At 37.0% G+C, this 144179-nt stretch overlaps 1 protein-coding gene across 1 annotated transcript; it reads right to left on the reverse strand.

The window, feature by feature from the left end:
* Positions 1-6010: 6010 nt before the first annotated feature.
* LOC131163992 (MACPF domain-containing protein At4g24290) lies at positions 6011-60000 on the reverse strand. Its single transcript, XM_058120858.1, has 7 exons — positions 59033-60000; positions 37386-37624; positions 28337-28538; positions 21995-22063; positions 21684-21870; positions 14117-14283; positions 6011-7032 (listed from the first exon to the last, which is right to left on the reverse strand). The coding sequence occupies exons 1-7, from the start codon at positions 59294-59296 to the stop codon at positions 6349-6351; spliced, it is 1812 nt and encodes a 603-aa protein (XP_057976841.1). The 5' UTR covers positions 59297-60000; the 3' UTR covers positions 6011-6348.
* Positions 60001-144179: the final 84179 nt, after the last annotated feature.

Consider the following 144179-nt stretch of genomic DNA (forward strand, 5'->3'; position numbering starts at 1 on the left):
TTTAACCAAAATCCTCAGCGCAGAACCCTCCTCTCTCTCTCTCTCTCTCTCTCTCTCTCTCTCTCTCTCTCTCTCTCTCTCTCTCTCTCTCTTTCCTACGACTCCTCCCCTTCTCTCTTTGATCTTGGCCCCATTTCTAACCGAATTGAAGATCTAAGGTCACCATGATGCTCCTGTCGAAGTTCTCTGCAAGTCTGCCGGAACAGATAATTGGGAAAGTTGATTTGAAATTCACCCCAAATCCAGGGTAAGGTATTTTATTCAGATTATACCTTCCTTATAGTTATAAGAAATGTTGTAGGTAAGAAAATACTGATATTTTTTTATGGGGAATGTTGTTTTAAGGATGTTGAGGTAAGAACCCTGCAGGTATAGGGCCAGAATATAGTAGGGGCTTTTCAGAATTAAGGTAAGGGAAATATGCTATGCTAGCAATTTTAATATGTATATAGAAGATTATGAAAGTATATTTACAAGCATGTATATCAGATTATTTTTCAAAGAATTATGAATATTATTTTTATAGCAGAATTACAGAATTTGAGCATGAGACTACGTTTATTCAAATGTGTGGCAAGAGTTTATTACAGCACCATATATATAGATTTTACAGTATTACAGATATACAAATATTCAGATATTTCATAATATTATAAATGAATGAGACTTATAGTATTTTCAAAGAAAAACATGATTTCTAGACCATAACACTCAGACAGTTTAGTCAGGCAGATTATACAGTGATAGCATCAAGATGCTACAGCAGATATACAGAATACACAGATATTATATACAGAGTATACAGATATTATATACAGATATTTTATACAGATATTACAGATAGTACAGATAGAAATAACAAATGTTACAGATAAATAATATATATATTTTAGTCAGATATCTCAGATATTATAGCTCAAAAATATAGTGTTATGGTTGTTTTTAAAATCATGTTAAAAGCAGAAAGATAAGTATATATTTATATATGTATACAATATTAAATAGTTACAGACCCCTGTGGATATTATAGATAGGGATATACAGTAGAGCACTGTAACGTTGCTAGTTTCAGACACGTGCAACCACATGACTCAAATAGCATGTGGATTCCGTCTAACCGTGCTAGAAGAGATTGCAATCTCCCCAGCATGCTAGGTTGAGTTAGCCGGTTAGACGATGACAGAGGTTTGATACAACCCGGAGAGATTGCAGTGGACTTGGATCTACATGGATCATTATAGATTGGCGGATGATAGATATTGACTTACCTGGAGGGCCAACCAGAGTAAGTCCAGCCTACGGGCCGCACAACCATATCATAAGGGGATATATCATGATATACAGATCCCAGGGTATAGTAGAAGTTCCTATGTACAGATATATCACATAGCAGCAGTTATATTATTATATTAGCAGTACTTTCAGATAGCAAACTTAGATACACAATTATATTTTAAAGATTACATGATAGATATATATTCAGTACAGTTTACCAGTTTTCTCAGATTACAGTATTATTTCAGTATTTTAAATGATTAACTCAGCTTCCACACACTAGTAATAGCATATTTCCACTTATTGAGCGTTGTCTCATTCCAGTGACTTATCATTTTTTAGGAGATCCAGTTAGGCGAGCAGATCAGGCTCGTGGGTAGAGGTTGACTTGAGCTGCCCTTGTCGGAAGGGTAGGTATTTTTGAGATAACAGTGTTTTTGGATAGTTTTCAGATTATAGTGACGTCACTGGAGATTTTGTATTGTAAATTTATTTCAAAGTTCTATAGTTTTTTGGTGTTGTATTGTATATAGCAGTTCCCAGTTTTGTGTACCGCTGCTTAGATATGTATAATAGACAAAGTTTTCCTCAGTGCTCTTTGAGCCTGGGATGTTATTTTCAATATTTCAGACAGATGATAAAAAAAAATTTATATAAATAGCAGGTCGCCACACATTAGGTGGAAGCATGATACATGAGGGTGTGGCAGTGCGTGTAGGATGGAGATACTTCTGAAGAGTTCTAATGGGTTGGTCCTCATGATGACTCATTGTGAATGAAGATTGTGATGCTGTAGATGTTGTATTTGAATCAAGAGGTGTATTAATTAGATTCGGAAAGAGAATGTCCGTATCAAAATCAATGTCGAGTCTCTTTGCAAATTTACCTAATTCGTCCCTATACCTATGCATACACTTAAATAAAAATAAAAATAAACTACTTTACTAAACAAAAATAAATAAAACTAAAACTAAATAAAATAACAGAGAGAGGAACGAGATTACTGCCCTTGATGAATCAATTCAGTAAAATATATTCCTCACAATGCTCCTTGTTGTACCGTCTCCCCGGCAACAATGCCAAAATTTGATTACGCCCAAAGAATAATGTGGTAGTTGTAGCACAGCTTTGGGGTGTCGATTCCATAGGGAGATAGAAAAAGGAACACAAATGGGCAAATCAAAATAAAAATAATAGTAAATGATTTTTAAAGAAAAAAAAACAACTTACTTCTTTTTACAAAGATTAAAAACTAAGATTATTTTTGTAGATGAAAAATCAAGTTTGCAAGAACCAAGGCATCGAGAATTCCTCTCACAAATCAGATAATCAATCTATTTTTAATCCATTGGTTTTTTCAACCGGAGATTTCACATCCCAAATCCCCAATCAGGATATAGAATTACAAATCTTTGATAAATTCAAAAGTAAATTTTCTAAATATTATTCATCTCGTTAAAAACTCAAAAGCTATTAAATTTTTTAACAAAATCTAATGATGACAATATATCCTAAGACAATGTCGCAGTAGAGGAGTCATGTAACAAAATTAATAGTTTGTCTTGAATATATTCATGGATCCTTACAATTCTATGAAAAAAAGCATGACTGAATCTATGAAGAGATTCAGATATATGAATATTCAAACGCGAAATAAAAATAATAATAATTGATGAACAATAAATAGAAAACATAAAAACATTAAAGAACAACAATATGAACTAAAAACAAATTGAAATATCTTTATTTAATCAAGTTCATCCCTAACCAAGGCTAGGGAATTAGTTTCTCATAATAAGATGAAAGAAAAATAAACTCTAAAGAAAACCTTCACAAAACCAAGACAGCCACTCAAACTAAGAGTTTTATATATATATATATATAGTTCTCCCTTCAAAACCCTAAAAACAAAAAATAAAAGAAATTCAGAATAAATAACTTCAAGATTTTGGGCTCGGATAGCAACCCATTTTTGACCTAGTAAAAGTTCGAATGAGCAAAAGGCTATTTCATGATAAATTGTAGCCCATTATGTAAGGTTTTTAACACAACTTGAATCCCCAAAATTGATATCGGATGAGATAGTTATGATGAAAATAATGAATGGTGCACAGAGACTCTTCTAAAACAAGATTCTATCATATCTAATATTCTTTCGTCCAATCGAGGTGGCTAATCTTCTTCATTTATGCTAAGGGTTGACGTCCAAATCTTCTTAACTTCATTCCTATGATAAAAATCATTGAAAATTAATTAGAATTAAAAACTTTATAAAATGAAGTTCAAGTCAGAAAATTACCACTAACATATTCAAATTGTCCTTATAAATTAGCAAATAAACAAGAAAAAGAAATGTTCATACTTTTATGCACTCATCAGTTGTCATCACAAAACAAATGATAAGAAAAAAATTTTATGAGCTCATTACATCAAATTGACAAGGAATGACTATTCTTAAATTTTACGGCAAAAGACACTAACCTCCCCTAAGGTTTGGCAAAAAGACAATGATCTTCTCTGATATTTTCAAAATTCCAAAAACCTCCCCTAAGATTTTTCAAAAAGACACAAATCTCCCCTTTTATTTTGCAAAAAGACAAGTTTGTTTAGGAGAAGTCTGTGCCTTTTTGGTAAACTTCAAGAGAGATATGTGGTATTTTTAAAACCTCATGGGAGATTTGTGGTATTTTTGAAACTTTCAAGGGAGGTCTCTGTCTTTTTGCCAAAACTCAAGGGAGGTAAGTGTCTTTTGCCCTAAATATTGTGAGAATGTCTATTTCAATCCTATTCTATTCCATGTTGTATGGAACAATGCAATATTATATGCAAGTGACTTTTTCTCTAAATGATTATATCCTTATATAATATATTGCATTCTTATCTTATTCAATTCTAATATTAACAATAGACATTCAATGAACCAAGCATTCCCTAAAGGTTGACTCACACATGTTTATTTTGCTCGTTTAAGTGTCTTGCTTTTGGTGAGGATATATTCTTTTGTCGGGTCTCTATCATCTTACGGCAATGGGAGGTAAATCAAAGGGCTCTCTTATCACGCGCGATCCTATGCCAAAAAATGTAACTTCATGCTAGTGAATAAGCACTAATAAACATTGAACTTCCAAAAATAATCTTCCAACTAGGTTAGCCTATCACCAAAAGTGTAGGAGTCTAATTGCCCATCAAATGTATGGTCATCCACAAAAGTGTAGGAGTCTAATTGCCCATCAAATGTATGGTCATCCACCTTCACTCTCATGGCAAAGTCACCAAAATCATTTTTATGAGTTCAGTGACATTGGTCTTGATACTGACCATCTCAAATGAGGAAGGTCTAGGATACCTATCTAAATTCAGCCCAACATTATTCAACATACCAATAATTAGTTTGTACTCACAAGATGTCAATGTGGGTTGGGTGTCCCACAAAGAATCAACTACTCTAGGTTTATTTCTCACCTAGTAGGCAAGACGATGAATCAACTTGATTAAGAGTTCCAATGGAATTCAAGATTTGTGAGTTGTTTGATAAAAGGTTCAATTACGAAGCAAGACCATTGCGCACAATCTAAAGCCTAAGGGACATAAAAAGCCTCATCCTCAAAATATGTTTTTCTCAAATTGTATTTTCTAAACTCAAGTAATACCTATGTAGCTACTCTTGATATTGTTTGGCATTGAACATTATAAACTAGTTCTACTATTGGTGACCATAAACACTTGTGCTCCAACGATACAAAGACAACGAGGTAGGACTTGAAGATCATCTTAGAGTTATCATGGGCCATAGTAAAAGATTGGTGGGAAATCAATGAAGGATCGAGGGAGCACAAGACTAACGCGACGTATGCACTAATATGATACAAAATTGTAGTAAAAATCGAAGAAATAAACTAGACTAGTGTACATGCAAACATGAAGCAAAAAAGCGCTACTCAAGGTGGCTACAACAAAGGGTGGTTAGGAAGGAAGGGGGCAGGTGAATATGGGGGAAGGTGGGGTGGAGAGTGCAGTTGGGCTGAAGGGGGACCCTAAAATCTACAAATACAATCTACAAATAGGAATAATAAACCCAAGCTGCAGCTAAGAATGTGCTTTTGAAAGAGCAAATACTTCAATCATTTCTCTGGACCATTGTTTTGACAAATCGAGCTATATAAACAAGTATAGTTTGATCATCCTACGGCAAGTTATGGATTGTATCCAATCATGAGAAACTCGCCTCTATAAAGGCACAAACCATGTCTAGAAATTCTGGCGGAGTCGACCGGTGGCGAGTACAGCTGCAATACGACGAGGGTCAAGTACAATGGGATGAACATGCAAAATGATTAATATCCTATTTTATTATTTCTTTGCATATTCATAAATTTTCAGTTAAAAAAATGAGTTGTACAAGGGAAAATTCTTGCATCCATACAAAGAGAGATGCATATAATATTGAAAATACACTTTAAAATTATCAGACACTTGAAATATGTAGCGATAGTTGGCGTGCCCATCATAAACAAGACACCCTAAAAGAAGTGCTAATGCTACATAGTTCCAGCAGAACTTTTCTCGACATCAAAAACTTCACCCAAGGAAAAGATGATATAGATGTAGGCTGCACATCTGTGAAATAAATCAATCAACCACTAGCAGAAGATCAGCCCTGATTCAAAGGGCCCGCAAATACAACATTGCCCAATTGCTCGTCATGGGGCAAGAAAACCAAAAACATTGGGCAATATTGGCAAGCAAAGGGTGTGATACCTTAAAAATCAAATGACGAGCACAATGTGAAGAATCTACAATGTAGACACAAAATTACATGGATAAAAAAGTGAAAAATAAAAAAGAAAAAATAAATTGATAATACAACATTTCCATATCCCTGATCCCTTGAATACTTTCAAGGCTCCCCTTTACCATTTGTAAGCTTTCGCCAGTTCACCGAATTTGGAGCTTCAGCTTCAAAATGCTTGCCTATGTGCATCTCCCGCTTCTCTGTCCTCTACAATTGCTTAAACCAAAGTACCCTTTTAAATTCTCTTGTTTTCAGGAGTAGATAAAAAACAGGAAGCTCTTCTAGTGCTCCTCCACTTCATCATCAGGTAATATTAGAGTCAGCAGAGAGTACTTAACCCGTAGTGAAATCCTGCCCTTCTCAACCATAAGCCTCGCCCCAGTAACAACCCAATACCCAGGAGTTTCCTGTGGCCCGCGTGTCATCTCTGTGGTATCAACAAACTTCAAAAGTTTAGGAGCCTGGACAGGCACTGGCGGTCCTCCAGGGTATACGGCAGAGTTTATGTTTACGTCAGCTGGCCTTGGAGGAGGCTTTTGAACTGTTGTAAAGTGATGGCTAATTAAAGTAGATATGAGACCGGACTTGGGGATCAGATTTGGTGATCCGTCCCACTCTGGATGCTTTAGCATTCTAGCTCCTAAAACAGTTGAGAAACGCAGTCGTAAGAAGAGAACTTTTTTGAGGCCATAATTCCCAACCTGTAACTGGGCACCTGTCACTATCGAAACATCCTCATCAGATTCAACAGGAGCAGTGCAAACATGAGAAAAGTTCTTCCATTGAACTTTCTCATAGTATTTATGATCATAGGACTCCTGGCAGAAGTTATGATTTGGATCATCCTCAAGTTGGAAGACTTTGGGAAGAGAGGAGAGATGCTGCAGATGGATAGCTAAATGGTTACTTCTTCTGCCTTCTAAATAGAGCCGAAGGCCCGTCACTGGCCTTCTACCAACATCAACCTGTTATGGATTCGATGAAAAAAATAAATTTAAAATCCTTCCACTTTGATAAAGATAATACTTCATAATATCACAAAAGCATCCATCCCTTATGATAAAGTTTGATCATTACCGTTAGTCAAATAGCTTCATAAATAATAATAATAATAATAATAGATTAACCCTTTTTTCAGAAACAAAAAAAAATTACTAATAATAACCTCCCAAAATCCTTTCCTTTAGGAATTAACAAAAGTATCCTTAGTTTCCTAATTTAATTTACTCAAACTAGTTTCCCATAGGTGTTAGGAAATTTTAATTTCCTATTGTGGGCTCACATATTTAAAAGCAATTATGTTACTGGTCTATTTTAACATCTATTGGGTATGAGCTTTGTAATGTGTAGAAACCCAATACTAAGTTAATTTAGGACTGATAGGCTTCTAAAATAACCTAGTATGCAAGGAAAACCTAATAGGGTTATGGTCATCAAGTCAAATCAAAAACCATTTTCACATTCTTTCTTTTCCCCATCTAAAGAGAAGAACACAAGTGAGGCACTTAAGGATTCGACTGTGGAAGATCAAAACTCTCCGCTAAAGGCTGCTGGACAATCAAATCAGACACATCTATGGATCCAGGTATTTATTCTGCATTTAGTTTTCTTAATTGAATAACATGATGATCTTAGGTTATTAGATTTTATGAATTAAAGTTATTTCTAACAAGTGGTATCAGAGTCTAATAATATTGTTGATTGAGAAATTGTGCATGATCTGATCTACGAATGATATTGATATTGATTTTTGAGACGGGGCCACTATGTGGGTGACTGTTGACTTAAATAAATAAATAAATAATACAGGAATTATATTGATTGTATTAAAACCCTAGATCTAGGTTTTGCATAATAAAGTTTTAAGAAAACCTACATTTGATGTGTTGTTGCATGATTTTATGGATCAACATGTTTTAGGGTTAAAGGAATTTTATTCGCCATGCTTAAAATCATGTTTTCTAGCCCTAATTTGAGCTTTTTTTTTTTAGGTTTGGGATCGATTTGAAGTAATTCCAATCAAAATAGGGGAAAAAAAAATGATATTCTTCAGGGCCCATCGGCTGAAAAAGAAAAAAAAAAATTCCTTAGGTCATTTGTGTATGTCTAGTGTTTCAGTATAAGTACATTGAAGTAATAAGTTGTCAAAGTAACCTCTATTATATAGATGCATATATATTGAAACATTAGGGACGTATGTGTGTTGTCTGTGCGAGTAATGATCGGCCCAAAGGAATGTCATTGCTTGGCCAAACAACTTGCATACTTGTAGTGATAAATACCTTACAATTGTTAGGTTTTCAATGTGAATAATAAGTTGGTCCAAAGAAAAGCTTGTTGTTTGACAGGACTTATTGTAAGTATTTGATCATTATGTGAAGGATACCACTAACAAGTTAATATTTTTGTCCAAAGATAGAATATTAATGTTGTAGTAGGTATCTTCAGATGGGGCCCACTTTTATTTGTTAATATACATGTCATGTATATATGGAACTCATTCAGGAATATAATATGACTTGTAAATCATGACTGAGCATTTTGTTTGATTTTGTTCTGCATTTAATTACTGCATCTGTTATTACGATTTCTGCCAGCATAAATTACATTCCAGTGCTTAACAGCTCCAACTTTAAGAACTGAAAGGAGAACGTTATGATTGTTCTAGGCTGAATGGATCTGGATCTTGCACTATGGAGAGAACGGCTTCCCACCCTTACAGATATAAGTACCTCTTATATGAAGAGGAACTTGGAGAGGTGGGAGCGTTCTAATCACATGAGTCTAATGATCATGAAACACTCTGTTTCAGAAGCATTCATGGACACAATGTCTGATGAGGATGATGCTACGGTATTCCTTGAGGAACTACAGAAACATTTTGCAAAAAAATGAAAAGGTTGAAACAAGCAACCTTTTGGCTAGTCTTGTTTCAATGAGGTATAAAGGAAAAAGTAATATCATGGAATACATTATGAAAATGTCTAACATCGCTTCAAAGCAAAAGGAACTTAAGTTAGAGTTGTCTGATGAGTTGCTCGTGCACTTAGTTTTGACTTCCCTTCCTACACAATACAATCAGTTCACTATGAGTTATAACACTCAGAAGGATAAGTGGACTTTGAATGAGCTCATTGCTCATTGTGTGCAAGAAGAGGAAAAGATTATGTGTGAGAAGATAGAAAGTGCTCACTTAGCAACTTCCTCTAAAGATAACAAAAGAAAGAAGGCAAGGATGCTACAGTTGGAACATCCCAAGGAAAACTGCAAAAGAAACCAGACCAAGAATTTGGTTGCTACTTCTGCAGGAAGGGAGACCACCTCAAGAGGGACTATCCTGATTACGCCTCTTGGAGGGAAATGAAGGGTACGCTTCTAACTTTAGTTTGTTCTAAAGTTAATTTGGCTAAATACTTTTACATACTTGGTGGGTAGATTCAGGTGCTACTACTCACATAAGTGTAGGCTACCTAAGAAGCCGAAAGCCGGTTGATGCTAAAAGATTCATCTACTTAGGCGATGGCGATAAAGTTGAGGTTGAGGCAATTGGGACATTTAGATTGTTATTTAAATTCGATAAATTTGGTTGTTCATGTTTTTTTTCGGAAATAATAAATTTTGTCTTTTTCAATATTCAAATTTGGTTGCAATAGGATCTTTGGTTAACAATTTATATATGTTAGATACTATTGCCTCTAATAATGAGTCCTTGCATATAAGTTCACGAGGTACTAAACGCAAATTAATTGAGGAAGATTCCGCCACTTTATGGCACAAGAAGTTAGGACACATCTCTAAACAAAGAATGGAATTTATACAATCCTGGAACCCCTTAACTTAACAGACTTTATAGTTTGTGTGGAATTTATTAAGGGAAAATTGACAAACAAAAGAAATTTAGGTGCCAATAGAGCCTCGGGTGTCTTAGAACTGATACATAATAATATATGTGGTCCATCCCTACAGCTTCTCAGAATGGACAGCAGTATTTTATCACGTTCAGAGACAATTACTCGCGCTATGAGTACCTTTATTTGATACATGAGAAGACAATCTCTAGACGTGTTCAAGGCATTCAAAGCCGAAGTTGAGAACCAATTAGGCAAGAAAATTAAGGCCGTCAAATCTGACCGTGGTGGTGAATACTCTGGTAGATATGACGGATTAGGAGAACAACGTCCAAAACCCTTCGCAAAATTCCTCGAGGGATGCGGTATCGTTCCGCAGTACACCATGCCAAGGAAACCTAGCATGAATGGTGTTGTTGAGAGACGAAACAGGACGCTTAAGGACATGGTAAGAAGTATGATTAGTTATTCTTCTTTACCAGAATCTCTCTAAGGAGAAGCACTAAAGACTGCAGCATATATACTGAATAGGGTGCCAAGCAAGGCAGTAGCTAAAACTCCTTATGAACTTTGGACTAGCAAAAAGCCAAGTATTAGGCATTTACATATTTTGGGTTGGCCGGCTGAGGCTAGGTCTCATAGGCCTAATGAAAAGAAACTAGACCTAAGGAAAATTAGCTACTACTTTGTTGGGTACACTAAAAGGTCAAGGGGTTATAAATTTTAAGTTTCCTCGACAAGGACCTTTTTTGAGATGGGAAATGCTAAGTTTCTTGAGGAAGTTGAGTTTGTGGGAGAAGATAAGGTTAGGGATATTGTCTTTGAGGAGGAATTTATTTCTCTTCCTAGTATTGCTATTGAACGTGTTAAAGAAACAATACAAGACAATATCATTTTACTCCCTACACAAAATGAGGATATTGCTCCAGAAGAGCAAACTCAACAACCTCAAGAAGTGATGCCATTAAGGAGATCCACTAGAGAAAGGAGAAGTGCGATTTCAGATGAACATATTGTCTTTCTCCAAGAACATGAGTTTGACATAGCTGCGGTGAAAGATGATCCAATCAACTTCAATCAAGACAAATAAAGTTCTAATTCTCAAAAGTGGATTGATGCCATGAATGATGAGTTGAATTCCATGAAAGCAAATGACGTTTGGGATCTCGTCAAATTACCCGAAGGTGTGAAGCCCATTGGTTGCAAATGGATATTTAAGACCAAGAGGCATTCAAGGGGTAATATTGAGAGATAAGGCACGTCTAGTTGCTAAGGGATTCACTTAGAAGGAATGCATTGATTATAAAGAGATTTTCTCTCCGATTTCATCGAAAGACTCTTTCAGGATTATAATGGCATTGGTGGCTCATTTGGACTTAAAAACTTCATCAGTTGGATGTAAAGATAGCATTTCTCAACATTGATGAATCGTTTTATATGGTGCAACCTAAAAATTTTATTTCTAGAAATCTAGAAAATATAGTATGCAAATTAAAGAAATCCATCTATGGGCTCAAGCAGGCTTCCCGTCAATGGTATCACAAATTTCATCAAGTAATCATCTCGTATGATTTTAAGGTAAATTCGATCAATGATTGTGTATACCATAAGGTCAGTGGGAGCAAGGTTATATTACTGGTTTTGTATGTTGATGACATATTGCTAGTGAGTAGTGATATAGGCTTATTGCACGAAACCAAGAGATTTCTGAACAAAATTTTTGATATAAAAGATCTTGGGGATGCCTCTTTCGTATTAGGAATTCAGATACATCGAGATCGCTCTCGAGATATATTTGGGTTATCACAAAAGAGCTATATCAAAAGGGTACTTGATAGATTTGGCATGAAAGATTGTCACCCAGGAGATACACCCATAGCTAAGGGAGAAAGGTCCAGTCTCAGTCAATGCCCCAAGACTAGGGTTGAAAAGAAGGAAATGCAGAAGATTCCTCATGCGTCAGCTGTAGAGAGTCTTATGTATGCTCAGGTATGTACGCGTCCAAATTTGGCATACACAGTTGGAATTTTAAGCAGATATTTGAGTAACCCATGATTGGATCATTGGAAGGCAACCAAGCGGGTTATGAGATATCTTTAGAGAACAAAAGACTACATGCTCACCTACATGAAATCAAATCAACTTGAGATCATTGGGTATTCTGATTCTGATTTCACTGGATTCCAAGACAGCAAGAGATCCACTTCGGGCTATATCTATTTGCTGGCTGGAGGTGCTGTTCCCTGGAAGAGTGTTAGGCAGACTCTCATAGCTCCTTCAACCATGGCAGCAAAATTTATAGCATGCCACAAGGCATCTAATCAAGGAATTTGGCTACGTAATTTTGTCACGGGACTGCATATCTTGGACGGGGTTGAAAAACCACTCAAGATCTATTGTGACAATAAGTCTGCATTGTTGTATTCAAATAACAATAGAAGCTCCACCAAGTCAAAGCATATTCACATCAAGTTTCTAGAGGTAAAGGAAAGGGTTTAGAGTCGTAAGTGTCGATAGAACATATTGGGACAAACTTCATGGTTGAAGATCCACTCACCAAGGGTTTACCGCCCAAGGTGTTTCATGAGCACACTGCTCGTATGGGTATCATCTTGTTTGACGCTATTTCTATTTAGTGGGAGTTTGTATTTGTTTTTATTTTCTGCAGAAATAAAGTAATAAAGGAATGCATTTTTATGTATTTGTGACTCTGAATGTTATTTTCCTTTTGGAAGAGCTAAGGACTAAGGAACTAAGGTTGATCTCATAAGGAATAAGGTAAGACCAATTGAGATATGCATGTTAAGGGTAAGGAGCAAGCATATTACCATGCTACACATCCATACACGATCTATGCCATTGCGTGTATTGGTGTGGTGACCATTGATGGGTTTAGTTACGAATTTGAGCGTAATGAATGCCGCTTTGATCCCATGTTGCTATATGAGATGAACAAGATTGAATAAGGAGATGTTATAAGGATAATAGTCATATTGTGTACACTTAAGGTTTGGGTAATATAATAGTTGACCCAGCTCCTTGTTGTTTGGAGAAACCCTCCACTTCAATTGGTATTAATAACTTGATTCTTTTTAGATAATAGTAGATAAAAACAACGCTCGTAAGGAGCAAACCGCACTCAAAGGTAGGGCATTTCCCATTTTTATAGGAACTTCTATACCAGAAACGATGGTAATTGTTTCCGATATTTATGTGTCGCCCAAGTGGGAGATTGTTATGAAATTTTAATTTCCTATTGTTGGCTCACATATTAAAAGTCATTATGTTACTAGGCTATTTTAACATCTATTGGGTATAGACTTTGCAATGTGTAGAAACTCAATACTAAGTTAATTTAGGACAAATGCACTTCTAAAATAACCTAATATATAAGGAAAACCTAACAGAGCTATAGTCCCCAAGTCAAATCAAAAACAATTTTCACGTTCTTTCTTTTCCCCATCTAAATAGAAGAACACAAGTGAGGCAATTAAGGATTTGACTGTGGAAAATCAAAACTCTCGGCTAAAGGTTGTTGGACACAATCAAATCAGACACATCTATGGATCCAAGTATTTATTCCGCGTTTAGTTTTCTTAATTGAATAACATGATGATCTTGGGTTATTAGATTTTATGGATTAAAGTTATTTCTAACAATAGGAACAAACACAACCAAAATAACTTCTGAGTACAGACCTGAATATCCTGATCAGTAGATGCAAAGGAAATGAAAGAACTCGGCAAAAGGGATCTAAATACTTTTTATGGTCTTCTTGTCTTTTGTCTATGGTTTAGAGGTTGGGGGGTTGGGTTGAGTAGCATGTTAATAAGCTGGTCAACAAAAACCATCAAAATCATGAAAATGGCACTTTCTGCCTTTTCATAATGGCAAAATCTCTATATACTGTTATTAGAAACATCCCATTTTTGGAACTTGAATGATGAATTTATGATGCAGATCACTGCTGGATCATAAAGCATCAGGGGTCTCAGGCTGTCAAAAAAGAGCAAATGCACAGGTTTCAGAACTGATAGCAGCCACCTTATGCAAAATTGCCTGAAGCCAGGACTGTATATAGGTTACAGATCTCAGGACCATGCTTGGCTAGATTAATAGAGTACATTAAACGTTCTTGACCAAGTACTCAATGCAATCAATGAAAAAAAAAATGAATAATCAGACAAAGAAGAAGCTTTACAGGAGTTGTGTTCACATAAAGCTTGGGACCCATGAAGCTGAATTGCAAAGCCGCAGTGCACTGTTGCTTCCGCTGTGGACCAAGAGGAAGCTCACTGAATACAGGAGCCCACTGTCTAGGCAGCTGAAATTCCAAAAACTGAGGGAGTTCTTGAATTGGTGGTTTATCTGCAAGCACCAGCAGATGGTCAACCATTTCAGATGAATTACACACGACATTGTAGCACTTGGAAAATGAACAAAAAAGTGACTTAGCCACCCTAATACCATCATAAATGTCCAGAATTTAACATTATTGCTTTACTATATATCGATTTTATTGAGACTTAAATATACAAATACTCAATTGACAGTCTTTCTTCAACCCATTGCAACAATTGTTATGCATTGCTCACAAATAACATCTTTATGCACAATTTCACGATAAGAAAAATGGGCAGTTACAATTCAAGTTGCTATGAGAGTGATTGATTATATCAAGTGCATATGCAGATCTGAAAACCTATCAACACTTAAAAAAAGCAGAGATGAAACTGACAAAATTTAAGTAGCACAGAATTGGCGGTAAATGTTGCGAACATTGCCTTTTTTCTTCTTTTCTTTTTTTTTTTATTTTTTCTTTTTTTGAAGGCTGGAAGGCAGGGAATGAGTGGGAGAGTTCTCCAATCCTAGCACCTCTCTTGCAATTTCTCACTTGAGCGATAAAAAATAAAGCTTGATAGGTTTACAAGTAGTAAGAACTGTCGTTGAATGAAGAGCCTGTTGTGCAAATCGAAGAGGATTTGGTGCCCAAAAGTCCCCACTAAAGTCTCCTTTGCTTGGACCAGCATGAAACAAGATATTCACAATCGATCACACAGCAGAAAGGGGGAATCTAACACCCAACTTAAGTTGCATGCGCGGACAAAATGGATATTTGGTCATTCATTTCCTTCACCTTGCTCAGTAACCTATGAGATGTGTCTGTCACTCTGTCCTTCCATTTGGTGTTTACTGGGCCAAGGATTGAAGTTTGCTTGTAAAAAAGTTGACATGCAGAATTCATAAAAAGGACTACGAAGCCAATTTGGAGTGCCACTGGTTTTTTTCCACAAAAAAGATTATAGGGAGGAAAAAGCAAACAAAAGAACCTTTGAAGAAGTAGAACCACCCTTGTGAGGCTCAAGTACTTTGCACAATTCTCACTTGGAGTTTTGCATTACACAAGAGGTCCTCCAAAAGCTGGGGAAATACAGTAAACAGAGGATATCAGTGAATCAAAGCCCTCCAATCTCTTTGCATATCTACAAGAGACAGCCCTTGAAACCCATCAGAAGAACATCAGGCCAGGCAAGACAAATAATTCTGCTCCAGACCAAATCTGAGAAATTTTTTTTCAGCCTTTTAAAATCTTAGCATCCTGCTCCAGCCAAATAATTGCTAACAAAGCACTCCCAAAAAAGCTCCCTCAGTAAGGACTGCCTTCATCATTTATGCTGCCTATTGGGCATACTTAATTTCAGGGTAGATTTAGGGCAATTTGCATGAAGTAGACCTTGTGATGTATAATTTTCTGTTACGTGTTACTTTGTAATTATGTGTTTTAGTAAATTGTTGGGATTTAATATTTGGCAGTTGTATGTTTGAGACAATTTTTTATCAAATTCGCATTCAGAAATTGTGTTCTCTACCTTCTCTTCTGTTATGTGTCGCTTTGTAATTATGTGTTTTAGTATATTGCTCGAATTTAATATTTGGCAATTGTATGTTTTGAGACAATTTTTTATCAAATTTGCATTCAGCAACAGTGTTCTCTACCCTCGCTCACCACATACTGTTTCTCCTTTTCCTTCTTCCATTTTTATTCTTCTTACCTTATCTTCTTCCTCCTCTCTCATATTCTCTCATCCCAGAGTTCCTTTGCTGTTCTGCATCATTTCCTCTACTTAGCCTACCAAAACACAAAATTCTGAAGAAAAAGCCTGTCCAAAGAAGGGTACACTCACCTCTCATCGAGAATATGATACAATTTTATTCCACATATACCATGAGAAAGAAAACGCAGAAAAATGTGAGCACCCATGTCCATTCTGAAAACAAAGGACACTGACATTTGGAGACAAGGCTTTATTTGGCCTCCTCATCTGCAACAAATTTTTAGTGCTACAAATAAAAGCCACAAAGAAAGTAAAAGCCCAGATTTTCGAAGAGGTCATAGCTTTCCAAATAAAAGAGTAAAAAAGGTAAATGGTCAGTAATATTTCCACAAGGCTAAATGAAGGAATAGACAGAAATTGCGAGGAAAAAATATTTCCAAAGCATCCAATGTTCAGAGTCTATACCCTTCAGTCCAGCCTTTGAGAGAGATGAACTGAATCTAAAATATTTAACAAATGCACAAGATCATCATTTCTCAGTCAATTTTTCCTAGAGAAGAAGTTCCAAGAACTCCTGTCAGAGTCGAGAAAGACCGTCGTAGGAGCATTATGGAAATTAGTAAAATACCATACAAGTGAGGCAACAAGCTAGAAACAAGAATCCCCCAACCAAGGTCCTCCCAGAATTGAATTATCCCCCCATTACCAAGATGTAATTTCACCCAAGGAATAAAAAAAATGTAATCCAAAAATCCCAACTGGAGATCCTAACCATTTGGACGAATTCCATAAGAGGACTTGAGTTCTAAAAGGTGTCAAAGCCATTTACCCCTCAGGACAACAAGCTTGAATCACCCCAAAGTAAAAATAAGCATCCTTCCACCTATCTAACCTCCTAAGGACTATCTCAATTGACCATATCCAAGGATCAGCCCCAGACAACTCCTAAATAATAAGTGATTGCTGCCAAACCAAGCAACTAGCCAACTAAGATAAACCCCCACATTGAATTTATGTCAGCCAGCCCACTCCTGCCTTCTTTTTCTTTTCTTTCTTTTTTCTTTTGTTTGAATATAAGGACAAGGCTGTGGCATACCAAAGCAAACAAAACCACCCCCCCCCCCCCAACCCCTAGCCTAAAATCCCCCCCTTCAATTTTAAACCTTGGGAGGATACTCGCCAAGTGGATTCAATCCCTGGACCTCCCCAAAGGGGGCCAGGCAACGAACCACTGGGCCAAAACCCGGGTTCGCCCATTCCTGCCTAAATCAATCTTCAATACTTCAACCCAGACAAGTACCGCTGCACACCATTCAATTAACTGAACTAACTAACGTTCAGTTTGATAAAATTTTCTAAATCTTATTTTTTCAGTTTTTGGTTTGGTTCAACTCAAAATTTTAACTGAAAACAAAACTAACGAATTATTTAAATTTACTATAATTTTTCCATTTAAACTATATATTTTATATTTCAGCATTATTTATATTATTATTTTATTTTTTGGAGCAAGGAAAGAGAACAAATTTCAGAGGCAGAACAGCGCGAATCTCACAAGACCAGTTTTTTGGGATATCAAGAAGGTGGGCATGCCATGACATCAAGGCCTCCACCAGGGCCATTTAAGGCCATTTTTCTTATAGTTTAAATGAGTAAATAATTTTATAAAAACATGAGGGGCCCGTTTAACACTTGGAACGCTAGGTAAAGGAAAGGAAAATACGAAGGAATCCACCTTTTCCCACTTGGTTATCAAGGAGAAAAAAAATATATATATATATATATACACACACACACACACATACATACATACATACATACATATGCAAATTTAACTCCACATCAATCACTAACATTTGGATTATATTACTTTTTACTCACATTAGTATAAAATTTTAATTTAACACTGTTTGGGAAAGAGAAAATAAAATGGAGAATCAATTTCCTTCTTATTTTCCTTTCCTTTCATTTTCACAAACAATTCCTTGATCCAAATGGAGTGACAGAGGACCACTTTTGCCCTTTAAACAGTTTTATAGAAGGAATAGATCTAAGAAATTTTATACTAGTTTAGGGATATTTATTAATTTTGATAATTGTTAATTACCTTTTGATCGTTTTGGGGTTGCTTTGCAATTTTTATTAGTTTTATATTTAGGTTTTTTCAGTTGCCTATAAATATAGGCTTATAATGCAAGAATAAGGAGTTTTTTATGATTAATTGAGTTCCAAGCCAATTTCTCTCCCATAACAGCCTCTCTCTCCCTCTCCCTCTCCATCACATCTATTTTCTCTTTCCCTCCTCATGTCGTTGTCTTCCTCCTCATTCTTTTTCCATTGTCTTCAACTCCCTGTTTCTGTCCAGCAGGTTCTTCTTCTTTCTCCCTTCTTCTCTTCTTTTCTCTCCGTCTCTCCCTCAATTCTCTATCTGTTTCTGTCTGTCGCTGTCATTGGATCATAGTAGATTTTTAAAGAGGGAAATTTTCAATTTCAAAAATGCGATATACAAAGAAATATAATATGGCATGGCCTCCCAATATGTCTGATAAACTTACCCATATTGAGGCAAAAAGAGATAGAAGATTCCCCCCTCCAAAAAACAATCCACCAAAGGAAACAATATCTGATGAGAGGTTTCCACTAAAAAAACAAATATAATTGATGCAGCTATCATGGAGGATTTTATTTCAGTTCTCTTCATTTATTTATGGTACTTTCATTAGAACTATATCTTCAAGATCCTAGGGTATTATCATATTTACGGAGCTAGTATTTTATATTTAAGAAACAAGTATTTCAGTTTACTTATGTTTCTCGTAAGCCTATGAAAAAGTACCTACGTATTAGTCTTATTCAGGCTGGAATTGGACAATTTCGGATGTTGGTCCTGCATCAAGTGATATCAGAGCAAACTCAAATCATCATGGCTATCAATGTTTGACAGGGTTTCTTGTGAGTTTCCAGTTAAACTCATATGATTCACAGTTCCAACTTTAATTGCCTTGCACTGCCTCCACCTCTGCCTCCATATTTTCCATCATCAACATTCACCACCAAGTTCTCGTGCCCCTCACCGCTACCAACTAGCCACAGCCACAGCCTTACAAGAATATCTTCTGAAGGGAAAAAATCTTATCTGTGCAGCCCAACTCCCTTTGATCAACTAATCATCTCAACCCACATCAAGTCGGAACCCCCAAAAATTGCTTGAAGCCCTTCAAAGCAATCGAACACCCCCATTTTCTTTATCATTGATCAACAAAGGCTCATGAATCACACCATTGCCAACCAAACTCCCTTACCAGTTGCCAACAGGCAGCCTCACCATTACTAGTCATTGAAGTTCCAGTACAGACTCCTTGCAGTAGTGCATTGATCATCAGAATATACTTTCTGCAGGAGCCTCTACAACCCTCATTGGGTCTAAAGTCCTTAAATTTCATAATCAGTTAATGGACATTCCTTTATGGACCCTTCTCATCATCAAAGACCCATGCCATCACCAAAAATTGTAGTTGTCATCATCAAGGAAGCTGAAACCATGATCTTAAATTTCCACAAAATTGTCAAAATTTCCATCGAAATTTCTGTTATCCATTACCCTAAAAACCAAAATGACGGTCGATTTCTGCCTCAAAAAATTACTGTTGAAATTTACGGCAGAGTTGTCAAAATTTCAACCATAGAATGAAATTTTCTTGGAATAAAATGCAAGATTCAACGCAAGTGAAATTTCTCTCCTCATTTATCTTTTTTTTTATTGAAACAAAATATTAATACAAGATATTTTGAAGTCTTATGAAAAATTGAACTTGGGTATTAGCAACAACATTTTATTTAACCATTCATGCTTAAATTATCTTTATTTAGATAATAAATAATATTTAATTAATTTATGAATTCCATTCATATTAATCAAATATGTTTAATACGAATATTATATTACAATTATTGCACTAAATACACCACTTAGATGTATTTAATTTATAACATATTTGTTCTAAAACTTCCGTTCTTATGCCTATTAATCATTTCTAAAGTTCCATGAAAGAATCCCCTGCTTTGCTACTAATCATTTTTTCAAATCAAAATCAAAATTGACATCAAAATCAGCATTTCCATCAAAATTTCAGTGCTTTTGGACCTTTAAAATTTTATTCAAAATTGAAATTTAAGACCTTGGCAGAAACAAACCCCTTCCTGAGCTGTCCTCAAGGACACTTCCCCCCCTTCCTGGGTTGTCATTTGCAAATAGATGTTTGCCATAAAGGATTGGTGCTCCTTGAGCAATGCCCTTCCAGTTGTTTGTTCCTTATTCATCTTTTCTATCAAGGGTCATAATGTGTCAAAAACACCTCAAAAATAAAAAATAAATAAAATAAAATAAACAAGCAAGCAAATAGTGACAAAGGACTATTTTGATCCCACCACCAACAAAGTAGCTCAAATGTATGAGTAGAAAGAAAGGCCTGAAAGGCAAATCCATGAATCAACTACTTGGGTAGTTTCTCTTAATTCTCAAGAAGTTACTTTGGAAAATCAAATTTTCTCTAAATTTCATTAAAGTTCAATGATCTCAAGTCCATGAGTTCAACTCCCTTGTCCTTTACTAATCTGGATTCAAAATCAAAGGGAGTTGTCGAGCCTGATGGTATACAAGCTTCTAACAAGCCAGATTATCCAGAGCAACTCTTTGATTGGTTCAACCAAATCAAGAACACCTTTATCTATCACAGTGTTCGCCCAGAAGAAAAGGTTGGTATGGTTGTTCTTTGTCGCAAAGACTTCGCCAGTACCTGGTGGCATAGTCTCATTCATCAGTACTGACTTTGAAGGCAAGCACCAATTACCAAGTGGAATCTTATCCAGCATAATATGGTGGGGAAAAGTTGTTCCAGTTGAATATGAGCGACATGTGCCTCTAGTTCGGTGCACCATTGTGCCCAACAGGATAAAGATTATGCATGCAAGCTTAAGTTTTACAAAGTTGTCACTCAATGTTCTTCTGATGAAGATAAATGGCAAGGCATCATTCGGTACATTGAGTGAGTTCGTTATGGTTTATGCATTGAGCTGCAATCCTGCGACTTCCACTCCATTGATCAACCTGTTGCCTTAGCTTGAAATGCTGAGAAAAAGAGTAAGCAATGGGAGGATGCTTGTAAGCAACCGTTTGTTCCACATAAACTACCTCCTTCCCCAACACCAAGCTGCCTAATTCAAAGATGGTAATATCAGTTAGCGTGTGTGTCCACTTTAACTCAGAGTTGAGCTCTTTTTGTTAGAGGGGGAGATTGATGTAGCCAGCATGGAGGATTAAATTTCTATTTTCATTTTTTTACTCATGGTATTTTATTAGAATCATATCTTCAAGATTCTAGGATATTATCAATTAAGGAACTAGTATTTTCATTTACTTATGTTTCATAAATTAGTGTCATCATCTTCTAAGGAAACTAATATTTTAGTTTATTTAGGTTTCTCAAATAGTTTCCTCATCTTCCAAGCATTGAAAGTCTATAAAACACCCTTGTGTATTATTTGTTCAGAATGGAATAGGAGAATTAAGTTGTCAGACAATGTTCCTGCATCGATGATATTCATCATACAAGTACTATGATGATTTATTAGTTATGCTTTGAAGCAATTGAACAGTGACTATGCAAAATGGGCAATAATAGATACACTAGTAGAAGAACAGATATTGCTCACAGCGTAAATAAAGGTTGATAGCATGGCTCAAGAATCCGCTCCCAGGAATTCCATTCAACAAGGAGGTAATTGGTACAAAAGACATTGAGATAACATCAGGCTCAAGCTGAACACTCTGCAACCACTCACAATGGGACAAGTTTTTATTATCACTTCCACCTCTTCTCTTGCATATGCTGACAATATCCTGACACCAATTTGAAATAAGTAAAATCAATTCTAAAGACCCGCAAGTTCTTTAGCCTTTAAGGGCTCTTTAGCCTTTAAGGCCTTCCAATAGAGTTTACAGACAAGCATATGCAAATACATACCTCCTTGTGTGAACAAGAACTTGATGGACTGGTATCCGCAAACCTCAGCCTTTGCTCCCTGATTTCAAACTGAAATAAATATTATTAGATAAGACATCATGGAAAAAGTTCCAAGATACCAAGGCTTCAACATCAGTATGATAATAGTTTTAACCATGCCAAGAATATCTGGATATAGCATGAACCAAAAGACTGCTATTTTGTTCATAAAAAAAAAATGCCTATGTACCATACAGTTATTTAAGAACAGTGATTTTATGCTAATCATCTTTGTATTAAAGAATAAATAATGTCATTCATGAGGCTCAATGATAATACATCTACAGCCACTAGCTAGATACTCTAGAAGTGGAGAAGAATAGAAATAGTATTTCTTATTATTGTAAAATTATGTACAATCTGAATGTCTTATAGACTACAAGGATAATCTAAAAGGAAAGAATACGAAAAAGGAAGGAATGACAATTGCTAACAAATCTCCTAGAATATATCCTGGAATATCTCCTAAGATTATTTACATACAACAAAACCAAGCCTTTGTCTCGCTAAGTGAGGGCGGCTATATGAATCATTTTCCGCCAATTTATGCGATCATGGACCATTGCTTTTGATCCTTAGATTTTTTACATAATTACAGAAATTTCTCCTATGATCAAGGAGAGTTGACTGGATAAATTTTGAAACTTTCCAACAACCCATGCATTGCACAGGATTTTTCACACAAAAACTTACACACAATTTTAAATGATAGGATTAAAGAAGCTAAAAATGCATAAAATAAATTTAAAAAGTGAAATATAATTGATTTACCAAATTTTACTAGTTGATTCCAATTGTTGCAATAAGTAATATTTTGAAATATACAACATATATCGTAAAAATGATGCAGGAGAGATGATTAGAAACTATTAGTCTACTCCAGACGTGTTATGTGAGTTGAATAGGGTACTCTATTCAGAGAAGGACATGGGCACGCTTCAATTTCTGCTGCTTGGATAAAGAGGCCTTTTGAGGAGGAAGAAGTAAGAAGAGTTGTGTTTGACATAGAGAAGGATAAAGCTCCTGGAACATAAGGTTTCATGATCATGGTTGTTCAGATTTTTTGAAAGATATTTTGAGGTGTTTTATGAAAATTTCCAAAATCATGAGGTGGTTAGAATCATTAACTCCAACTTCATTTACCTTGTGCCTAAGAAGGATTGGTCTATCATGGTTAGATATTTTCAGCCCACTAGTTCAATCATCAATGAAAAGTCTTCATAAAATTTTGACTAAAGTGTCCCAGCAAAAAGGTAGATTTGAGTGTTGTTGGACACTCCCACAGAATAAAGTGTTCTACCAGAAGCCTTCAGAATTTTCATGCAGATTTATGGCAAATGAAGTTGTGGGGGGTGTTAATAGAAGAGGGAGGAAGTTCGTGTTTTGAATCTGGATTTGGGAAGGTTTTATGATTGTTTCTGTTGGGCTTTTTTCAAGAATGTTTTAGAGAGGAAGGCTTTTCAGGTGAGATGGAGGACGAGGATTACATGTGGACTTTCTTCTGCAGTCATTTCTGTTGTGGTGAATGGAGAGCCCAAGTCTAGGTTTAAGAAACTATAAGTGTGAGCCAAGGGGATTCACCTTCACTGCTCCTTTTTACTATAGTGATTGATGTTTTGACTAGGATGATTGCTAAAAGGGGGGATAGAGGCTTATCGGCTACTGTCTTGAAGTGTGCACACACACACACACACGCATACATATCTAATTTTCTGTTTGTAGATGACAGTATGATAACATTCTTGTCCTGCAGGATGTGCTATGGATAGTTTCGCAAATGCATTAAGTTATTAACTAAGTCGCAGATGTTTTAGAAATTCTTAATATTGAGTATTAACTTGTCGATGCGTGGGATATTAACTTGGCCATGGGTTGCATTCAAATGCTCTCCCTTTATGCTAGATGGGCAGGTTGCATAGTCTTGAGTTGGGTAGAACTTATCTAAGGGCTCCTTTAGGCAGTAATCCCACACCTTCTTTTTGGCATATTTTCTATATTTTCATTTTCATTATTTTTTTTTTCGGAGGACTTCCTCTCCCAGGTTAGGTTGTAACTTCTCTTTTGTATTTCCAATAGACTAATTCATCTTCTTTTTATCAAAAAAATATATATTTAGGCATGTTTTTCCTTTTAGATAACAAATATTGAGGTAATTTCAATTTGAAATAAAATATATGCATCATTCATGCACAATTATCACTTGCATAATCATCAACTACATTCATATTAGAGAACTCAGGAAACATAGAAATTCAAATTTAATAGTTTAATACTAATATCAACAACTTATCGAAAGCAAGGGAGCTGTTGTGAGGTAGTGAGCATCAGGAATCAGGCCACCATTTTCCCACTCTCCCCCATAAGTTCACCCATCAAATTTTAAAACATAAACAACAACAACAACAAAATTCAGGACATTACCAGTGGGCAGTGGTGATTGGAACCTATGGGGATGAGAAGGAGAAAGGGGACTGGACTTACAGCAGCTCGAAGAGTCAAAGCCTCAAAAGATTCGATAAAGAACATGAACGAATGGAGGCTTTCGAGCTGAGTTACTGAGTATTAGACTCCTTGAGTCTTGACATCTCCTAAAAAGCAGGGGCTGGGGGTCCAACAAGCCAGAGCTCCAAAGTGGCAAAGACTCCTCCAACCTGGTTGTGCTCATTACTCGCACTGGGACTACAAAGTGGCAAGGCCGTGGTTATCTCTGTCTCCCTCTTTTTTCTTTTTTTATTCTTGAGAGTGGGGTGGGGTAGGGGGGGTTTAAATTTCTGAAGGAAAAAACTGCATTTTTTGCTGCAGATGTCTCTCAGGCATGCCGGCGATGTGTCGCAACATGTCTGAGCGTGTCAGAAATTTTAAAATAAAAACATTAAATTTAATTTCCGAAACATATCGGGGCGTAAAGGCACCTGAGGCGTGTTGGTACTAAGTTACCAACACTTTGGCCTCTTAGAACTTAGAAGTGTTGATGTTTCCCAGCTCTCAAGCTTTTGAGCCACCTCTCCCTGAATCCTGAAGAGATTGAAAAAAATATATACAGAGAGAGTAGAAAGGCAGGATGTATGAGAGTAATTCTACTACCTAAAGAGAACCATGCTCCTTTCAAACCATCCAATTGCTTAACAATCTTGGACACCAGTGGATCCCAGAAAGCTAACGAACATTGACTTCCAAATGGACTCTTAAATAGGTGAAGGGACACTCTAAAACACCACACACAGCTAGGGAGATCAGCTCCAAAAAACATCCTCTCAGAACTAAGATAAAGTGGTCCAGACACCAGTTCCTTTTTTCAAGATTAATCTAAGACTAGAGACCCCCTCAAAAATCTGCAACATAGTGAGGATGTAAACAAAAGAGTCAACATGGTCTCAATACCACTCATAAGCCCCCTATCTACGGCCGTATCTATCATGCTATTCAACACATCCACCGCAAGGACAAATAAGAACGGGGATAAAGAATCCCCTTGCTTTAATCCCTCTAAATGATCTAAAACACTCTTTAGGCTGCCCATTCATTATCATGAAAAATAAGCATCAGATAAACACCCTCTCATCCAATTCCTCTACCTAACTCCAAAGCCTTTCTTCCTAAGCACCCTGTTAGATTACCACTTTACCTAAAAGCTTAAGCTATTAGGTTGTGGGCTAACAAAGCATATCAAGCTTTAACACCCCCCCCCCCCGGGGGGGCACATGCAGCCCGACAGCACGTGGAGAGATAAACACGCGATAAATAGCACCCATGATAGGGAACACAATAAATTTTTTTTTAAATACCACACAGTAAAGGCAAGCATCAAGACTTGAACCCAGGACTTCCTAATAACCAGCTCTGATACCATGTTAGATTACCACTTTACCTAAAAGCTTAAGCTATTAGGTTGTGGGCTAACAATGTATATCAAGCTTTAACACACCCTATCCAAGAACTCCCCACTAGCACTATCACAAGCCTTCTTAAATCTCAATAAAACACAATGCCCTTGTATTTTCTATGAAGAATATCCTCCACCTCATTAGCTACAAATATAGCATCCACAATATGCTGCAGATTCCTGATGTGTGCACCCTGTTCCGATAGTGATGGTTCACATTCTCATTTATTCCTTTATTACTCAATGACTAGAAGCTCATGTAATAAGTTATTTTTTTCATTTGAGGAAAGATGAGTGTGCCCAAGCTCTTTTGAGAACACTTTTCTATGTCTTTGAGAGACTTTGGGAATTTGCTTATCAAATTTTCAACAGGATTGGTTGGTTTTTTAGCTTGACTTTAGTGTATCTTGTTTTTTGGTTTCTTTTCTCCTATTCTTTCTTTTCATTTGCTTTCCTTTTAGAGGATATCCTCCTCTTCATACATCTCTCTTTTCTCAACAAACTTTCTTTTTCTATTAAAAAAAATGCTTAACCAAACATGTTTTTGTTATTTTCAGAATGCAAAATCGATCTTTCAGTGATCCAATCAACCTCTTTGTTTTCTTTTTCAAAAAAGAAGAATCTTTTGGATTGATAAGCAAATAGGCTCCAAACAACTTCTCCAAAAAAAAACACCCCCTGAAAATGAGCAGACCAACCATCAGCACCCCTCAGTACCCATTTTATTCATACTGATTACCAAAAAGAAGTTCAGCCATGAAACTAATCCAAGAGCACCCCAATAAGTGTACACAGACTTCGATAATAAATCTAAGACCAGCCAAAAATACTTTCGAAGAGCAAAATTCTCCACTCACCAGACCACAGCTGGGAATATGAAAACCTTGATGATAGGAGTATAACTGGTGGTAGATCAGTGGCAAGAGAAGAAAAGAAACAGACGACCGAGAACGTTTAACTTCACAAGTGATTAATAGGAAACACACACACACACACCATATATATATATATATATATATATATATATAACACCTCAAAAGTAAGGCATTACATTTAGCTGATAATGATTTGGGCTTCAGCCTAATAAAACTACAGCTAAAAACTTAGGAAACAAATCCAACACAAATCAAAATAAATCCTAAATAGAATAATAAGTAAATAAGTAATTCCTAATTTCCTAAACTACCACGGGCATTTGTCCAGACCAAAATTGCCCTGTTGTGGATGCAGACCATTTGGTCTTCAACTTGGCAACCAACAGTTATCATATCTATCAAGACAAAAATATTTTACTCATCCTGCATTACAACCTCAAGAATGTAGAAGCCAACTCAATGAATAAGACTCCCAATTACAACAAGTTCTAAGAAAGATGGGAAGCCAACCTCAACATCATTTCTGGAGAAACTAATTCCCAGGTTCAAGTATCCACAACTATTGCTTGATGAATGAGCACTTCACATCACACCAAGTATGTCCATTACAATTGATAATGTCAAAACCTTCCTCCATTAGCTGGGGAGACCAATTAACCCGCAAAGGGCCTTTAGCAAAGCCAGGTCTCATCGGCAGAAGACAGGACAAGTGAAGCAGTTTACGTTCATATACTGCAAGACAGTCAAATCTAAGAAGGTGATTCAAAACAATCAAATATGACATGGTCCTCCAGCTTTGGCCCAGGAGGTTCCTCTAGAACAATGGGACACCAAACAAGCTTCACATCATCACTTTCAATTTGCTGAAGCACCTTGGCAGCAATCAATCTATAAAGGCATGGAAATTTCACCAAGCATCAAACACCCAAACATCACTGAACTCTTTTCAGAACCTCATTCTCCTTCTCCTACTTCCAACTTTAAAGATTGCACTTAGAAACGGGCTTCTTATAATTCCTTCTGCAGAACAAGCACAGGCCGATACTACATCATATTTATTACAATTTATTCCAATAAGACAGAGGATCAAACCAATCACCCATCTCCATAAATTCCACCTCCTTACAAAGCTATTTTTGTTCAAAGAAATCAATTATAACACAAACAAGTTACACTAAGGTTCAACTTTAACAGACCTAAAAGAATAAAAAAAATAAAATGCAATAGTTTTAGATATTTTATAGTCCATAACAGATCTACCACTTACAATTGTAAAATCTTGCATGTAAACAAGAAATATGATTCACTGATAATTTCAAGTTGGGGTTTATGTTTATCCCTTTAACTTGGGATTGAAACTACCATGTCCTCACATTTGAGACTCTCCAAGATCTCGTTTAAAATACAAAAACAAAAAGCCTTTGGAACATTATAGATTCACTTTTTAATCAGATGAAAACTACCATATATGGAATCCTTCAATATGCATACTTTCCTTCAAAAGATAAATCTAAGTAGTTTAGACTATACAAAATTACTACAAACCTTATCATTATGATAAATGTGGTCAGAACCCATAATATATTGTCCATTAGCATCTGAAAACCTCTTATCAGCCATCTCCTTTAACCTTTTCTGTACTTCAGCAGGTTGAAGAGTTGACGAATGTTGTTGCTTCATATATATCACATCCTTCCCACCCATTTTGACACTAAAAATAATATGGGTGCCAAATGTCTCAATGAACCTGGAATATTGAAGAAAATAACCATAAAAGCTCATTAAAGCTCTCTAAATTATATACACTTACATCAAACACAGATGTGGATCATGACTTTACAAAACTTCACTGTTCTAACCAGAACCATGTAAAATAAAAATAAAAAATAAAAAATGTAGCACCAAGTGAACAAGGCTCCATGCTTAGAGGTCTGAGGAAGGCAAGATGCATGCAGTGTTATCTACATGCTTGGAAAGAACCAGAAAAAATAAAATGTAATATTCACATCACTTTAGCACAGCACTGTTTATGCCACATTAGCAACCTGTATCTTTAGATTTTAAAGGGGGTTTGGTCTATTTGGTTTATTTTATATAGCACTAGAGCTGTGATTTAGCGTTGTGAGGGTATTCATAGTTATAAAGTGATGATTAAGACTCATTATATTTAATTATGCATAGTAGCCAGTTATTTTTACTTATTTATTTTTTATAGCAAAACAAATTTTTGTTAATAGGAAAAGAATTTACCAGCAGGGAGAATAAGATATCTCCCAAAGAAAATCTGGTTCAAACAAGAAAAAAGATCTAGAACAACTAAAAAAAGAGAGACATCAAACCAGCCAATTCCTCCAATCCCTTTGTAAATCCTGAAAACTAGCTTCCCTAAAAATTCCAAAACCAACACACCACAAAGAAATCATATACAAAATTTGTTCCTACACCAGTTAGTAATTTAACTTCTTCCCAGAAAATACACATGCATAATGCTTCAGCCATGTATACATGCATAAGACTGCAAATATACCACTCTTCCACAGAGCTGCCCTATCCTTCCTTCTTCCAAAGGCCAGCAAATGAGATGGCTAACAAGCGTTCACTGATTAGGGGCAAACCCAACTCTCTTCCATAATACCAAACAATTTGTTCCATATCCTCCACAAAAAATCACAATGCAAAAAGAGATTGGATGCTTTCTTGGAATTCCTATAACAGAGCACACAAACATCTAGAGAGAGAGCCTTCAAACTTCAAAGGTCTCCTAATCTGCAGCAAGTTATTGGTATAAATTTTGTTAAGCATGACCAACCAAGTAAAAGCTTTTATTTTTGGAGGAACTTTGACCTTCCAAATAATAGGGATAGGGAGGAAAAGAAGAATTGGAATAGATCAAGAATTCATAGAATGATATGAAAAATAGCTGATTGTTCCAGAGCCAGCTTGACTTTTATTATCAACAAATTTCAGCCTGTAGCTTTTCTGTTCTCTTAACAACCACAGGTTTGTGCAATTATAAGACAAGAAAAGCTTTTTTCCTTTATTTCCCTCTAAGAAACATCAGCTTCAATGGACAATCAAAGTAAGTCCTCATCTCATCTCATTCCTGACTTTGTTGGTATCAGAGCCGAAGACATTTAGCTTTGCATCAAAATAAAATGCAGAACTTCTAAGAGAAAAATAAAATTGAGTGGTAATCTAATTGGCTTGATGAACTGGAGATCGTATAGAAGACTCCTGAAAATGTCTTCAAATGCTTTGAGGTGCCTAACGACCAAGGATGAAGATTATGGCTTATGGCCAAAAAAGCTTTCATGATGCACGCTCACACAATATACAGCAAGAGGCAGATAAAAGCTTGATCAAGATGAGGAGTTTGTCAGGACTCTTCACCAAGTTACTGTGTCCGCTCCGTCAAAGATGATGTCATGAAGGTAGTCTTTAACTTTATAATCAAGTAGTCATTCAAAAGAGGGCATAAATCAAGTCCTTGATCAAATTTTCCACTCAATTGATATTAATCATCCAGTTTGTTCAGAATACCCCACATCTGTTGGCTAGAAGGTCCGCATACAAAAGATTTGGATGCTAACAAACTTTTGCCAACGCATGTTGGGAAGAAAGATGACTTTTGCATGATATGACATTGAATGGTGTTCCTGAATTGAACGAAGAGATGTATGATCAGATACGGGAAGATTTTCTAGCATGTGAATTAGCCCAAAAATATCATAAAGATACAACGCTTTGCTGCTCCAGCTTTTTAAAGCAACACTATGGAGTTTACAGTGAAGTATTCTAATTTTTCTTCCAAAATTGATTGCCTACAAAGTTGGTTAAACATAATCATCTTGAAGTTACTTGCAAGATTTTTCACAAAAATGAATTTAGGCAAAAATGAAGTGTTATTCTGCAAGGGACATCATGGGAAGATGGATTGAAATGCACTGTCTGTGATTTCAGTAGATCTGGGAGGGATAAGCAGAATTCAAGGACTTCTCACTTTCAACTTGGGGAGAACAGACACAGGTTAATATTCAAGTTACTGTTCACCACACCGTAGCATATCACTTAACGCAAGTACTAGCAGGGTCTTTAGAGTTTTAAAGGGACTCACGGCTTTTTGGTTTATTTTATTTTGTACAACTGAGATCACTTTAAAGCAAAGGCTGTGTCATCCTGTCATCAAGGTTTTTATAGATGGTCTTCTTACAAACAGATTTTCTAATGACACGCTGTATGCAGCCCAACTATTATTATCAGTAAAATTTCAGCCTTCATCTTTTAAGTTCTGTTAAGAACTAATGATTTTTCTGTTAAGAACTAATGATTTATTTGGCACACAAGAATGGAATGGAATAGAATGGAATTCGATCTTTATAATTTTATATTTTTTTCCTATAATTTTTCATTCCATTCCATTCCGGTGGACTAAAGTCACTAAACATTGGGTTAGGGTTTGTGCAATTACAAGCCTAAGAAGAGGTTTTCCTTTGTTTCCCTGAAGAAATTATAGCTTCAATAGACAGCCCAAGTAAATCCTAGTCTCATCAAACTCCCATTTGCATCAAAAATGTGAGTTCAACAGTTACGTTATCATGAAATTTTATCAACTGAAACTGAATATTCTTTTTGTTGCTTTCGAAGTACTTTTTCACCTGGAATCTCCTTCACAAAAGCCTGGGCAGTCTTCATAAGATATTCACAAAGAAAAGTTATTCTTCTGTTCTTCCATTTACAATTCATTCAGCACTCAAACAGCTATATTTACCCAATAATGGACCCTATTACACTGTCTCTGCACTCCTCAATGCGGTGATTGATATTACAAAATCTCCTGCTTAGGATGATGCTTATTTATTAGTTTTACACAAGTTAGAGTACAGTGGCTCACAAGAATTTAGGTAGGGCTGAGTTAGAAGGCTTGGCTGATTCAGTTGGTTGCACCACTATGGACGGCCCTTTGACTTATTTGGGTCTCCCTCCTAGAGATAATCCTAATTCCTCCTCTTTTTTGGACCCAGTGATGGAGAGACTGGGTCGCAAGTTGGAGGTTGGAAGAGGGCGTACTTATCCTTGGGAGGTCACATTACTCTCATTAATGCGGCCCTTTCGAACAATACTATTATTTTTCTCTCTTTACAATTCCAGCAGGGGTGACTGATGACTTGGAGAGGCTTATGAGGAACTTTCTGGTGTCAAGAGCAGGTGAGGTGGTAAGAGGGACCAGTCTGTTAGCTGGGGTAGGATTGGAAGACCCAGTCTGGAGGGGATTTGGGGCACAGGAATGTGGTGTCTAAAAACATATCTCTAGTTGGGAAATGGCTATGGAGATTTTCTTGGAGGTCGATTCCCTTTGGCACCTGGTAATTAGAAGCTAGTATGGTTTGAATGGGTGGGACACTAGAGGTAGCACAATGCTTCTTATGCAATCCCTTGGAAATTCATTTCTTAATTTGCCCATTTATTATACCCTCTAACTTGCTTCCAAGCTGGAAATGGGAATCTCGCTTAGGTTGGGGAAAATAATTGGGTAGGAAAGGTTTCCTTGGACTCTCTCATCCCTCATTTTTCAGACTGTCTGGGATACAAAATGCCTAATTAATGCTTTAGAGGGGGCACAATAATAACAACAGCAAGCCTCAAGTCCCACGAAGTGGGGTCGCTACATGAATCCTTTTCTGCCAATTCACCTGATCGAGAGAATTTTCCTCCTCTAGTTTAAGAGTTATTAAATTCTTTCTTACTACCTCATTCTAGGTTATTTTAGCTCTACCCCTATACCCCTTTTAATACCAAAAACAATAAATCGCTGACTCCTCCTCACAAGTGCACTACTGGGTCTGCGTTTCAAATGCACAAACCATCTAAACCGCGCTCCCTTGACTTGTAATGGATGGGTGCTTTGCCAAGTTTATCATGTATATGTCTGTTCTTTACGTTATACCACTCATTCACCTTAACATTCCCATTTCGGGAACATCTACTTCTTATACATATTTTTCTTAATTGCCCAGCATTCTAATCCATAAAGCATGGCTGGCCTTATAGTTTTCTTATAGAACTTTCCTTTTAATTTTAAAGGTACTCTACAACACGCTTGACGCACTCCTCCATTTTACGCAACCTGCTTTAACTCTATGTATCACATCCTCTTCAATTTCCCTTTCCGCTTGCATCATAGATCCAAAATTACGAAATCTACTAGTGCTATTAATTTCTTGATTATCAAGTTTAATATTCTCTCAATACCCTCCACCCTTACGTTACTGAAATTATATTTCATATATTCTATCTTATTCCTAGTTATCCTAAAACTTTAAGGGGGCATTTGTTTCGTGGCATCTTCCAACATTCCCGAGAATATGATGTCCATGGCATCTTATTCTCATGTTTGTTTGAGCATGGGAATTGAAGTGGTAGACATATTCACTTTCCTAGGAATGCAACGATTCCCATGAAACATGGGCATCCTACTCCCACCTCCCCTCATGGGTAAGTTTCATGGGAATCCTATTCCCATGGGAATCTTACTTTTTGGACCAAATGATCCTCACTATTTTGGTTTTTGGACAATAATGTCCCCACGATATAATATAACCACTCTATTATTAGATTTAAAATAATAATTACTAATACACTAAAAGCAAAAATGTTAAACTAGCATAAATATTAATTATTTAACTAATATATATATATACACACACAATGTTAATTAAAGACAATAATTAACGTTTTAATTCAAATTTAATTAATTATTAATCAGGAAATAATTAGAAAATATTGATTAACATAAATCTTGCTTAATTTTTTATTTAGAAATATTAAAAATGTTAATTACAAATAATAATCAGGAAATTTGAATTAATTTTTTAATTAGACAATATTTAAAATGTCTATTAAGAGTGTTAATATTTATGTTAATTAACATTTTAATTGACATCTATAATTTATTAAACAAAGTAATATTATTATTGCTTTCAAAAATTTAATACAATAGTTAATATTCAAACACTATATTGCCCTAAATTATTTCGGCTAATCAATTATTAAGAACTGAATGTTTTAAATTTATAGTAGTTGAAAATTTTAGGATATTAGATTTTTGTGTTGAAAAATACAATTGCTTTCATAAATCTATTACATACATGTCAAGACGGTCATCTTCTTCAAATACCTACCAAGATTCCATGTTGAACCAAACATCAACATAGGAATCCTATGTACATTCTTGGGAATCTTACAACACGAACCAAAAAATTTATTCCCATGAAGCAGGCATCCTATTCTCAGGAATGAGATTCCCATAAATGTTATTCCATCGGAATATTTTTGATGTCATGAACCAAACGACCCCTTAGATTCTAAAATGGTTCTCCAAAATTCTAACTTAGATTCCAAACACTCCTACTTTCATCAATCAAGACTATCATCTGCAAGAAATAAAAATTCCAAAAGGAGGGCTCTCTCTCTTGGGATTTTTATTTTTTAAGAAATCTCAAAGAGATAGAGGTTGAAGATATGACCATCTTGTTGATGGTGCTAAATTTTTTTACTAAGCAAAAAATGACTTGAGGATTTGTATAGGGGATACCTCTGGCACTTTTTCTACAAAATATTTCTTCTTTTAGCTCATGAAATCTTGGAATCCTTCTTTTCCTTGAATGATTTCTTCTAGAAGGCGAAGGTTCCTTTTAAAATCAGGGCTTTCACGTGGACCATGACTCTTTGTAGGCTTAATACCAATAATATTTTGCAGCTGGGAAATCTTATAAGAGCCCAAATATTTGTTTTATGCGTTTTGAATCAAGTGAAACTACTAAGCACTCGTTTCTTCATTATCAAGTTGCTAAGAAGATCTTTTGGGTCTTTTTTTAATTTTTTTTTATGAGACATTGGTGCTACCTCGGACTGTTGACACTTTCTTGTTGTGTGGTACAAAGGTTCTTGGAGAAGCAAGAAAGAGCTAACCTCATGGAGATGCGCTCTCTTTGCCCTTCTTCAGGAACATATCAGCCGGGGACAGAAATCTGTGTTAAGTGGGTGAAGAAGGGGGATTGAAATTCCAAGTTGTTCCTTAGGGTGACTACTAGGAGGAGGAAAAACTACATAAAAGAATTGGAGTTAGATTCAGGAGGTATAGTGCATGATTTTGAAAAAAATTGGGGAGGAGATTACAGACTTCTATACGAGTTTACATGAGGGTCACGAGCATGGATTGATTACTGAGGGCTTGGATTGGTGTCCTATTGAGGTGGACCTTCTTGTTTGGCCGGAGATACCTTTTGACATAGAGGAGGTGAGGGGGGTTAGTGTTGGAGATGGAGAAAGACAAGACTCCAAGTCTTAAATGGTTTTACTATGGCTTTCTTTCAAAATAGTTGGGAGGTAATTCGGGAGGATATTATGGAGCTTCTTCACAAGTTTCATCAGAACAAGGTGGTGGCGAAAAGTGTTAATTGTACCTTTATTGCCCCTGTTCCTAAGAAAGAGCGTTCCAAAAAGGGGTTTGGAGAAGATAGATTACAAAGGGTACTTAGCCTCAGACCATGCTACTGTGAATGGTCAAGGATTCACGAAGTTGATAGAAAAGGGATCCATATCCTCTTCTCTTTTCACTCTAACTGTTGATGTGTTGAGTTGTATGTTGCGACATGCTCAAAGATTTCATGCGATACAGGGCTTTAAGGTTGGCAAAGAGGTACAGAGGCAAAGATGTAGAGGGGGGGTTTCCACTTCCCATCTTCGATTTGCTCGTGATACCCTTTCTCTTTCTTGAGGGCAATGTTGTGAAATTCCAAAAGGTTTTAACCTTAACATTTTTTAAAAAATTAAGGATTAAAGATAAACATGCCTAAGAGTGGGATTGTGAGTGTGAAGATTGGGATTGAAGAACACGTCCTAATATCTATATCATGTGTCTAAAGGCTGTTAGGTTGTGGGCCAACAATGTATAGCTTTAACACTCCCCTACACGTGCAACCAAATAGAACATGGTGAGATAAACACACGATAGATTACCCAATACAAGGAATACAATAATTTTTTAAACACAACATAATTACCTAGGTTGTGGACGAATCATGTATAATCAAGCTTTAACAAAAGCAAATAAGACTAGTGACCACTTGTATCTTCATTGTCAAGCGGCCAAACCATGGTTTAAAATTGCAGTAGCGGGTAGAGTAACATAACAGTAACGGGTATAACGGGAAGTGGGGGTAGCGGATGTTACATAATGGGAAGCAGATGTAATGGCCGTGAATTTTTAAGCACGCACAACCTTGTGCATATTAGCGTACTTGCATGTTTTAAGCTTTTAGCCCTTCTTAGAAAGAGTTCTAGTGTATTTTGTCATTAGATCTTCAGTGGAATTTGAATGAGGCTATTGTTTATGTTTTTACTTTTGTTTTCTGCTTTTGGTGTTTTTTTTTTTTTTTTTTTTTTGGGTATTTGCAGAGACAACTTATCCTCTAGTCTTTGAAAATTTCTCTCTAATATTAGTGAATTTCTTTTTCTATTCAAAAAAAAAAAAAAAGTTCAAATCTTGCATTATTATGTTTATTAAGAGTTTCTAGAGCTCCATAAAAAAGTTTCACACCTTACTACTAATTTTCATCATTTTTTAAAATAGAAATTAAAACTGGCATTGACATGGAACTATACTTTTGAAGCCTCAAAATTTTAATTGAAATTGAAAGAAAAAATCTTGACTATTATCAAGGAATGCACAATAAAAACAGCACTCAAATCCTCACCTTGTGGGTTAAAGAAGAATCTTATATTGCCAGAGAAGAAAACATATAGTTAGTTCAACAAAAAAATTCAGATCACATAACAATTATAGGAAGCCATGGCAAATTTGATACTAAAGTAGTTGAAAAAGCTTAGCATTCAATATATATACACAAACTCATAAATAGAAACACAAGTACATATGAATACACAAACATATGCATGCATATGTACACACTCCCCACATGCACACATACGCAAATGGAGGCCAGTATTCCATTTGCAATCCTATTTATTTGGAAGATCTGGGGCTACAAATTCTTCACAATATGTACAAAGTCCCCCGAGGCACATGATTCTAGATACTTGCTTTGGATTTAAAAGCTTTACAAAGAGGGATATTTTAAAATAGGTTGGAGAAGTTATGGCACAGAGATTTCTTTTTACGCAAAATGCTCACAAAGTTGCCTTTTCACTTTTCATGTACAGAGTCTGCCAGGCAAGATACAAGCAGTAGATTATTTAAGGTGTGTGCTATCATGGCAAGTATTTAACACTGCATTTACAATAGCTCAAGCATGATGAGACCACTTTCTATCTCCTTTGGGAATTATTTGGTATTTCCAAACACATCAAAGAACTAGTGCTTTGGTTGGAAGGTGAGAACCTTGATATAGAACGCAAGACAGCCACCCTGTAATGGCTCCATAGACAACAGGAACTCTTTAAGGATAGAACTCCATGTTCCAAAGCTCAAAGAAATATTCCAAAGAAAATGAAAAGCATTGAAGAAGCACTAATACAGAACAACTGCAATGTCATCATTTTACACAAACAGTTTTTACGAAAGTTTAAGCTTCACCTTGCCAATGCAGCAGGTTCCCATGACGAAGGAACAGCTTTCTTAACATGATCACAGAGTACCATCTGAGACTTTTCTAATGCAACCGTGTAGAGTGTGATGAACACCCCATCAAAAGCAAGGGTTTTAGTATTGGCTGCATCTTTCTGCCAACAGCTTGAAAATTCAAACATTGCATTGAAAAGACCCGATGGAATTTTACCAGACAATGATATTTCCTGGTTGAATTGCTCGGACATCTGGGGAAAATAAATAACACAGCGTAAGTCTCAAAGCATCCAGTCAACATGATGAGGAGATTTTGTAATTTATGCTTAATCTGCTTAATCATGTTTTGCATTTATAAATAAAATGGGCACACAAATAGGTTCCAACAGCAACCGTAGTGCCTTGAGTGGTATGCTGTCCAACAATCTCACTAGAAACCTTATGTTCAATATACTAGGGCAACCTGATTATTCATAATAACTTCTCTTATGGACGAGTGACAGCATAAAAATAAACCATGCAGATCATACATATACGAATGTATACAAGTGAGGGCAAGGTTCTTTTTTAACAAGAAAAAAAAGTATGTTAAGAAATAAAAAGAGAATATATAAAACAAAGGACAAAAAATCCAGTAATCCTCTCACAACTAAACAAAAAAACAAAAAATATGAAAGTGATACAATGAACAATTAATGCAGAAAATATGTCCAACCACTCCAAATTAGACATGAAGGAACTGATGCTAAAGCACCAGCCATTGACCCCCAAAGCAAGAAAAAAAGGACCACTCTGTCCGAAAGCAACTGAACAGGGAAAGCATTGTTCCTAAAAGATTCTCGAGTTCCTTTGAAGCCAAATGCACCCCACCAGACCCAATAGAACATATTCCCATTAAATCCTGCAAGCCTTCTTTCACCCAAAATCCTCAAATCATCAGAAGGGGTGTGTAATTATATATCATTGTGAACACCCTATTTTGGCCTACACACTAAAAAAATGTATGGCATTGGGCCCAAATATTAAAAAGCTTTAATTTTTAAGAAGCACACATTTAATTTTATGTATTTAAGCCTATACCAATCAATAATCATTTTTTGGTAACTAAAATACTCCACTAGAGGTATTCTAGACTAAAAAGAATGAAGAAACTCATTCCCAACTTTATTTTGAAGCTAATTGACATATAAGAAGAGTAACGGTCAACAAAAACCAAAACAAGGGAAAAAAGGGAAAGAGCATGTCAAGGGGTGGAGCCACTGCACCTGCACCACTGGGGCTGGAGCCACCAGCGTCACCCTCAAGAGTGTGCCCACAGCCATGATCAAGCTAGTCCAGGGGGCCCTATGCTTGCTTATGACCAATTGTCATGTGAACGTTAGGTGGGTAACTGTCAGCTTCTTGATCACTTGACATTGCAAGGTGTCACGGTCCGCCTTTTTCACACCGTTGTGAAGGGCCGTGCGGCACTAGCTAAAGCACTCTTGCTTAACTAGCCAGCCTTTTGTTTACCAACATTCATCCACGAAACACTTTCATTAACATTCAATCAGATAGCAGCGGAAATTATAATCAATTCATGAAAGCCGTGGCAACCAAGCAGTAAATATTGAAGCAAACGTAATTCATTAACAAATCCTCCGTTGACATGTTGTACTTAGCGAGGGAGGCAAGTAGGCTAAGCACGTTGACAATTGCTAGTGAGTTTTACAATGATTGATGAACACTCACCCTCCCCTAAAGAGCTTTCTAGGCCATTCTCACTCTAGCACTAGGAAACATCAAAGTGACCGAGGAGTCATACTGCCTTATTTGGCTTACAATGAAAGAAATACTAGAAAATAACCCTACACTAGTATTTACATGATGGAAACCCATCCCAAACACACGAGATAAGCGGTCATAGGCAAGCATAATGCCCTGAACAAGCTTAGCCCGTGACACAAAGGCATGTCCATTAGGCCATATGCCAAAGCAACACAAGAGATGGATTGTCATGGACTATCTCATAGGTTTTAGATGGTCTATACTATGTTGCTAAGGGGGGACCAAAAACTAGATGAGATGTCTCAGAGAATGCTTGACAGGGTCAAAGATGGACATGACAGGCCATGGTCTTTAACTGCATCAGTACAGTGGTTGATTTCGGTTATGTTGTAGGATGTGTGGGTGATTAACTCAGTTGTACGTCAAATATCCTATCGTTGTGTGGCTATGTACTCATGAGTGAGAACTGAGAAGTGGCATGATTAAGGCGAAATAGTGCACAACACAAAGATTTGACCTTCAGGCCATAAAAGTGTCAACAGCACAAGCAGTTGGTTGACACGTTGACTGCACAGGGCAATTACTTAACAATTTATTTTTTTATAAGTAAAGGAATATTTATTGAAAAGGCATCAGCGGATGCCAGCCCATAATACAAAAGTCAGCCACCCTAAAGGGTGTCACAAAGATCAGCGATTACATTATAATCATTTGCGACAGTCCTACTATGCCATCTATTGACTGCAAACCATTGCTCTTTGCTACTTTGGAGTTTTGAGGTTGAATTGTTAAAAACACTCTCCTATTCCTCTCTTTCCAAATGCACCAGAAAATTGCAAAGGGAATGAGAGACGTAGTCTTTCTCTTCTCTTTAGTTGCCCAGGCCCAGAGTTCCCCTCCCACAAAGTTGGCGATAACCCACCATTGTCCAATCGAAGTCAATGCCATGTTCCAAAGATTACTGGTCCAAGTACAATCGAAGAGGATGTGCTCGACTGATTCTACATTCCTCTGTAGGACTGAGACAAGGTGACTCTGTATCCTCCTTTTTGTTCATTGTGGTGATGGAGGTATTGAGCCTCATGTTGAAAAAAGCTAACAAAGAAGGGCTAATCAAAGGCCTTAGAGTTGACAGGCATGGAAGGTCCATGAAATCACACATCTCCTGTTGTGGATGACACTATCATTTGTTGGGAGCATGACCTTCTCCACATTCTGAATCTGAGATGTATCTTGGCAAGTTTTGAGGCAGTTTCAGGTTTAAAAGTTAAGCTTGGAAAAAGTGAAATCATTCCGGTTGGCAGAACTGCACACAGGCCTCTCCTTGCTGGCCTTATGGCTGCAAGATGGTAACTTTCGGGCTTTCCCTATCAATTGCCTTGCGCTACCTCTCAGCGCCAAATTCAAAGATAAAGGAGTGTGAGACCTTATCATTGAAAAATTTGAAAAAAAAAAAAGGTTGGCAGGATGGAAAAGGAATTTTTTTTTTTCCAAAAGGTGGTAGGCTCGCTCATTAAAAGCACCTTGAAAAATCTTCCCGTTTATTTAATGTCTCTCCTACCCCTTCCGGCTTCAGTTTCCAAGAGCCTAAAAGGAATTCAAAGGAGGTTTCTTTGCTTCATGATGGAATTCAAATTTCACCTTCTCAAATGAGGCATGGTGAAGCAACCCATTCTTCAGGAGGCTTGGGTTTGAAGTCCCTCCACATTTTCAAAAAAACCCCTTCAGGGAAATGGTTGCAAAGATTCATGATTGAGAAAGATCACCTTTGTGAAGGCTGACTTGCATTTCTTTGTCTAAGGGCAGCTTCATGGTTTTCCAACAAATGGCAGCATTCTAGCAGTGCAAATGCAATTAGAGTTGATTAGAGCCTTGATGGCACATGCCAGTACCATCCAGCACAGCCTAGGTAGTTGGGGTTGTCAGCAAATCCTTTTACATTAGCGGTGTCAATTATCTTTAAATTGACATGTTGCATGCCTGAAACACTAAAGAGGATTAGTGTGTTGTGTTCCTGCATGTTGTTGAGTGTATTTCCTTGTCTTAATAAAAGATTAAGGTTGGGAGGTGTTTTTCGTGCAAATGCTTCACTTATCATGCTATTCTAACTCTATACTTGCAAGATAACAAACCAAATAGCTGGATTGTGGGATCTTGGCCTTGACCAAGTGGTATTTGGTGCCATCAAGGCAGGAAATTTTTGTGGGAAATTTAAAGCCCATGACAAGCAATATCAAAGCCTGGCTCACCTATGACGAATTTGGGTTGGTAGGAAAGAGTTTAGAAAACTTTCATAGTTTTCCACAACATAGTTCCATTGGCAGTGCAATGCAAATGACTAACCAAGGATTTGGATGGGTTGCAACTCATACATCTTGATTTCATAGTTGTGATGGAAACGAATATATCCTCCAAGTGATACGACAACCCACAGATTTTGTTCATGGCATGCTCAGTTCTGTTGATGATGAAATCACACTTGTGAGGAGGGCTATCTCTTCAAGCTCTAGTAACGGTAAAGCCTCTCATAAGGCTCGAGTTCTTGTGCCAAAATCTTTTGAAGGGAGTCAAAGTGCAAAGAATATGGAAAACTTCTTGAGGGATGTGATGCAAAACTTCAAGGTTGCCCATATTCCAAAGAATGAAAGGGTTGCCATTTACATCAATGCACTTGCAAGGCAAGGTCTCAAATTTCAATTTCAACTAAAACTTTGAGCTTCAAAAGCACAGAAATTTCAATGGAAATTTCAATGTTGATTTCGATTCTGATTTCGATTGTAAAAAGTAATAGAAATTAGTATTAAAGCATGGAATTCTTTTATAAAACTATAGAAACTACTAATAGACATAACAATGCATGATTTCAAAGTATAATATTATAAACAAATTCCATCAAGGACAGTTATGTGGTGTATAAGGTGCAATAACTGAAATACGATAATCATAGTAAACATTCAAGGTAAATGAAATTCATAAATCAGTTAAACATTACTTGATGTACAAACGCACATAATTTAGATATAAATGGTCAAATAAAATGTTGTAGCTAATATCCAAGTTTTAATATTTTTCCTATATTTTCAAAAGCTTGAAATCCTCTTATAATAAGCTTTAGTTTCAGCGTGAATGCCCTCACTGATCTCACTCTCATTGGTGGCAATTTCACTACATCTAACCTCAGGAAGCCACCTTCCTTTTCAAGGATGGATAGGCTCCTAATTTCGGTAGACTTGGAACTTCACTTTCCCCACGTCATCAAGTCTACTTCCCAAACCCATCTCAGATCACTTCCCCGTCACCCTTGATACAGGGGGAGTTAAATGGGGGCTAACCCCCTTTCGCCTCAAGAATATGTGGTTAAATCATGATGGTTTCGAGGAGTTAACGAAAACTTGGTGGTCCTCTATTCATGTCGCAGGAAAGGCTAGTTTTGTGCTTGCTTCAAAATAGAAAGGATTAAAATAAAATCTAAAGATATGGAATAGAAACACCTTAGGAAATGTCAAGGCGAAGAAGACCGTTATCCTTGGTGTCATCAAAGAACTTGATCAACGGGAGAAAGTCTAGGGTCTCAATAATGAAAAGAGTGCCAAAATAGCTCTGCTTAAGGAGGAATTGAATAAGGTTATTAATCTTGAAGCAATATCTTGGAGGCAGAAATCAAAAGCTGTCATGGCTCAAGAAGGGGGACTATAATACAAAATTCTTTCACTGAACAGCAAATGCTCATTGCAGATGTAACACCTTATCCATTGAAATTGGGGGAATCACCTTGATCAACGAAGAGGATTTTAAGAAAGGTATTTGTGGTTTTTGTAAAGACCTTTACACTAAACCTGAGATTTAGAGACCTGCAGTGGATGGCATCAATTTCATATCCCACATTTCCTACACTGCTAACACCTTATCCATTGAAAGTGGGGGAATCAGCTTGATCAAGGAAGAGGATTTTAAGAGAGGTATTTGTGATTTTTATAAATACCTTTACACTAAACCTGAGATTTAGAGACCTACAGTGGATGGCATCAATTTAATATCCCACATTTCCTACACTGCAGGGTGTCTTGAGAGACCCTTTGATGAAGCAGAGGTCCTCCAAGCCCCATGTTATTAGAAACAACAATGGGGATAAAGCGCCTAGATCGGATGATTTCCTACCTTTGTCACTCTAGTTCCAAAGAAAGTTGGGGTTGTTAACATCAAGGATTTCTACCATGTTAGCTAGGTGGGGAGCATTTATGAAATCATTGCCCAAATCCTAGCCCAGAGGTCAAAAAAAAACAAAAGCAATACTGGAAGTCATTGGTAAGTATCAGCATGCTTTTGTTGTTGGAAGACAGATTATGAATGCTGCCCTTATTGCCAATGCGGTGGTGGATACCTATGAGAAAAAAGGGAGTAGCGTGCAAACTAGATATGGAGAAAGCATTTGATCATGTCAACTAGAACTTCCTTCTTTATCTCCTTAGGAAAATGGGCGTTCGGGAACTTTGGTGTAGTTGGATTCTAAATGCATCAAAACTCCAAGCTTCTCAGTGCTCATAAATAGTTTCCTTTCTAATTTCTTTCACTCCTCAAGGGGCTTGAGACAAGGGTATACCTTGTCCCCTTCTCTGTTTATTTTGATCATGGAGGTGCTAAGCCTCGTGCTGATGAAAGCTATTGAAGGAGGGATCTTTAGAGGTCTCACAGTGAGCAAATATGGAAGGCTTATGGAAGTTTCTCATCTCCTTGTTGCAGATGATACTATCATTTTTTGCGAAGATGGTCCCCTTCATATCCTCAACCTCCTATCCATTTTGTTAGGGTTTGAGGCTGTCTCAAGCTTGAAAGTGAACCTTGGTAAAAGTGAGCCTATTGCATTATTGCAAGATGGGATCCCTTCCCACTAATTACCTCGGTCTCCCCCTTGGAGCCAAATTCAAAGACAAATGAGTTGGGGACCCCATTATAGAGAAGTTTGAAAGGAGATTGGTAGGATGGAAAAGAAATTTCTTATCAAAAGGAGGCTGACCTACCCTTATCAAGAGCACTTTGACGAATCTTCCATTCTATTTCTTGCCCTCCTCCCCTTATCGTCCTTAGTGCTGGGCGATTGGAGGGAAAACATAGAAGATTTCTTTGGGAAAGCTTATAGGAGGGGTTTAAATATCACCTTGTTATATGGGGAGTGGCTAAACAAAGCATATGTTTGGGAGTTTTGGAGCTGAAATCCCTCCTCACTTTAAATAAATCCCTCCTCTAGAAGTGGTCATGGAGGTTCATGAAGGAGAAAGACCACTTTTAGTGGCATATTATTGTTTCTAAATATGGTGTCGAATATAATTGTTGACTTTTTGAGTCCGATTCCTGTTTTGATTATGACAAACCACATCTCATGTGTACGTTTAGTATTTGAACAGATTTATAATGCAGAAGGCACAAATGAGAGATGCAATATTGAAGCCTTGAATGTGCACCAACGATCATTTTGAAAAGGCTTGAGCATATATTCAAGTTTATATATATTGCTTGAAAGCCTCTACTTTTTATTCTTGTTGTTTTTCAAAGATCAAATTTCTCCTACTCTTCTTGAAAATCTTTTTGGAGAAAAATATTTTGGAGGTTTTATTTAGAAAGGCTTGAGCTTATATTCAAGTTTATATATATAGCTTGATAGCCTTTTTATTATCATGTTCTTCAAAGATCAAATTTCTCCCATACCTTTTATTTGAAAATATTTTGGAGAAATTTATTTTGAAATTGTCTTGAATGCTTAAGCATATATTTAAGCTCATACATATATTGCTAGATAGCCTTATTGAATTTGTTTTTATAAAGGTCAATCATTTTAAATGAAAACCCTAACTTCTCCTATTCATTTATTTGGAATGTTTTTATTGGAGAAAATCTATGGGTTAGTTCAAGAATGCTTTGAGCATATACATTCATTGATATATATATTGAGATTGAGAAGCTTCTTGACAATGGCTTAAGCTAATATTCACTTTCATATATTTTGCTCGGAAGCCTTATTTAAATTAAATTTTAAAAGGTCATTTTCATAAACAAAATCATTTTCCATACTCTCATAGGTTTACTTGAAAAATATTTTGAGAGGAATACCATACTCTACTGAGCTTCATTTTTAAATCATTTGAGAGTGCATATTAGAGCTTTCATTGTGTACATCTCTGCTTATCTAAGAAGCATTCCCTTTGTACGCAAATTTTTATTATTGTTGTATTCCCAGCGTGTGGTCAGAAGAAGATTGCACTAGCCTGTAACGTCCACCGGATTGGTTCAAACCCGGTTAGGAGAACTAGGAGCACCGTCCTGTAAGGTGTAATTGTAGGTTGTGGCTCAACCCTGAAATTTGAGTTGGGGTTTACCTTGCCCCATAAGGAGAGGTTGTAACGGTGTCGCTCCACCCGGTAAGTGAGCAAAGGTAGTGAAATCCTCTAAGGTGGTTTGGCTTAAGGCAGGGACGTAGGCAGGATTGGTCGAAACTCGATAACAAATCTTCTCTCTCTCTCTCTCATTTAAATTCCGCACCTTAATTTCTGCATGTGTATGAATGTTTATTTATTGTCATTCTTATTTTTCATACACGCTTTAATTTTTAAATGAGATTTAATGTGACGAATTGGCGAAATTTAAATTTGCAAAATATTTTTAAATCCCAAATCACCCCCCTCTTGGGATCACACCATAACTCTCAATGATGATTAGATAACACACAATAATAGGGGACCCTATGGAGTGGGAGTTTGGAAATTCATTAGGAAAGGAAGGGATGATTTTTTCCAATTTGTGAGAATTCAAGTGGGAAATGGGGCCAACGTTTACTTCTAGCATGATGTGTGGCATGAGAATAGTAATCTTAGAGCTGCCTTTCCTTCCATCTACAACTTGGCTTGAGACAAAAATGCCCTTATTAGTCATCATCTCCAAATCACTTATCAAGGAATTTCCTGGAATATTCCTTTTACTAGGAATGCGGCAAATTGGGACCTTCATGCACTCTCTGACTTCTACAGAAATCTTTATAATTTCCATCAGAAAAACATCCTCAACGAACCAAAATGGGCTTTCAACAAAAATGGCGTTTCCACTGTTAATTCTTTCTACAACATGCCCTCCCTGATGGGAACAAATTGCAACAAATCCCCTTGGATTCATATCCGGAGGACAGCAGCCCCTTCAAAGGTTGCCTTTTTTTTCCTATTTGGGACTCCACACATGGAAATATTTTAACCCTTGACAATATGTACAAAAGGGGACTTACGGTCACAAATAGAAGTTTTCTTTGTAAGGTTGAATGGGCTATGCTTCGTAACATAGCCCATTCAAGGGATGGCTACTGCTATTATCACAATAGGATCGTGGCAAGAACACCAATTTGATGACAACACCCATAGATGACTTCGCTGGAATCTTAATTTTGGATGGACAAACCTCTTGTTTTGTTCCTACAATGTACAAGGATCCAAGCAAGAAGTGTGCAATATAGGCCATACAAGTGAATGTTGGATTGTGAAAAGGAGATTCCACATTTTTGGCTACTCTTATGGAAGTTAAGCATAATCAGCTGGTGGAAGTCCCAAATGTGGCTAGACTTATTAAGAGAGTTCTCTGAAATTATGCGTGCAAAACTCCCAAAGTCTCTCCCACCACAATGTGCAACTGATCATCAAATCTAGTTGGTGCCAAGAGCTAGAGCACCTACACAGCCCCTCATAAAATGAGACCTTTGAAGTTGGTCAAATTGAGGGAATCGGACCCATCCAACCCTTCAAATCCCCTTATGGTGCCCCAATGTCAAATATGGGTTTCAAAACAAGCATGATGGCCCCAACCTGTCCTATATGCCAACAAAATAAGGTAGAGAGACAGAAAGAAGCAAGTTACTGCAATGTCTACCAGTTCTAAGAAAGCCTTGGACAAACTTGTCTATGGATTTCATAGTGAGGTTATCAAAGGTGAAGGATATGCAATCTAAATTTGTTGCGGTAGATTGATTTTCCAAATATGTCGTCTTCATTGCAGCCCCATATGCTTGTCAGGTGGATGCAGAGATATTCTTCAAACATGGGGTGAAAGTGAAACAATTTAGGATGCCTAAAGATATTGTGTGATAGAGACCCAGTTCCCTAGGAGATTTTGGACTCATTTATTCAATGACATGGGGATGGAATTGAAGTTCTTTAAAAGCAATCACCCTCGGGATGATTAAACTAAAAGAGTGAATGCTTTGCTTGAGGAGTTTATAAAGCACTATGTGAGAGAAAGTTTTGGGTTGATTACAGGATGTATCCCAATTCTATAACCTGCATAGATATTTTGAATGAGCCCGTTCAAATCGACTTTGTGGTTTTGAACTCTCACCCCACACGAGGTGCCTGTGCAGCATGCTAGTGGGAAATGTCGTGCTGCACATTGGTTAGCCTGCAATTGACAGAAGATGCTTAAGGAAGCCAGAGACAATTTGTCTAAGTCAGTTAGGCAAATGAAAAGTATAGAGACAGGAAAAGAAGATGTACAATATGCAGGGACATGGTGTTACTGAAATTGACACTATAGATACAAAGATATGAACAGTACAACAGTTCTAGGATTGGTTCTCAAGTATGATGGGCCATTTGAAATTCAAAAAACAAGTGGTAATGTTGCCTAGAGTGGTAGAAATTAACACATAGGTGAAATGTTCACCCAACCTCCAATGTCAATTTTCTAAAGACTTTCCATGTAGATCTCCTAAATGAAAGTAGGATGCAAGCCAAGAGAGAGCCCCACCAACAATCAAAGAATAGTTGTATAGGGATGCCGATAAAATTTTGGATCACAAAACTGAGGTTCAGAGGACTTACTGCATGGTGAAGTGGACAGGACTGCCAAAGGCAGAAGCAAATTGGGAAAAAGGATGTGGCATTATGGCAATTTGAATAGCAAATAGGGATTGTCTTCACAGTATCACAATGGGGACGTTGGTGTCTTCCAAGAGGAGTAGTTTGTCAGCCTCTTGATCACTTGACATTGCCAAGGCATGTGAACCACTAGGCCATATGCCAAGGCAGCATCAAGGCTATATTGTGGGTTTTAGATGGTTTATGCTATGTTGTTAAGGAGGGAGCACACAGTGGTTGAGATGTCCTGGTGGTAAGGGATAGACATGGTGGGGGCCGTAATCTTTTATTGCATTGCTACAGTGGTTGGTTTCAGTTATATGTAGCAGGATGTGTGGGAGATTCACTCAGTTGTATGCCAATTGCTCTAATGTCTTGTGGCTACAAGCTTATAAGTGGGAATTGACATGATTGAGTAGAAACTGTGCAAAATATGAAGATTTGGCCCACAAGTCACATGCAGCGTCAATGACATGCGCAGTTGGTTGACAATGTTACAGGGCAATTACTTGATAGTTTTGTGTGAAGGCTAACTTGCATTCCTTTGTTTGAGGACAATTTCAGGTATAGCAACATTCTAGCCGTGCAAATGCAATTAGAGTCAGTTGGTACCTTGTTGGCACATTCTAGCCATCAGGCATAAGGTTGTCATAGTTGAGGAATTAATTATGTTTAAATTAACATGCTGCAAGCCTGAAACACAAGAGATTTGTGCAGTAGTTCTGCATGTTGTAAAGTGTGTTTCCTTTGTCTTAAGAAAAGATTAAGGGTGGAGGTGTTGCTCCTATAAATGCTTGCTGTGTGCATGCTATTATTCTATATATATACTCGCAGGATAACACACCACCAAGTTTGATTGAGTGATATTGGCTAAACCAAGTGGGACTTGGTGCCATCTTGGGAAAATTTTGAGGAAAATTTAGATTCCACGATTAGAAGAGTATCAAGTTCCTTGGCCAGGGATCAAACAAGGTCATATTAGGATGGATAAGTAGAATGTGAGAACTATTCAAGATTAGAAGATACCAACAAAAGTTGCATTCTTTTATTGGTTGCCACAACTATTGCAAGATCATTGAGGACTACTCGAGGACTGCTCTGTTAATTGAATTACTAATAAAGGGTCATGGATGGAAATGAGCGCACGAGCAAGAAGCCTTTGTCGTCTTGACGGAAGTCATGAAGCCCGTTGACATATGACAGATGCATTCAATTGTACACTTGACGAAGTCTTTTTACAAAATGGGCATCCTATCGCATACAAGAGTTGTAAGCTTAGTGAAGTTGAACAAAAGTACACAAATCAAGAAAAGAAAATGCTAGCAATGTTTCATTGTCTTCAAGTGAGGCGCATTACCTCCTTGGGTCAGGTTCATGGTGAAAACAGATAACTTAGTCATTTCTTAATACAAGATGTTGATCACGTAAGTACAGGAGAATGTCATGAGCCAAACTTATTCAAGGCTTACCGTGACTACTTGTCTTGTGCAAATTGGGTGGGTAAGCATTATGTAAGTACTAATATAGTTTTTTTAAGTAGAGTAATTGCTTTAGTGAAAAGGGGGAGTATGACTCCTCAATCATATTGATGTTTTCTAGTGTCAGAGTAAGATTAGCATAGCTGTTTAGGGAAAGGTGAATATTCATCAAACCTTGAACTTCACTAGCTTCTATAAACATATTAAGCCTACTTGCCTCCCTCACTAACCTCTCGTTACCAATAGAAGAGTAATGATACAAATTTCATTGCTTTATGGTTTACCACTTGACTTGTGTTTACTTTCATGCTTGCTTACTACTTCCACATAATTGTATTCAATGGTTGTGGACTTTTTCAAGTGGTGATCCGCAGTTTAATTTCAGCTGGCTAGTTAAACTTGTGTGCTCCAACTAGTGCTGCACAGCCCTTCACACAGTGTGAAGCGTTCGGCCCATACGACCAGTAGCACTTGCACCCTTCCCTCACATGTTTTTGGCTTATCTTGAGTTTTATCTTTAGGGCTCCCCTTATGTCAACAAAAAAGACCCTTGGGTCCCTTTTTCCAAGGATCTAGATGAAACAGAAACCAAAAAAAGGGGAGAGAGAGAGAGATTGCCAAAGTGAAAGACAACTCACGCATTTATCCTTGATCTTTGTGAGTTCCCATTGCTCTATTTAGTTGGATCCTTCTATTATTGGAGGTTTCTTTAATTCCAATAAAAGGTATGCTTTCCAAATGCTTGAATTTAATTGATTTGCATGATTACGATCTTCATAAAGCCATGCATAATTCCATTACAGGTTTCCTTCTCCCTCCCCCCTCCCTTCATCCCCGTCCACTCATGCGCAGCAATGATCAAAGAAAAATTGTTGTGGAAAGCAAAACCTTTGACCTCACGCTAGAAAGTTCCAACTAAAGAAGAACAAATTTGTAGATTCATCACGCTTACAGAAATCAATCCAAATGAATGGAGGACCATCACCTTCCCAGAGGACTTTGGCTCACAAAGGCTTTGGTTCAAAAAGGTGATGTAGTGTCTCAACTTAGGGTGTATTTGAGTCAAGAGCCAAACCGAAACAGAGGGTAACTAAGGGTGTATTTGAGTCAAGCGGAATCAACACAGAGGGTAACTCAAACTCAACCCAACTCAAAAATTTTGGGCCCAAAACTCAAAAATCAAACTCAATCGATCTCAAAATTGTTCAACTCGAACTCAACTCAGCTGCAAGTTCTTAAAACTTGAGCTCTATTTGATTATAAATTAATATCAAATACGTGCATAACATGGTTTTAAATCGCGGTAGCGGGTAGCGTAACATAACGGTAACGAGTGTAATGGGAAGTGGGAGTAGCGGATGTTACATAACAGCCGTGAATTTTTTTGAAGCACGCACAACCTTGTACATAATAGCTTACTTGCATGTTTTAAGCTTTTAGCCCTTCTTAGAAAGAGTTTTAGTGTATTTTGGATCCTTTAGTTCAACTAAGTTATTTGGTAAGGGCAACAAACTAAGTTATTTGGTAAGGGCAACAAGTTTACATTTGTTTTAAACCACCATTCATAGAAAAATTATGTGTGCACGCATATTTATACTTCTCAATGTTCTTATCTATGATAAATTCTTGTGTGCTAAATTAATTAATTAAACAAAATACATTATACACTCCATTAATCTATTAGACACACAAGACATAGGAATAATGCAAATATAAAATAGCTAGAAAAGAAAGAAGGTTGAAGTTGAAAAATATAGAACATAAATATCACATTACTAATATTATCAAAATAAAATATTTTCCTAACAAGTTAGTATTTTCAAATTGTTAATTAATGCATCTCTTGTGAGTATTTGTAGTAGTAAATTTTGTATCATTGTCGTCCTCATTATAATATTTTCCCCCTCTCGCCACATGGTATATTGAGAATGATTTATGAAAGAGGGAAAATGCGAGAAGAAAAAGTAAAAAATAAAATATTTTTTTTTGGCATAACAGTCCTATAGCGATTACGTAACAGCCGTAGCGGCCTTTACGTAACAGTCACGGTCTGTAACGGCCACTACAGCCGTGATTTTCCTCCCACCAATTTCTTAACGGTATCGGTAACCCAAAAAACCATTACGTAACAGTGTTAACAGTCGCAGCCATTATTTAAAACCATGATGCATAAAGCATATATAATGTATGTATAATATTAAATATGTACAAAAAAATAAAATTAAAAAAATTCACTTATGCTCACAAGTAGCATTACAAAATTCAAACTCATTTCGTTAAGCTGTTAGAGTAACTCAGCTAGAACTCCAAACAGAATTGAGCCAATTTGAGTTAGAGAGCGAGTCACATCCGAGTAACTTGCCAATAGGCTTGACCCACTTAGACCTTGGGTCTCAAAGGCCACCAAGGATCCTGTATCCTGCCAGATGCCAACCCAAAGGCCACAGGAAATGGGATTCAGCACCTACCATTGGTTAACTGCCCTCTCACAACAATAACAGCGGCTCAATGCAGGTGCACAAGGTATCCATCCATGAAGACAATCAAATCCTGTCCCACTGCAGCCACTACATAAATATCTCTCAGGGTGAGCTCAGCAGCACAGAGAGCAGGAGGAATGAAAGCAGGGAGGATGAATGAACCCAACCTCTTGAACATGACTGGACCCACACCCTCATTCAGATGCACAGTGGAGGCTGGAATGGAGTGCAGTGACAGCTGGCCACCAGCAATTTCAAATTTGAAAAGGCAGGGCCAGTTCTTCTAGGCCCAAAGTTTTCAAGAGTTTCAACAGGTCCCCCTTCTTTTTCAATATAAAAATAAAATTTTAAAAAAAAGATCCCCTCAAAACAGGACTCAAGATGGGTTCAATCTCATCTTTGGGCCCAAGACTGAACCAAAACCCTTTCTCTAAAAGGCAAATGCCTTGAAAGCCCATATGACTCATGCTCTGATTTTGAGAGCCCAACCAGGCTGCTGCCTCTTCAAGAGAGAAGGCGCCTTTTGGCACTGAAGCACAGATCAGAACACAATGGAAAAAGGGACCTAAACTGACCTACTCTACTGCAATGGCTCACCAAAACAGAGTGCGATGATGCAAAATCCCACGTTTCTTCAGCTCATTCTATCCATCATTCCTATTTTTGATAAGGCTTCTTCAGAGTGCAAAAAAAACTGTGGACATTCGATCACTCCAGGCATTGAGGAACTTAAGGGACTAGACAGATAATGAGAGTATGCTTTAAGGAAAAAGCATGAACCTTAAATAACCTTGGTGAGCAACAAGAGGAAAACAGAGATTGGGGTTTTCTATTAATTATGACCAGAATGCAGGATTTTCCTACTCAGAAGAGGCTGGTTGCAGCAGAGGTTATTTCCACAATTTATGAGGATGCAGCAAATTCCTAGGAATTTTAGGGATTAAACAACAAATCTAAAAGGTATCGAGTGAAAAGTTCTCTTAAAGATTGGAATGGGGATATAATCTGAATCCACTGTGAGAAACCAAAATGGAGTCTATCTTTCATCATCAGCATATGGGGTGATAAAGCAAGCAACTTGGTCTTAGAGCCATAGTTGTTAGAATCTTATGGTTCACAATTCAAATCTGTACGATTCATATCAATTCCGCATCAAATCGATTTGAATCTAACTAGCGAGTCTAAATACAATTGAATCGTTGCCACACCTATTGATTCACCTTGTGCATGTAACAAATCAATTTTGAATCCATCAATTCACACAATTCTAGACGTATCATATCCTAACAAACCTGATTTTAAAACTCCAAAAGCAAAATTTTTTCATTATTTTTATTTTTACAGGATTACCTTCCATTCCTTTCTACCTTACTTTTGTGCTTTAAAAGAGGGATAGAACTTTAGATCACATGTTGCCTTCACAAAACCATTCCTCACACTTGGAGGAGTATAAAGTTCTGCTTTTGAGAACAATGGGCAGAACACTCATCTGCTATTGTGAGGCTCATGTTTTGCTGTGTTGTTAAGATTTGAATGTTGGTTTTTCTAGTAGTTTGTTCAATTAATAACATTTTTTAGGTTAAATCATTTTTTATATTTTTAATTTGAGAAAGAATGTGCATGAAATATTACTTTTCAATTGTTGATAAACACCAAAACTTAGGTTTTCTAAAAATTCTTTCTTGATACCTTCCACTAAACAGTTTAAAGTTCATCCTTCTATTAATTTTTCTTGGTTTATTCCCTCACTTCTCATTTGTTTAGGGAATGCATAGACATGAAATATGATTTTTTTTAATTTTAAAAATTAAATGAATATTACTATTTTACTAATTGTTTGTATATCAATATATGCATGTAATTTAGAATTGATTTTGGAAATTTGCACCGAATCTTACTATTCAATTCTTGATTCTCAATTCCCAAAATTGGAATTTCGATTCATGATTTGAATCTCAATTTGACAACTATGCTTAGAGCTGTCTAAAGTGCTGGCTTCTGATGATCCAGAAGGAGGATGTGGATTTAGTGGGTTAAAGACAAGCGCTGTCACTGAGCTTATCACTTAAATTCAATTCGGTTACATACTTTAGTTCCTACAATTGAAGTCATCCAACTTCTGGAATTGGTTCAATGTCATCCAAAATCCAACACCCATTAATATAGGGGATAGAATGATGCACTGGCGTCCCAGTAAACAACCCCCAAGCATCCAGTCAGCATTCATCTTCTTCTCCTTCTACTTCCTTTGGTCTCTCTTTCACTTCTATTATCTTCAGCAGCTATACTCTTCTCCAGCAGGGGGAGGATTATTGAGGGCTCTGCATACTGAAGATCTGGGGGTGAAGGTCAAGCCCTGGGTCTTGATGGTCTTTTGGGAGGTAAATGTCGCAAGAGGGACCAACGCTGCCAGGCATTTCTGGGTTTTTTGTTGAAAGACTGATTGTCTTTTGGGAGGTGAATGTCGCAAGAGGGACCAACGCTGCCAGGCATTTCTGGGTTTTTTGTTGAAAGACTTAGCTAGCTTGAATGAGTGGGGTTCAGCATGAGAAGGGTGGTCCTAGTTTGAAGGAGTGAGGATGTTGTTTGATATAGAGAAACAAAACACATACTTCCCCTGCCAATGAAACCCAAAAAACCTTCACCTTCGTCCCCTTAGCACCCATAAGTGCACCGTCGGTTGCCCCATCCTTGATTTCTGCATCGGCGGTTGTATCCCCTGCAAACCTATCACCAAGCTCATCTCTGAGAGTGGTTGCAGCAAAATCCAGCTCTGCCTCCAACTCCTCCTGTCTGCCCAGATCCCTGTCTCCCATGGAGGACTCGCTGCCTCCTCTCCTACATCCATTCCAAATTCCCTTTCCCCCTTCACTGCCTCCAATAACTCCCCCACACCTTTTGCTCTTCCCATCCTCACCCCATGACCTCTCGCAATAGTGATCCTTGTGACTTAGCTTTCGTCCATGGAGTGCATTCTGCAGATCAATTGCTCGGCATAATGTCCAAGACGGAATAATTCCTTGTGAATCCACCAGCCCAATTGCTTGCTGAGTTGGTTTTAATAAATTCAATCACAGCACTATTTCACTCTGAATTTGAGAACAACACACTCGATCTTAAGTGGAGATTGTCACTGCTTTTCAAGATTTCTGGTCGCTTGAAGCTGCTAGCAAAGAGGCTTGAGCTAGCAGTTGTAGTGACAAACCAAGTGGCTGATGTGGTGGATTCATTAGATGGGATAAATGGGCAGAAGGTCGGGAACTTGGAGTTGTTTGTATTCATTTGGAAGACGGGTTTGCCCTGCTCTGGCAGCAGGTGGCAAGGAGGCACTGCAGGTTTGCAGCAGCCATGGACAATGGCCTCGGTGGAGGTGTGGCATAAGAGTCATGTTATTCAAACACGGTTGATTAAACAGTTTTTGTTTCTTTCTTTGCTTGTACATAGGTGGCACCCCTTGGTGCCCCATAAATAAAATCTCATTTTACTTATCAGGGAAGAAAAAATTCCTATTATTCAAAATCAATTTATGTGATGATGTTTATGGAGGTCTCTACCATCATTTTTGGGGGGGGGGGGGGGGGGAGGGGGATAGAAAACTTAAATTTATAGAGAGAAAATATATAAGGGGGATGAGACATTCTTCAAAAACCAAAAATAAAAATTTAAATCTCAAAACAAAAGAAAACAGATACAAGAAATCAAGCTAACACTGCCATCCAAGCTCGCTGAAAATTAGACAATGCACGCAAAATATCCAAAGAGAAAACCAACAATGCAAAAAGAATGATCCTGCCCCACTTCAAATCATTAGTAATATAACCATCGTGGAAAATGCAAACATTCCTCTTAAGCCAAATCATCCATAAAATAGCCAAAATTGCACAGCACCATAATTTCCTCTTGTCCTTCCAATCATCAAGTTACATAATTGAAAGAAGCATAATGCATAACGGTCATTCGTGTGTACTAGGTTAGTCATGGATCCTCCTATCAGCAGGATGCTTGATCATTGCCAATTCTCCCACCACCCAATCTGGCTGAAAATTAGACAAAGCACCCAAAATATCCAGAAGAGAACACCAACGATGCAAAAATGATCCTGTCCCACTTCAAATCATTACTAATATAACCATCATGGAAAATGCAAACATTCCTCTCAAGCCAAATCATCCATAAAATAGCCAAAACTGCACAGCACCATAATTTCCTCTTTTCCTTCCAATCATCAAGTTACATAATTGAAAGCATAATGGTCAGTCGTGTGTCCTAGGTTGGTCAGAGGTTCCTCCAATCAGCAGGATGCTCGGTCATCACCAATTCTCCCTCCATCCTTCCCTCCATGATTGGGTGTTCAATTTTAATCACTTTTATTTTTTGAAGACTTAAGGAAAATTGATTGTTTTACAAAGATTCATTTGTGACGACAAGGCAAAAAAATCATGATGGTTAATCTTTAGAGTCAATAGAAATAAATACTCTATGGTTTCTCAACTGAGTTGACAAGTTTCACATCATATTGTTGTATTTTAGAAGTCATGTTTGCAGATTTTTTTAGCCTCAGTCAATCACTAATGTAAATCTACAATTTTTTTTTTTTTATTAATTTTTTAATTTACATTACATATTACTTAGATTATACGTACTTTTTCTTGACAATTATTTGCTTGTTCAATTTCTTAAATTATAGTACGTATGTAGTTTTGCAGAGACAAATGGTATAGAAGAATTGGGAATTCTATTAGATATTGGAAAATGGAAGGCTCTATTAGACCATGCTTGCATCAAAGTCGCTAATAAGGTGAAGTAATTTTTATTTATTTTTTTTGGAAAATGAACATGCTCAAGTACATGTTTGATAGTGTTTTTTTCTTTCTTTTACTATATGATTTTTCAACTACCAAACCAAATTTATCTTTTCCATTATTTTTGTCTAGTTTCCTTTATCCCTAAGCACCAGTGAGATCGCAGTTTGTCTCACTGAAGTATGCAAGTGAGATCAAGAAGCTAGTCGGGGTGACGACACCAAGAAATGGTGATGATTAGTCCAATATTTCTTAATTTCTTTTTTTTTTTTTTTTTGGGTTCAATGATGACGTTTTTGGAGATTGCAAGAGTAGAATAATTTAGTTAGTGTTCAACAATAGTAGAGACAATAGCAAGGGCCTCCATCCAGGTACTGTGGTAGTCTTTTTTGGATGGATATATGGTGTAGCTTTTCTTTTTTGTTAATGACATTTGATTTTATATAGTATAAGCTTTTCATACAGTCTGAGATTGTCTAATTAATTTTTTGAGTGAATGGATTATGCTTACATTTTAGGTTCATCTATTTTTTACTAGTTTTGTTTTTCTGCTTGAATTTGTACAGTAATGCTTGACATGCTTGGGTTCTTGATTGATTAAGAATTTTGACATGGATCTTGGAATGTCCTTAAGAAACTATTAATTGACTTAAACCTTTTTATAATTTAAATTCGTAAAATAATTTTTAACTGCTATTGATAATTGAAGTAATTATTTCAAGAACGGTTGTAAATGAATTAATTTATGAAGCAATAAATGAAATAATTAATATTTTTGAATCCTCATATATAAAATGATTAGTATTTTGAAACCTCCTCATAAATTTATAATTTAATTTTCGTAACTGCTAATAGTAACTAAATTAATATCTTTGTAACCACTAAAAAAAATTGAATTAATAATGTCTCTGAAGCAGTGTGTTCATTTAATTTAAGAGTTTTCTTTTTATTCTGGTGTAACATATATTAGTTTGAAAAAACATTGTCTTCAATTTAATTATGATTAAATATTAGATAAAATAAATTACAAAAATAATGAGTTGGTTTCAAAATATTAATCATTTTATTTATGAGGTGACTTTAAAATAATAATTATAAATAGATTTATGTTCCCATTAATAAATAAAATAAAAAATGATAGACATCAAGTTATATTGACAATTACAAAATATTTATGTTCAATTATGATTAGCAACTATAGAAAATGCTAATTCAAATATCATTAGTAGTTACAACAGTTAAATAACTAATATTTTACAGTTTCAAAATAGTAATGATTTAATCTATAGATCAGTTTCAAAATATTAGTAGCTTATTAAACTATATATTTATTGAGCAATTTCTAACTGTTAAAAATAGTTTTCTAAAAAAAAAAACCCAATACTTAATGTTCCCACCAAATTGGTTTTAAAAAAATGTTTAAAATATATGAAAAATATTGTCAAAACTACGTAACATGTATCTAAAATTATGTGGTAAAATTTTGTAATTTAACAAACAAAATTGAAATTTCGTATTATTTTATAGTGTTATAAATTAATGAATTTCTTTAAGAGTTATTATTAAAATCATATCATGTGCATAGTGTTGGGTCTCTATTAGTTTTAGGTTATGAATTGACTTCTTCAATGTCAAGAAAGTGCTTAAAATATTACTTGGAACAGGATCCAATTATCCAAATCATTTTTAGCCCTGATATTAAATTTTTTAAATCTATTTTTAATTAAAAACCAAAGGAATTTTAAACCAAACATTTTTTTTTAATTTCGTGGGGGCCTACAGGCGCGTGTGAACAATTTAAGAAGGCAAATAACGGGCATACATACATGTATATATTGAGAGAGAGAGAGAGAGAGAGAGAAAGAGAGAGAGAGAGAGGTGAGAGACGAGGAAGTAAGTCTTTCACTTCATTCAGCCATCATGTATTAACCAAATCATAAGTTTGAAATGAGAAATCAAGATTAAAATTCTGAAGGAAAAAGAAACACATTTCCATAATATGGTGGCTTAGCCCTTTGAATTTTTATATTGCAAAATGTAAACCAAACAAAAAATAAGTCACTCAAAAAGCACAAGCAAAACAATGCACAAGATACAAATCCCTGCGACAAGGAACTCAAAGTTCTCCAGCAAAGCATTCAAAACAAAACTAACCTCAAACTAGTTTCCAAAAACCATAGAAACGAGATGATAATCAGCTACGAAAAGTAATCAAAAACTTAGAAAATGTTCCTATAATGACTATACCTGCTGGAATGAGATAACATCAGACCGAAACCGTGTGCGCTCCCCTTTATCACACTTTACTGATTTTGAAACATTCGGGATAGTTATCCCCCCAGGCAGCACAATGTCTCGACCAGCATCCTCATCAATCTCAATCAACCGCGGATTAACCATATCATCTCCCTTGCAGTATTTCAGCCTCAGATCTATAGCAATATCATAGCCCCGGCCGATTGACTGAATCGCAACCTCAGCGGCCCTTGGCGCTGGAACCTTAAGCGCCATCACTCCAACATCACCCTCCTTCCTCAAAACCAAATCCAAACTCTTACGTAAATCGACCTACTCACGAAAATTCTATAAACTCGCGCGAAATTTTGTAAATTGGCGAAATATCCGCGAATTTTCAGCTGTGCTAAATTAAAGCTCGAAATTACACAGAAATTTGCGCATATTGCCCGCAGAGACCAGATATAGATAGTGCTACAAGACCGCAAGATTTCACCGCCACGAAACCATAACCCTAGGTCGGAAGACCATTTTCCAAGATCAAGAACTAAAAAATCTAATTTCGATGAAAGATTTCATACCTCAGATCAAACGATATAAAGCAAGAGCGAGAGAGATAGAGACAGAGAGAGAGAAACCCTATTCCCAGAGAGCGGAATTTGATGGGCGCCGGCAGGGAGCGGTAGGAAGGGGCAACTGGCCTCTGGGGTATACTGTATTCAGCTGACCGAAGCAGTTTGACTAAGAGCGAACATTTATATTGACCGATGAATATGTGAGACTTTTATGGAGCCGCCGGGCGGTGAACTTCGTCCCCTATGTTTTCCGGAGCCGAAGAAATTGTTCCTGCTGCCCATGAGCGACCCCAGTATCGCCGGTTAGGATGGACCTGAGATTGAGCTTGCGGTTCTTATCTATGGGCCAGTGCGTTGTCTTGATTTAAGTATGAACAAACATAGTAAAATTTTAATTTATGCAAATACATACATTTTGATGATGTGGAGCATCATTAGAATAGGCAAGTAAAGTTGTATACGTCTGTCTTTTTTTAAAGGTAGATATATAAAGTTGTATATAATATTTATTTCCAATAAAAAATTAATTAAAATTGTTGGGAATTTAGTATAGGCAAAAATTAAATAAAATATAAATACAAATCACAACTAATTTGAAACACAATTATCTCACTCTCTTTGACCAGATTCAAACTTTTTACGGTTTATGTTTAGTCCACAAACCGGTGCATTTGAATTCATAAATCGACCTGTTTTACCATAATACAAATAGTCCAACTTAATTTGTACTACTTTTTTTCTAATTTTGTATAAATGGAAGAGTTCAAAGTTGTATGAAAAAACATTTCTCTTTGTATGAAGTGTCCATGTTTCAGGGTCTATCTATATGCGCGCATAACGCTTCATTATATATGCATTTTAATAAATAAGATGTATTTAAAATAAATAGATACATATATTCACTCGCTTCACCAATACCTTAAATTTATTCATGAATCAATGACTTGCTTGGCCAATATCTTAAATTTATAATGTTTTGAATCAAAAAAGTAAAACAAAACTACATATAAACCCATCAAAGATTTTTCATACTCATAAATAAATATATATCTATTACAAATGGCCCCCACAATTTACTATGCCTATTGAATGAGCTTCTTTCAAAAATGTATATCCATTAAATGCATGGTTTGCATAAATTAATTACATTTGCATATATATATATATATATATATATATATATTTTAGAAAGATAATGGAAGAAAAGCTCAATGCCGATATTAACGTGTTGAATCACACCCAAGGTTTCCATAATTCACTAACACAACTTTTTCACCGGCGAAGAAGCCTTTACACCACAGGAACAAATCTCTTTTGCTCACCAAGAGCCTTCCAGTAACTCTTGCAATTCGGTTCACCAAGAACCCTTACACTTTGGTTCACCAAAAACCTTTGAACTAAGTTCACCAAAAACCCCTATACAATAAGACGATGAATATGATTTACAAAAACGAATGCTCCTTGCATGAGCTAATATTTGATATAATCAAAACCTCACACAAATCTCTCTAAGTAATTATTCACAACTAGATTAAAGGGTAAGAGAGATTTTGAGCACATGAATGATGAATTGAAATGTGGTGTGCTTGGGAATGAAATGTAAATTCCTAAATCAATGTTTAAACAAGTCTTTGGACTTGTATTTATAGGCAAATTGAGCTACTAGCCGTTTTATAGTCGTTAGGCTAATAAATTAATTGTTTACTTTGAAAACTAGTTGTTTATAGCCATTTGGTGTAGAATCCCGACGCAAACCGTCGACAGATTCTCCCAAACTATGGACAATTTGCTCAAACCGTAGATGGTTTCCTCCAAGCCAAAATTCAATTAACATACTCCCTAAAACCGTCGATGCACCTGGGTCAAACCGTCAATGGTTTGTCATGTTCCTTCATAAACTTGATTTTAAGGTGCATGAATGAGGTTTAAACCCAACCAAGACCAGGTCTTTAAAAGATTACAACACAAATATGATTTAAAACTTGTCACATGTTAAAATAGATTTGAGTAAAGGATATTTTTATTAAACTCTTTGTTTTGACTATGAAAACCCATAAGTACTGAACTTATGACTTAGTGATATCATATGTACTCTTACGAACTAGTATGCACATGCAATTTGCTCAACTCTTGCTCAATAAACATGCGTGCAAGAGTTACATCAGTTCCTACCTCAAACACTCCCTATTACACTATGACTTTGTTGGATGTACTTGAGTTCTTCCAAATGATTGTTAGCTTTGATATTTCCTAGTCAAATGTCTACTCATCCGATCTTTGCATTTGATTTGATACCTTCATGTATTTGTCACTTGTACATGTACTAACTTGATCTACAAAGATAGGTTAAACTTGGAACTACAATTAGGTTGATATCATTAAAATACATCAAATATATTATGTAACCACTAAGGCTATCAATCTTTCCCTTTTTGATGATGTCTGTCACGCCCATAACCCAATCGGATCTAATGTGCGACTTTCGATAAACATGTTATAATTGACGTGATAAGTATAAAGCAACAGAAGAAATTTGAAACCTTGAATTTTTTATACCAGAGTACTAAACAATTGTATATACATGGTATCTCCAATATTTACATTCTATGAAATATACAAACATCTTTAATTAGTACCGTACAAATATTAATTCTAAATTGCACTCTCTAATCCCGTCCAAATGCTTGCTATGCCTAATTCCCAGTACGTCATGCATAACTATATGTAATATGGAATAATAATTAGGGTGAGACGACGCTCAGCAAGTGGAAAAAATGATTATCAGTGTATGGCTAATATGAGTTTTACAGTATCAAAATTTCATTTAATAATTAATATTTAATATTGTAACTGTTAAAAAACTACATTTGAACAATTGTAAATTATTTATAAATTAAATAGTCGTATGCATATAACTATATATTTTTACTTCCCTTTATACTTTTCTAATACATCATTATTTAGCCCTACTAAACGGGGTATTGTTCACAAATATAAATATGTATCATCGTGTAGGCCCTTTAAATATGACTATGTATATATATGCATACTTTTTCATTCAAATCATCATTTAGGCCTATTAAATGAAACTAATCACATAAATATATAAACATGTATAAAAAAAAAAAAAACTCCTTTTGGCTTATGTGTGTCATATTTACCCCTATGACTGGGTTGTGCGGTCCGAAAACTGAACTTAACTGGTTGGCTGACCAAACTAAATCAACATCATCAAGTCCTGGTCCAACCCAGGTGTACACTTAGGAGAAATCCACTGTCATATAAAATCACTTTGTAAACAGCGTGGATGCACTCATGATCATTTGTAACTATAAGTTGCGGTATCGGCGATCATAATTGTCGAGCCATCAGGGTTCTTAAAACATACCATTACAATTTATGCAATCAAAATAGTAACATAAAAATTTCATCATTTCTCAATATAAACAAAATAATAATTATAACTGTTAGCTTTACTGTAATCTCAATAGGGGGGGTGAATTGGTATTTTCAAATTTTATCCCCTAGGTCAATCCACTAACAGCAGTATTACGCAAGCCTAAAGTCAGTATAGTGCAGATAAAGTAAATCAATATCAATATACAGCGAAAATTAAACTGTAGAATTAATTTAGCTAAACATGCACAATAAAGCAGTAAATAGAGATGACACCCAGAAATGTTATCGAGGTTCGGCAAACTGCTTTCATCCTCGCCTTGGCTAACAAGCACAAGAATTATCACTATGAGCTCACTTAATGGGCGAAGCAGCACATAAACAACTAGGTCAATTAGCACAGGGCTAACCTCAACCTTTATAACTAATCCTTACCGGGCTGAATTACCGCCCCCTCGGGTCACGCTTAGAATACAACAGTATTTTCACAATACAAGCAAGGTATAGTGATTATACTTCTCAATCAAGCAGATATGTACCAAATGTAATCAATCAACCACGCATCAACAGTATAGGTAATGTAAGCTATGTGATGTGATTTTTGTGCAAGCTATACTCAACAAGATATAATCACAAGTATGCTCAAGAGTGTATAAACAAGCTATTTTTTTGAAATAAGATATTCAAGACTCAATAATAAATCAGGGTTTCAAAGATGCTGCAACAATATTCAAATCAACTCAAAAATATTTTCTTCAATGAAATAGGTTCAAGAGTTGTTTGAAAGATAATATAGCTTATAAAAAATATTTGCACACAAAAAATATAGCTATAGGAATCTTGCAATGACAATGCAAAGATTCACAAGCTACAGAGTTTATCCTAACATAAGATTTATTAAACTTGAATATGTGGGATAAACTTTGTTTAACTCCTCAAAATAAATAAATCAATCAAACAAGAGTAATGAGAGTATTAAGCAATCTGAACTAAGCAATGGTACAAACAAGAACTCTCACAAAGCTAAGATTGATCAAAGGAATGAAGGTATGAAAGTATTTTGAAATATTATAGGCAAAATAGGATTTTGAGTTTGAGAGGATTTTGCACTAATGATTTTCTTAATTTCTTGCTAATCCACACAAATGAGGTCCTATATATAGAAGTTGGGCAAATTATGACCGTTTAGGACATGTAGGGTATTATTAGAATTGTTTAAAAACAATTTAGAAATTTTAACCATGTTTAAACATTTAACCTCGGTAAAAAAATAAGTAACCCGAGAGTTTTCGGGTGGCTGAACCTTAGTTCGATCGCCCGAATAGACTCAGTTAAAAAAGAAGCTTTTGAACGTTCGGGTGCCCGAGTCTGGGTTCGGTTAGCTAACCAAAGGCAAAAATCATTTTGTCCGCGTTTCGATCACCTGTACTATACTTCGGTTGACCGAACTCAAGTGTTCAATCACCCGAGGGTAAAATGAATGTGAGGTTCAGTTGGCTAAGTTGGTGAGAACAGTCACCTCAGCGGTTCGGTCACCCATGGATGATGCGGTCAAATATGTTCGGCCGCTCGAATCCAAGTCAACATATTGACTTATCCACGGTTCGGGGCGCCCGATGTGTTTTGAACACAAAGGGTTTGGTCGCCCAACCTCTCCATCTCCCCTTCAATTTTTGCCTCTCATCTCTATCTCCCCTTTTTGGCAACAACAAAAAGGGCTATAAAATAAATAATCATAGGTATTGGGTATGATGCATTAATACACAATATAAGTTTGGAAAATTTTTAAAAATTTCGGCAGCATGCCGTTTGAAAATATGACATTTTCTCAAAAATACTTGTATAAAAATGACCTGTTTCGAGTTTAAAGATTAATAGTTTATCCACAACTACTTAACCCAAACAGTTCCAGTATGATCAAGACGTAAAACATAAATACAAACATCATCATGCAGTAGATATGAGAATTATGCATTGCAAAATACAAACAAATTTATAAAGTCTAAGCCAATGAAAGATACCAATTGTTATATTAATTGTTAGACTTAACATTTTTTTAGAAAGCTCCCCCTAAGTTTATGCAATGTATCAAATATCTAGGAAGCATCTCTACTATACATGAGACCTAGTTCACGTCTAATTTGTATAAACCTATATTCTGGAGGTGGCTCAGTGAAAATGTCAGCCCATTGTTCATTTGTGCACACAAACTCAAGTGTCACATCCCTTTCCTATACATGATCACGAAGGAAATGATGTCTAATCTCAATATGTTTAGTTTGTGAATGTGAGATAGGATTCTTTGAAATATTGATTGCACTAGTATTATCACATTTAATCGGTACTGCATCGTAGTGCAACCCAAAATCCACAAGTTGTTGTTTCATATATAGACTTTGAGCACAACAACTATCAGCCGCAATATATTCTACTTCGACTGTGGATAAGGCAACTGAGTTTTGTTTCGTGGAGAACCAAGAAACGAGAGATTATCCTAAATAATGACAAGTGCCACTAGTACTCTTTCTATCAACCTTACTACCGGCAAAATCAGCATTAGTATAACAAACAATCTCAAAAAGTCGTATGCTTAGGATTCCATAATCCTAGCTTTATTGTTCCAACTAGATACCTAAGGATTAGTTTTACTGCTAATAGATGAGATTTCTTAGGAGTGGTCTGAAAACTAGCACACATGCACACACTAAACATAATATCAGGCCTACTAGCTGTAAGATATAGGAGTCTCCCAATCATACCATGATACAATTTCACATCAATAGGGTTTCTTTGCTTATCTTTATCAAGTTTGATGGAAGAACTCATAGGAGTACCAAGAATTTTACTATCTTCCATATTAAATTTCTTTAGCAAGTCTCTGGCATATTTAGATTGGCATATGAAAGTCTCATATTTAGTTTATTTAATTTGCAGCTCTAAAAAGAAACTAAGTTCACCCATCAGGCTCATTTAAAATTCACTTTGCATGCATTTGGTAAACTCATTACACAATTCATCATTAGTGGCTCCAAAAAAGATATCATCAACATAAATTTGAACAATAAGCATATCATAATTTTTGGATTTGATGAAAAGTGTAGTGTCAATTTTGCCACAGGTAAACTCATTTTCTTGTAGAAAACCACTAAGCCTCTCATACCAAGCTCTAGGAGTTTGTTTCAATTCATACAAGGCTTTGGACAACCGATATACATGATATGGATATTTATGATTTTCAAAACTGGGTAGTTGTTCTACATACACTTCTTCATTAATATAGACATTAAGAAATGTGATTTTAACATCCATTTGGTATAATTTAAAGTTCTTAAAAGCAGCATATGCAAGTAGCATACGAATGACTTCCATTCTAGCAACAGGAGCATATGTTTCATCAAAATCTAACCCGTCCTACTGATTATAACCTTGGGCAACTAGTTTAGCCTTATTTCTAGTTACTACCCCATTCTCATCTTTCTTATTTCAATATACCCATTTAGTTCCAATAACTATATGATCATTAGGCCTAGGAACTAGGGTTCACACTTTGCTTCTTTCAAATTGATTAAGTTCTTCTTGCATGGATATCACCCAAGACTCGTCCTCTATTATTTCTTTAATATTTTTAGGTTCTTCTTGGGACAAGAAAGCAGAATGACTCACTAAGTTTTTCAAGGAAGATCTTGTGGCTATACCACGAGAAGGTTCATCGAAAAAGAATAAAAAAAATAAAATATTAATTATTAATTAATTAATTAATTTTTTAAAAAATTATTATTAAGGAAATTAATTAAATTAAGAAATTTGAGGGTTATGTGTATATGTATATATTTAAATACATATAAGGATATATATATATATATATATATATATATATATATATATATACACAAGTATATAATAATGGATTAAGTAAAAGAAAAAAAAAGGAAAAAAGAAAAGAAAAAAAGAAGAAGAAGTTTCCTGAGTTTTGAGATTTCAAATTGAAATTTCAGTTCTGCCAGAAGACAACGCCTCCCCCTGGTAATCTCTCACATCTCTCTCGCTCACGTTCGTCTCTCTCTCCCACTCTCTTCAATTTCTCGATGGATATTTGGCTGATTGGGAAACGGACGGTGTCGTTGGATTCCAAACTCCGCCACCGACATTTTTATTGGAGCAGATTTGTCGTGGGAGCGGGGTAGGCATTATTCCCGGGGTAAAATAATTTTTACCTATTTTTTCAATTTCTCCTTAAATCTGCTGCTAAATCGACGATCGAACACCACCACGGGGTCTTAGTCATAATTTTCGTCATTTTGGCCGGAGTAAATTTCCAATTTGGGTTTCCTAAGCCCCACTCCAAAGAGAGAGTGAGATTTGGGGAATTAGGTAAATTAGTTATATTTGAGAGTATAATTATTTATTTGGAATATATGGGCTTAGGAAATATTAAAATAGTATTTTATTTAGGATTGATATAATAGAATTAGGATTTTTGATTCAGGGTTCAGGTGAGCGCTGCAGACATTAGTTTGGGATTCCTGTTGGCGTAGTTTAAGAAACCAGGTAAAGGAATAAATTAAGTTAGAGTTTTCATGGAAATATTTATTATTCTACAACATTTTATTTTAGAAATTATGTATATATAAAATTATGTTTGTAAAAATTACTATTGTTTATAGGGAATGTTTATATATATTTTATTAGGGAAAATGGTTTAATTTGTGTGGCATGGGTATAAGATCTTATGATTTATGTGATGACAAAATGTTATGTTTTTATAACCTTCATGTATTTATTGTTTTCGGAAAATGGTTAAAACAGTACATGAATTATATTTTTCGTAATTTATGTGAAACAACGCAAGGGTCGTAATTTATAATATAAAACGACGCAAGGGCCGTAATTTATGAAACGACGCAAGGGCCATAATTTATGTGAAATGGCGCAAGGGCCATAGTTTATATAAAATGGCGTAAAGGCCATTAATTTATATGATATGATATGAAATGTCGGTGCAAGGGTCGTAATGAAAGATATGTTATTTTTATGAAAATATTATTATATTATATATTATGGTGAAACAATTATATTCAGCATATGAAATACAGTATATGATATCCATACCCGGATGGCTTAGTTTAGTTTAGTTCAGCAGCATGGTACCATAGCTATATATGTATTCAGATTATGTTAGTGCTACCACATGCCGCAGGGGGCTGTGGGAGATTGGAAGTCAATGTGGCTTCAGTGCAGAGTTGTAGATGTCCCCCTGGCAGTCTGGACCAGGATGGTGGGTCCATCGTACTTACTGACTTATATTGATCTAGCATGGTCAGCCAGCTAGTTCTAGGTCCCGCCTTCAGGCCGCACAACCCAGTCATGTGGGGGTAATATATGGCATCGGCTAGCTATCCATCGTGGGATTTATTTCACGTATTATACAGTGATATAAGATGTTTTACATGTACATATATATAACACGACATGTATGCTACTTTCAAATATGTTTATTTAGTATTTATCAAACAGATTTCTCGGATATGATTTATGTACAGTATATGCTTATGACACGTGAAATACCCATGTTACCACATATTGATATTAGTTTATTTCCCTTACTGAGAGGTGTCTCACCCCAGTTTTAAAATATTTCAGGGAATCCAGGTAGGGGAGCGAATAGAGCTCCGCAACGATAGTGGTCACCTGATCTACCCTGCCATAAGGGTAAGTCGTTCCACTAGGGTTAGATGAATTTTGGGGTAGTGATCCTAGGGAACTTTATGTTCATATTGGGATGTGTGTATTTGAATATGATAGATTTTTGTATAACTCTGGTATTGTGTTTGTTGGACTATTTGATATGTATATGTTGTAGCTTTCCGCTGCTAGGGTGTTAGGTTCATATGACAGGTTTATTTCCTAGCACCCACGCATCTGGGTGGATTATGTATGTGGTAGTTATGATTATTAACAGGCTAATATGTAATATATATATATATATATATATATATATATGGAAATTAGATATGTAACGACCTGCTTAATTTATCATATGGATTACTATTTTTTTTTCACATAATGATAATATCCTGGTAAACCAAAACCCATTTGGACCCAAGGGTACCAGGGGTAACCTAAAATTCATCACCATTACCTAAGCAGCAAGAAACGTGAAATTATATACAATCAAAATACCATACAACCCAATACCAGAGTTTACTACAACCGTCATATAAATATCCACATCTCAAAAATTTCCAAAATAGTCCTAGGGTCGCCACCCAAAAATTCGTCTAACCCTGCAAGTACTTACCCTTTAGGCAAGGTAGGACTATCAAACACTAGCGTTGCAGAACTTTATCCGCTCTTCTATCTGGGACTCCTGAAATATTTATATAATTTGGGGTGAGACACCTCTCGGTAAGGGAAAATAAACTAATACCAGTGTGTGGCAACATAAGTATTTCCGTGTTATATATATAATCGTACATAAACATACTTAGTACAATTATCTATGTCATATCTGGGAAAAACATGTATATAATCATATCATGGTGGAACATACTGAATTTCCATAAACATATTTCATCTCATATAATAATAATAGAAAACATCCTGGAAGGTTAGCTGGCTGGAGTCATGTCTTACCCTCACATGACTGGGTTGTGCGGTTCAAAAATGGGATCCGATAATGGCTGGCTAACCACTGCCGAATCAAAAGCAAAAGTATGTAAGTACGATGGGTCTGCCTCTACTGGTTCGTACACCAGGGGCGCCAACACTACAATAAACTACATCGACTGTCATTCTCCCACTGCCCCGTACGGTAAGCTGTAGCACTAACATATCATGATCGTGATCATATAACTACGGTACCGTACTCGTGAAAGCCTAAACCAAGCCAACCAAGTTCTAATAACATATAATATATTTCCAAATAGTGATATATGACTATTTATAACAATAACTTGTCAAGTTAATATCATCATATAATTTTGCATAACATATTGTAAAATCTACGGCCCTTACGCCGACATTTCGTATTTTATAGATCACGGCCCGTACGCCGACATATCATATAAGAAACCTCTCGGCCCGTACGCCGGTATATCATAATAAAATCCTCAGCTTGTATGATGTATTACATATTAGATAAAAACTTTATATCATTTAAACATTTTCCCATAAACAATAAACCATAATAAATTTTACTCATGCCACACAAAATGGGTATTACTCATATATAAATCATATCATTATTTATGGCAGTATTTTCCCAAACATAATGCTAATATATATATTTATTTTCCTGAAATTAAATGTTGTAAGATTATACATATATTTTCATGAAAACAACTAGCTTAGTTTATCCTCTTACCTGATTCCTAAAAAGCCCCTAAAATATACCAGTCCTGCACCCGCTGGATTCCCCGTTCAACACCTTGAAATCAACATCTCTCAGAACAAAACTTTAGTATTTTCTTGACTACTACAATTTCGACAACTACAGGAAAGTCAAATACTAAACAAAAAGTCTTGACTTAAACTTAGGATGGAGTCCAAGCTAGCCCCACCGACGATCCACTCCAGCAGACTTGAAGAGAACTTCCCCAAAAGTGTCGTGGCAGCTTCGAATCTTCGATCCGACAAAGAACAAACCCAGAAACTTAGAGAGAAGGGTGGGAAACCGAAGAGGAGAGAGAAAGAGAGGTTTGTGCGTGAATTTTCATCCAAAAATGAAGTTTAGGCCTATTTATATACCGACCTTCATCGACGAGTCACGTCACTTCATCGACAAGGTCAAGAAGGAAATTCGTCGACGAATGCTTATTCCTCGTCGACGAAATTCAGAATTGTGATACATCCTCTCGGTATCTTCTCGTTGACGAGACACGTCTCCGTTGACGATCCCCTCATGTGTGCTCGTCAACGAATCCCCTATATTCGTTGACGAGACCCTATTTAAATATTAAAATACAATTTCCTTTCCCCCCTTTTTTCATTATTTAAATACCATAATTTCTCCAGGTCACTACAAGATAGGTCGTAACACAATCAGCATGCTTCCGTCTGTCTCCATCTTCATGTATAGTGCATGCTCACAGGGACACTTCTCAAATCCATTATACTGGAAATAGTCATCAATCCTCATGTTCCATGCATGAGGTGTCTGCTTCAAGTCATAGAGTGTTTTGTTCAGTTTGTACACTTTATCTTCTATGCTTTTCTTCACATATCCTGGTGGCTGATCAATATAGATCTCTTCTTCTAGAAAACCGTTCAGAAACGTTGATTTCACATCCATCTAGTAAATCTTCCATCCATTTTGTGCTGATAGTGAAATTAGTAATTTGATAGTTTTAAGCCTAGCAACCGGGGCAAATATTTCTCCATAATCAATCCTTTCTTTCTGCCTGTAGCCCTTGGTGACAAGTCTTGCTTTGTATCTCTGAACTTCTCATTGAGTGTTCTTCTTGGTCTTGTAGACCCATTTCACACCAATAGTTTTGCGGCCCTTCGGGATATGTGTCAACTCCCGAGTCTTGTTATTCTTGATGGATTGAATCTCCTCATTCATCGCTTTTCTCCATTTATCTTCTTCGTTAGCCTCCTCAAAGCTAACTGGCTCGCTGGTCAACAATAGACAGTATAATGTAACATACTCTTCTATGGGTTCTGTAGTTTCATATAGGTCAGCTAGATTACGGGTTCCACTAGGCCTCATATATGAGATTTCATGCTCAATTGGTGATGGAGCTTCATACCTCTGTGGTGAACCGTGTGGAGGTGTTTGCAGCTCAGGAACTTGTAACTCAATAGCCACTTCTCTTATCTATTCGGGTTCTTCTCCTTTAAGCGTCAATTCTGCATCTTTGGAAGATTCAGCCTGGTCCCACTTCCAAGATTCATTTTCTTCAAAAATAACATCCCTGCTGTGAATAACTTTCTTTTTGATGGGATTATATAGTCAATATCCCATAGGGCTGTCGCCGTATCCAACAACGATACACTTCTCTCATTTATCTTCCAACTTTGTCCTTTTTGCCTCTGGGATCTTGGCGAAGGCTGTGGAGCCAAACACTCTAAGATGACTCACACCGGGCTTGTTAGTACTCCAGGCTTCATGTGGTGTCTTTGTATCAAAACTCTTCGTAGGACACTTGTTAAGCAGATAGACTGCACATGATACTGCTTCTGCCCAAAAACTTTTTGGCATGTTCTTATCCTTTAACATGCTCTTGGCCATGTTAAGGATCGTACAGTTCTTCCTCTTAGCTACACCGTTCAACTGGGGAGTGTATGATGATATGAACTATTTTTGAATCCCTCGTTGCCTAAGGAATTCCAAGAAAGTTTCATCCTTATACTCTCCTCCTTGGTCTAATCGGAGTGATTTGATGCGATAGCCACTCTGTTTCTCCACAAGAGCTTTGAACTCTTTGAACATGTCGAACACCTCTAACTTCCTTTTCAGGAAGTAGACCCAAGTCTTCCTACTGTAATCGTTAATAAAGGTGAGGAAGTATTGGTTTTGTCCATTTGAAAATGGCCTCAATGGACCACACATGTCTGTGTGGACTAGTTGGAGCGGCATGGTAGATCTCCAATCAACTTGTTTTTGAAAGCTATTTCTGTATTGTTTGCTTAGAACATAGCTTTCACATATCTCATTTGGGTGGTGGATGTTAGGTAAGCCTTTCACCATCTTCTTGCTTCTCAACTATTTCAAACTTTCAAAATTCGGATGTTCGTACCTGAGACGCCATAGCCAGTCTTTGATGATAGTGCTTAAACACCTTGGCGTATCATGTTAAATGGCGAGTGGAAACATTCGATTCTTTGCCATTTGTACTTGAGTAATAAGCTTACCTCGAGCGTCTATTATCACCATCTGCTTATCTTTAAGGCTAATTTGGTAGCCTTTCTCCACAAGTTGTTTGAGACTTAAGATGTTAGTCTTCATGTCTGGCACGTAGTACACGTTGGAGATAGAAACATGATCTCCATCCTTCCTCTTAATTAGGACATTTCTCCTTCCTCGAACTGGGACTTCAGAGAGATCACCAAATGATATCTCTCACTAAAATTTCTCATCGAGCTCATTAAATAGGTTCTTTCTACCAATCATGTTATTGTTGGCTCTAGAGTCAAGGTACCAAACATTTTGGTCCTGGTGGGTTGAATTGTGTGCCATCAGCATTAAGGATTCTCCTTCGGCTTTCTCATTTTTTGCAAAGTTAGCATTTTTATTTACTTCATGATTTGGGGATTACCTTTGCACTCATTACTATGGTGTTCGTACTTGTGGCAATTGTAGCAATGAACGTTTCTCTTGTCTACGTTCGGGCGGTTATTGTATCCCCCTCTTCTTCCTTGTCCTCTACCTCGTGGGTTATAGTTCCGTTGATTGTGTCCTCCTCTAGTTGGACCTCTTCCACCTTCTCTGGATTCAAAATTTCCATAATTTCTTCCACGAGATCCTCGGTCTCGTCCTCTTCCTCGTTGTGACGTCCCCCCTTTGTCATATCTATCTGTAATGAGGGACAACTTCGTTTGGAGGGCTTGCTTTAGTGCTTTATCATTACTCCTTCTGTTAACTTTCTGCTCATGGGCTTGGAGTGAGCTCACAAGTTCTTCTACAGACATGGTTTCCAAGTCTTTTGTTTCTTCCATGGTCACAGCTATATAATCATATTTTGGATCCAAATATCGCAAAATTTTCTCGCAAATTCTCGCGTCATTAAAAGTCTCTCCATTTCTTCTCAATTGATTTGATACTATCATAACTTGTGTATAATAGTCAACAATAGATTCAGTAGATTTCATTCTTAAGTATTCAAAATCACCTCACAATGTTTGAAGATGAATCTTCTTCACTTTGTTTGCACCTTTGTGTGTTCGATGGAGACAGTCCTAAACTTCTTTGGATGTCTTTGCGGAGGCGATGATTTCGAACGTGGCCTCATCAAGGCCTTGGTAGATAATGGACTTCGCCTTGGAATCCTTCTTTCGATCGGCTCACAAGATCGTTCTTTGAGCGTCAAACATAGTTAATTCATCTTCTTTTGATGGGGCTTCTCTGTACCCATCTTCAACAATGTCCATGACATCCTAAGCACCCAGTAGGGCTCTCATTTGAATAGATCAATTGTCATCATTCTCCCGTGTTAGCTTTGGAATCACCACTTGTGTAGTACCATTCGCCATCGATTTTAATATATAAAAAAAACAAAGTGATAGAGATTGATTTTGGCAGATATGATGCTACCAGTGTCTTCAGAAGGTCAAAACACCTTAGGAGTCAATTTTGGGTTGCAAAAAAAGGGTTTAAAAATCATTGAATCAGCCAAAACAGAATTCTGAACTTGTTTGACTCAACCTATTTAACTTAATGGACGTTAACGGATATAAACGGTGTGAGTGATTACCATTAGGGCCACATGGCGGCTTCCGGGCGTGCCGTGTGTCAGTGATTGGACGCAGGTCCGTCAGATGGGTCGATTCGTCCACGTGGGTCTAGAGTCGGGTTGCTGGGCTGGGTTGCGGATCGGGTTTTTGTGTATCTTGGTTAAATCTCACCATCCGAGCAAAGAAGACGTGTGTGGGCGCATAAGGAGCGTGATGTCGACGGTTATTATCCTTGTCGGCGCATGCAACGAGTGTGGAGGACATTGTTTTGTCTGTTGGCGCATGTAGAGACTCCTAGACTCCCTTTGAGACGTAGTTTTCACCTTTGGACTCGTCTCGACATAAAGTTTGCAATGGTATACTCAATTTTGGATTTTAAGCAACTTTGAATCTAGGAAAAATTTCAAATTTCCCCTCTGTCCACCTCTGTTTGGCGAATTTCAGCGAGTCTGGATGCTCTGATACCACTGATGGGTGGAGAGGACTCACTTAATCACTAGTTGTGATTGAAACTCAGTGAGGATTACACTCAATTTGCACAATAAACACACAATTGATTTCAATCTAAAAAAATTCAGAGGAATTCAAAATACACACACTTCTTCTCACTGGTTGATGTCTCTCTCTACACCATGTATTACATTACACACACACACATCTATTTATAGTAAGGTTAGAACAACATAATCAACAATAGTGGGTTGGGATTGGTGGAACTGCCACCATCAAATTTTGCTTCCACTGTCCCATCGTCAAGTTTAATCTTCAACAATTGGATCATGAAATTGATCAAATGCTAAAGCAAGGTTATCTTGTTATTTAGGTTCTGCCCATGTTAGACTAACCCTTTTTTCGTTTGAGGGGTCGCGAACCTAAATGATCGGCGAAACAAATACAACAACAACAAAGCAGCCCATTTCTTGATCCCAATATGACCATAACCTCTTGGAGGAAATCCAAGAATTTGTGATGCACTTCCATGCTTTTCTTTTAAGCAAATATGTAGCTAACAGTCTTAATATATTCACTGTCGATGCAATCTCTCCTAGAAAAATAACTTGATTGTAGGTTCCGTGTTTTTTGACTGAATTCGAATGAAGGTCTGCCTAAAAATAAGATGATGCTAACCTTTAGAAACACATTTTAAATTGAGGAAAGCCTTTGTAGGTGATCGAGATAACACATGCATTTGGATCTCATTGTTTGAGAACTCGTAAACTCCAATCATATAAAATACAAAAACAAAATTATTGCATAATTGTGATTTTAAAAGCACTTCCAAGCTAAAAAATATAGGAACTTGGAAAAAAAATAGTGCACAACTATTTAGCTAAATGATTTATTCGAATGAGGCAAAAGCCTAGGGACAACAACCTTGCTCTGAGGGATAAAGGTTCTTTCCCAACTAGAACTTTTATATCAAAAAATCCAATAAATATTCTACAACATGCAAAGCATGATACGCTAATATGCCATGTGAGCACATTATTAAAGTAGAAACTAAATAAGGATATTGTGTACATATCAACAAATCAACCTGATTAAATAAATAAATCAAGCTCCATTGTTTCACAAATCACAACATTTTACCTTAAGCCCAAATACGCTTATTCGACAGTTAAACCATCAAAGTACTAAAAAATTTTAAATGATAAACAAAAATATGTGATTCGCGATATTAAAAAAAAAAATTATTTTAAATATATAAATGTAACATAATTTTAATTTTAAATAAATATAATTTCAAAAACCAACCTAAACGAGATAAAACTATTTTTGTTAAAATTATAATTATATATCAACGAACACTAAAATTAAATCTAAAATTGCTCATTGATATAAGCAAACAAATGATTCAATTTATTTAAAATGCAGAGTTAATATTTTAATTTGTGCTTTATTATTTTATGTCATTACAAATTTTTAAATGATAAATAAAAATATGTGATTTGTGATACTAAAAAGAAAAATATGTTTAAATATATAAACATAAAATAATCTCAATTTAAAATAAGCTCTAAATTAAATATGTAAATTAATGAGTATCCTAATACTGATTTTTTAGGTCTGAAAATTATTGATTTGAAGTTGCTGGTCTAGGTAGGAAGAAGAAGCTTGGTATGCTCTTTTGTGATTTAGAATTCAACTTTTCTTTTCCTATTAAGTCTGGATACTTTATAGGTTTATGACTGTGTGGCATGGTCACAATCTTGTAAGTTTTGGAAAAATCAACAGTTGTGGTAGCAAGCTTTGCCAATACAAAGAATTTTTGCTACCAACACAAAATAAAATTCTCTATCCTGTATTAGAGGGGATGTTGAGACTTAGCTCATAGAAGTTCATAGGGAATGCTCAAGGATTCTGAAGAAACAAGAGGTTATTTGAGGATGAAATAACTTCTTTTCTTTCCTCAGCCGCTTTCTTTTGGATTTTGATTCTCTATTATATATTAAACTATTATTTATTTTTTCTTGGTTGTTATTATGAATTTTTTATTTATACTACTTTGTTCTTTCTGTTGTACTTTTCTCCTTAATCTTTTTTCACATGGTGACAAAAGGAGAATAAATTTTGAGTTTAATATAATGATGCCACTACTGATACTTATTGGTTAGAAGTTTACTTGGATGGGGAGAAGTTTGCAAACTTGTGAGAACTGTATTATGTTGGTATAGGGCTAAGAAATATTTGATAAAAACTAAATTCACTAACCAAACCAAAGAAGTTTGATTAAATCAGTTTCGTGACGATTTGAATTTTAGTGATCAGTCCAGTTTAAAATATTTTTTTATTAATTAAATTAATCAACCATATATATATATATATATATATATATATATATATATGTTGCAGCCGAAAACTGAACAATCTTCAAAAATCAATCCTTGATCACAATCACCTGAAAAGAGACAAATAAAAGTGGCTTGGAGGACCTGGGGTGTATTCCGGGCGACCTCTCCGATGCTTAAGTAAGGGATGGGCTTAAGAGATTTTTATGCAATAGTAAAGTGTGTTAGGATGAGATACCTTAGTCTTTTCTCCAAATCCCTATTTATAGTGACGGAGGTTGACCCAAGGACAATGCCATTTATTGACGAGTTATGGTGCGAGCGTGAATTGCTCTAGTTCTTACCTTGTTGGCTTGAATCACTCCGCTTATTATAAGGCGGGCATCGATTGCTCCGGTCGGGCGGTAACTGCCTTCATAATGTTGCACTCTGGTCTCTTCTAGGTAGGTGATATATTTGGGGTATATCAGTTGCCCCCTCCTTAGGTTCGAATTTTTGAAGTTGGCTTCCAAAGTTCGAAAGTTGTTGTTTTTTTTTTTTTGGTCGAGCAGCTCTTCTTGAGGCATTTTGGGCTACTTGTGGCTTAATGAGTCGTGCTCTTCTTTTTTTCCATTTTTGTCCTAATGAGCCATGCTCATATTTTGGGCCGTTTTTGGGCCTCACGAGCGTTGCTCATTTGTTGGGCCGATTCTTCTTTGCCTAATGAGTTGTGCTCATTTTTTGGGCAATCTTTTGGCCTCACGATCGTTGCTCGTCAGTTAGGTTAATTCTTCTTTGTCTAATGAGCTATGCTCATTTTTTGGGCAGTCTTTTGGCCTCACGAGCTTTGCTCATCAGTTGGGCCGATTCTTCCTTGCCTAATGAACTGTGCTCATTTTTTGGGCAGTCTTCTAACCTCACCAGCATTACTCATCAGTTAGGCCAATTCTTCTTTGCCTAATGAGTTTTGCTCATTTTTTGGGCAGTCTTTTGGCCTCAAGAGCATTGCTCGTCAGTTGAGCAGGTTCTTCCTTGCCTAATGATCTATGCTCATTTTTTGGGCAGTCTTCTGGTCTCACGAGCGTTGCTCATCAGTTAGGCCGATTCTTCTTTGCCTAATGATCTGTGCTCATTTTTTGGGCTATATCTTCAGTAACATTTTGGTAATTCATAATGCCGAGATGGTTGTTCAATTCGACAAGTTCTTGCAGTTTTGATTTCATTGGGGTTAAAGATGTGAGTTCTGGTATTTTCAATATCAGTTAGGATTCAAAATCGGTTCGGGATGGATTTGTTTCAAAGGGTTTGGACATGTATGCACCATGTGTTCGATCATTTGCGGTAAAGGGAACTGCAGGTGAGCGTGCAGTGTTATAGATTTCGCAAACTATTTTCGTGTCGTCTGTGTCATCTGTGGGGTCTAAAAGCTTAGATTGTTCGATTGTATTCCAGTTGATCCGTAAGTCCTATGTTGGATTTTTTAGACATGGGGTTGTGAGTACATTTGCAGATTGAAGTTTGAGATTGAGATCTGCGAGATGTTTACCATTGACAACGGTGATTATGTTAATGTTTGTTTTGATTATGGTGTGGATTGTTCAGCTGATTAGGCTCCAGGTGCTTGACAGAATGTCTAAGGATCTCGTTTTTGTTATTTGGGGTTTTTCTAATTCCAGTTGCTACAATTATGCAGTTCTAGTGTGCATTGCAATTTCAACTCAAATTTCCAATTGCAATTTCAAATTCACTGTTCAGAACACTGTTCGGCGCACATGAATGTGCAAGAGTCATTATTGCCGACCCCACGGGGCATTTGGCCAACCCATTGGAATTTCAAAGCTTGGCTTTGTTTATTTGACTAGCAGAGCAGCTATCATGACCCCACTATACATTTGGTGCATAGGTCATTGTTCAATCAATTAAATAATTTGAACATCCTATTAATTATTATTAGTCATTAAGGCGGCGTTCTTCAAGTGTTGAAACTGTGGCATCTATTTATTTTTCTTTTTTAGAATTATTATTGTATGATGGAGAAAAAATCATACCTTAAGAATAGGCACGTTGGCTACATAAATCTTACGCATAGAAACATCAATTATAGTCAGATTCGCATTAGATCCGAAATTTCCCAATATCGCAAGCTAGGTCCCGGTTATTTTTTCGTCAATTTTCTTACTTGGCTTCTTCAACGCGAGCAAAGCGCCATTGACATGCTTGAACGTAATAAACCCGTACCCTTTACTTTTCCCAATGACCTTGCCAAGGACCGCGACGACTTCTTTGAGGTCACTATAGGTAGAGAAGAGATTATGGAAGTTCTTGATGGTAGCATCCCATCCAAGGCCACGAATGAAGAGTTTGTGCTGGGTAGGGTCCCAATCGGTGATGGATCGGATGGCGTCGAGTATGTCTAGGTGTCGGATGATGGCATTTTAGATGATCTCAATTGAGCCAATGCATCGACCTTCAATTTTTTGATGTAGTCATGATCAAGGATTGAAAGAGAAAACCTCTCAAGAAGTTCCCACAGACGGCGCCAACTGTTGCAGCCGAAAATTGAACAATCTTCATGAATCGATCCTTGATCACGACCACCTGAATAGAGACAAATAAAAGTGGCTTGGCGGACCCGGGGTGTACTCTGGGGTACTTCTCCTATGCTTAAGTAAGGGATGGGCTTGAGAGGTTTTTATGCAACAGTAAAGTGTGTTAGGATGAGATACCTTAGCCTCTTCTCCAAATCCATATTTATAGTGATAGAGGTTGACCCAAGGATGTAATGCCGTTTATTGGCGAGTTATGGTGCGAGCGTGAATCGCTCTGGTTCTTACCTCGTTGGCATGAATCACTCTATTTATTATAAGGCGAACGTCAATTGCTCCAGTTGGGTGGTTGACTTGGGCAGTAACTACCCTCATAATGCTACGCTCTGGTTTCTTCTAAGTAGGTGATAAATTTAGGGTATATTAGTATTAATATATAAATTATACATATGCAGATAAGTATATATTTATTATAAATATTTATATTATATAATATATTTATTTATATAGTAAATATAATTATATATATTTGAAATGCATCATAATTTTGATTAGCCGAATTAATAGAAATAAATTTGATCAGGTAAGGGTTCGGGTAGACCTTTTAACTTGGCTCATTTTGATTAAAGGATATGGTTAATTGAATTTTTTTTTGTTAATTAAGTTAATTTACCATACTGGTCAATTGCATAGTCCTATATTGTTATATGCTTATAAGAAATCTTATGATACGCATTAAGTGATGAATTCTTATATTATGGAAATGATGTGATTAGGAAATCCTAGTTTGATTTCGAATTGTGACCATCTCAATAATGTCATGGATATAATGTGGTTATGAAAACCTTAATTTGATTTTAAATTGTGACTATCTCTATATTTTTTTGTTGATGATATATTTTGGAAAGGGGTTTTCAAAAAATCTTTTTGTTCCCTTTTCTATTTTGAAACATTTATTTTGTCATCGTAAGAGAAAAGATTGTTGAAACATATTGGGCTTATGTATGTTTCTATAAATTACTTAAATTTAAATATATCTTATATGATTCGATTTTTACGATTTTCAACATAACAATTTATTTGTTATGTATTTTAAATTACATATATACTTAGGTTATGTTGCTGAATGTGAAGTATAGATATGGAAAAAAAAAGTTATTAAATGAGTATGAGACAACTTATAATGCATCTAATGTATTGTGGAATGCAAAAACATGTTAGATTGTATGTTACATATGGTATGCAAATTATTCTATAATACTTTCACATGTACAAGTCGGTTAGTATTTTCTTGTACATATTTTGAATAATTTATACGTGGTTCCCCACTTATTTAGTATTGAACTATCATTCACTTGAAAATAAGACTATTGGAAAATATTTTGAATCTTCTTATTCAACAATCTTAATTCTCATTAGGCAATTAGGAAATAGCCTCTTAATACATTTGCTTATCTTAATAGTTTAGTTTCTAAATATTTATCTAATGGAAAGAGATTTTAAATATTGAACTTATAATCTATTTAAGGAAACTCTTGTAGTCATGTATTCTTGTTCTCCAAATTCAATGTGTATGTTTTGCTCTTTTTCACTTACGCTGACTCTTTTTATTGCTAAATGAAAACTATATAAGTCTATTTAATCTATTGCTTGATTGATTATGAGATATGATATGCCCTAAATATATCGGCTTATAAAAGGAAGTCAAAACCTTGCAATCACTACTCAAGTCAAATCCTCTGCCAGGAGCAATTAGCTCTAATCCAATAATGAAGGGAGAGATCCACACTGGCGCCTTAAACGCCTAAAGTGATCCACGCTGGCGCTTTAAACATCCAGAGCGATCCACGGCCCTGCATCATCATGACGGATCACTCCAAGGGTCAAACCTCGCCACTATAAAGAAGGGTGATGCAAACAAGCCAAGGTAACTCACTCTTAACCCAATCTTACTGTTGCATTCGACCTCTTGGAAGCATTCCCTTACTTAGGCATCAGAGTGACCCCCCGGAGTACACCCGGGTCCTCCAAACCTATTTTGTTTTCATCCTTTTCAGGTCAACGGAAGTCGGAGAGTAACGTCGCAAGTCATCACCATTTTATCCTGCAACAGTTGACGCCGTCTATGGGAACCACTTCTAAGAGGTGCTCATTCTACTCTTGACCTCCTACACTCAAATAATGGCAACCACTCATAGCTAAAGCTTCGGCCCTGCCATTGGAAAAGAATCACCCTTGTCCATTCACTCCACACCCGTAGAACATTTGGGGGTCACTAGGGAGGAATTTCTCGCCTTCCAAAAGAAAATGGAGGATATGTTCAACCTACTCTTGCAATAAAAGAGTCAGGAAGAGCATGTCCCCCGCCAAAAAACAGGTTAGCCCCAAGCCACCTAAGAAAGTAGAGAAACTAAAGGAGAGTGAGAAAAAAAACTAACCTCACTATGAAGGAGGAAGACGCGAACAACGTAGGAGTCAACAAGCAAATATCGACCGAGTTAGAGAAAATGATTAAGAAGATAGGCCAAATTGAGAAGATGATGAAAGAGGGCTGAACCAACCCCATCAATGGGGAAGCCTCTCCAAAATCCTTGGAGCTGCCATTCAACAAAAAAGTAATGGAAGTCCTGCCGCCCAACAAGTTCAAAATGCCCACTTTTGAAACATACGAGGGTTTAACTGACCCGGTCGATCACCTAGACACCTTTAAGGTGTTAATGCAATTGTAGGGCGCACCTAAGGCCATCATGTGCCGGGCATTCGCAGCCACCCTTAAAGTTTGTGCTAGGGATTGGTACCGAACCCTACGACCTGGATCGATTGACTCCTTCTCTGAGATGGAATAGCAGTTTTTACCATCCATTTCATCAGTAGTCAAAGAATCATCAAAACTTTAGCTCATCAGATGAACTTAGTTCAAGGAGAATGGGAGATGTTGAAAAAGTTCATGCACCGCGTTGACTCTATGAGTCCAATCCTGTTTTGATAATAAAAAATCACTTGGTATTTGATCTGTGCATTGAGTTTGTGAACAGGAACTATATTAAGCATGCACGGAAGGATAACGAGTCATGGAAGCCATAAAGAATAAAGTATACACAACTGGGCAGATCCATGGAACTCAAAGAGTACAAGAATAAAGATGCACGCACCAAGTTCAAGAGCGTCATGAGAATGGGTACTTAGAACTCATGTATTTACATTTTCATATGATTTAATTTGAGGCTCAACATATACCCTAGAATGACTTTAGGACTTATGCATTTCATGAACATCATTAGGGGACATTCATGGACTAAGAAATATTTTCAAAAACCCCTAAAAATACTTTTATAAAAGAATCAAGAACGCGAGCAAAGCAGAATTTTAAATTAGAAAAGAAAAATTCAAGAAATGGCCACTTCGGTAGCCTGAACTCAACCTCAGTCGCCTGAAGAACTTCTTTAGAAGCCTGAAGATTAAGTTCAGTCACCTGAAGAATTAAGGTGAAAAACAAAATCTGGCTTAGGCACTTCGGTCGTTTGAACTTGTGACTTCGGTCGCCTGAAGTTGTCACTTCAGGAGCCAGAACTTCGCTTTAGTCTCCTGACCCTGTATTCAGGTTGATTTTTTTTCGAAGCACTAAGGAACTTCGGTCACCTAGGCATCGACCTCAGTCGCCTGAACTTGCGGGAAAGCTTAAAAATTGAATTTTTATTGAGAGAACTCGTGAGATAATTTTTAATCCAACGGTTGAGATCTATTCTAAGGCAAGATCACTATATATACTGAGTATATAAACCCTAGTATGAGAGCTAAGACAAATGGGAAGAGAAGAGAACATATTATTAAAAGGGAATTGAGAAACTTGAGCTGATTGCTACACGATTGCCTGCACTCCATCCTATATTCATCTTCCGTGGGCAAATCTACTCAAAAAACTAAAAGGGATCTCATTTATACATCTTGATCTCATCTTGGTATTGAGGCTTGGTGATTCAAGTTATTATTTTCAAGAGCTTCTCATCTCATCACTTGTTATTGAATATCTTTAGAGAATTTGATCTTGAGTGTTCTTAACCATATAGAGATTGTTTTTGACAAGCTCATTACTTGAGAAAGTTTTATTTATTCATTTTGCCATTGATATATTTTTTAAAGAACTTCTCATTTCAAAATCTATTGATGAAATAGGGTGAACAATAGATAGTGAGTATACTTTCATATAGATTATTTAGATAATCTCACTACTTGATAAAGGGCTTCGTCATTAGTTAAATAGTTTGATTCAAGTGTGTGTTAAATTAAAGGATCTATATTTTAGATATATTAAAACACTGATTATATATCCTTGGTATTCATAAATATATTTTATTAAGGGATATTTTCTGAAAATCATATATTAAGTTTTTGATCTTTGGAATACATATTGTGTGTGTATATATATATATATATATATATATATATATATATATATATATATTGCATATTGCAAAGATCGTGGTGTAATTGAATATTTGAAAGAAAGATTCTTATTTTTAGATCTTTACAATATTCAAGATGAATTTTTTAACAAGATCATATTTGATATTTGTGCACCTTGTCTTCAAAGCTATTATTCATACAAATATTTTGGAAGATTTGATAAAAGAGAATTTGCATGTTAAAACATATCATTCATAAATGATTGTATTTATTTCATACATTCTGAGCTTCAAGTTTTATCATATGATTATGTACTAGGAATTTGAATTGTACTCACTAGCTTTATTGGAAGCAACTTTGAGTATTTTACAGAATTCATTGTCTTCACAGTTCCGGTTGTGAACTGGGTTTGAGGAGAGAGCTGTATCTCTTGTAAGTAGCGGATTATAAGGAAATTGTGCCTCTTGTAAGTAGTGGATTGTAAGGGATGCTCTGTCCCAATTTAAGGAGCCGAGATTATAGTAGAATCCTTGAGTGGGTTGCTTAAGGAGATGACGTAGGCCGGGTTGGCTGAACGTCGTAAAAACTGCGTTTGCATTCTCTCTTCCCTTATCTCTTTATTTTCCACATTGCATTTCAATATCCAGCTTGCATGTATGTTTGTTGAATGATCTCACATGAACTTGATAAGAAATTGGTTAAATCTTAGACATAGGGATTAATTGGTAAATAATTTCAAAGAATTTTTAAAAATACCCAATTCACCCCCCCATTTGGGATTACGCCTAAATCCATATTTGGTATTAGAGAGGGTTTACTTAAACTTAATAGTTTATTTGTAAAAAGATCACATGACACATATCGGTGTAACTCCATTCGGTGAGGGACACTCATCCAGTAGACCACTAATTTTCTATGGTGTAAATTACACCTATTGGAAACGCAGGATGAGCATCTACTTGTGAAATGTAGATTGGAAGGTATGGAAGATAGTTATTAAGGGAAACCATGTTCCCATGAAAGTAATTGATAAGATAAATGTACCTAAAACTGAAGATGAATATACCGAGGAAGACTAGAAGTCAGTACAAATAAATGCTATGACAATGAACTTGTTTTCTGTGCATTAGATGTAAATGAATTTAATAGGGTAATAGCATGTAACTCGGTTTAAGAAATTTGGGAAAAATTAGAAGTTACTTACGAAGGCACTAAGGAAGTTAAAGATAGTAGGATAGAAATGCTCACCAGTGAATATGAAGCATTTAAAATGACAGCTGATGAATATATACAATCCATGTACACTAGATTCACACACATCATTAATTCTTTAAATGCACTTGGAAAGACTTACCCTACTTATGAGTTGATCAAGAAAATGCTCAGGGGATTACCTCCAGTGTGGGAAGCGAAAGCTACAACAATAGTAGAAGGGAGAAATCTCAAGGAGATGTCGATGGACGAACTCATTGGATCGCTCATCACCTATGAGCTGGCAATAAATGAGAGGAAAAATAAGCAGAATAAGGCAAAGAAAACCACAGTGCTTAAGGCAACATCTCACAGCTCCAGTGAGGGAAGTGACTCAGAATCAGATGACGACATAACCTTGCTAACAAAGAAGTCATGATGTCCTTGAAAAAGAATAAGATGTTCAACAGAAAATTCCAGAACTCAAAATTAGAAAGAGGAGAGTCAAACGTGAAGAAAAAGAAGGAAGATCCTCCAACATGCTACAACTGCCGAGAGGTTGGACACATCAAGCCTGAGTGTCCTAAACTAGTGAAAGCCTCAAAGAAAAAGAAGAAGGCGCTGAAAGTCGGTTAGGATACGCATAGCACTAGCTGTTCAGAATTTGAATTTAGTGACAACGAGATTGCCAATCTGTGTCCAATGACACATGATGACCTTGAGGTACAATCATCATTTTCATCTTCTTATTATTCTAGTGATCTGAAAATGAAAATGACATGATTTCATATGATGAATTGAAACAAGAATACCTATACTCTATTAAAATGCTTGAGAAGAAAACAAAGAAAATTTCTGAGTTGAAAAGTAAAGTCAAAGAACTTTCAAGTTTAATTGAATGACAAAATGAATCTCATACATCTTTCATAAAAGACAAAGATTTGAAAATTGAGGAGTTAGAAAAGGATTTGAAAGATAAATCTGAAATCATTTGTAAATTCACTGAAGGACAAAATAATTTTGAAAAGCTCCTAGGAAGTCAAAGAAAATCTCTAGAAAAGGAAGGTCTTGGTTTTAATGGGAAAGAAAATCTAAAACAAAGACATCTTCACATAGGATATTTTGTAAGAGAGTCAAAATCATATGTTCCAACTAAGGTTTATCATAGACATATTACATGTTTTTAATGTAAAAGGTTGGGTCACATAAAATTTGACCGTCCTTTAAAAAATAAAGATGTTAAAATTAAGAAAGTATGGAAGGTAAAAGGAGAATCTAGCACTAACCCACCTGGACCCAAGAAAATCTGGGTACCAAAGCTAGTTGTCTGATTATGTCTTGCAGATATGCTTAAAATCAGCATCCTCAAAAGACAGATGGTATATGGATAGCGGATGTTTACGTCACATGACTGGGGATAAAGCAAACTTCACATCCATCACACCCAAGGATGAAGGATTTGTCACTTTTGGAGACAATGTTAAGGGAAGGATCACATGTGTAGGTAAAGTTGGTAATGATTCGTCACTTATTATTGATGATGTTTTAGTAGTAGATGGTTTAAAGTACAACTTATTGAGTATAAGCCAACTGTGTGATAAAGGTTACAAAGTGTCTTTTGAATATGATAAGTGCACTGTTGAACACAAAAATGATAATAAGATACTATTCACTGCTGAACGTCATGAAAACGTATATACCACATGCTTTGATAACTTAACCTCACAGAGTGTGACATGCTTCTCTGCTATGAATGAAATAAGTTGGATTTGACATAGGAGACTAGGACACGCAAACATGGATTTAATCTTAAAACTTGTTCAGAAAGAATTAGTTAAGGGACTGCCTAAGACTAAATTAGTGAAAGATAAAATCTGTGATGCATGTCAACTAGGAAAACAAGCAAGAACAAGCTTTAATAAGAAAAAAGAAATCTCCACTACTAGGCCACTCCAAATGCTACACTTAGACTTAGTTGGACCAAATCTAATTCCGAGTTTAGGAGGAAAATCATATGCCTTTGTCATAGTTGATGATTTTTCAAGATATATATGGGTATTGTTCTTAGGTCACAAAGATGAAGCATGTGAAAAATTCATAAACCTATGCAAGAAAATCCAAAATGAAAAGAGATATACAATTACTAAAATTCGAAGTGATAAAGGTAGAGAATTTAAAAATCAAGACATGGAAGACTATTGTAATTCATTAAGAATTGCCTATAATTTTTCAGCTCCTAGAACACCACAACAAAATGATGTAGTTGAGAGGAAGAATAGGTATATACAAGAAATGGCCAGAACTATGTTTAACGAACATAAACTACCTAAGTACTTTTGGGCTGAGGTAGTGAATACCGCTTGTTATGTTCTAAATAGAGTTCTAATTAGACTACCACTTAATAAGACTCCTTACGAATTATGGAATGGCCATAGACAAAACATATCATATTTTCATGTCTTTGACTGTAAATGTTTTGTGCTTGGAGACAATGAGCATATAGGAAAGTTTGATGTGAAATCTGATGAAGGTATCTTCCTAGGGTATGCCTTAGATGAAATTGAGATAAAGAAGGAACTTGAGAAACTATCCATTGAGAATGATTCAGAAAAGAAAAGTGAAACTAAGGAACCATCCATTGAAATTGATCAAATTGAAAATGAGGTTAATGAACCACCTAGAGAATGGAAGTACATTAAGAATCATCCCATTGATCAAATAATAGGTGAACCATTACGTGGAGTAGCCACTTGATCCTCACTTAGGAATATGATCAGTTATTTTGCATTTCTATCTCAAGAAGAACCTAAGAATGTGAGTGAAGTTATAGAGGATGAATCATGGGTGTTGTCCATGCAAGAAAAGCTAAACCAGTTTGAGAGAAACAAAGTATGGACATTAGTTCCTTGACCTGAGGATAAGTCAATCATTGGAACAAAATGGATATATAAGAATAAAAAGGATGAACATGTGATAGTTGTGAGAAATAAGGCAAGACTAGTAGCTCAGGGATATAACCAGGAAGAAGGTATAGATTTTGAAGAAACCTTTGCACCTGTAGCTAGAATGGAAGCCATTCGAATGCTTCCATCGTATGCAACTTTTAAGGATTTCAAGCTATATCAAATGGACGTTAGGAGCACATTTTTAAATGGTTACATAAATGAAGAAGTGTATGTAGAACAACCCCCAGGATTTGAAAACCATAAGAATCCAAATCACGTTTATAGACTAACAAAAGCCTTGTACAGTTTAAAGCAAGCTCCTAGAGCTTAGTATGAAAGGTTAAGAGGATTTCTACTAGAAAATGGATTTATAAGAGGAAAGATAGATACAACTTTGTTCATAAAGTCTAAAAAAGATGACTTGCTCCTAGTTCAAGTATATGTAGATGACATCATATTTGGAGCTACAAATCAAGAATTATGTAATGAATTTGCCAATACTATGCAAAACTAATTTAAGATGAGCATGATGGGTGAACTAAATTTCTTCCTAAGAATTCATATCAAACAAGAAAGACATAGAATATTCGTAAATCAATCGAAGTATATTAGAGATCTACTCAAAAAGTTTAATATGGAAGATGAAAAAAATACTAGGTACACCTATGAGCACTTTATTGAAGTTAGACAAGGATGAACAAGGTATACCAGTAGATGTTAAACTTTATCGTGGAATAATTGGTAGCTTATTATATCTGATTGCCAGTAGACCTGACATAATGTTTAGCGTATGTTTGTGCACAAGATTTCAGTTTGTACCAAAAGAGTCACATTTGCTAGCTGTTAAACGAATACTTAGATACCTAATAGGAACCGTGGAAATTGGATTATGGTATCCTAAGTACACATTTTTTGAGATTATCAGCTATTCAGATGCTGATTTTTGTGGTACTAAAGTGGATAGGAAGAGCACAAGTGGTACTTGTCATTTCTTAGGATATTTTCTAGTCTTTTGGTTTTCGAAGAAGCAAAATTCAGTTGTTCTTTCCACAACTGAGGTTGAATACATAGCAGCAGGTAGTTGTTGTGCTCAAATGCTATACACGAAGCAACAACTGAAGGATTTTGGGTTAAGCTATGAAACAATCCCCATAAGATGCGATAATACGAGTGCAATAAACATCTCAAAGAATCCTATATTACATTCACGAACTAAGCATATATATGACATCATTTTCTTCGTGATCATGTGCAAAAAGGGGATGTAACACTAGAATTTGTATGCACGGATGAACAATGGGTAGAAATATTCACGAAACCACTTGCAGAGGATAGGTTTATCCAAATTAGGTGTGAATTAGGCTTGATGCATAGTCGAGAGGTTACCTAGAATTATATTAGACGATAATTCAGGGGGAGCAACGTCACTTAAGATGTAATCATTTGGTATCAAATCAATCAATATTTGTTCTCATTTGATATAATATTAGTCAACATTTGGTATCACATCAATACTCATTTGATATCCGTACATAATCTTTGAAATTTATGCATTAGCATGAGAGATGGTTGATGTAAAAAGGGGAGAAGTAATTTTTTTTTTGTCAAATTTTCTAGTTGGACAAGTTTAAAACTTTAAGATGTCAAATGGAAGAAGAACATACGGTTATGTACACTCCTGCACTAATTCTTATACACCTTTTTGTTGATGTCAAAAGGGGGAGAAAATTAAGGAGCATAAATTAAAAGGAGCAAAAATGTTGTTGGCATCACTAGATAAATATTAGGAGCAAATATGGTTGGAAGCAAAGGGGGAGAGGGATAATAGCAAAAATTGTTGAAAAATCAGAAGCAAAAGTTGTTTGGAAAAACTAATTGTGTAAATAGGAGAAGAATCAAGCTAAACTACTTATGTATGAACATGAGCATATTTCATTTTTGAATATTTAATGCATTATTTGAGGGGGAGCCTTGTTAGGCGTAACCCGTTATCTATTTTTTGCTCATGTATTTGTCATCGTCAAAAAGGGGCAGATTGTTGACTCTATGAGTCCAATCTTGTTTTGATAATAACAAATCACTTGGTATTTGATCTGTGCATTGAGTTTGTGAATAGGAACTATATTAAGCGTGCACGAAAGTATGACGAGTCATGGAAGCCATAAAGAATAAAGTATACACAACTGGGCAGATCCATGGAACTCAAAGAGTACAAGAATGAAGATGCACACACCAAGTTCAAGAATGTCATGGGAATGGGTACTTAGAACTCATGTATTTACATTTTCATATGATTTAATTTGATGCTTAACATATACCCTAGAATGACTTTAGGACTCATGCATTTCATAAACATCATTAGGGGACATTCATGGACTTAGAAATATTTTCAAAACCCTTGAAAATACTTTTATAAAAGAGCCAAGAAAGAGAGCAAAGCAGAATTTTAAATTAGAAAAGAAAAATTCAGGAAATGGCCACTTCGGTAGCCTGAACTCAACCTCAGTCGCCTGAAGAATTTCTTCAGAATCCTGAAGATTAAGTTCAGTCGCCTGAAAAATTAAGGTGAAAAACAGAATTTGGCCAAGGCACTTCGGTCGTTTGAACTGGTGACTTCGGTTGCCTGAAGTTGTCACTTTAGAAGCCTAAACTCCACTTCAGTCGCCTGACCCTATATTCAGGTTTATTTTTTTTTGAAGCACTAAGGAACTTCGGTCACCTGGGCATCGACCTCAGTCGCCTGAACTTGCGGGAAAGTTTAAAAATTTAATTTTTATCAAGAGAACTCGCGAGATAATTTTTGATCCAACGGTTGAGATCTATTCAAAGGTAAGATCACTATATATACTGAATATCTAAACCTTAGTATGAGAGCTAAGACAAATGAGAAGAGAAGAGAACATATTATTAAAAGAGAATTGAGAAACTTAAGCTGATTGCTACACGATTGCCTGCACTCCATCCTATATTCATCTTCCTTGGGCAAATCTACTCAGAAAACTAAAAGGGATCTCACTTATACATCTTGATATCATCTTGGTATTGACGTTTGGTGATTCAAGTTATTATTTTCAAGAGCTCTCATCTCATCACTTGTTATTGAATATCTTTAGAGAATTTGATCTTGAGTGTTCTTAACCATATAGAGATTGTTTTTGACACGCTCATTACTTGAGAAAGTTTTTTTTCTTTTGCCATTGATTTTTTTTTTAAGGAACTTCTCATTTCAAAATCTATTGTTGAAATAGGGTGAACAATAGATACTGAGTATACTTTCATATAAATTATTTAGATAATCTCACTACTTGATAAAGGGCTTCGTTATTGGTTAAATAGTTTGATTCAAGTGTGTGTTAAATTAAAGGATCTATATTTTAGATATATTAAAACACTTGAGTATATATCCTTGGTATTCATAAATATATTTTATTGAGGGATATTTTCTGAAAATCATATATTAAGTTTTTCATCTTTGGAATACATATCGTATATATATATATATATATCGTGGTGTAATTGAATATTTGAAAGAAATATTCTTATTTTTAGATCTTTACAATATTCAAGATGAATTTTTTAACAAGATCATATTTGATATTTGTACACCTTGTCTTCAAAGCTATTATTCATACAAATATTTTGGAAGATTTGATAAAAGAGAATTTGCGTGTTGAAACATATCATTCATAAATGATTGTATCATTTCATACATTCTGAGCTTCAAGTTTTATCATATGATTATGTACTAGGAATTTGAATTGTACTCACTAACTTTGTTGGAAGCAACTTTGAGTATTTTACAGAATTCATTGTCTTCGCGGTTCCGGTTGTGAACTGGGTTTGAGGAGAGAGCTGTATCTCTTGTAAGTAGCGGATTAGGAGGAAATTGTGCCTCTTGTAAGTAGTGGATTATAAGGGATGCTCTGTCCCAATTTAAGGAACCGTGATTATAGTGGAATTCTTGAGTGGGTTGCTCAAGGTGAGGATGTAGGCCGGGTTGGTTGAACCTCGTAAAAACTGCGTTTGCATTCTCTTTTCTCTTGTCTCTTTATTTTCCGCATTGCATTTCAATATCCAGTTTGCATGTATGTTTATTGAATGATCTCACAAGAACTTGATAAGTAATTGGTTAAATCTTAGACATAGGGATTAATTGGTAAATAATTTCAAAGAATTTTTTAAAATACCCAATTCACCCCCCTCTTAGGATTACACCTGAATCAACACATTGTTTCGTCACCGCGACCGTGGAGATCCGCAACTTAGACATTGGAGTTGCGTTGGCAGCCCTAACCACGACCCTTTCAGCTAGGAAATTTCATGTCTTCTCTAGCAAAGAGACCCCAAGATGACATGGGGGAGCTGATGGTAAAAATGCAAAAGTATATTAATCTGGAAGTGGTAATGGAAACAAGAAGAGAGTGAACTTATCTGAAGAGAAAGAGTTCGAGGGATACAAGGGAGGCCTCTAAAATAGGGAAGAGGCAAGAGAGTAACAAGTTGTAGAGCAGCCCTTGGGGGATAGGACATACGAGTAAGTTTCAGTCCTACATTCCCCTAAATGTCTCGCATACCAATGCTCTAGGGGGTTATAACCTAATCTAGCATGCCCAAGGAAATTGTTCCATAAAATTACATCTCTGTCAGTCATGTACTCGAACATTTTGTCTGCCTTTATTAAATTATCAAATTTTTGCATGCATTTCTATAACTGTATTCTCTCTCACACTATCCGGTTTCAGCTCAAAAAATGAGGCATAACTCATTAGGCAAAGAAGAATCAGCCCAACTGACGAGCAACGCTTGTGAAGCCAGAAGACTGCCCAACAAGTGAGTACAGCTCATTAGGCAAAATTAGCCCAACTAACGAGCAAAGCTTGTGAGGCTAGAAGTCTGGCCAAAGAGTGAACCCAGCTCCTTAGGCAAAGAAGAATTGGACCAATTGATAAGCAATGCTCGTGAGGCCAGAAGACTGCCCAACAAGTGAGCACAACTCAATAGGAAAAATCGGCCCAACTGATGAGCAAAGCTCATGAGGCCAGAAGACTGCCCAACAAGTGAGCATAGCTCATTAGGCAAAGAAGAATTGACCCAACTGACGAGCAATGCTCGTGAGGCCAGAAGACTGCCTAACAAGTGAGCATAGCTTTTTAGGCGAATCAGCCCAACTCATGAGTAAAGCTCGTAAGGCCAGAGAACTGCCCAATAAGTGAGCACAACTCATTAGGCAAAGAAGAATCGGCCCAACTGACAAGTAATGCTCATGAAGTCAGAAGACTACCCAACAAGTGAGCACAACTCGTTGGACAAAATTGGCCCAACTGATGAGAAAAGCTCATGAGTCCAGAAGACTGCCCAACAAGTGAGCACAACCCATTAGGCAAAGAAGAATTGACCCAACTGATGAGTAACGCTCGTCAGGCCATAATACTTCCCAACAAATGAGCATAGCTCATTAGGAGAAATCGGCTGAACTGACGAACAAACCTCGTGAGGTCAGAAGACTTCCCAACAAATGAGCATAGCTCATTAGATAAAATTGGCTGAACTAACGAGCACAACTCATGCGGCAAAAATAGTTCGGAAAGAATGGCCACAAAGATCAACTCGGCAGAATGTGCCCACGGAGAGTTGATTGGAAAAAACGGCTCAATAGGAATTGCCCTGAAAAGTAGCTCAGCGAATCAGTTCGGCAAGATCCGCTTGGCAAAAACGACTTGGCAAAAAAAGCCTTTGAAGAGCTACTTGGCAAAAACAGCTCAGCAAGAATTGCCACGAAGATCAGCTCGATAAAAAATGCCCACGAAGAGCTGCTCGGCAAAAATGGCTCAGCAGAAAAAGCCCACGAAGAGCTGCTATGCAAAAATAGTTTGGTAAGAACTACCATGAAGATCAGCTCAGCAGAAGATGCCCACAAAGAGCCGCTTGGCCAAAATGACTTTGCATAAAATGCCCACGAAGAGCTGCTCGGCAAAAATAGTTCGGCAGGAATGGCCACACAGATAAGCTTGGCAAAATGTGCCCACGGATAGCTAATCGGCAAAAATGGTTCGACATGAATTGGCCTAAAGGGTAGCTTGGCAGAATCAGCTCAGCAAAAACCACTTGGCAAGAACTGGTTGGCAAGAATCGCCTTGAAGAGCAGCTCGACAAGAATTCTCATGAAGAGCAGCTCGACAACTCGGTAGAATTTCCATGAGGAGCAGCTCGGTAACTTGGCAAGAATGCCTAAGAAGAGCAGCTCACAGGTTGAAAAGAATGGGCCCCTGAGGAGTAGCTTGGTAGCTTGATAGAATTCCTATGAGGAGCAGCTCGGCAATGAAGAGCAGTTCGAAAGCTCGACAAGAATGCCCCCAAGGAGTAGCTCGATAGCTCGGAAAAATTCCCAAGAGGAGCAGCCCGGTAAGAATGCCCAAGAAGAGCAGCTTGGCAGCTCGGCAAGAAAGGGCTCATGAGGACAGCTCGGCAGCCTGACAGAGTTTCTATGAGGAGCAGCTCGACAGCTCAACAAGAACGCTCACGAAGAGCAATTCGGTAGCTCGGCAGCTCGGCATGAATGCTCCACAAAGAGCTGCTCTGCTCAAATGCCTTATGAAGACCTGCTTAGCACAAATGTCTTATGGAGACTTAATCAGCACATAATGCTCGACGAAGACTTGCTCGCCATCATCGGCTCGAGTGAGCCAAAAAACCCGGCTCGACATAACTCGCACATATAAGCATCGGCTCGACAAGCCAAAAAAAAATCCAACTTGGCCAATCGGCTCGACAAAGCTGTGTATGTCTCCACCTCGGCTTGGATCAGCCGACTCCCCCTCGAGTTCGGCTTGGCAAAGCCAAGAGCGCTGCAAGATCAGCTCAGGTAAGCCGAGCACGCCCCAAATCTAGCTCGGCAAGATGTAGATAAAGAAGTAGCTAAAAAGGGTGTTTAAAAAATTGGCCCAAGCCTTCACTCCATGAACTAAGCCTGAGTAGGAAATCTCTCATTAAGAAACCACGCATTATTACTTTGGATCAGGTCATCACCAAAATCAAACACAACTAGGCTCCACAAAAGCCCAATAGGAACAACTTTCAAACTTTGGGAACATGGTTCAAAACTTTGAAGTTTTGGGGAGACAACTGATATGCCCTAAATATATCGACTTATAAAAGGACATCAAAACCTAGCAATCACTACCCAAGTCAAATCCTCTAGTAGGAGCAATTAGCTCTAATCCAATAATGAAGGGAGAGATCCACAGTGGCGCCTTAAATGCCTAGAGTGATCCATGCTAGCGCTTTAAACCTCCAGAGCGATCCACGCCCCCGCATCATAATGATGGATTACCTCAAGGGTCAAACCTCACCACTATAAAAAGGGTGATGCAAGTAAGTCAAGGTAACTCACTCTTAACCCAATCTTACTATTGCATTCGACCTCTTGGAAGCATTCCCTTACTTAGGCATCGGAGTGACCCCCTGGAGTACACCCCAGGTCCTCCAAGCTTGTTTTGTTTTCATCTTTTTTTGGTCATCGGAAGTCAGAGAGCAACGTTGTAGGTCATCACCATTTTATCCCGCAACAAGATATTCTATAAAATAATATACATTACTAATTTTTGTAAGATACTCTCAAGCAAGAGATATTGGAGCATGTTCATACATTTCTATGTATTGGAAATTCAAAAGAGAATATAGTATATAATTGTTGACTATTATTGTTGTATTTCACATACTAAACAAAGACAGACTGAGTGTGTAAAGCCTTTTATGTTTAAAAGAACAAATAATTGAATAATTATTGGTTGAAGGTTTAAGTGTTTGCTTAAAAAAGATTTAAGCTTAAATCTTATTATTTTTTATTCTTCTCAATAATATTAAAAGAAATATCTTTAATTCACTAGTCAATTGAGTTTATATTTTTTTATTCTTGTGTTAAATTAGTAAGAAGTCTAAGATATATGTTGTTTTGATTGTAAATCCTTCTAATATGTCTTGTTAATTGGATGGTGCATTCAATTATGGATAGCACTTGCAGTTTGATGGTGGGTTCCAATTGGTATTAGATATCGAATTGGCTTAGCTTAAAGGCCTATTTCATCTATTTTTTCAAACACCTTAGTTTCTAGAAGACTTATCTTCTTTATAGGTTGGTTAGCACTATCACTTGGCGTGCTTAGAAATGGGGGTTTAGTTTCCTTGAAGTTATGATAAAACCATATGCAAGTTTCTTCATCCATGTAGAACTCAGATTTGGATCCTTCAAAAGGTTTTTCATATAGTAAATGGAGCAATGCATTTGAGCTTCGTATTGGACAAGGATAACATTGTCAGTTTGCTACAAAGTCATTAGGTAGAGTAGTAAGGTCTCTTCGTCCTTTGGTTAGGAAAGTGCCAAAGGCGAGTCAAGAAATTGTTTTAGCTTCTCAAATGCCTTTCTTGTCCTGCTAGTACAGTGGAAGTTAGGATCCTTGGGGATTATTTTTAAAAATGAAAAAGAAAAAGGTGACACTTGCTTGCTGCTTGGGGTATGAACCTTATCAAGGCAAAAGCTCTTATTGTCAGCCTTTGCATTTTATGGATATTCTAAGGCGCCCTGTGCTATATCCACTAACACTTGTATTTTTTCTAAATTTATTTCACTTTTTTGGTGGTTCACTAGGAAGCTAAGGAATTTGAAAGGATACTTTGAAGGCACCCCCTTGGCAAGGTCAAACTTCATAAATTACTTCATCAAGATCCAAAAGTCTTCGCCAAGTTGGTGACATGTTCTCTAGGCTAGTACTTTTTGTTAACAAATCATCAACATAAGTCTCTACGTTTGAGTCAATCTAATGCTAAAAGATTTGATTCACTAGCTCTAAAAGGTTGCTGAAACATTTTTAACCTTAACAACATTGCCTAATAATAGTAGCACTATGTCCCTTGTTAAGTTACAAAAGATGCCTTGTCTTTGCACTTGGGTGCCATTTGGATTTGCCTATACCTCAAGTATACATCCATGAGGATAAGGAGGTTATCTTCTAAGGATACATCCACTAGTTGTTCTTTCTTTAGTAATGGAATGCAATCCTTAGGGAACACATTGTTTAGGTTAGTAAAGTCAATACACATTTGCCATTTTCCATTAGCTTTTTTCTTTAGTACAACATTAGCTTGCCATTTTGAGCAACAAACTTCTTTTATAAGCCTAGCCACTAGGAGCTTCTAGACTCCTTATTTATCATCTATATCCACAAGCAATGGCTAATGACTTCTTGGTCTATCTTAGGCAACTCTTTAAAAATCCATAGGAAAGCATCTGCATTGTCTTGTAGGAAATTTATCTACTGCTCCCTCACCTATGGTATAAAGGTGCTTTCTTGGATAGTCTCTCTTAAGTCAAGCTCAATGAGGAGAACTTCCTCTAAGACATCCGTTGCTTGAATCTCTCTTTCTCAAGGTACATGTTGAAGCTATTTTATAGTCATTGTCATGCCCTGACTCATTTTTTTATTTTGAGGCCATGTAGTAACACCAACGAGTTACAACCTGATCTCCTTAGAGTTGTCCGACCCCATTTGGGCAAGGAAACTTCCTCATTAGGTGGTACATGGATGTCACAACTTTAGCATAGTTTAGATATGGTATCCCTAAGATTGTTTGTTGAATTTGCAGGGTTCAATGCCTAGGAAGACTAGAAATGCTATCATTCCCTTGGGTTGTCGTTACAAGTTGGAGGACTATCACTTGTTGAAGGTGAATCTTTAAATTTCCTTAACCTGGATGGCAAGCTCGAGATGAAAAAAAAATGAAAGAGGCAAGATATAGATCATTTATAAAATAAAATAAAAAATCAGTGAAATTTCCACTAATCTGTTATTTTCTTAGGTATTGTAAGAGCATCTAATTACTATCTATTAATTGGTTTCTCTACTAAAAAGTAAGTCTAAGAATAGACAATCATGGTTTGTTAGCTAGGTTTAGGAGTACAATTATATATTTTAGGAGAAGGTAATAGTGCCCTCCTAAATGCCCATTCCACAAACAATACCTCGGATTATTTCAAGTTGAATCAAATGACTTACTATTAGCTCCTATTATTTAATTTACCATCATTTATGTAGTAACCCGAAAAAAAAATTTTAATTAATTATTTATTAATTAAATTAAGTAATATGATGGATATATAAGTAAACATATATATATATATGTGTGTGTGTGTGCGTGTGTGTGGATAAAGTTATATATACATATATATATATATTAAAGTAAAGTATAAAAGTATTATATATATATATATATATATATATATATACATATATGAAAACTTACCTTTTAAGTTTTCCATTACAGAGACATCTCTCTATTTCTCTAGCTCTCTACACATCTCCCTCTCTCTCTCTCTCTCTCTCTCTCTCTCTCTCTCTCTCTCTCTCTCTCTCTCTCTCTCTCTCTCCCCTCCGCCTTCCCTCTCCCTCTCCTCATTTTCTTGGCAAATACTCGACCGATCGGAAAATGGAAAATACCGCTAGGTTCCATTCTTCGCCATCGTCAATTTACCTGGAGTGAATTTTTCGTAGGAGCGTTGTAGTCACCACTGGGGTAAGAACCCACTCTCTCTCTTTCAATTTCTCCCCAATACTCAATCAAATTGATGATCGGAAACCACCACGTGGTTCTAGGGGTGATTCTTCCCATGATAATTATAGCAGATTTTTGATTGGGGGGTCCTAGGCACCACTCCAAGGCTAAGGTGTGGAGTACAAATTATGTAACTTTTTTTAAAAATTTAACCGATTAAATAGTAGTATTTAATTATTAAATTGTAGCATTTAATTATATCAGATTTTTGGGAGTGTTTTGGGAATAAGTTAAATTGTAGGGAATTGATTAAGTTGGATTTTTGGAGATATTCCTGGGATTATATTAAACTGCAGGAATTTGATTAAATAGAATTTTTGAGGAACATTTTGGAATTAAGTTAAATTGCAGGGATTGGATTAAATTAGAATTCTATGAATATTTTGGAATTGGATTAAACTGCGAAGATTTGATCATATTGGTAGTTTTTTTAAAATATGTTAGAGATTAAATTTAAATATGGGAAGTGGATCATACCCTTGTTTTTAGAATTTAACTAGTTAACGGGAGTGTGTGAGTCTAGAGATAAATATTAAAATAATTATTATTCTAGGAATTAATTGATTATACTAAAATATGTGGTTACAGGGTTTGTGCTCTAAATGTCGTAGGCGTCGGTTTAGGAATCTTACAGGTACAGTCTCCATGAATAAGGTAATGGGAATATATTAAGCCAGTTGTTTTGTAAATTCTACCGGTTAAAATGGAAATTATATGTGTATGTATATGATTATCATGCAAGTTTTGAAAGTCAATCGTTTAAACTGAGGTTTTTGAGCCTAGGGTTGTGTTAATAGCTATTATTTTTTAAAATGAACCGATTAAAATAAAGAAAAAGGCTACAGGATTTAAGTAATGGATTCTCTAGATAATTTGACTGGTTGGAATTGTTTTACATTAAAAATTAGTTAAAGTGAGTAGGGTTAATTATCTCCGTTTTACTTATTAATGCTTATTTTGAGTATATGATAAATTGTGGAGATAATAAAACCTATATATTCATTAAGCAGATAATGAACATGAATTGACTTATTATTTCAATAGTTATATAAATATGTGTATTATTCAAATTGTGTGGCATGAGACAAAAAGAAAATGCTGTGTTGAGTTATGAAATATGTATAACATGTGGAAATACCGAAATGTGTTGGGATTATGTTGTATTTGGAATTGTTTATTCAGAGCAGAATATTAATGTTAAATTGCAATGTATGGTTTGAGAACTTCGGTGGACCATAGTATGCACGATACCATTGCGAGAGTTATGGAGAGCTTAGTGCAACCACACATCTTAGAGAGAGTGTTGGTATTGAATAGTCGATTGAGCTGTGAAGGGTAGTGTTCTCCCTGAAGTCTAGACTAGCACGGGAAAGCCAATTGGACTAGCAGACAAAAGAGTTGGGAATTGATTTAACTCTGGTGAGCCGACCAGGGTTAAATCCAGCCCACGGGCTGCACAACCCGCCTTGGAGGGAAGCATGTCGATTTTTTATCCATTTGGAAGTGAGTTCTAAATTCATATCTATAGATTTAACAAGAGTCTAACAGGACAGTGCATGTAAATACAGAACAGTGTATGTGAATACAAAATATATGAAGACAGATGATGTGAAATGTGATAACAGAGTATGTGATAGGAGAACAGAGCATGTGAAAATAGAGATTATGAAGAGTTGGGTTTTATAGAGATAACAACGTACATAATAAAGTAAAAAAGTATTAAATGTATTAAATATAGTAGTATTATATGTATTTGGGGGGAAGTAAACTCTCCGCCCGAGGGCTTGCTGAGAAAGGCGAGTGCCCTGATAGGTATCAGTTGTAGCCATACCAGGTTGCATAACGTATTAGAGCATAGGGAAGCTACATGTATGGGCGTGTAATCTCCCATATCTTCGGGAACTTTCACTTATAAATGATTGCGTGCGCGCGCGCGCGTGTAAGTATGGGCTAAGAATGATTTTATAACTGTGGTTAATTAACAACTGAAGATATTTTGTATACACTAAACTCATGATAGCCACACACTAGAATTAATCTATTCCGTCTTACTAAGATGTGTCTCACCCATTATACAATTCATTTTTTTTCAGGACCTCCTCGTGATCGAGCTTAGCGAGCTCGGGGCTAGGTTTGTTGGCATAGCATTTTTGAAAGAGGGTACAAATCTTGGATGTATTTTTGGGTTTATGTTTTTAGTTTTATGAGATGTATATATGGATACTGAATGTTAGGAAATTCTTTTTTTGGGATGTTATATGGAATTTTGATATATTATTGTGGATGTTAATTTATTTTTCCACTGCGTGATTGAGGTTATGGTATCAGATACAGGTGATTGGATCACATCACACCCGGACCACATTTGGTGGGTTCAGGGCATGACAATTTAAAACATTTAATCTGCCCATGCCCAATTGGTATATCGTTCAAGCACATGACCTTTATCTCACCTTAAGAAAACCCAAAGGGATGTAATTGTCCTTTTTTAAGTTTTACCATTTGATTGATTTATAACTTTTTAAGAGGATTTTGAATTAATTATGTAACGACCCAGAAAAAAAAATCTAAACCATTTTTTTTCTATTTAATAACTTTACTCTGATACCCTTGTAATACCTACTATAACATCTCAGGCCCCAAGTGAACACTGAGGAAACTCTGATCATATTATTTACCTATGCAACGGAGAATATAAAATTGTACAATTAATATTTACAATGCCAGAACTCAGCAATTTCTCCAAAACCATACATACATATTTACACATCACCCCAATATCATCTACTCAAAAAATACAATCTCTTGATGACACTTACCCTAGAGACAGGGTAGTGTAGACGCCCTTTCTATCTGCGAGCCTGATCCGCTCGCCTAACTAGATCACTTGAAAATGTTAATTTACTAGATGAGACAACACTGATTAAGAAGAAATATGCTATTACTAGTGTGTGGCAACTGAGCTACATAAATATTATACTCATAAATATCTGAAACTATAATAGCTGGTAAAACATTATACAATACAACTCATATTTATCATAGTTTAAAATACAACTGTAATTTCTGAGTTTTCTACTTATTCATACTTCTAGTATCATAATATGTCTGCTGATGTTCTGTAAATCGGTATACACATAAATAATTATGATATTTACCCTATAAAACTGTACATCATGATTTAACCCCTTATGACAGGGTTGTGTGGCTCGTAGGCGAAACTTAACTATGGTTGCCCTACCAGAATAAGTCAACTATAACTCTACTAATCCTTAGTCTAGCCATCTGCAATCCCTCTAAGGCATGGTACTGATATCCACCTCGTCAAACTAGCCACCTCAACCCAGTCTTTTGGGGAGCCTACAATCTCTCCAGGCATGGTTGACGGAATCCTCCACACACTATCTGAGATGTGTGGTTGCACTCTGATATGTAATAGCAATGGTACCATGCTCTGCGGATATCTGAACTGATTCATCAGGGTCTGATAATGTATAATGCTATTTTCTATATATACATCTTATTGTTTCATCATGATTCCAAAATAACCATAACTGTAAACTATTCTGAAAATACTGTAATATCTTAACTATATTAGCTGTAATAACTGATCTGTAATATCTGAACTGTATAAACTATAATATCATAGTGTTATAGCTTTAAAATTCTAGGAATCATGGTAATCTATAAATGGTATAAAATATCTATCTGTATATACACTATAATTCATAATTCTATAAAATCTAATAAAACATATTTCTGCATAAATACTGTTAACATAGTAATCTGAAAACTGTAGAATTTTGGTACTGATCTGATAATGTCTCATGCAACACAACTAAGTAAATAAATATTCCATTATTATGAAAACTGTATTTCCTAATATACAAATAATTTGCGTATTGAAAAATAATCTAAAAAAACATATAATTTACTGATAACATTCCAAAATTCCTTGCATAGCATATTTCCCTTACCTAACTCGCTAGGAGGCTCACCTCCAACTCTATTCCCACGCTCACGGCGTAGTATCCTAAAAATCCTGAAATAACGCATATAAACATATTTCTAATAAATCAACTAAATTTTTTGAACCCATATACTCATAATTTTCTGAACAATGATTTTATCGGTAATTTACCTGAAATCCTGATGAGACACCAGCTGGGATCCGCAACCCACGCCTGCAGGGTCCCAAAACACCCTAACCCTAAAAATATAACATCCTAGTTTTACTCTACAAAACTCAAGTATATTCCCATACAACACAAAATCTGAGCTTAAATAAGCCCAATAATACTGAAAATACCTAAATAATCTACTTACCCAAATTTTGGGATGGTGCCCAAACTTCTCAAATTGAATTTCTACTCAAAACCGAGGAGAAACGAAGCCAAAAATCTAGAGAGAAGGTGGAGGAACCATTTCTAGAGAGAGAGAGAGAGACTGAATTTTCATCGAAATCAGATTTTTGTGCTTATATATAATATGCTGCCACGTGGCTTCGTCAACGAGAATGCCTCGTCGATGAATAGAAAAAAATAGTTCGTCGACGAAGGTGAAGAGCTCGTCGACGAACCAATGGGTTTGAATTACCCCCCCTCCCGGTATCTCTTCGTCGATGAACACTGAACTTCGTCCACGAATCCTTCAGGAAGTTCGTCGACGAAACCAGGGCATTCATCCACGAACCATGTCCTTATAAAATTTCATCCTTGAAATTTGTTATCTGTATTGAACACCATCCATTAAGGAAAATTAGCTACTTAATTTATTAATTACCCTTACTTATGGTAGAGGAATACCGTGGTTACAAAAGTAATTTTGGGAGATTACAAATATACTTAAAAAATAAAATTTTTCCCAAAACCAACGCACTACCTACCCTATAATCTAAAATACGACTATACATTCGTCACTCTGTACTGAATAAAATAAAACTGTCATTATCTGAACAATACTAACTATTACTGTACCCCACTAAATAGGTGTGGGTATTTTAGTCTGATCTCCTCCTCAAGCTCCCACGAAACTTCCACTATGGCATGATATCTCTACAAGACTTTCACCAACTGAATTTTCTTGGTGCGCAATTCCTATTCCTTCAGGTCTAAGATATACACCGATGCTTCCTCATATGCCAGTGAATCTCTAAACTCCATCTCTGCATAAATGATCACATAGGATGGGTCTGGGACGTATTTCTTCAACATGGAAACATGAAATATGTCATGTATTCTAGATGGGGCTAGTGGCAGAGATAGTTTGTAGGCAACTGACCTCACTCTCTCAAGTATCTCGAATGGACCAATGTACCTAGGGCTCAACTTACCCTTCTTCCCAAACCTCATAACTCTTCTCAGTGGAGTTACCCTCAAGAATACTCGATCTCCTACGTCAAACTCTAACTCTCGATGATGAGTATCTGGGTAACTTTTCTATCGACTCTGAGCTATACTGATTCTGTCTTTAATTGGTCAAACTTTATCGTACGCTTGCTGCACCATCTCTAGACCCAAACTCGCCTCTCACCCATTTTATCCTAGTACAATGGTGAACAACACCTCCTGCCGTACAACACCTCGTAAGGTGCCATGCCAATGCTGGTCTGGTAGCTATTATTATAGGCAAACTCAACCAGTGGCATATATTGGGTCCAACTACCCCCAAAATCTAATACGCATGCTTGCAGTATATCCTCAAGTATCTAAATAGTCCTCTCTATTTGTCCATCAGTCTGAGGATGAAAATTTGTTCTAAATAATAACTGGGACCCCAAAGCCTTCTGCAAGCTCCTCCAAAATCGTGATATGAAATGTCGTTCACGGTCTGAAACTATAGATACTGACACTCCATGGGGTCGAACTATCTCCTGGATGTATATCTCTGCCAATTGATTCATAGGGTAGCTAACTTTAATTGGTAGAAAGTGGACTATTTTCATCAGCCGATCAACAACCACCCAAATGGCATTCTAACCATGCGGCGCCGGCGGTAGCCCAGTGATGAAATTCATGGATATGTGGTCCCACTTCCACTCAAGGGTGTGGAGTGGCTACAACTGTCCTATCGGCCTCTGGTGCTCAGCCTTTATCTGTTGGTACATCAAACACTACTGCACAAATTCGGCTATCTCCTACTTCATTTCGCTTCACCAGAAAGACTCGAAGATGCTAATACATTTTAGTGCTACTAGGATGAACTGTGTATAGGGATTTGTGAGCCTCCTCCAATTTAGTCCACTTGATCTCAGCATCTACAGGAATGCATAATCTGGCACAAGACCTTAGAGCTCAATCCTATGAAATATTGAATTCCTCTTCTTGTCCATCTTGCACTTTTTCTATCAACTCTACCAACTCTGCGTCATTCTTCTGTGCAGCTTTAATTCTCTCCTGTAAGGTAGGCTGTACCACTATGTTGGCAATGAATGCCTGGTGATCACCCTCTATCAGCACCACGCCTAACCTTTCCAAATCCATTTAGATAGGGCACTGAATCTCAACTGCTGACACCGCTGCTCCTGCTGTTTTCCTACTCAGTGCATCAGCCACCACGTTTACTTTCCCGGGATAGTAGCTGATAAAACAATCATAATCCTTGATGAGCTCCAACCATCTTCTCTACCAAATATTCAAATCTTTCTCGGTGAAGAAATAATTTAAGCTTTTATGATTAGTGAAGATCTTGCATTTCCCACCATAAAGATATTGCCTCCAGATTTTCAGAGCATACACCATTGTAGCTAACACTAGATCATGCACAGGGTATTTCTTTTCATATTCTTTAAGTTGCTAGATGCGTAGGCGATGACTCTCCCGTGCTGCATCAACACGCACCCGAGTCCCTTCTCGGATGTGTCACTGTAAATCACGAAACCATCTTCCCCTAATGGGATAGACAATATTGGTGTAGTGACCAGCCGCCGCTTCAACTCCTAAAAGCTCTGCTCATGCTCATCGGTCCAATAAAATTTCATGTTCTTTCTTGTGAGTCATGTCAGTGGACTTGATAATCTAGAGAAGCCATCCACAAAATGCCAATAGTACCCTGCTAGACTTAGGAAGCTTCTGACCTCCTGAACATTTATTGGTCTTACCCAACTCACAACTGCCTCTATTTTACTCGGATCAACTGATATACCATCTCAGGAGATCACATGCCCGAGGAAAGTTACCTGGCTAAACCAGAATTCACATTTCTTGAATTTAGCATATATTTTCTTTTCCCTCAGCACCTACAAAACTAGTCTCACATGACCCTCGTGCTCCTCAAGACTCTTCGAGTAGAATAGTATGTCATTAATGAATACCACAACAAGCTGGTCTAAGTACTGGTGGAACACTCAATTCATTAAATCCATGAACACCGCTAGTGCATTTATCAATCCGAACAGCATTAGTAGGAACTCATAGTGCCCATACTTGGTTCAGAATGCTGTCTTTGATACGTCCTCTACCTTGACATTCACCTGGTGATAGTCTGACCAAAGGTCAATTATGGAGTAGACTTGGGTCCCCTGGAGTTGGTCAAATAAATCATCAATTCTGGGAAAAGAATATTTATTCTTAACTGATAGTTTATTTAGTTCCCAATAATCGATGCACATCCTCATGGTCCCATCTTTCTTTTCACAAACAGAACTAGGGCTCCCTAAGGTGACATACTGGGCCTGATAAACCCTTTATCTAGCAACTCCTGCAATTGATCTTTCAATTCCTTTAGTTCGGCTGGAGCCAGTCTGTACGACACTTTAGATATTGGCGTCGACCCTAGTAACAGATCCATGGTGAATTCGATCTCTTGATCTAGTGGTAAACTAGGTAATTCCTTTCGAAAAATATTTGGGAATTCTCTAACCACTAGAATATCAGCCTGTTTCAATTCTTCCTTCGGCAGTTCTTTTATGTAAGCTACATATCCCTAGTATCCACCCTAAATTCGTCTCCTCACCTGAATAGCTAACACTAGCTGTGGCGAGGCACACACACATGAACCCATAAATCTATATTCTTGCTCACTTGGTGGTCTGAAAATCACTTCTTTCTGATAACAATCTATGTTGGCGTGATTGGCTGCCAACCAATCCATACCTAATATTACATCAAACCCCTACATATCTAGTATCATGAGATCAGCTGGCAGTACTTTCCCCTAAATGGCCACTGTAAAGCTCCTAAGTATCTTCCTACACCTCACAACTCAACATCTAACAATTGTGCCTTTACCCTACTTACATTAACATACCTCGCCGATACAAAGGAATGGATGGCACCTGTGTCAAATAAAACAACCAATTTAAATGATAAAACAGTAAGGATACCTATCACAACGTCTCCAGCAATCTCAACATCTCCCAGCATCAATGCATAAACCCTCGTTGATGTAGTGTTCCTCTACTGGCTCCCACAGGGCGCCTGATAACCACCCTGAAGTGGTCTATGAGCTGGTGCATGGATCGGCGGTCCATGACATGATCATTCCATATGGCCAAATGTCAAGCACCAATAATAGACATTCTCTCCCAACCGACATTCACCTGGGTGCCTCCAGCCACATCTAGGACAGATAGGAATAATCTGCTCACTCTCAACACTGCTGTGCCCCATTATCTGTCTCTAGCCTCCTTCGTATAGGTTTGCTCTCCATGGGCCCCGGTTGGGACCTGCCAGGAAACTCGGTGGTGTGGGCCTCTTCCTCTGGCTTGGTACTCCTACATCTATCTGCTCACTCTCCTCTGCTACTGTAGCTCTATCAGCCAGCTCAGAGAAATCTTGCAACTTGAGTATTGCCACCTGCTTATATATATCTTGTCTCAAACCCCGCTTGAAAATTCTAGATTTCTTAACTTCATCTGGTACTATATATGGAGTGAATCGTGACAGCTCGATGAATTTCACCGCATATTGCTGAACTGTCAATGATCCCTGGTTCAAACTCAGAAATTCCTATACTTTAGCCTCTCTAATCATGGCAGGATAGTATCTATCAAAGAATATATCTCTGAATCAGGCCCAAGTCATCGGCACTGGGATGGGTCTCTGCTCCTTCAGTAATTTCGTGGCCATCCACCATCTCTCGGCCTCTTCTACAAACTTATACGTGGTGTAAAGGACCCTCTTCTCATCAGTGCAGTGGAGCACCGTCAATTTCTTTTCTATCTCCTGCATCTAGTTCTCTGCAACTGTAGGATCAGCTGCTCCTGAAAATGCTAGGGGGTTCACCTTTATGAACTTTTCAATCGTGCATCCTTGCATGGTATATGGACCTCCCTGCTCCCTAGAGCTCCGAGCAATCTCAGTCATGACCTGCTGAGCTACACTGTGTAATCAGCATTTGAGTCCCTGCCTCCCATGCCATACGGCCCTGCTCAATCATCGCTGCTAGCATGGGCGCTACTACCACGTTGGTCCACCCTGCATTAACAACAAATTATTCTGAGATCCCAAACCTTATAGTACAATTCTAACTAAAATATTCCATACCTACTATTTCTAATTTAAGGTTTAGTCTTACCATTTGGAAATAGAAATCGATGATAGTTTACAATCGTTTTTTTGAAATCGTCACCCCAAGAAAATCACAGAAACCACCCTGAAATTCCTACTTCCAGATTGTAGAATAGAACAATAAATTCTCATCCCAATTCCCCAACATTAATTCATTGATATTCTGTTCTATCCCAATCTATATCTTTCCTTAAAATCCATTCCTATATTCTGGTATTATTTTCCGTTGCACTCTAGAGTCTACAGAACCTAACAACCTAGGCTTTGATAACAAACTGTAACGACCTGGAAAAAAATCTATTCCATTTTTTTTCTATTTAATAACTTTACTCTAATACCCTTGTAATACCTACTATAACATCTCAGGCCCCAAGTGAGCATTGAGGAAACCCTGGTTATATTACTTACCAATGTAGCGGAGAATATAAAACTGTACAATCAATATTTACAATACCAAAATTCAGCAATTTCTCCAAACCATACATACATATTTACACATCACCCCAGTATCATCTACTTAAAAATAAAATCTCCTGATGACACTTACCCTGCAGACAGGGTAGTGTAGACGCCATCTCTATTTGCGAGCTTGATCTGCTCGCCTAACTAGATCATCTAAAAATGTTAATTTACTAGGATGAGACAACGCTTAGTAAGAAGAAATATACTATCACTAGTGTGTGGCAACTAAGCTACATAAATATTATACTGATAAATATCTGAAACTGTTACAGCTGGTAAAACATTATACAGTACAACTTATATCTATCATAGTTTAAAATACAACTGTAATTTCTGATTTTTCTACTTATTTATACTTCTAGTATCATAATATGTTTACTGATGTATATCTACTGATGTTCTGTCAATCTGTATACATATAAATAACTGTGATATTTATCTTGGAAAACTATACATCAGGAATTGACCCCTCATGACAGGGTTGTGCGGCCCGTAGGAGGGACTTAACTCTGGTTGGCCCACCAGGATAAGTCAACTGTAACTCTACCAATCCTCAGTCTGGCCATCTGCAATCGCTCCAAGGCACGGTATTGATATCCACCTCGTCAAACGAGCCACCTCAACCCAATCTTCTGGTGAGCCTACAATCTCTCTAGGCATGGTTGACGGAATCCTTCACAAACTATCTGAGATGTGTGGTTGCATTCTGATCTGTAATAGCAACGGCACCGTGCTCTGCTAATATCTGAACTGCTTTAAATCAGGGTTCTTCTACTCTATCTTCCTTTTCCTTTTTTCTCTAGATACTCTTAGCTTTTTCATTTTCCTCCTTCTTCCCCCCATCCGCCTCACCGACGTTTCCCACTTTTCTTCCCCCCCTTTTCCTCTTGTTAACTGTATTAACTGCAATAACTGATCTGTAATATCTGAACTGTATGAACTATAATAGCATAGTGTTATGGCTTTAAAATTCTAGGAATGATGGTAATCTATAAATGCTATAAAATATCTATCTGTATATACAGTGTAATTCATAATTCTGTAAAATTTGATAAAACATATTTCTGCGTAAATACGGTAAATCATAGTGATCTGAAAAATGTAAAATTTTTGTATTGATCTGATAATGTCTCATGCCACACAACTAAGTAAATAAATATTCCATAATCTGAAAACTATATTTTCTAATATACAAATAATTTGCGTACTAAAAGATAATATGAAAAAACATATAATTTACTGGTAACTTTCTAAAATTCCTAACATAGCATATTTCCCATACCTAACTGGATGGGAGGCTCGCCTCCAACTCTATTCCCACGCTCACGGCGTACTATCCTCAAAATCCTGAAATAACGCATATAAACATATTTCCAATAAATCAACTAAAATTTTCAAACCCACATACTTGTAATTTTCTAAACTATAAGTTTATGGTTAATTTACCTAAAATCCTGATAAGACACCCACTGGGATCCTCAACCCATGCCTACAGGGTCCCAAAATACCTTAACCTTAAAAATATAACATCCTAATTTTACTCTACAAAACTCCAGTATATTCTCATACAACACAAAATCTGAGCTTAAATAAGCCTGGTAATACTAAAAATACCCAAATAATCTACTTACCCTAATTTTCGGATGGTTCCCAAACTTCTCAATTTGAATTTATGCTCCGGCTATGTTGTAGAGAATCTCCCCATGATCAACGTGGTAGCTTCTAATCTTCAAATCGGGGAGAAACAGAGTCGAAAATCTAGAGAGAAGATGGAGGAATTGTTTCTAGAGAGAGAGAAGAGAGAGAGAGAGAGAGAGACGGAATTTTCATCGAAATTTGATTTTTACACTTATATATAATTTGCTGCCTCGTGGCTTCGTCGACGAGACACGTGGCCTTGTCGACGAACCGAAAAAAAGAGTTTGTCAACGAAGGTGAAGATCTTATCAACGAACCAATGGGTCTGAATTACCCCCCTCTTGGTATCTCTTCATTAACGAATGTTGAACTTCGTCCACGAATCCTTCAGGAAGTTCATCGATGAAACAAGGGCATTCGTCGATGAACCCTTTTTTGAATCCCTTTAAAATTTCCTTCTCCTATATTATTTGATTATTATAAATTCCGTGTCTTTACATTCTCCTCTCCTTATAAAATTTCATCCTCGAAATTTACTATCTATATTGAACAACATCCATTAAGGAAAATCGGCTACTTATTTTATTAATTACCCTTACTTATGGCGGAGGAATACCATGGTTACATAAGTAGTTTTGGGAGATTACAAATATACTGTAATGACCCGAAGAATAATAGTATTTAAATAATAATTAGGAGAGTGGAAAATGGAAACAAGAAGTGAAGGTGGCAGTGGCCACGTCGACGAAAATATAATTGGGCTTGTTGACGAGATGACGTGGCTCATCGACGAGGAAATACCGAGGGGATGATTTTGGGGTTTTTGAATCTCGTCAATGAAGGGAAGAGTTTGTTGACAAATTTTCTCTTGACCTCGTCGACGAGCCACGTGGCTCGTCGACGAAGGCCACGTGGCTCGTCGACGAAGGCCACAGTTTAAATAGGCCTAAAATTCATTTTTGGCCAAAATTTCCTGCGCATAACTTCTCTCTCTCTTACCCTTCGGTTCCTCCTCCTTCTCTCCTCGATTTTGGGCCAAATTTCTGCCGGTTCGAGGATCTGAAGCCACCATGACGCTCTTGGGAAAGTTCTCTACAAATCTGCCGGAGTGGATCGTCGGTGGGGCTAAGGTGGAAACCATCCCAAATTTAGGGTAAGACTTTCTACTCAATATTTGGATTTTTGACAGTTGAAGGAAGCGTAGTACGGGTAGGAATACTGAACTTTAGTTTTGGGGAATGTTCTTTTTAGGGTGTTGAGTAGGGAACCCTGCGGGTGCAGGACAACTTTTCTTAGGGGCTTTTCAAGAATCAGGTAAGGGGATAAACTAAGCTAGTATTTTATGAAAAATATGTATATTGTTATAGCATTTGGTTTCCACGCCCATACATCTTTTTCTCTCTCTTTCTCTTTGAGACAAATACTGTTGAAAATGATGGTAGTGTTACTATGCCGGACACTGTAGTGTGGGCTAATAGACATTTTGTATGAAATAATTGTTTCTGAATGTGTTAATGATACGGATTTTTATAATGGAAAACTGGCATATGGGTCGAGATTTTTATATGTTTTGCTGGCGTACGAGCCGTGCTATGTGTATGATTTGCCAGCATACGGGCTGAACTATGTATATATTTTGTCGGCGTACGGACTGTGCTATGGATGTGATTTGCCAGCGTACAGGTTGAGCTATGTACATGATTTCCTGGCGTACGGGCCGAGCTATGGATGTGATTTTCTAGTGTACTGGCTGTGCTATAAAATGATTTGCCGATGTACGGGCCGAGCTATGGTAAAATATGTAATACCGGCGAATGGGGCAATGATTTTCATGATATACGTATATATGCAAAACGATATGATTGATTTGATAATTAATGATATGAAATATCCATATATCACTGTTTTAGTAGATTTATTGATATAGAACCAATTGTTGGCTGGCTAGCAACATAACATTGCACGGTACCGTTGCTATGTGTCCATGGTCTTTATGAGCATGATATTTGCGTTAACGGTCCGTTTTACGAGGTGTGGATTGGTGGTCAATGTGGTTTTTAAGTAGTGTGGGAGCGACCTTGGTGTACAGACCAGGTTTGGCAGACCCATCAGACTTACCGACTGTCTTTTTGACTGACAAAGTGGTCGGGCCAATCAACCATTGTCAGTTCCTCCTTCTTCGGGCCACCCAACCCAGTTATTGGTGTAATGCATACACGAGCCAGCTACGCTACCAGGAATGTTTTTGTATTATTAGTATTAGAGATGAGATATGTTAGGAAAAGGCAGTGGTGTTGTGGTCATGTTTTGATGTAATATGTTTTCCCAGATTTGACAAAAACATTACTGAATATGTTCTGTATGGGTATATGTGATAATACACAGAATCTCATGTTGTCAACAACAATGGTAGTAGTTTATTTTCCTTACTGAGATGTGTTTTCACTCAAAATTTTATAACTTTTCAAGAGCCTTAATATGAGAGCGGGTAAAGCCCCGCTGATCTAGTTGGGTAGATTCTTGGCTACTTTTAGAAGGGTAAGTCTTATGATAGGGTCGGATGTATTTTGTGGAGATGGCCCTAAGAAATCTTTTAGGGTTGAGTGTTGTGTATATATATACAGTGATTGTAGTAATTCTGGTATTGTGATGTATGATATAATGAGGTGTTTATGATTTACGTTTCCTGCTGCATAGGCTTCCGTGATGTGTTTCTGATGTATCCCTGGCACCCACGGGTCCAGGTGGATTATGATCTACTGAGATTTGTAATATTAATTTTTGTTATATTTTGAAAAAAAAAATATGTGGAAATTAAGCAGGTCGCCACATATACTTATTAAAGAAAATTTCTCCAAAAACCAACACACTACCTACCCTGTAACGACCTGCATATCTTACCATTTTTTTTCCATAATAATAATATTCAATATAATAATTCTGGTAAATCATAGTCCACGTGGACCCAAGGGTACCAAGGGAAAAACCTGAAACACCTCATAGATTCCTAGTAGTAGGAAACATAATAACATACACATATCAAACTTCCAAACATCACAATACTAGAGTTTAATACAACCATCATAAGCATATACACATCCCAAAAATATCTAAAATGAGTCCTAGGGTCACCATCCATAAAATTGTCTGACCCTAGCAAAAGACTTACCCTTTAAGATAGGATAACAGAGCTGAATACTATCGCATCGAGACGGAGCGTTAATCCGCTCTTCCATATTGAGCTCCTGAAATGTTTATATAATTTAGGGTGAGACACCTCTCAGCAAGGGAAATAAGATAATATCAGTGGGTGGCAACATGAGTATTTTCGTGTTATACATATAACGGTACTTAAACATACTTGATAAAATTGTTTGCATCATATCTGGAAAACATATATATATATATATATATATATATTCATAGCATGATTTAACTTACCGAATTTCCATAAACATAATTCATCTCATATAGTAATACATAGAAAACACCCTGGATGGTTAGCTGGCTGCTGTCATGTTTTACCCCTACATAACTGGCTTGTGCAGCCCTAAGGCGAAACCCAACAATGGCTGGCCGACCACTACTGAATTAAAAGAAAAAGCCTATAAGTACGATGGGTCTGCCTCTCCTAGTTCGTACACCAGGGGTGTCAACACTACAATAAACCACATTGATTGCTAGTCTACCACTGCCTCATACAACAAGCGGTAGAACTAACATATCATGATTGTGATCATATAGCAACGGTACCATGCCTTGTGAAAGCCTAAACCAAGCCACTATGTTTTGAAAAACATTAACATATTTCCAAAGAATGAGACATGAGTATTTTATAATAATACTGTCAAGTTAATATCATCATAAAATTTTACAACATAATTCATAAAAATCTTCGTCGAACCCTTACGGTGGCATTATTGATTTTATAATCATGGCTTGTAAGCGCAGTATTTCATATTTAAAAACAACTAGTCGAACCGTCGCCGCATATCATAATAAAACTTGGCCCATCCGTCCGATATATCATAAAAAAATTCGCACCCGTATGCCGAATATCATATAAAATTCTGTGTCATTATAACATTTTGTCCCAAAATGGTAAATTTACATTTTGCCACACAAATTTAGATATAACATATTTTCCTTATCAACAACATATTCCGCAACTAGTTTTATAATTTGCAATATTTTAAGTCTAAAAAATTAATGTTGTTAAAATAATATATTAACATTTCCAAAAATCCTGACTTAAGTGGTGTCTCTACCTGATTCTGAAAAAAAACCCCTAAATAATCCGTCCTTCACCTCAGGGTTCCTCACTTCACAAACAAAACACGCCTAATAAACAACAACTCCCTAAACAAACTTCAGTATTTCTTTTGAGTACTACTACATTTCTGTACAACTACAAGAAACAAATATTGAATAAAAAGTCTTGTCCCTTGAATTTGGAATGAATCCAGTTAACCCCCATCAACGGTCCGCTCCAGAAGACTTGAAGTAACTTTTCCCAGGGTGTCGTGGTGGCACCGATCATCAACCGACAAGATATCCAGCTCGAAATCTAGAGCGAAGAGGTGGAGGATGAAATGTAATAGCGTCCAATGATCTTTTTCTCGTTTTTGCGGCTGAACCTCTGGATTTAGAGTGCATATCCCCGGCACTCGTTGATGAGCACGTTCACTACTCCCCTTCGTCAAATGCAGGCACAAGGAAGTTCATTCGTTGATGCCACCTCCTTGTCGACAAAATTTAGAACTGAAGTATAGCCTCTCGGTATCTTCTCGTTGACGAGACATGTGTCATCGTCGACAATCCCCTCAAGGGTGTTCATCGACGAATATGTTGTGTTCGTCGACAAGACCCCTATTTCATTCCAAATTCAATTTCCTTTTCCCTCCTTCTTTTATTATTAAAATACTATAATTATTCAGGTCACTACATTCTCCCCTCCTTATAGAAATTTTCTATTCATACGATTCATTATCTCTTTAAAGAAAACAGTCTACTTATTTTATTACCTACCCTCACTTATGGCGGAGGAATACCGTGGTCACATTTAAATTTCTGGGAGATTACATATACAAAATAAAAATTCTCCTAAAACCAAAAGACTATTTACTAATTAAACTGCTACATGTACCTGCAAAAGAAATATTACATAATCACTTACACTTTCCCTGGTTATATCTGAGCTTCATGGAACAATTGTGGGTATTTCTGTCTTACCTATTCATCGAGTTCCCAAAAAGCTTCTTCTATTGCGTGATTTCTCTGTAGAAGCCTTTCCCTAAATGAAGTCTCTTCTTATTCCGCATTCTTTTTTCTTCTTTCCCTCTCCTCCTTCCTTTTTTCTCTGTCTAGAACATGGCTGGTACACCCTCCTCAAAACCAGTGAATCACTGAGATCCAATTCACCATAACTGATTACGTGAGAAGGGTCTAGGACATATTCCCTCAATATGGAAATGTGAAATTCGTCGTGTATCCTGGACAACATAGGTGGTAAAGTTAACCTGTAGGCAACCGACCCTACTTTCTCTAAAATCTCAAATAGGCCAATAAACCTAGAGCTAAGTTTACCTTTCCTTCCAAATCTCATAACCCCTTTTAATGGAGCTATTTTCAAAAACACATGAGTGCCGATATCAAACTCCAATTTCCTGAAGCGATTATCAGCATAACTCTTCTGTCGGCTCTGAGTTGCATTGACTCTATCTCTGATGAGTCGAACCTTATCATATGCTTGCCGTACCAACTCTAACCCCAAAACTCGCCGCTCACCCATCTCATCCCAATATAAAGGAGATTGACATCTTCTACCATAGAGCACCTCAAATAGTGCCATGCCAATGCTGGCCTGATAACTATTATTGAACTCCACCAGCGGCATAAACTTGTTCTAACTACCCCCAAAATCCAGCATGCATGCTCAAAGCATATCTTCTAATATCTAAATCGTCCTCTCATACTGCCCGTTTAACTGAGGATGGAATGTCGTGCTAAAAGACAACTGAGACCCTAAAGCTTCCTACAAGCTCCTCCAAAATCGTGACGTGAAATACGGGTCCCGATTTGACACTATTGATACTGACACTCCATGAGAATGGACTATTTCCTAAATATAAATCTTTGCCAAGCGGTTAAGGGAGTAGCTAATCTTGATAAGAGATAAATGGGCGGCCTTAGTCAAACAGTCTACAATCACCCAAATCGCATTCTGGCCATGCAATGCCATTGGCAGCCCTTAAACAAAATCCATAGATATGTGATCCCATTTCCATTCTAGGATAAAAAATGGCTGCAACTAGCCTACCGACCTCTAGTGCTTAGCTTTTATTTGCTGGCACATCAAACATTGTGCTATATACTCAGCAATCTCTTTCTTCATACCACTCCACCAATAAGACTCTTGTAGATCCCTATACATTTTCGTGCTGCCGGGATGAACTGTGTATAAAGATTTGTGAGCCTCTTTTAGGATGGTCTTTCTAATATCAACATTAGCAGGAACACATAATCTAGAATGGAACCGCAAAGCCCCGTTATCTGTAATACAAAACTCCTCTCCCTGACCATTCTGTACTCTGACCATTACCTTTGCTAATTATGGATCATCTTTCTGTGCAGCTTTAATTCTCTCCTATAAATTAGGCTGCAACACTAGACTAGCAATACATACTTGAGGACCACTCCTGACCAATTCTATGTCGAGTCTCTCCAGATCCATCATGATCGGATACTGAATCTCCATTACTGCTAGTGGTGGTTCCACAGACTTCCTACTTAATGCATCAGCTACCACGTTGGCTTTTATTGGGTGATAATTGATAATGCAATCAAAATCTTTAATGAGCTCCAACCACCTTCTCTGCCTTATGTTCAATTCCTTTTGAGTGAAAAAGTACTTTAGACTCTTGTGGTCAGAGAAAATTTCACATCGCTCGCCGTACAGATAATGCCTCCAAATCTTCAATTCATATACCACTGTAGCCAATTCAAAATCATGGGTAGGGTAATTCTTTTCATACTTTTTCAATTGCCTGAAAGCATACGCTACCACCCTACCATGCTACATCAATACACAACCAAGTCCCTTCAAGGATGTATCACTGTAAATAACATAACCCTCAACCCCTGACGGAATGATCAGCACTGGTGCCGTGACAAGCCTTTGCTTTAATTCCTAAAAGCTCTGCTCACAGCTGTTGTCCCATTAAAATCTAGTATTCTTCCTAGTCAATCGTGTCAGAGGCTCTGATAACGCTGAGAATCCTTCAACAAAACGACGGTAATAACTAGCCAACCCCAAGAAACTCCTAATCTTTTGGACGTTCCTCGGTCTAGCCCATTCACTACCACATCAATCTTACTAGGATGCACAAAAATTCCATCCCCTGAGATGACGTGCCTAAAAAACACAACCTTCTCGAGCCAGAGTTCACATTTTCTGAACTTGGCATACAACTTCTTTTCCCTAAGCGTTTGTAAAACCTGCCTCAAATACGTCTCATGCTCCTCATAGCTCCTCGAATGGACCAGCACATCATTAATAAAAACAACTACAAACTGGTCTAAATATTGGTAGAAGACTCTATTCATCAAGTCTATAAATACAACAGGAGCATTCGTCAGACCAAACAGCATAACTAGGAATTTATAATGCCCATATCTGGTCTTGAAAGCTATCTTTGATACGTTTTCAACTTTCACTTTCACCTGATGATAGCCTAATTTGAGATCAATCTTAAAATACGCCCGTGTACCCTGGAGCTGGTCAAATAAATCATCTATACGGGGTAGAGGATACTTGTTCTTGATTTTTACCTCATTAATTTCCCTGTAATCTATGCACATCCTCATGGTCCCATCTTTCTTCTTCACAAATAACACTGCAGCTCCTCACGGAGATACACTGGGCCGTATAAAACCCTTATCAAGCAAATCTTGCAACTGATTCTTTGATTCTTCCAATTCTACTAGCACCATTTGGTAAGGTTCTTTAGAGATCGGTGTTGTACCTGGAAGCAGATCAATAGTAAAATTTACCTCCCAATTAGGTGGCAAGCTTGGTAACTCATCTGGAAAGACATCCGTAAACTCCGTTACTACTGGCGTACTAGTGAGCTTCAATTCATTCCCTATCATTTCTTTCACAAATGCCACGAAACCATTTAGGAGCAATCTCCTCTCCTGAATAGCTTAAACTAGCTGGGGTAGGGATAGCACTTGCAACCTTATAAACCTAAATTCCGATTTTCCCAGGGGTCTGAATATTACTTCTTTCAATCGACAGTCTATGCTGGCATGATTGGTTGCCAACCAGTCCATACCAAGGATTACATCGAACCCGTGCATGTCTAGCATTATCAAATTAGCAAGCAAGACTTTCTCCTGAATGTCAACGGAACAACCCTAAAGCACTCTGCTACACCTTACCACATACCTTGTCAGTGTAGTGACTAACAGTTTAATGTCTAACAACCGTGTTTCTGCCCCACATAATTTAATCATCTCATAGAGACGAACGAGGGTGTGGCCCCTGAATCAAATAATACAATAACTTTAAAGGAAAGCATGCTAGCCATACCTGTCACCACGTCGCCGACTATCTTAGCATCACCCGGCGTCAAAGCAAAAACTCTAGCTGAAGTCATATTCCTCTACTAGCCTCCACGTGGCGCCTGATAGCCTCCCCGGTACGGTCTGGGAGTAGGAACAATATCTGGTGGTGTGGGGCAATCTCGCACCAGATGTCCCTGTCTACCGCAGTGATAACAGACAGCTCTCCCTGCTTGACACTCCCCCCAGTGTCTCATTCCACAAGTCTGACAGATAGGAGAATTCCGCACCGCCTGAACCTCACGACCTCCACTCTCCTACCTCTGTCCTCTGCTATAGTTTCCTCTCCTCCACTGACCTTTCCTATGACCCTTCTGGTAGCCTGAAGGCGTAGATCTCCTCTTTTGTCCTTGCTCCTCTGTGTCCATACGCTTACTAACCTCAGCCAAGGCTGCTTTGTCGACTAACTCAACAAAGTCCTATATCTTCAACATTACAACCTGCTTGTATATGCCTCGCCTCAACCCTATTTCAAACTGTATCACCTTCTTTACCTCATCAGGAACAATATATGGAGTGAAGGGAGAAATCTCTATAAACCGCGCCGCATACTGCTGAACCAACAATTGTCCCTACTTTAGATTTAGGAACTCTTCCACTTTAGCTTCCCTTACAGTAGCTTGAAAATATCTGTCAAAGAATAATTCTTTAAATCGGTCCCATGTCATAGCTATTGGCATCGTCCTCTGCTGCTTTAGAAGTCTCATAGCAGTCCACCACCTCTCGGCCTCCCCTGTCAGTTTATAGGTGGCGAAGAGGACCCTCTGTTCCTCCGTACACTGTAATACAACCAAGACTTTCTTGATCTCCTGCATCTAATTCTCAGCGGCTGCAAGATCAACTCCTCTTGAAAATGCTGGAGGATTCATCTTAGTAAACTTCTCTATCGTGCACTCATGGCCTACAGATGGACCTCCTTGCTCTCTGGATCTCCTAGCGATCTTAGCCATAACCTACTGAGCCACATTGCATAGTACCGCATCAGAATTAGTTCCGCATGCACTCGAGGATTTTGCTCCATCACTACCACTCGCATGGGCATTATCTCCTCCTAGGTCCATCCTGAAAACAATGAACGTGATTTAGAGACCCTATCCTTATAATTTACGCATCTAACATAGTTTCCTATCTTGACATCCCCATCTTATTTTTACATCCAGTCCTACATTCTAGGAACACAACCCGACAATAGTTACTATGGTTTTCCTAAAATCTTCACCCCAGGAAGAACATAGAAACCACCACGGATGTCCTACCTCTAGACTATAGAATAAAACCTTAAATCCCTTTCCTATACTCTGGTATTGTTTCCGCGGCATTCAAAAGTCTACAGAACCTAAAAACCTAGGCTCTGATACCAAACTGTAATGACCTGCTTATCTTACCATTTTTTTCCATAATAATAATATTCAATATAATAATCCTGGTAAATCATAGTCCACTTGGACCCAAGGGTACCAAGGGAAAAACCTGAAACACCTCATAGATTCCTAGCAACAAGAAATATAATAACATACACATATCAAACTTCCAAACATCACAATACCAGAGTTTACTACAACCGTCATACGCATATACACATCCCAAAAATATCTAAAATGAGTCCTAGAGTCACCATCCATAAAACTGTCTGATCCTTGTAAAAGACTTACCTTTCAAAACAGGGTAGCACAACTGAATACTATCGCCGCGGAGCTTTATCCTCTCTCCTATCTAGGTCTCCTGAAATGCTTATATAATTTAGGGTGAGACACCTCTTAGTAGGGGAAATAAGATAATATCAGTATGTGACAACATGAGTATTTTCGTGTTATACATATAATAGTACTTAAACATACTTGATAAAACTGTTTGCATCATATCTGGAAAACATATATATATTCATAGCATGATTTAACATACCGAATTTCCATAAACATAATTCATCTCATATAGTAATACATAGAAAACACCCTGTATGGTTAGCTGGATGGTGTCATTTCTTACCCCCACATGACTGGGTTGTGTGGTTCGAAGGCGAGACCCGACAATGGACGGTCGACCACTGCCGAAGGAAAAGTAAAAGTCCGTAAGTACGATTGGTCTGCCTCTCCTGGCCTGTGCACCAGGGGCGTCAACACTACAATAAACCACATCGACTGCCAATCTCCCACTACCTCGTACGGCAAGCGGTAGTACTAACATATCATGATCGTGATCATATAGCAATGGTATCGTGCCCCGTGAAAGCCTAAACCAAGCCAACTAGGTTCTGATAACATATAACATATTCCAAATAATGATACATGGCTATTTCATAATAATAACTGTCAAGTTAATATCATCATAAAATTTTGCATAACATATCATAAAAATCTTTAACCCTTACGCTGACATTTTTTATTTTATAATTCATGGCCCGTACACCGGTATTGCATATCATAAAACCTTCGACCTATACGCCGGTATTTCATATTAAACTCTCGGCTTGTATGCTAACATATCGTATAAAAACTTCGACCCGTACGCTGACATATCATATAAAATTATGTATCACTATAACATTTTCGTGGTAAATTTACTCATGCCACACAAATTTATATATTAAACATATTTCTGATCAACAACATTATTCCCAACATAGTTTTATAATTTGCATATTTATCTAAAATTAAATGCTGTAAAATAATATATAAACATTTCCATAAAAATCTTGACTTAGTTTATTCTATTACCTGATTCTTGAAAAACCCCTAAAATAACCAGCCCTGCACCCGCAGGGTTCCCATTTCAACACCCTGTAAACAACAACTCCCTGAACAAAACTTTAGTATTTGTTCGAGTACTAGATTTCTTACAACTGTAGAAAATCAAAATATTAAATAAAAAGCCTTACCTTGAATTTGGAATGAAATCCAAGTTAACCCCACCAACGATCCACTCCAGCAGACTTGAAGAAAACTTTCCCAGGAGTGTTGTGGTGGCCTCAAATCGTCGTATCGGTAAGAATCCGACCTGAAATCTTAGAGAGAAGGGGTGGAGGATGAAAATGTAGTGAGAGAAAATGATATTTGCCTGTTTCTGCACTGAAATCCGGATTTAGGGCTATTTATACACCTACACTCATCGACGAGCCACGCCACTTCGTTGACAAGGCCACGTAGGAAGTTTGTCGACGAATGCTTACTCCTCTTCAATGAAATTTAGAATTGAAGTATAGTCTCTCGGTATCTTTTCATCGACGAGACATATGTCCTCGTCGACGATCCCTTTAAGGGTGTTCGTCGACGAATATGTTGTGTTTGTAGACGAGACCCCTATTTCATTCTGAGCTCAATTTCATTTTCCCTCCTTCTTTTATTATTTAAATACTATAATTATTTGGGTCACTACATACCCTATAATCTAAAATAACATTATACAACCATTACTCTGTACTGAATAAAATAAAACTGTTGTTATCTGAACAATACTAACTATTACTATACCCCACTAAATAGGTGTGGGTATTTTTGTTTGATCTCCTCTTCAAGCTCCCAAAAAGCTTCCTCTATGGCATGATTCCTCCACAGGACTTTCACCAACTGAATTTTCTCAGTTCACAATTCATGTTCCTTCCTGTCTAAGATCTGCATTGGTGCTTCCTCATATGCCAGTGAATCTCTAAGCTCTATCTCTGCATAACTGATCACATGGGATGGGTCTGGGATGTATTTCCTCAGCATGGAAACATGAAATACATCATGTATTCTAGATAAGGCTGGTGGCAGAGCTAGCCTGTAGGCAATTGACCCCACCATCTCAAGTATCTCGAATGGACCAATGTACCTAGGGCATAGTTTACCCTTCTTCCCAAACCTCACAACTCCTCTTAGTGGAGCTCTCCTCAAGAATACTCGATCTCCCATGTCAAAATCTAACTCCCGGCGGTGAGTATCTGCGTAACCTTTCTGTCGACTTTAAGTTGTACTAATTTTGTCTTTAATTAGTCTAACTTTATCGTACGCTTATTACACCATCTTCAGACCCAAAACTTGCCTCTCACCCATTTTATCCCAGTACAAAGGTGAATGACACCTCCTGCCATACAACACGACGTAAGGTGCCATGCCAATGCTGGTCTAGTGGCTGTTATTATAGGAAAACTTAACCAACGACATATATTGGGTCTAACTACCCCCAAAATCTAGCACGCATGCTCGCAGTATATCCTCAAGTATCTGAATCATCATCTCTGTTTGTCCATCGGTCTAAGGATGAAAAGTCGTGCTGAATAATAACTGAGACCCCAAAGCCTCTTGCAAGCTCCTCTAAAACCGTGATGTGAAATATGGGTCACGGTCTGAAACTATAGATACTAGCACTCCATGGGGTCGAACTATCTCGTAAATGTATATTTCTGCCATGTGATTCATAAGGTAGCAAACTTTAATTGGTAGAAAGTGGGCTATTCTTGTTAGCCGATCAACAACCACCCAAATGGCATTTTGACCATGCGACGTTGGTGGTAGCCCGGTGATGAAATCCATGGATATGTGGTCCCACTTCCACTCAGGGATGTGGAGTGTCTACAACTATCTTACCGGCCTCTAGTGCTCTACCTTTATCTGCTGGCACGTCAAACACTGTTGCACGAATTTGGTTATCTCCCTCTTCATTTCGCTCCACCAAAAAGACTTTTGAAGATCCCGATACATTTTAGTGCTACCAAGATAAACTGTGTATAGGGATCTGTGAACCTTCTTTAATACAGTCCTCCTGATCTCAGCATCTACACGAACGCATAATCTGTCACGGAACATCAGATCTCCATCCTTAGAAATATTGAACTCCTCTTCCTTTCCATCTTACACTTTCTCTATCAACTCTGCCAACTCTGCGTCATTCTTCTATGGAGCTTTAATTTTCTCCTACAAGGTAGGTTGTACCACTAGGTTGGCAATGAATGTCTAGTGGTCACCCTCTATCAGCTCCATGCCTAACCTTTCCAAATCCATTTGGATAGTGCGTTGAATATCCACTGTTGACATCACTGCTCCTGCTGTTTTCCTATTCAGTGCATCAGCCACCACGTTTCCCTAGATGGTAGCTAATAGTACAATCATAATCCTTTATAAGCTCCAACCATCTTCTCTACCGCATGTTTAAATCTTTCTAGATGAAGAAATACTTTAAGCTTTTATGATTAGTGAAGATCTTGCATTTCCCACCATAAAGATAATGCCTCCAGATTTTCAGAACATACACCACTGCAGCTAACTCTAGATTGTGCACAGGGTAGTTCTTTTCATATCTTTTAAGTTGTCTAGATACGTAGGCGATGACTCTCTTATGCTGCATCAAAACGCACCCGAGCCCCTTCTGGGACGCGTCACTGTAAATCACAAAACCATCTTCCCCTGATGGGATAGACAATACCAGTGCAGTGACCAGTCGCCGCTTCAACTCAAGGAAGCTTTGCTCACACTCATCGGTCCAATCAAATTTCATGTTCTTTCTTGTGAGTTATGTCAGTGGACCTGATAATCTGGAGAAGTTATCCACGAAACGCTGGTTGTACCCTACCAGACCTAGGAAGCTTCTGACCTCTTGAACATTCACTAGTCTTACTTAACTCAAAACTACCTCTATTTTACTCAGATCAACTGATATATCGTCTTCGGAGATCACATGCCCGAGGAAAGTAATTTGCCTCAACCAGAATTCACATTTCTTGAATTTAGTATACAATTTCTTTTCCCTTGGAACTTGAAAAAGCAATCACAAATGACCCTCGTGCTTCTCAAAACTCTTCGAGTATACCAATACATCACTAATGAATACCACAACAAACTGGTCTAAGTATTGGTAGAACACCCGATTCATTAAATCCAAGAACACCGCTGGTGCTTTTGTCAATCCGAACATCATTACCAGGAACTTGTACTACCTATACCTGGTTCAGAATGCTATTTTTGATACATCCTCTGCCTTGAATTTCTCTTGATGATAGCCTGACCGAAGGTCAATTTTGGAGTAGACCTGGGTGCCTTGGAGTTGGTCAAATAAATCATCAACTCTAGGAAGAGGATATTTATTCTTGACTGTCAGTTTATTTATTTCCCTATAATCTATGCACATCCTCATGGTCCTATCTTTCTTTTTCACAAACAAAACAGGGGCTCCCCCAGGTGACACAATGGGTTTGATAAACCCTTTATCCAGCAACTCCTGCAACTGATCCTTCAATTCCTTCAGTTCGGCTAGAGCCATTCTGTACGACACTTTAGATATTGGTGTTGTCCGTAATAACAGATCCACGGTGAATTCGATCTCTCGATTTGGTGGTAAACTAGGTAATTCCTCTAGAAAAATATCTATTCTCTAACCACTAGAATATCAGCCTGTTTCAATTCTTCCTTCGACAGTTCTTTTATGTAAGCGACATATCCCTGACATCCACCCTAAATCAGTCTCCTTGCCTAAATAGCTAACACTAGCTATGGCGAGCCATGGATACGTGAACCCACAAATCTGTATTCTTGCTCACGTGAGGGTTTGAAAATCACTTCTTTCTAATAACAATCTATGTTGGTGTGATTGGCTACCAACCAATCCATACCTAATATTACATCAAACCCCTGCATATCTAGTATCATGAGATCAGCTGGTAGTACTTTCCCCTGAATGGCCACTGGAAAGTTCCTAAGTACCTTCCTACACCTCACAATAGTTCCCGTCGGCGTGGCTACAGACAACTCAACATCTAACAACTACGCCTCTACCCCAGTTACTTTGACATACCCTGCCAATAAAAAGGAATGGGTGGCACCTGTGTCAAATAAAACAACAACTTTATATGATAAAATAGTAAGGATACCTGTCAGGACGTCTCCAACAGTCTCAGCATCCCTCGGCGTTAATGCATAAACCCTCACCGATGTAGTGTTCCTCTGCTGGCCCCCACGGGGTGCCTGATAACCACCTCGAAGTGGTCTACGATCTGGTGCATGAATCGGCACTCCCCGACATAATCGTGCCATTTGGCTAAATCTCCTGCATAGATAACATACATTTTCTCCCAATCGACATTCACCTGGGTGCCTCTGACCACATCTAGGATAGATAGGAATAATTGCCCACTCTGAACAGCGCTGTGCCTCATCATCTGTCTCTGCTCATCAGTGTAGTGGAGCACCGTCAGTATATTTTCTATCTCCTGCATCTAGTTCTCTGCAACTGCAGGATCAGCTACTCCTGAAAATGCTGGAGGGTTATCTTAATGAACTTTTCTATCGTGCATCTCTATGTGGTATATGGACTTCCTTGCTCCTTGGAGCTCCTTGCAATCTCAGCCATGACCTACTGAGTTACACTGCGTAATACAACATTTAAGTCCCCGTCTTCCATGCTAGATGGCCCTTCTCCATTATCACTGCTAACATGGGTGCTACTACCACTTGGTGTCCATCCTGTATTAACAACAAATTATTCTGAGATCCCGAACCTCATAGTACTATTCTAACTTAAATATCCCATACCTACTATTACTAATTTAAGGTCTAGTCCTACCTTCTGGAAATAGAAATTGACGATAGTTTATTATGGTTTTCCTGAAATCGTCATCTCAGGAAAATCACAGAAACAACCCTGGAATTCCTGCTTCCATACTACATAACAGAACCATAAATTCTCATCCCAATTCCTTAACATTAATTCACTAATATTCTGTTCTATCCCCATCTCTATCTTTCCTCAAAATCCATTCCTATATTCTAGTATTGTTTTCCATTGCACTCTAGAGTCTACAAAACCTAGCAACCTAGGCTCTAATACCAAACTGTAACGACCTGAAAAAATAATATATACCATTTTTTTTTTTCAATTTAATAACTTTACTCTGATACCCTTGTAATACCTACTATAACAACTCAGGCCCCAAGTGAGCACTGAGGAAACCCTGATCATATTACTTACCAATGCAACGGAGAATATAAAATTGTACAATCAATATTTATCATACTAGAATTCAGAAATTTCTCCTAACCATACATACATATTTACACATCACCCCGGTATCATCTACTTAAAAATACAATCTCCTGATGATACTTACCCTACAGACAGGGTAGTGTAAACACCCTCTCTATTTGCGAGTCTGATCCGCTCGCTTAACTGGATCACCTGAAAATGCTAATTTACTGGGATAAGACAATGCTCAGTAAGAAAAAATATGCTATTACTAGTGTGTGTCAACTGAACTACATAAATATTATACTAATAAATATCTAAAATTGTAATAGCTGGTAAAACATTATACAGTACAACTCATACCTATCATAGTCTAAAATACAACCGTAATTTCTAAGTTTTCTACTTATTCATACTTCTAGTATCATAATATGTCTGTTGATGTTCTATAAATATGTATACATATAAATAACTATGATATTTACTTGAAAAACTGTAAGTCATGATTTAACCCCGCAAGACAGGGTTGTGGGGCCCGTAGACGAGACTTAACTCTGGTTGGCCTACCAAGATAAGTCAACTGTAACTCTACCAATCCTCAGTCTGGCCATATGCAATCCCTCCAAGGCACAGTATAGATATCCACCTCGTCAAACCAACCACCTCAACCCAGTCTTCTGGGGAGCCTGCAATCTCTCTAGGCATGGTTGACGGAATCCTCCACACATTATCTAAGATGTGTGGTTGCACTCTGATCTGTAATAGCAACGGTACCGTGCTCTGCTGATATATGAGTTGATTCATCAAGGTCTGATATTGTATAATACTATTTTCTATATATACATCTTACTATTTCATCATGATTCCAAAATAACCATAACATCGTAAACTGTTCTGAAAATACTGTAATATCTGAACTCTATTAGGTGTAATAACTAATCTGTAATATCTGAACTGTATAAACTATAATATCATAGTGTTATGGCTTTAAAATTTTGGTAATCATGGTAATCTATAAATGCTATAAAATATATGTCTATACATACACTGTAATTCATAATTATGTAAAATCTAATAAAATATATTTCTGTATAAATACGGTAAATCATAGTAATCTGAAAACTATAGAATTTATGTACTAATCTGATAATGTCTCATGCCACACAACTAAGTAAATAAATATTCCATAATCTAAAAACTGTATTTTCTAATATACAAATAATTTGTGTACTGAAAAAACATATAATTTACTGATAACATTCCAAAATTCTTAGCATAACATACTTCCCTTACCTAACTGGCTAGGAGGCTTGCCTCCAACTCTATTCCCACGCTCATGGCGTACTATCCTCAAGATCCTGAAATAACGCATATAAACATATTTCCAATAAATCAACTAGATTTCCTGAACCCATATAGTCGTAATTTTCTAAACTATAATTTTATCTGTAATTTACCTGAAATCTTGATAAGACACCTGCTAGGATCCTCAAACCACGCTTGCAGGGTCCCAAAACACCCTAACCCTGAAAATATAACATCCTAGTTTTACTTTACAAAACTCCAGTATATTCCCATACAACACAAAATATGCTTAAATAAGCCTGATAATACTAAAAATACTCAAATAATCTACTTTTCCTGATTTTGGGATGGTGCCTAAACTTCTCAAATTGAATTTCTGCTCCAGCTATGTTATAGAGAATCTCCCCAAGATCAATATGGTAGCTTCTGATCATTGAATCGGGGAGAAATGGAGCCGAAAATCTAGAGAAAAGGTGGAGGAATTGTTTCTATAGAGAGAAAAGAGAGAGAGAGAGAGAGAGAGAGACTGAATTTCCATTGAAATTTGATTTTTGCGCTTATATATAATCTACTGCCACGTGGCTTCGTCGACGAGACACATGGCCTCGTTGAAAAACTGAAAAAAAGAGTTCGTCGATGAAGGTGAAAAGCTCGTCGATAAACCAATGGGTCTGAATTACCCCCCTTTCGGTATCTCTTTGTCGACGAACACTAAACTTCGTCCATGAATCCTTCAGGACGTTCATCGATGAAACCAGGGCATTCGTCGACAAACCCTGTTTTAAATCCCTTTAAATTTTCATTCTCTTCTATTATTTAATTATTATAATTTCCGGGTCTTTACAAATTAACCCTTAAACATTAACTTACTTTGTGCCCTGTCTTGAATTGTGTTCAAGAGCGTATGTCATCTTACCTCAGAAAAACTTGTAAGAACACAATTACCCCTATTCCGAGTTCAATCGTCGTATTTGATTTTAAGAATTTTAAAGGAATTTCAAATTACCGAGCCTTTAAACATTGACTTCCTTCATGTCATATCGAGATTTTTGTTTTAGGGTAAAAGAGTCAATTCACCTTAGCAATACCTGAAGAGACATAATTGTCCCTAAGCTCCTCATCAAACTAATTTTAAGTGTTTCCATAACAAAGAGAAAACCCCTACGAACATAAGATTGTCTAACAAGACCTCCAAAAGAGGAATTTTACTACTAAGGCTTTAGTATGCCAATCATTGTATTTCTCGGAATGAGGGACACATACACGAATGCGTATACAAAAAGAGAAAAATAAGCAAAAGAGTGTGCAGATCTCACAGAAAATATGAAAATGAAGCTTACAATACTCAAATTACACCCAAAAAGAGATTGTAAAATGTTCTAACATTTTTACGTTTTTCTTAAAAAAAATTATAAAAAAAATTTAAAATGATTTTTATGGCCTATTTGGGAATGTGAATTTGAGAGAATGAATTTGAATTGAGTGGACCAAATTTTGATACACTGTTTGGTTTTATTTTTTAAAAGGGTCAAATGAATTTGATTAAAATACACATTGTATTTTAAAACCGCAAATACATAGGTTCGAAATTACTTAAGAACCCGTTAATTTCCAATCCTTGTGAGCCTCTCAAAATTGAGAGTCAATAAGGGGTCATGTACAACCACCATCTTCTTCTCCTGAAAATCAGTTGGTTGAAGCTTTCTCAAAACAATCTCGCACTCTACAACAGATATAGATACAACCTCATCTTATTCTTCTTTGTCTTTGTATTATTTCTTTTTTCTCTCTTATTGCTGAAATTTGTTACACCATCTCTCTCTCTCTCTCTCTCTCTCTCTCTCTCTCTCTCTCTCTCTCTCTCTCTCTCTCTATCAAACAGGGTACAAGGTCCTAAGTACTTTGCATGTTTGGTTAGGGTTGTTCAACAATTCTTTGCCTTTATTGACTCACTCGATTGGTGTTTCTTGTGTTTCTACCTTGGATTTCATCGTCTAGGGTTTTTTCTACTCTAAAATTCTATGTGGTTCACTTATAAGGCAGGGCAAGGACTTTTGGCATGGAATCAACATTAATTTATTCTTATTTTACATCCTTAAGATCAAATTTAGTCCTCTTTTGCATTTGTCATTTCATCTATTTCACTTATGATCCGCTAATAAATTTCTTGTTTTCCATCTCTTTCACTACCATGTAAGGGTTGCATGATTGCTACAAATACATTTTCATTTATTGGTTTAAATATGATATTGTGATTTTGATTTGTGAGAGAAACTAATGTTTATTTATGGACAACATAAATCTTTTTTAGGTAGGAGATTGAATTGGATTAAATAATAGATAAAAGATATAGGACTTGTGATTCATGGAATTTGACTAAACAATAGAGAGCTAGAGTGGATGATTGCAAACTTTGTATTTTGCTACTATTTCTATGCCCTCTTATTGTAGGATGCACAACTTCATTTCATACAACTTATAATTTTCTCCACATAAGATAAGATCATTGGATTTCTTTTTTAGCTTTAGCAGGATGCATTTTCTGTGGAAATTGATTGCTTGATCACTATATATTAAGCAATATATATGATTCCTACATCAGCTCTATCTTAGAGGTGCATAGGCTTGGACTTCTTGATGTCTCACGAGTAGAATAGTCTACTAGTCATGGGAAGAAAATACATTGAAATGAGTTGTTATTTTACAAGGAAATACTAGCACTTACGATCATTTTTTAATGAAGAGTGACTAATTATAATTCAACCATATCGTGATAGAAAATCTTACTTTAGAGTATTCCAAACGTTTTTCATTTGGAAATTTTTATTTGATTAAAATAGTATCATTCCTATAATAGAATGGGGGCATCTTGTTTGATATTCCATTTAAAGTTTTAGGCTTTATAAAATTAATCTTCTAAAATTATTTTAACATTGTCACTATTCATTGTTGAAGAAAATTATGGTTTTGAATATTTAAGTTCTGAGATTTTAATCAAGTTTGTCTTTAATATCATTCATTTATAAATGATTGATTTTGTATTGTTCAAAGGATTGTTGATTGAACTTGTAAGGATTGTTGATCAATATCAGTGTGTTTGTGTGATTGCTGAAAATCAATTTGCTGGGTTAATACTTAAGCTAAGGAATTTGTGAAACAAAGTTATAAAAAAATTTTAAAAACCCAATTCACCCCCTCTTGGGAGTATACCTAAATTCTCAATTGGTAACAGAGCACTAGGTTGTAGTAAATCTTAAACTAGAAGGTACATAAAGATCCCTATGGCACACCTATGTGTATCTCCTTTCGGCGAGGGTCAATCCTCTTCTAGACCACCCATCTTCTGCGGTGTTAACAACATCTTCTGGAAACATCAAATGATTATCTATTTGCAAACCATGGATTGGAAAGCCTGGAAAGTAGTCACACATGGTGACCTCGTCCCCACTAAAAATGTAGATAACAAAGAAATACCTAAGGAAGAAAAAGAGATCACTAACAATGATCTAAAGATACTACAAATAAATTCTAGTGTAATGAATGCACTATATTGTGCCCTTGATGTCAATGAATTCAATTGGGTCATGAGATGTAAATCATCTAAAGAAATATGGGATAAACTTGAAGTAACTTATGAAAAAATAGTTGACGTAAGGGATAGTAGAATTGACATGCTCACTAGTGAGTACAAGGCATTTAGAATGAACCGTGAAGAAACCATCACTAGTATGTATACTAGGTTTACCCATATTATAAACTCTTTTAATGCACTAGGGAAAAGCTACACTACTTATGAGATGATTCGAAAAATCCTTAGAGGACTTCCCCCGATTTGGGAACCTAAGGCCACTGCAATAAAGGAAGGAAGAAATTTGAAAAATACCTCCCTAGATGAATTAATTGGATCACTCCTCAAATATGAGATGACCATAAATGAAAGAAATTCTAAAGGTTGCAAACACGAGAAATCAATAGCCCTTAAGGCTGCAAAAGAAAGTTCTAGTGAAGAAGAAGACCACGAACCAGATGATGATGATGTAGCCTTAAGTACTAGAAGACTTGGAAAATTCTTCAACAAGAAGTTTACTCAAAAATTCAAAGGCTCAAAATATGATAAAGGAGAAACTAGCAAAAAGGAAACAAAGAATGAACCTCCTACATGCTATAATTGCAAGAAAGTTGGACACATAAAACCTTATTGTCCACAACTTAAGAAAGACGCCAAAAAGAAGAAAAATAAGGTGATGAAAGCTACAACGTGGGATGACTCAAGCTCAAGTGAATCAAAAAATGAATCGAGCAATCAAGATATGGCAAACCTCTGCTTCATGGAAAAAGATAATGAGGTAAATTCCTACTCTAGCTCACAAGAGGAAGAATCTAGCGATAAATCATGTAGTGAATCATGTGAAAGCATGCCCTCAAATAGAGAAAATGCAAGCTGAATTATTTTCTTTGCACAATGTGTTCATAAAAGTAATCAAAAGAAACATAGCATTGAAAGAACAAAATGAAAAGTTAAAAAACCAACTAGAGTCTTCAATGTCAGCTAAAAAAGAAAAGGACTTACTTATTGATGAACTTATGAGTAAAGTAAACAAGATGTCTCAAGACTTAGTAAAACTTCAAGTAAAAGGTGAAAATATAAAGGACTCGGAAATATGTGATCTTAAAAGTAAAATTGAAGATAAATACAAAATCATCTACAATTTTACTAGAGGAGAAGAAAACTTTGATAAACTAGTAGGATCACAAAGAATGTCCTTAGATAAATAAAGAATAGGATTTAATGGAGTTGAAAAAAAAAAAAAAAAAGAACCTTTACATGGGGTATTTCGTAAAGGCATCAAAACACTTTGCAAGCACATCTTCCACAAATGTATATGAACATACTACTTGTTTCTTGTGTAAGAAAAATGGACATATAAAGTTTGAATGTCCATTTAAAAGAAAAAAATGTTAAAATCAAGAAAGTATAGAGAGTCAAAACTGAAGCTAAAATTGAATCAAAAAGACCTAAGAAGGTTTGGGTACCAAAAGTAATACCTTGAAACCCTTCTTGTAGGTGTGTTTTAGGACCACTCCATCAAAAGACAAATGGTACTTGGATAGTGGATGTTTAAGACATATGACCGGAGATAAGTCCAAATTTACCACATTAATGCAAAAGGATGGTGGACATGTCACCTTCGGAGATAATGCTAAAGGTAGAATAATTGATATCAGAAAAGTAAGTAAAGAACCCTCCTTAACTATTGATGATGTTTTATTAGTAGATGGGTTAAAACATGATTCGCTTAGCATTAGACAGTTAAGTGATGACTCTTGGATAGTAGTCATGCAAGAAGAATTAAATCAGTTTGAAAGACATAAATTTTGGAAATTAGTTCCTAAACCTGCTGACCATTCAGTAATTGGAACCAAACGGGTGTTTAGGAATAAGAAGGATGAAAACGACATTGTCGTGAGTAACAAGGCTAGACTCATAGCTTAACAATATAATCAAGAAGAAGGAATAGACTAGAATGAGACCTTTGCTCTCGTCGCTAGAATGGAAGCCATTAGAATGTTATTAGCCTATGCTTCTCACAAAGATTTTAAACTTTATCAAATGGATGTGAAGAGTCCATTCTTAAATGGATTTATAAATGAAGAAGTGTATGTAGCACAACTTCCAGGATTTGAAGATTTTCATTACCTTAATCATGTGTTTAGATTAAAAAAAAGGCATCATGCGGACTAAAACAAGCTCCTAGAGCCTAGTATGAGCGTTTAAGTGGATTTTTGTTGGAAAATGGATTTTCTAGAGGAAAAATGGATAGCACACTATTTATTCAGGCTAAAAATGAAGATATACTCATTATAAAAATATATGTCGATGATATCATTTTTGGTACTACAAATGAAGAGCTATGCAAAGACTTTGCAAAATGTATGCAGAACGAATTTGAGAAAGTATGATGGGTGAGTTGACCTACTTTCTTGGACTTCAAATTAAGCAGGCTAAAACTAGAACATTCATAAATCAGTCAAAATACATAAGAGACTTGCTTAAGAAATTCGATATGGAAGATGGCAAACTTTTAGTGACCCCTATGAGTACGTCTGTAGAAACCCGAACCCAAAGAATAAAGAAATAAATAAGAAAAGAAGAAAAAGGAATTTAAAAAGCGAATAACAGTAGGCGTTGTCGATGAATCCCCTGTTTTCATCAACGAATGCCCTTCTATGATTCGTCGACAAAGTTCAGGGTGTTGTCGACGAAGAGATCCCGAACAACTAAAAGTTCAGGCCGAGGGTTCGTCGACGAAGCTCCTTCTTTTGTCAACAAACTTTCTTCTGTAATTCGTCAACGAAGACGTTACTTCATCAATGAAGGTGACTGAGTCAAAGGGTTATAAATTGATTTTTTGGTTGCTTAATCGTTAAGGAACATAGATTCCCTCACTCTCTCTCTCTCTTTCTCTCTATGATTTCTCACCGCTCATTGCCAGATTCGACAATCGGAAGTTACCACGAGGATCTAGGGGAGATTTTCTACAAGTATAGCAAAGCGGATTTTTTATCTGAGTTTTTTAAGCATTACTCCAAAATCAGGGTAAGTAGGATATTTTAAGGCTTTATAGTTGTTTTGGAGTATAGGGAGCCTAGGAAATGCTAAATGAGGAATATTCTGGGGTTTATGTTGATTTATCTAGGGGAAATGTGGTTTCAAGATTTTGAACTGCAAACGTCGTAGGGCATGGATTTTCAGGTTTTCAATGGGCTTTCCTGTAAACCAGGTAAGGGAATAATATTATGTCAGCTTTTTGTGAAATATGGACTGATTAAAATGTAGTATATGTTTTTGGGGAAAATTATGGTGGTTGGATGATCACCTTATATTTTTTATTAAATATGTATTTTGAGTTAAATAAAACCCTGGAGATGTTCAGACCCTATTTTCAGCAATTTATGTTTTTCCTAGTTAGGTTATTTTATTTATGGATAACAAATGAAAATTGTGTGGCATGGGAATGGTTTTAAATGGCATACGTGAGCAAAGTGTTTTAATTGGTTTTTACACTATATATGGATATAATGGTTGGAGGTCAAGCTTTGATATAACGGCTCGAGGCCAAGTTTGATATGATGACTGGGGGCCGGGTGTTATTGAATGACAGTTTTTATATATGAAATGAGTTATTATACAGTTTTATTATGTAAATTGCCATACATGATTCTAGAATCCTGTGAATTTGTGATATGTGATATTGTGAGCACGGTACCGTAGCTATATGTGGTAGTGAGTGCAATCACGCGGGCATGGAGGTGTGATAAGTCGATTGGAGACCTGAGCCGCAGTACTACTCCAAGGTTTTTGTCGGGGGGCCCCCATCCATGGTATACCGGGTGTCTATAGGTAGGCACAATCGTACTTCAATGATAGTTTTGACTCAGCTACATAACTGTCGACTGCGAGTTGAGTCCAGCCTTCGGGCTGCACAACCTGACATGGGGGAAGCATGTCGTATGAGTATGTGATAACGTGATGACGCTATTTTGGCATTTTAGGTTGTGTCTTTTATGCATATATGGACAGATTTACTATAAATGGGCTATAATGAGCCGATAGTTATTACTTGTAAATTTTATATCATATGATATACAATATAGTACAGTTTTCTTTAAAATGCCATTTTCATATATATACATATATATATATATATATATTTAAATGATGGAATTTTATTTCACACAAAAACCATGCTAGCCACACACTGATAATAATATGATTCATCTTACTGAGAAGTGTCTCACCCCATTATACAAATGATTTTTCTGGTCCTTCAGGGAACCATTCCTAGCTTGCCTCGGGGCGGGAATTGTACTTTTGGGAGTAGTTATTAGTGCTGTTGAGATACTAGTTATCCTATTTTATTGTTTTGGGGATTGTAATATATAGACGGATAGTTGTATGTATATGTATTTGGAGAACAATTAGAACTCTGGTAAAGAATGTTGATGTTTTAGTAATCTTCTGCTATATGGTTTTATTTCTAGTATTGACAGGTGCACCCGGGATTCCCTGGTTAGAGCAGGTTGCATCCATGTATATATGTATGTGTGGTATCAGAGAATATTTATTTTCTAACACCCTGGGCCCACATGGTGGGTGCGGGGTGCAATAGGTGGTATCAGAGCCTAGGTTATTAGGTTTTGCATTTTAGGTTGGATGATTTTACCAAAGTATAGGTTCAGATTGGGGAACAAGGATAGGAATGGGTAGAATACAAATGTTGAGTTTTGCTTCATAAGCCTGGAGACAAAAATTCCTTAATGGAATTCTGTGTTTTTCTGGATCAGTCGACAGGTTCAGAAACCCACGACAATCCATTAACAGTTTTGTTTCCAAGCGGACGGGCAGGAACTTGAAAATTAGAATGAAAATAGGGAATTGGCAGAGTATGTCATAAATTAGCAGGAAAGGATTTAGGCCGGCAGTGGAATTTATTTAAGTGAGTATTTTATGTTATAATTGCACAAGACATCTTAGGATATGGAAATTCTAACTTGTTTGGTTCTTTCGTCAAGATGGATCCTAGGGACAATAATGTTGTCACTTGAGAAAGTAGCAGCGAGTGGGCTGCCCATGAGGGTGGCAGTGATTCTATAGTGGCGTTTCGAGATTTTTCCCAACAGTCTATGGCCGAGGTTACACGAAGTTCTCGGGGGCAGGATCGTCCCACTGCTAAGCTAGAGATTCTATTAAGAAGTTCACTCACCTGAAGCCTCCTACCTTCGTGGGAAGTACCAACCCGGTCCTTGTAGAGAATTGGCTTCGGGAGATAAAGAAGATCTTAGTTGTACTGCGATGCACCGATGAACAGAAGGTGCTATATGCAGCGTTTAAGTTGACCGGAGAGGCCGAGAGATGGTGGGAAGCAGTAAAGCTGCTAGAGAAGCAGAGATTGGTACCAGTGGCGATGACGTGAAGTGATTTCAAAAAGGTATTATTTGATCAATATTTTCCAGCCTCTATCAGGAAAGCGAAAGTAGAGGAGTTCCTGAACCAAACTCAAGTATAGCTGACAGTTTAGCAATATGCTGCCCGATTTGTGGAGCTGTCACGGTTTGCTCCCTATATGGTACCAGACGAGCCTGGGAAGGATTAGAAGTTCAAGATGGGCTTGAAGTAGGAGATTAAAAAGTAGGTGGCTATACTACAGGTGTAGGAGTTCACTACACTGGTGGATAAGGCCACTGTAGTAGAGACGAATCTACAAGGTGATGTGGAGGTACAGAACCTGAAGAAGAGATTGATGCCTTCTAGTTCATATTCAGGTGCAAGGTAGGGTCCTTGGAGGAGGTATCGTCACGGCAGAGGCCAGCGACAGGATACGAGTGCTAGGGCATGTCAAGGTACCTTATCACACCCTGGTTACCCTAAGTGTGGCAGGTGGCATTCAGGAAAATACAGGGGCAGACTAGGTGACTATTACCAATGTGGTAAGCTCAGACATATGGTACAAGAATGCTGCAAGACGTTGAATTTCCCACCTCCACAATAGCAGTATCGAGGAGGTAGCCAGTCACCATGTGGAAACTACCAGAGGGGTATGACTCAGGCGAGGGTGTATTCCTTGACTCCTAGCGATGCTGAGAACGTCGATGACGTGGTGATAGGTATTATTTCCATTTTTTCAAATAGTGTCATTGTATTGTTTGATTCAGGTGTGATGCATTCCTTCATTTTTCAGGAGTTCATAAAATTGTGTAGGGTAAAAACACAATCATTAGATGATGAGTTAGAGGTGGTCACATCGACAGGGGCAGTGGTAGTGTGTGGTAAAGTAATTCGAGACTACCCAGTGGAAATTCAGGGGAGGATGATACCTGCTAATTTGATTATATTTGATATGCATGGCTTTGACCTTATTTTAGGGATGGATTGGTTAGCGGCTAGTTATGCGATTATTGACTACCATAGAAAGGAGGTAGTGTTTAGACCTCCCGGGGAGCAGGAATTTGTATTTGTTGGATCATGTGTGCGCTCTACACCACAGACCCTTTCAGCAATTTAGGCAAAGAGGTTACTTCTAGAGGGATGTTAGGGGTACCTAGAATTTGTGAAAGAGGCACCGAGAAAGAAACTTAAACTGGAGGATATCCCCATGGTATGGGAGTTCTCAGATGTTTTTCCAGAGGAGTTACCGGGATTGCCTCCTGATCGTGAGGTGGAGTTTACCATCGAGTTGATTTCAAGGATAGTGCCTATTTGTAAGGCTCCATACAGAATGGCTCCAGATAAATTAAAGGAGTTAAAGGAGTAGCTGCAGTAACTTCTTGACAAGGGGTTTATCAGACCGAGTGTATCACCCTAGGGTGCACCGGTGTTGTTTGTGAAGAAGAAGGATGGGTCAATGAGGATGTGCATAGACTACAGAGAGATTAATAAAGTGACAGTAAATAATAAATACCCATTACCCCAAATTAAAGATCTATTTGTCTAGTTACAAGGCACATGGATCTTGTCTAAGATCGATTTGTGATCTGGATATCATCAGGTGAGAGTTAAATCAAAGGATGTACCAAGGACGACTTTCTGTACCAGGTATGACCACTATGAGTTTCTGGTTATGCCGTTTGGGTTAACTAATGCTCCTACGACATTCATGGACCTAATAAACAGGGTATTTCATGAGTACCTAGATCAATTCGTGGTAGTATTCATTGATGACATCTTGGTTTATTTTAGGAATCCTAAGGAGTATGCAATTCATTTGAGGTTAGTACTCCAAGTACTTAGAGAAAAGAAGTTATTTGTGAAGTTCAAGAAATGCAAATTATGGTTAAAGCAAGTGGCATTTCTGGGACATATGGTGTCCAGGGAAGGTGTATCAGTGGACCCGAGCAAAATAGAAGTGGTAGTTGATTGGGCGAGACCGAAGCACGTGGAAGAGGTTATAAGTTTCTTGGATCTGGCAAGACATTACCATTGGTTCGTAGCGGGTTCTTATAAACTATCAGGTCCGCTGACACGACTCACGAAAAAAGAATATGAAGTTTGAGTGGTCTGATGAGTGTGATCAGAGTTTTCAAGAACTAAAGCAGCGTTTAGTTACTGCCCTAGTGTTGACTATTCCATTAGGAGAGGGTGGATTTGTAATCTACAGTGATGCATCAAAGAAGGGACTCGGGTTTGTCTTAATGCAACAGGGAAAAGTTATTGTTTATGCTTCTCACCAACTCAAGCAGTACGAGAAGAATTATCCGACGCATCACATGGAATTGGTAGCAGTAGTTCATGCATTAAAGATCTGGAGGCACTACCTATATTGTGAAAGGTGCGAGATCTTTACTGACCACAAAAGTCTTAAGCACTTTTTCACTCAAAAAGAGTTGATGTAATGACCCCAAAAAAATTATAATGATTAAATAATTCAGAAGATAATAAATGGGATGGATAAATAAAGAATAAGGGAAGAATGAAGATTAAAAAAAGGAAGAACAGCAGACCTCATCGATGAATATCCTGTCTTCGTCAACGAGTGTTCTTCTAGAGATCGTCAACAAAGTTCAGTCCCTCATCAATGAAGAGATCCCGAGTTAGTAAATTTCATATTTTAAATTTCGTCGATGAACGCATTTCCTCGTCGACGAAGTCCCTTCCATGGTTCGTCAACGAAGCTTGTCTTCTCGTCGATGAAGCCACGTGGCAACATCGAGTATAAAAGGAACCAGGGTTACTTCTTTGCAAAGAAAACAGTTTTCCTTCGTTTTCCCTCTCTAGAAATCATCTCCCCTACCTTCTCTCTTCAAATCCGGCCTGGATTTAACTCGAATCGACAAACGAAGACTACTAGTGTTCTAGGGAAGATTCTCTACACATCTAGCAGAGCAGATTTCTAAATAGAGCTTTTCGGGAAACGCTCCAAAGTTGAGGTAAGGGTTAAGATTCTTAGTTTTAGTATTTTAAATGCTTATTTGAGGTTTATAGGTTGAGAAAATGCAGAAATAGTAGGTTATTTGGGGTTTATCTAATTAAAATTGGATTTTTGATTCAGGATTTGGGTGAGCGCCACAGGCATCATTTGGGGTTCCTGTTGGCGTAGTTCAAGAAAGCAAGTAAAGGGAAATATATATACATATATATATATATATATATTAAACCAGGTTTTATGAATTAAACGAATAAATGGATTATGTTATGTATATTTGTATATGTTTCCGTATGGGTTTAAAATGTCAATTGTTTAAATTATAGTTTCTGAGCCTACGGCTCTTTTATTAAATATGTATTTGTGAAAATAGAATGATGAAAGTGAAAGATTTTTTTCAGGATAATTGTGTAGGAAATTAAAGATATACTTTCAGTATATGAATGATAAATGAGGGTTGACGTATTTTACATAAAATGTTTGAAATATATTGCTAAATTGTGCGGCATGAGTAAAATGGAAATTCTATGTTAAATTATGTTATATGTATGAAATACGTTTTATACACGAAATACAATGAGAATGAAAATGTTATATGAATTATGCTGCATATGATTGTTAATGTAACCATGGAAATAGATGAACAGCTGAAAGGAGCTGTAGACTAATTGATGAACAGCTGAAAGGAGCTGTAGTAGCATAATAGCGCATATCTATGTGGACTAACTGATGTACAGCTGAAAGGAGTTGTAGTACGAATGTAAGAAATGAAATGGAAATAAGAATAAAATGGAAATGAAATGTGAAATGTGAAAAATGCAAAACGGGAAAGAGCCACGTAAAGTGAAATGCTATGAAATGTCAAAGCTGAGAACATGAACAGATGAGAAATACAGAATAAATGACAAATAGAGTAATGCATTATTGTAGTATCCGTATTCATGCTATTATGATATGTATTTATATAGGTGGGGCAAACTCCGCCCGAGAGCTCGCTAAGATAGGCGAGTGCCCTAGTAGGTATCTAATGTAGCGGTAGGCTGTATAACGTATTAGGGCAGATGGAAATTACTTGTATGAGGGGGTAAATTTCCTTATTCTCAGGAGCCTTTGCTAGTAAACTTTTGTATGAACTATGTGAGTACGAGATTACTTTTTCACCTGAGGGCTTACTGAGTAAGGTAAGTGCCCTAATATACTTTAGTTGTGACCATTGGTTGCCTAAAGTATCAAAGCAGAGGGGTGCTACTTGTATGGGCGGGTAATCACCCCAATCCTTAGGTATTCTCATGGGTAAAATACCTTGCATGTGTTTGATCAGGTTTAGGAAAGGATTTTAGAAATTATGATAATGATATGCAAATGATGAATACATATATATATGTTGTTTACAAACCTCATGTTGGCCACACGCTGATTTAATATATTATTTCTTCCCTTACTGAGATGTGTCTCACGTGAATACAAATTTATCTTTTTCAGGACCTCCACGTGATCGAGCTTAGAGAGCTCGGGGTTGTTATTGCATTTTTTGGATATAGAAAGAAAAGGGTATAAACTTTGATGATACTTTTAGGATATATAAGTTTTATGTTTTATGTTTTATGTTTTAAGTCTTCTGAGTTGTGAATACTGGAAGTTGTGGCTTATATTTTTGGAGATATGTATATATGTGGATACAGGTAGATAAATGGTTTATTTTGGAATGTAGATAGATGTAGAAAACTCTGGTATTATATCGGTTGAGGATTGTAGTTATGTTTTCCGCTGCGTAATTGTTAATGGAATAACGGGTACAGGAAAATAGATTATGTGGCACTCGGGTCCCACCTGGTGGGTTTGGGGTGCCACGAAGCACGGTTTTTTCAGGCATAACGCATTGAACTGGGTTTTCGGGTTCAGGGCGTTACAGTTGAACATGAGGCAATGGAGATGGCTAGAATTAATAAAGGACTATGACTATACCATTAGTTACCACTTAGTAAAAGCTAATGTGGTAGTTGATGCTTTGAGTCAGAAGTCAATGCCTGTGTCAATTTCAGCAGTTGGGGTTCAACGTCAGATCAAAATAGACCTAGAAAGGTTGGGTGTGGAATTAGTGGAAGGAAATCACTAGGCATTCATTGCTAACCTGGTAGTGCAACCGACTCAATAAGAAAAGATCAGAATGGCTCAAACGAAAGATGTAGAGCTGGTAGAAATTATGAGTGGAATATAGGATGAGTTGAATGTAGATTTCATGTCTCAGATGATAGGTGTTGAGATTTCACACTAGGATATGTGTGTCGAATGACGCTAAGATTAAACGAACTATCCTGGAAGAGGCTCATCGCTCTCTATGTACAGTGCACCCAGGAAACACAAAGATGTACAGCGATTTGCAGGAATCTTTCTAGTAGTCTAACATGAAAAGAGAGATCACTCGTTTTGTTGAGCAGTTCCTGACATGTCAGCAGGTGAAGGCTAAGTACCAAAGGCCGGCAGGACCATTACAACCACTTCTCATTCCTAAGTGGAAGTGGGAGCACATTTCCATAGATTTTGTCACGAGACTGCCATTGGAACTTCAGGGACAAAATGCTATTTGGGTAGTTGTTGACATACTGACAAAGACTACTCATTTCATTCCGATTAAAGTCAGTTATTCTATGAATAAGCTGACAGAGCTTTACGTGCAGGAGATAGTCAAACTGCACGGATTTCCTGTGTCTATCATTTCAAATAGGGACCTGCGGTTTACTTCTTGGTTTTGGAAGAGTCTACAAGAAGCTTTGGGATTTCAACTCACTTTCAGTACTGCTTTTCACCCGCAAGTCGATGGTTAGTTAGAGAGAACTATTCAGACCTTAGAGGATATGCTGCGGGCGTGTGTACTAGATTTTAGGGGTAGTTGGATTAAATACCTGATGTTAGTTGAGTTCACATACAATGACAGTTATCAGGCTAGTATCGGGATAGCACCGTATGAGACACTGTATAGTCGGAAGTGTCAATCTCCGTTGTATTGGGACAAGGTTGGTGAGCAGCAGACTTTAGTGCCTGAGTTTGTTCAGTAGAGCGCTGAGAAGGTCCAGTTCATCAAGAAAAGAATAAAAACAACAAAGAGTCAGTAGAAGAGTTATGCAGATACTCGCCGACGGGAGCTAGAGTTCAAGATAGGTGATGCCATATTTTTTAGGATTGCTTCGATGAAAGGTTTAATGAGATTTGGGAAAAAGGGGAAGCTAAACCCTAGATACATCGTGGCATTTGAGATTCTGGAGAGTGTTGGTCTAGTGGTGTACAGAATAGCATTACCCCCAACATTGTCTAAAATTCACGAAGTTTTCCACATGTCCATACTGAGAAAGTACATTCCAGATCCTTTGTATGTGATCAGTTACGAGCCGTTGGAGCTTGGGTACACATTGGCATATGAGGAGATATGAGTTCAGATTCTAGATTATATGGAGCATGAGCTGCATACTAAGAGGATTCTGTTGGTGAAGGTATTTTGGCATAATCATGCAGTGGCAGAGTCATCATGAGAATTAGAAGCAAAAATACATCAGAAGTATCCACAGCTATTTGAAGAGGCTCATCACTAATCAGGTAAGTAGAACGGTTGGTAAGTATTAATTTTGTATATAGGTTTCTTAGGGTAGGTTGTTTAGTTTTATCTGTTGGTTATGGTTTGTTCATGGTTGGTCTTTGGGAGAATTTGGTATGGATATTGTAATCTCCCGAGACAGTATAGGTAATCATGGTATTCCTCCACTATAAGTGACGGTATTTAATAAATTTTGGATGGGGCCACTATGTGGGTGACTACCGACTCTTCGGTAGAGATAGATTATGAGATAAGAATGTGATTGGTATTGGTTAGCAGTTTCGAGGATGAAATTTTTATAAGGGGGGAGATTGTAGAAACTCGAACCTAGAAAATAAAGAAATAAATAAGAAAAGA

This window comes from Malania oleifera, chromosome 9 (assembly GCF_029873635.1).
Source record: "Malania oleifera isolate guangnan ecotype guangnan chromosome 9, ASM2987363v1, whole genome shotgun sequence".
NCBI classification, from domain to species: domain Eukaryota; kingdom Viridiplantae; phylum Streptophyta; class Magnoliopsida; order Santalales; family Ximeniaceae; genus Malania; species Malania oleifera.

What these genes read in the sequence shown, in the direction of transcription:
- LOC131163992 (XM_058120858.1), bottom strand. Translation starts at nt 59,296, where the DNA reads ATGGCGCTTAAGGTTCCAGCGCCAAGGGCCGCTGAGGTTGCGATTCAG. An exon ending in ATGTTATCTCATTCCAGCAG is followed by an intron (nt 37,625 to 59,032) that starts GTATAGTCATTA and finishes TATTTTCCCCAG; the next exon opens with ATGTCCGAGCAATTCAACCA. An exon ending in TTTATGTGAACACAACTCCT is followed by an intron (nt 7,033 to 14,116) that starts GTAAAGCTTCTT and finishes AATCCATAACAG; the next exon opens with GTTGATGTTGGTAGAAGGCC.